Below are 144,179 nucleotides of genomic sequence, written 5' to 3'. Positions count from 1 at the left end.
TACATATATCTCCTATCTCTTCCCTCTTGTGTCTCCCTGCCTCTCACCCTCCCTATCCCAACCCTCTAGGTGGTCACAAAGCACCGAGCTGATCTCCCTGTGCTATACAGCTGCTTCCCAATATCTATTTTACATTTGATAGTATATATATGTTCATGCCACTCTCTCGCTTCACCCCCAGCTTACCCTTCCTCCTCCCTGTGTCCTCAAGTCCATTCTGTACGTCTGCGTCTTTATTCCTGTCCTGTCCCTAGGTTCTTCAGAAACATTTTCTTTTTTTTTAGATTCCATACATATGTGTTAGCATACGTTATTTGTTTTTCTCTTTCTGACTTACTTGACTCTGTATGACAGTCTCTAGGTCCATCCACCTCACTACAAATAACTCAGTTTGATTTCTTTCTATGGTTGAGTAATATTCCATTGTATATATGTGCCACACCTTCTCTATCCATCCATCTGTCGATGGACACTTCGGTTGCTTCCAAATCCTGGCTATTGTAAATAGAGCTGCAGTGAACATTGTGGTACATGACTCTTTTTGAATTATGGTTTTCTCAGGGTATATGCCCAGTAGTGGGATTGCTGGGTTCTATGGTAGTTCTATTTTTAGTTTTTTAAGGAACCTCCATACTGTTCTCCATAGTGGCCGTATCAATTTACATTCGCACCAACAGTGCAAGAGGGTTCCCTTTTCTCCACACCCTCTCCAGCATTTATTATTTCTAGATTTTTTGATGATGGCCATTCTGACAGGTGTGAGGTGATACCTCATTGCAGTTTTGATTTGCATTTCTCTAATGATTAATGATGTTGAGCATTCTTTCACGTGTTTGTTGGCAATCTGTATATCTTCTTTGGAGAAATGTCTATTTAGGTCTTCTGCCCATTTTCGGATTGGGTTGTTTGTTTTTTGATATTGAGCTGCATGAGCTGCTTGTAAATTCTGGAGATTAATCCTTTGTCAGTTGCTTCATTTGCAAATATTTTCTCCCATTCTGGGGGCTGTCTTTCCGTCTTGTTTATGGTTTCCTTCGCTGTGCAAAAGCTTTTAAGTTTCATTATGCCCCATTTGTTTATTTTTGTTTTTATTTCCATTACTCTAGGAGGTGGGTCAAAAAGGATCTTGCTGTGATTTAAGACATAGAGTGTTCTGCCTATGTTTCCCTCTAAGAGTTTTATAGTGTCTGGCCTTACACTTAGTTCTTTAATCCATTTTGAGTTTATTTTTGTATGCAGTGTTAGGGAGTGTTCTAATTTCATTCTTTTACATGTAGCTGTCCAGTTTTCCCAGCACCACTTATTGAAAAGGCTGTCTTTTCTCAGTTGCATATTCTTGCCTTCTTTATCAAAGATAAGGTGACCATATGTGCGGGGGTTTATCTCTGGGCTTTCTATCCTATTCCACTGATGTATATTTCTGTTATTGTTCCAGTACCATACTGTCTTGATTACTGTAGCTTTGTAGTATAGTCTGAAGTCAGGGAGCCTGATTCCTCCAGCTCCATTTTTTGTTCTCAAGATTGCTTTGGCTATTCGGGGTCTTTTATGTTTCCATACAAATTGTGAAATTTTTTTGTTCTAGTTCTGTGAAAAATGTCACTGGTAGTTTGATAGGGATTGCATGGAAAATGTAGATTGCTTTGGGTAGTGTAGTCATTTTCACAATGTTGATTCTTCCAATGCAAGAACATGGTATATCTCTCCATCTATTTGTGTTACCTTTAATTTCTTTCATCAGTGTCTTATAGTTTTCTGCATACAGGTCTTTTGTCTCCTTAGGTAGGTTTATTCCTAGGTATTTTATTCTTTTTGTTGCAATGATAAATGGGAGTGTTTCCTTAATTTCTCTTTCAGATTTTTCATCACTAGTGTATAGGAATGCAAGAGATTTCTGTGCATTAATACTGTATCCTGCTACTTTACCAAATTCATTGATTAGCTCTAGGAGTTTTCTGGTAGCATCTTTAGGATTCTCTATGTATAGTATCATGTCATCTGCAAAGAGTGACAGCTTTACTTCTTCTTTTCTGATTTGGATTCCTTTTATTTCTTTTGTTCTCTGATTGCTGAGGCTAAAAATTCCAAAACTATGTTGAATTAACAGTGGTGAGAGTGGACAACCTTGTATTTTCCCTGATCTTACAGGAAATGGTTTCAGTTTTTCACCATTGACAATGATGTTGGCTGTGGGTTTGTCATATATGGCCTTTATTATGTTGAGATAAGTTCCCTCTATGCCTACTTTCTGGAGGGTTTTTATCATAAATAGGTGTTGAATTTTGTCAAAAGCTTTTTCTGCATCTATTGAGATGATCATATGGTTTTTCTCCTTCAATTTGTTAATATGGTGTATCACATTGATTGATTTGCATATATTGAAGAATCCTTGCATTCCTGGGATAAACCCCACTTGATCATGGTGTATGATCCTTTTAATGTGTTGTTGGATTCTGTTTGCTAGTATTTTGTTGAGGATTTTTGCATCTATGTTCATCAGTGATATTGGCCTGTAGTTTTCTTTCTTTGTGATATCTTTGTCTGTTATTGGTATCAGGGTGATGGTGGCCTCATAGAATGAGTTGGGGAGTGTTCCTCTCTCTGCTATATTTTGGAAGACTTTGAGAAGGATAGGTGTTAACTCTTCTCTAAATGTTTCATAGAATTCGCCTGAGAAGCCATCTGGTCCTGGGCTTTTGTTTGTTGGAAGATTTTTAATCACAGCCTCAATTTTAGTGCTTGTGATTGGTCTGTTTATATTTTCTATTTCTTCCTGGTTCAGTCTCGGAAGGTTGTGCTTTTCTAAGAATTTGTCCATTTTTTCCAGGTTTTCCATTTTATTGGCATAGAGTTGCTTGTAGTAATCTCTCATGATCCTTTGTATTTCTGCAGTGTCAGTTGTTACTTCTCCTTTTCACTTCTAATTCTATTGATTTGAGTCTTCTCCCTTTTTTTCTTGATGAGTCTTGCTAATGGTTTATCAATTTTGTTTATCTTCTCAGAGAACCAGCTTTTAGTTTTATTTATCTTTGCTATTGTTTCCTTCATTTCTTTTTCATTTATTTCTGATCTGATCTTTATGATTTCTTTCCTTCAGCTAACTTTGGGGTTTTTTGTTCTTCTTTCTCTAATTGCTTTAGGTGTAAGGTTAGATTGTCTATTTGAGATGTTTGTTGTTTCTTGAGGTAGGATTGTAATGCTATAAACTTCCCACTTAGAACTGCTTTTGCTACATCCCATAGGTTTTGGTTCATCGTGTTTTCATTGTCATTTGTTTCTAGGTATTTTTAGATTTCCTCTTTGATTTCTTCAGTGATCTCTTGGTTATTTAGTAGTGTATTGTTTAGTCTCCATGTATTTGTATTTTTTAACAGATTTTTTTCCTGTAATTGATATCTAGTCTCATAGCATTATGGTCAGAAAAGATACTTGATATGATTTCAATTTTCTTAAATTTCCCAAGGCTTGATTTGTGACCCAAGATATGATCTATCCTGCAGGATGATCCAGGAACACTTGAGAAGAAAGTGTATTCTGGTTTCTTTGGATGGAATGTCCTATAAATATAAATTAAATCCATCTTTTTTAATGTATCATTCAAAGTTTGTGTTTCCTTATTTCTTTTCATTTCGGATGACCTGTCCATTGCTGAAAGGGGGTGTTAAAGTCCCCTACTATGATTGTGTTACTGTCAATTTCCCCTTTTATGGCTATTAGCATTTGCCTTATGTATTGAGTTGCTCCTATGTTGGGTGCATAAATATTTACAATTGTTATATTTCTTCTTGGATTGATCTCTTGATCATTACGTAGTGTCCTTATCTCTTGTAATAGTCTTTATTTTGAAGTCTATTTTGTCTGATATGAGAATTGCTACTCCAGCTTTCTTTTGATTTCCATTTGCATGGAATATCTTTTTCCATCCCCTCATTTTCAATCTGTATGTGTCAGTAGGTCTGAAGTGGTTCTCTTGTAGACAGCATATATACAGGTCTTGTTTTTGTATCCATTCAGCTAGTCTGTCTCTTGGTTGGAGCATTTAATTCATTTACATTTAAGGTAGTTATCGATATGTGTTCCTATTACTATTTTCTTAATTGTTTTGGGTTTGTTATTGTAGGTCTTTTCCTTCTCTTGTGTGTCCTGCCTAGAGAAGTTCCTTTAGCATTTGTTGTAAAGCTGGTTTGGTGGTGCTGAATTCTCTTAGCTTTTGCTTGTCTGTAAATGTTTTAATTTCTCCGTCAAATCTGAATGAGATCCTTGCTGGGTAGAGTAATCTTGGTTGTAGGTTTTTCCCTTTCATCACTTAAAATATGTCCTGCCACTCCCTTCTGGCTTGCAGAGTTTCTGCTGAAAGATCAGCTGTTAACCTTATGGGGATTCCCTTGTATGTTATTTGTTGTTTTTCCCCTTGCTGCTTTTAGTATTTTTTCTTTGTATTTAAGTTTTGATAGTATGATTAATATGTATCTGGGCATGTTTCTCCTTGGATTTATCCTGTATCAGACTCTCTGTGTTTCCTGGACTTGATTGACTATTTCCTTTCCCATATTAGGGAAGTTTTCCACTATAATCCCTTCAAATATTTTCTCAGTCCCTTTCTTTTTCTCTTCTTCTTCTGGGACCCTTATAATTCGAATGTTGGTGCGTTTAATGTTGTCCCAGAGGTCTCTGGGACTGTCCTCAATTCTTTTCATTCTTTTTTCTTTATTCTGCTCTGTAGTACTTATTCCACTATTTTATCTTCCCGGTCACTTATCCGTTCTTCTGCCTCAGTTATTCTTCTATTGATTCCTTCTAGAGAATTTTTAATTTTATTTACTGTGTTGTTCATCATTGTTTGTTTGCTCTTTAGTTCTTCTAAGTCCTTGTTAAATGTTTCTTGTATTTTCTCCATTCTATTTCCAAGATTTTGGATCATCTTTACTATCATTACTCTGAAGTCTTTTTCAGGTAGACTGCCTATTTCCTTTTCATTTGTTTGGTCTGGTGGGTTTTTACCTTGCTCCTTCATCTGCTGTGTTTCTCTGTCTTCTCATTTTGCTTAATTTGCTGTGTTTGGGGTCTCCTTTTCTCAGGCTGCAGGTTCGTAGTTCCCGTTGTTTTTGGTGTCTGCCCCCAGTGGCTAAGGTTGGTTCAATGTGTTGTGTACGCTTCCTGGTGGAAGGAACTGGTGCCTGTGTTCTGGTGGATGAGGCTGCATCTTGTCTTTCTTGTGGGCAGGACAGTGTCCGTTGGTGTATTTTGGGGTGTCTGTGACCTAACTATGATTTTAAGCAGCCTCTCTGCTAATGGGTGGGGTTGTGTTCCTGTCTTGCTAGTTGTTTGGCATAGGGTGTCCAGGACTATAGCTTGCTGGTCGTTGAGTGGAGCCGGGTCTTAGCCTTGAGATGGAGATCTCTGGGAGAGCTTTTACTGTTTGATATTACGTGGAGCTGGGAGGTCTCTGGTGGACCAGTGTCTTGAACTCAGCTCTCCCACCTCAGAGGCATGGGCCTGACACCTGGCCGGAGCATGAAGGCCCTGTCAGCCACACGGCTGCTGGTGTTGGAGGGGTTCCTGCAGAGGCAAGGGGCAGCCCCTGTGGCTCACCATGGGAACAAGGACACTGCAGCAGAAGTTCTGGGAAGTACTGCTTGGTGTGAGCCCTCCCAGAGTCTCTGAAATCCATTTTAAGGACTACTTTACAAAAGTTCTACCCTAGCAGGGGCTAGTGAATTACATTCTTAGGGAATTTCACCAGTACCAGGTAACTGCTTGCCTAAATACCAATGCTTCAGGTGTCTCATAAAATATAGACTTATACATGTATAAGTTTTTATAATGTAAAAATTATATTCGTGTCCCCAGATATGTTTTTTAGTGTATAGCTAATTTACAATGTTCTGTTAGTTTCGAGTATACAGCAAAGTGATTCAGTTATACATATATATGTACATCCTATATATAAATATAGGATATACATGTATGTGTTTTATCCTAATTGCCTACATTAGTGGTTCTCAACACTTTTTTTTTCAGCTTTAACATATGTACTGGACAATGTTCACAAGTTCCATTCCCTTGGTTACACAGATTTTGCTGACACAAAGAAAGAAATAGCTGGGACCTCTGGATGTAATGCAGAGTTATAATTCACATTTTTATTCATACTTTCTTTATCCTTACGGTCTTCCTTACTGGTAAAACTAAATAATAATAATAATAATTGCAACTTATTAGGATTTAAATGATTCATAATCTCTCACATATTATCAGTACATAAGCAGCAGTTGCATTTCAAGGACAGGCTGTGAAATATGAACATTTCTCACTTAACTAATGAATTATAACTCCACCCCTTTCCTCCCATATCAGAAAGCACATAAGAGAGAGAATCTTGGGTATATCTTAATTTTTAACAAAAGGTAACTAACTCATTTATAAACTTTGGTACTCTTGTTAGTAACAAACGACCTATACCTGGGTTCACAACCCATTTTTATCACAGTTGCGTAAGTGTGGCTTGACATCATTTTGAAGAACTGTTAGCCTGTTAAATGCAAACTGAAGTGTCTGTAAAGAAAAAATTCAATTTCATATGTTGTGTCTTCAGAGGGAAAAAAAAAGACATAGTAATTCTGGATCATTATAGAACATGCATTTGGAGAACAGGGTCAATGTATATTAATAATTTTTATTATTTTCTATTTCCCAAGGTCACAGCCTTCATTCTACCTATGGACCAGAGTTTAATGAAAACATGAAATGTTATTATAAAAGAAACAGCATAAGAAAATTCATCATCATGCAGATCCTATGCAGATTTTCAAAATCTCATTATGACCTCAATATGCAATTTCTAATGTTCCTTGTGCCTGGTGTGACATGATGGTAAGGGAGGAGCAGCAGGGAAGAAGTGGCTTAAAGTATTTAGGAGTCTGAGTTGATAGTAAAGCTCAGTATGAGTCAACAGTAGCAGGAGGCAATCAAAAACTCTCACACATTCTTTATTAGAAATGTAATATTCAGAACGAGTTCCCTGCCTCACAGACTATGCCTAGATTAATATGTGCTATTTGGACCTCACCTTCTTGAATGGGATGTGGAAAAAGAAGAGAAAATTAAAAGAAAAGTGACTGGGATGGGTTTGAAATCCTGTATAAAAGAGCTGCCTTGAGGACATGCTAGGTAAGATAAGCCAGTCACAAAAATTTTATGATTCCACTTCTATGAGGGTCTTAGAGGAGTCAAATTCATTGCGACAGGGACTCAGGGGAAGGTGGCATGTGGAGTGGCCATTTTATTTTATTTTATTTTTTGCCCACGCTGCACAGCTTGTGGGATCTGAGTTCCCCAACTAGGGACTGAACACGGGCCACACAGTGAAAGCCCAGAATCCTAACCACTAGGCCACAAGGAACTCTGGAGCTGTCATTTTTAATGGGTATAGAGTTTCAGTTTTGTAAGATGAAAAAGAGCTCTGGAGATTGGTTGCACAACAATGTGAATGTATTTAATACTATGGAACAGTTGAGTTAAAAATAGTTAAGATGGTAAATTTTATGTTATGTGCATTTTACCACAATTAAAAGCTTAAAAGGAAATCTGCTGAAAGAACAAAGATTGTTTAATCAGGAAAAGAGAAAGACTCAGGGTCAAAAGATAGAAGAAAGAGGTCAAATCTATTAATGAAGAGTCACTACATGGGAAAAAACAAAACAAAACACAACTTATTCTTGTGACCTTAAGAAAAAGCCAGCACCAACTGGTACTAGCTACTGGGCTACAAATTTTAGCTCAACATACATAAGAACAATTCAACAGTCAGAATGTAGGACAGAAAGATAGAATAAATGATTGATACCTATGATTCATGATATTAGTGACCCTGAATAATACATGCCCCAGGAACCAGTTAGTAGCAGTGATGTAGTATAAAGAGCATTGGGGAAGGAGTCAGACGATCTAAGTGTACGTAAGTCCACCTTTGTTACTAAACAGCTGTTACTGTCTTAACATACTTTAATGCACCTTAATGTCCTTATCTGTAAATTAAGGGCTTGGAAAGGACTTCCAAGTCAAATGGCAACTGAGGTGGGCATTTAACTCCACACCACACCAATTTCTACTCAAATAATCAAAAGGGGAAAAAAATTGTGTAGCTATGTCAGAAACGAGGAGATGTGGGGCAGATATAGTGCACATAGGTCAGACCAAAAGCAGACACCAAGATGCTATCTGCAACTCTTACCAGTGAGAGAGCATCTAAAGAGTAGAAAGGATCTTGGAGCATCACGTTACAAACCTGATTATCAACATAATTTAGAGGAGTCAGAAATCAATTCATGGCTGAGCCTGGGGAGAGATGAAAAACATCCCTTTGAATCACTTTGACACTGCAGAGCATCAATTGATCAGCTGTTCTAGACTGTGGTTTGACTTTGTCTCCTCTCTTTATTGAACCCCATTCAAAAGATAGTAAAGGATAAAAGTCCTCTAAGACTAGATGGAGGCCTTCAGCAGATGGGCTGTTTCAACATATTTCTAGAAGAGAAAAAGCAGATGGAAGAGTGCTGACAAATGAGATAAAATTGTGGAAGCTGTAGTCTAGAGTTCAAACAAAGTAGGATTCAGGGCAGTAGAGAGATAATCAAGTCTCCAACTTAAGACCAAGAACAGGTAAGACAAAGGACAGGAGGGGAGAGGGAGCAGACAATAGGGTAGCTGATTGCCGGTCTGTGTGTACCGCAGAGAAGTTGATTCACTTGACCCATACTGAATGGCCCAACCCAGTCAAAGCTACAGATGTCTGCAGTCCCAGCTGATACCAGGTAGAACAGAACCATCCAGGTGAGTCCAATCAAGCCAGAGGTTCATGAAATATAACTTTTAAGCCACTAAGTCTTGTTATACAGTAATATATAACTGACACACACACCCTCCCATGTTAGACTGATGATAAAATATACAATTTGTTTTCATCTGACTTAGACTTAAAATATTTGTTGTCTCTTTAAAATAATGATTCTTAAACTTGTTAAATCATCAGGAAAAGACAATTTCTCCTCATGAATCAAAAACTATGTCTTATCTTTAAGTCCATACTGTCTTGAGCAGTAGTATAGCTGGTCATTTTGTAAATATTTATTTAAGATATGATGCTTTTCAAGAGATATACATTTATAATGTCAAAACGAAATGGGAGGGGTGGGATAGGGAGGGTGGGAGGGACGGAGATGCAAGAGGGAAGAGATATGGGGATATATGTATATGTATAACTGATTCACTTTGTTATGAAGCAGAAACTAACACACCATTGTAAAGCAGTTATACTCCAATAAAGATGTTTAAAAAAAAAGACTAAATGGGGTGTAAAGAATGAAAAGTTTTTGATAAGCAGCATAAAAATCTCAATAAAAGACATTCTTTTGGAAATTATTTTGAGCATTTAAAGGAGAATGACATTAACAGATGGAATGCTTTCCTTCAAAAAAATAACCAAAAAAAAAAAAAAAAAAGGAAGGAAAAAAAGAAAATAACGTTTAGTAATCTCTCTGTTGGTCATATTGAATTGACCTTTGGTTTCTGATTACTTTTGAGAACATATTTCCTGTACTGTCACGTAGAGTTTTGCAAGTTTTTAAGTTCAAAGCCAAATTTCAAATTCACATATTTTTACTACACTGTAAAGAACAAAAATACATGCATTTTTTAAGATACCTCTCATGTGATTACTTTGCGATTTCAATGGTCTATGCCACTAAAGTTCCCCTTTTTAATTCTTGAAGGTGATGTTGAATATATGCGTGACTGAGAATCCAATGTAAACATTAATCTTGGCTGCAATTTATGATTATTTGATCCCAGTGAGAGTATGTAACTATGAAGAATAGCTCAAGAAGATATACTTTCTATTCTGTAAGTTTAAAAAAAAAGAGGATTAGGAATAAAACATTTTTATTTGAGAATATCTCCTCACTTAAGAATGTAATTAACCTTTTCCAAGAAATAACTTACTACCTTAAATATGAAGGAAGGATAATAATCTGAATTGAATTATTATCAGAACTGCATGATAATTGTATCTCGGTAACAAATAATGTATCTGTGATTTTGATAGAGTGTAAACCATTTATTTGAAAATATCATTGATTTTATTTACCTTTAATTACATGACATCTATAAAATATTTCAAATTTAGATAGGTGGCTAATATTCTGACAATAATATTACAATTATTGCAATCCTATATCTTGAAACTAGAGAGCATCTGGAGGTGTTATCCATCTCTAAAATATCATACCTGTTTGATGTCAAAAACTCTTCCCATTTCTCCTGACAGCCAATAACTTTGCCTGCCTGGATCAAGTACATCTATCAGCAAATTTCTTCCCTTGATAGAATAAACCCTGAATTTAGAAAGGCTAGTATGGTGTTAAAAGACTCTTAAATTATAATTTCTTATATCTATAAAGGACCTAACAATTTACACGCACATTATTACTTGATGTGCAAAGCAACCCCATGGGATAGCCAAAGATGATTATTCTTGTGGTACAGGTCAAAAAAAGGAGACTGTGAAAAGCCTTGTCCGAGTTGACAGTTAGTAAATGGCGCAGTGGGGACTCAATCCAGGACATGCCTGGTTTAATGCACTTGCTACTGTTATCATGCTGTTTCCAACCACACAATATACTATAATTTGAGGGATTGATAACAGAACCTACAACTGTTGACTTAAAAAGGAAAGTGTACATTTATTTTATGTTGTATTAGAAATTACAGAATATTGTAAAGGACGGGGACATAACGTGTGGTTATTGTCAAGAAGAGCCTTTGCAAAAACAGTGCCTCAGCAGAACATATATTTCCTCCCCGTGTGTCTTCTGATTCACGTCTGCTTAGCTTACTCAGAAAACATAAATTTTTTACTACCACCCCTTCTGAGGAAGCAATCTTGCTACAGAAGAGCAAAATGCATGCTATTCTGTACTCATAAATCAAAAATATAGCTGGCTAAATTCTGATTTCAGAGTCACCATTGTTGGCAATGATATACAAGCCAAAAGAAACTTTCTTTGTTAAAAAAAAAAAAAAGGTTTCAGTGCTATGTTCTTTTTTTTTTTTTTTTTTTTTAAATACACAGCCATTAATCATTTTATTTCTTTATTTTATTTTATTTATTTATTTATTATTTTTGGCTGTGTTGGGTCCTCGTTTCTGCGCGAGGGCCCTCTCCAGTAGCGGCAAGTGGGGGCCACTCTTCATCGCGGTGCGCGGGCCTCTCACCATCGCGGCCTCTCCTGTTGCGGAGCACAGGCTCCGGACACGCAGGCTCAGCAATTGTGGCTCACGGGCCCAGTTGCTCCGCGGCATGCGGGATCTTCCCAGACCAGGGCTCGAACCCGTGTCCCCTGCATTAGCAGGCAGATTCTCCACCACTGCGCCACCAGGGAAGCCCCCTATGTTCTTAACATATAAAATAAATACAAATATTTGGCAAAATGTTATATTTGAACCCGGTTTCAGAAATACTTGAATTTGTCCTGATAGAGGCAGAAATTCTTGACATCTTAATTTCTGGATGTGAGAGTGCGCTCTGATGTAAGAGTGGCAGTTGCAGATCTTATTATTAGGAGATGGTGATTTAATTTCATAAATCCTTGACTTTTGTGTGGCAGAAATATGTAGCAAAGCTCCAAGAAATTGAGAAACACTGTCCTGGCCCAATCATGCCTAGCAGTGATTTGAAATTAGGTAAAGCAGAATCCTTCAAGCCAGAGAGAGTACATCGACATAAATAACAGGAGATTCTGTGTGATTGCATCAGCTCTTATCTTTATAACGGCAAACACCGAGCAGCTGAAGCCAGCAAACTCCATCAATGCCACAATGAAATGGGCTTGACTCATAACTGCAGGACACAAATATGCCTATCTTCCTCCAAGGGCGATGACGACTCTTAAACACTAAAGGCTCAGTTCCGGATTTTCTGGTAAGATCCCAAGACAGCCCAGCACTTAACTATATCTCCAATTTTCTAAATGTTTCTTTTTCACTAGATGGGACAAATTTTGCCTCTTTTCTGCATTCTTTTGTTACTAGTACATTTTGCCTAACAGGCAAGAATCTTCTCTGAAATAGCCTGTCTCATGAAAGGGTAAAAATGAATTTTATCGGACCAGAGGCGAAAGAAATGTATACAGGTCACTGTCCTCTCTCAAAAGCAGGCATATTAAAATCACATTACCTTCATATTTTAAAGCACATAGGGGAAAAAAAAATCATAGTTATCTTCTTCAGCCAGGCTGTTTCCCAGCATTACTATATAAGAAATTCACCATTAACAGTGAACCTGGGCATTATTCTTCATGGGTTGTATTTCTATCTGTTACATCCATCTTGCATTGGCACTCTTGAAGATTCCTTTATTTAACCCATTACATATATGGCTAAAGAAATGTATGTACCTGTTGTTTATCATCTTAGCTATTAAATATTGCCAATTGAATTATTTGAGTGAAATTCAGTATCATTAAAATTATTACCCTGTTTTATAGTTACAATTTCCTTGTTTTAAATCAACCTCAGAAATGTGCTTGGCATAACTGTATCTGCATTTACCCTCAGATGAACTTAAGCCTCGTCAAACGAAAAGACACCAAAATGTCATCTAAATATAATCTGATCATGTATCCACGGTTAAATTAACCTTTGATTATATAATTGTTTTGAGCAATGGAGCCTCAGCATTGAAAGTATTTTTCATTACAGATCAATAAGGCTAATGAAATCAACCATTTTCAGGACCATGTTGGTAAGGAGAACTCCAATGTGAAAATGTCACTCTAGAAAAGAATACAGTGAGCAGTGGGCTGATGACAAATGGGCCCCTTCTGATGGCCGCAACGTCCCAAGCCAACCACGTGCCTTCTATCACCACAGACCACCTCTTGTCCTTTAGAGCAAAGATGATGCTATCAGTTCATTATCTACTGAGTGGATGTTCTGTGGTTTGGATTTGCTTTCCCCATGGGAGAGAAGATAGGTTGAAAAAAAATCTACATTCATTACTGTCTGGACTACACTCATTTATGAGAAGGTTGGCCAAGGACAGACGATAAGGGGGCAGGTAATTAATCTCTGTGGAGTTCAAGCCCAGTACAGAGGCTTTGTGATAACTCTGCCTAACCAACTAAGGTAACTTCTTAAGACGTGAATGTGACCTTTATACATATATAAAATGGCATCTGCACACCATTCTTTTGCAAGGATAAAGCTCATTTTTTTCTGTCTTAATATTTTAATGTTTGTAGCAGGAACATCCTTTCATTCCCTCTCTAACTTATTTCCCCCGGCTTCTATGAGGTGTTGCTCCTTATGTTTGCTGCTGGCTATAGCTGCTACTGCTCCAATTCTTCCCTAGTTTTGTGGTAGTTTGCTCTTTCTGCTATGGCTTCTGGTACATAACACACACATGTAAGCGCCATGTATAAATACACATGCACACTCACATACCTATGTTGGCTAGCTCCTGCTTCGTTGCTAACAGTTCCATTTTCTTTTGTTGTTGTTAAGGGCCAACACTTTGCAGATGGGGTGATCATGTGACTTTCTGATCAATGAGACAGAAGAAGCAGATTTTAGGTGTGGTTGACAGAGCTGGTAGCTCTCCGGCTCTCTCCTTCCAGTCTAAAATGCAGACGAGATGGCCAAAGCTATAGTGAACACCTTTAATAATGCTGTAAGGTGGAGAATGGGACCCACTGTACCAGCCTTGGACCACTTGCCTCTAGATTTTTTTGTTACATAAGATAAAAATAATTCCCTACCTCATTTAGACCGCTGCCTTTCAGATCCATGTGACTGATCTATTCCTAAGACAGATTCCATGTATAATTATTACTCTATTCATGCCAAGCACTTTATATGTATTAATTTAATCTTCATGACCCTTCAAGACATTTTTGTCCCCGTTTTACAGATGATGAAACTGAGTGTCAGACACGAATCATTTAAGTTAACTTTATAATTTAAAGTTAGTCCAGGGCTTCCCTGGTGGCGCAGTGGTTGAGAATCTGCCTGCCAATGCAGGGGACACGGGTTCGAGCCCTGGTCTGGGAAGATCCCGCATGCCGCGGAGCAACTGGGCCCGTGAGCCACAACTACTGAGCCTGCACGTCTGGAGCCTGTGCTCCGCAACAAGAGAGGCCACGATAGTGAGAGGCCCGCGCACTGCGATGAAGAGTGGCCCCCGCTTGCCACAACGAGAGAAAGCCCTCGCACAGAAACGAAGACCCAACACAGCCAAAAATAAATAAATTAAAAAAAAAAACAAAAAAAAAACTCCTTAAAGTTAGTCCATTATTAACCACTATACTACGTTCTCTTTCACACTGCTTTTCCGAGTTCATCCTCTTTAGAGTTGTTGCTTCAGTGAGCTTAGGGACTGATTCTTTGCACTAAAAACTCTTCTGGAGCCACATGTGCGTTCCAAGATGTTGTGGAGGGCTGAGGTAGTAAATAGTTCACGCCCTTGAGTGAGATTATCTGGATTCAAGTCTCAGCAGGACTAAAGCTATCTGTAAGGCTTTGGCCAAAGTACTTTTAAACTTTCAAAGCCTGTTTGCTTATCTTTAAAATGGGACAAAAATTGTACCAAGGAAATGAAAGCTGTTACAAGAATTATTTAACACTTGTAAACCAATGAAAATGATGTCTAATCATGGTAGGCATGCAACAAGAAAGCAGTCACTGCTTTGATTACTATATAGTCCTGACTTTTAAGGAGCTTATACATATTAGGTCATGGTTTCCTTCGTAAGAGCCAAAAGACCATTGACTTTCACCAGTAACTGGAAATAAAAGTTTTGGTAATTTTCTGATAGCTACACTGAGTCAATGTTGAAGTAAAACCCAAATTCTGGAGAGAAAAAAAGAGAGAAAGAAAAAAAGCTAATAATTCATAAGGCAAAAAAAAAAAAAAAAAAAGTAGTGTTTTATTTACTGAAGTGGGTGAACTTCTGATGGCTTTATAAAAGTAGACAATTCCAAGAATCCTGTGGAACCTTGTTTCCTCTTGGATAACAAAGCTAGAAAATCACTGGGGAGCATGGAAACAGACTTTTTGAGACTGAATGCCATTGAACAGTCAATGAGAAGTAAAAATACAGAGAAAGCAGGAGAATGGTGATATGGTGGGAATGGAAGTCTAGCTGAAGCCAAAAAAAAAAAAAAAAGGAAACCAAAGACAATGCAATCAGTCTCCTGTTCAAGATGTAGATGTAGGGCAGAGGTAGAGGCAGAGACCTTTCTATTAAGGAAGAATGTATTAAAAATATCTGGTGGTAGAACTGGCAATAAGAAAACACTCAAATATAAAGTGGAGAAAAATGGGGGAAAAAAAACCCCTTAGGTCCAATTCTGTAGCCTTTTAGTCTATATGTGATGTAACATTTTACTTTTTTTTATTTTTTTAATGAATAGCGCAGTTTGCTTTTTTTTTTTTTTTAAAGAAATTCACGTTCTTTTATTTATTTATTTATTTATTTATGACTGTGTTGAGTCTTCGTTTCTGTGCGAGGGCTTTCTCTAGTTGCGGCAAGTGGGGACCACTCTTCATCGCGGTGCGCGGGCCTCTCACCATCGCGGCCTCTCGTTGCGGAGCACAGGCTCCAGACGCGCAGGCTCAGTAATTGTGGCTCACGGGCCCAGTCGCTCCGCGGCATGCGGGATCTTCCCAGACCAGGGCTCGAACCCGTGTCCCCTGCATTGGCAGGCAGATTCTCAACCACTGCGCCACCAGGGAAGCCCTGATGTAACATTTTAAACGAGACAACTGAAGCAACATGCTATATTTAGTGATCCTTAGATCACCTACAAATGGAAATGATTTATAATGGAACAAAATTTTGGAACAGGTTCAAAACAAGAGAAGAAAATGGCTCAGGATCGAGATTCTAATTCACAGTTTCCTGAAACTCAACACAAGTTGACAGTATTACTAGGGATGATCCCATCAAGGACATGTTGAACTCTGAATTTTTTTTTTTTGTTCTATGGATTCCTTTCCTTCAAAAATTATTATATAATATTAAGATATTCTCCAGAGATAACCACCTGAATATGATATTTCTATGGATTATTTACCACTCATAGCAGGGTAAGAGGTTTATTGCCCTAAACTCCCACAATATACAGATATATTGAGAATTGAATGACTATATTTTCTAACAGATGAAAAGCCACAAAACCACAAGCTTACCTTTGAATGAAGAGGTGTAGCTTATCTGCCAATTCTTAAGAAATTACAGTGTCATTTGTGTATGTATTAAAGCAATTATTATGTATGCTTCATTTTGTTTATTCTTTCTTCCTCTTTCCTCAACCATAGTTCTAGGAGATTGATAGACTTTCTACTTGGTATTCCACCCTCCAAAATGTCCAATTGGTCATCATCAATTGGCCTTATCTTTTTGCGTCATCATTACCTGATAGCATTCCCTTCTTATGCCCTTTTAAAATCCCCATCACCTCCCCTACATCTAGATGACTTTCATTTCATTTCAGCAGATCTCCTGTGAATACTGCCTTTACTTTTAGGCTCTAAGATTTATAAATCTCAATAGTACTACCTAAAGAAAAACATGCCTGGTCAGGAAACATTAGGTGCGAAGGCTTGCTACTAAAAAGATTAACCATGAATATCATGATAGTTTGTATACAGAATACTACAGATGGAATCAGTGGGCTTTTCTGGGCAAAGAATGATTCAGCCATTTAAAATCACCATTCAAGGGCCCAAATCTCATTTGGAACTGTTTAACTAAGTTCGGTTAGCAAGTTGCTCCAACTAGCCTGCCTTATTTTGTCAAACATTACTCTAAGGAGGGCCAGAGAACACCATTTTAAACAAACTATGCCCAGTTATTTCCAAATGACAAAGTAGTCCAAAGCACTGTTTTATTAACTATATATAAAAGGTAAAAATTTCTGGTTTTCAGAAGAATGAGTACAGATGTTAAAGGCATTGTTCCATTGCTTGCCCCTTTCTCTGCCTGGAAACCACACTGCAGAACCCAATATACGGTGGATGAAAACAGTATACAGTAGATGAAAATGACTTTGTAGATGGGAGGAAGGTCAAACCCCAGTGCCTGCAGAGGGAACACAGACGAGGAGGAAGAAGTTGACTCACCCCTTAAAACCCCACTCTGAGGGAAAACCATTACCACCTAAGAATTATTTACCAAGCCAAATGTCAGTGGTGATGGGAGAATAAAAACATTTTTCAGACAAAATATTTAGAGATTGTACTGCTTCTCATGAAGCTACTGGAGGATATCCTCCATCAAAATATCGGTGTAAAGCAGAAAACAGGGATTCCAATAGAGAAGAGAAGCAGAGGGGTTTCCCAGGACCTGGGAGAGAAGAGAAGTCGCAGGATGAAAGCTCTGCAGCAGATATTACCGGTGAGCAGTCCACACTGGAGAGGGGAAAACAGAGGGCTTAGGAGGGAAGTGTCCAGAAAAACACTGAAACCAGTCTATTACCCAAACAGGTTCATCTTGGAGAAAAATTATATTGTGAGACCTTTCTCAAAGATGCCAGGAAGTAGTGGAAGATGTAGACATAGGTTCAAACATTTGAACGTAAATTTTAAAAACTAACAAAAATTCAAGAAAAACAAAAAGGTTTGCAGACAGGAAATGCAATCACTGCAAATAACTTGAAAGAGCAGGGAATATTTCCATAGTCATCACGGTGAAAACCCTGAAGAGAGATTTAAGTCACTTATTAGGAAGATTTGGAGAGGAAAGGAGACAGAATCTCAGACTGCCAAGATGACCATGTACCATAAGAGGAAATCAGTAGGTGTCTAGAATGGATGAATCAAGAGAATGCAGGGCACATATACATACTACTGGAGAAGGCAAATACCAAAGTAAACTGCTGAAAGGGTGCAAAATGATTGTTTCTGGGGAGAGACTGAGAGAGAGATTCAGAAGACTGATGCTTTTTCATCTAAATCTTTTAGTATTATTTGACTTTTTAAACTATGTACACGAATTACTTTGCTACAAAATGGAAATTATTTTAAACGCCAACAATCCATATAAAAAGCCTTTCTTACATTAAAAAAAAATCCCTTCTTAATGACTACATCTGAATTCACAGAAAACTAGCATGAATATTAAAAATATGCATTTTTTTGGAAAAAAGGTAGATGACATAATCTGGATAGCTTTAACTACTGTTTAAATTATCTTGAGATTAAATGTGATAACTTAGCAAATTAAACACTGATAGCCAAAAAAAAAAAAAAAAAAAAAACCTCATTTCCTATTCATGGCTTCAGCAAGCTACACTTCCTATTTCTGACTTGACTTTCTAATTAAAAAAAAAAAACCTAATAACATATTGATAAAATGTCATTCTTAGAAATATCACTCAAGGGAAATCAAAAAATGTTTTATGGTGAATATTAATTCATCTGGTCCTAAGAATGAGTCCTAGAAACCTTTTCAAAACATACCTGTCTATCCAGAGCAAACGCTGGTTGGTCCTTCTGCCAAGTCAGTCACGTATGGCTGTGTGTGAGGAAGCCTTCTTGATGCTCCGACATAGAAATGCCCACTAGGGTACAGGTCTCCACCAAGGCGTTCTTCCTGCACAGGTGACAGGCGCCAGCCTTGCCAGAAACAATACCACCTGTGCAGTCATCTCTCTACTTGTTGGCTCTCCTGCTGGAGTGTAAGCCCCTCGAGGGCTACGACCATGTCTTATTCACCTTCGTTGCTCCAACCGAGCAACAAAGCCTGATATCCAGCAGTTTCCAGATAAATATTTGATGAATCAATGTACAAAGTAGTGAGGGAATCAGTATCAGACTCTTGTTCAACCTCCTTTGAAAACGTACATCAGATCTGTATTTTTCAAATGGAGAAGGATAAAATGCTATGTGTAATTACTAGTGAATCTTTGCATAGCACTTGAAGAGGATACTTACTGAGAAAGTCAATTGCCTGCCCTTTGTGCTTCTGTCATATCTGCAAAAAAAAAAAGTCAATGAAAAATAGCTTCACACTTCATTTACTTTTCACAATGTATTAATTCCTTTTTAAAATAAACATGATACTTATTAATCATTACTTCCACAGCCCAGAAAAATAATATGAATTTACCACCAGGTATCAGAACTCCAGCACTCACAGAAAAAAGAAATGATTATTATAGTGAGAATGATGATTTTTAAGGCACATGCATCAACCACATTCTATAGCAAACACCGCATACCTTGCCTTTAGAAATGCATGTCTTGAGGAATCAGATATATTACATACACAATATAGAGTTACATCTAGTCAAATACACATATGCACATTTTGCATTGCAATAGGTGCCCGAATCAGAATACAATCTCTAAATGGTGTGACCACATCACAAATACATTTCCAACAATAAATAGTACCAAAGATGTAACTTTCACTGCGGGAAGTGCAGGCATGAAAATCACCAAGAGAGCTTTTTCAAATCATATTCCTCCTTCCCACTTTCTCCCTGTCTTTGAGCTTTTATCCCCCTTCAACCCTCAACTAGGAGGGCATGGCCTCCCAGTTGAGAATCACTTCTATACTGAGCCACAATTATTGACTGGAATAGGTCCTATACTTCCCGTATGCTGTGGGGAAAGCAATGCACATATAAAGATTCCTTAAGTTTTTCAAGCATGGCTCAGTTTAGTGATGGTAAATACATCCAAACTGATAAACCAACTTGACCAGTTGGTTGTGGCTGCCTGAAGTAAGAGTTGAGAAAGATTTTAAGACCCTTTTTGGTCTCAAAAACAGAAGTAATGATTAGTAACGTCTGCTGAGGTAGAGGCGGGTGGGGGTCACAGCATGCAGGGGATGGATGCCATCTACTCTTCTAGATGCTCTACATCAGCTTAATAAGTTCTTTTAAGTAGAAGTCAGATTATAGGCTCTATAACAGTGAGTGCTTTGCATTTCTTAAAGAAGCAATGTACCCTGGAAGGTGACGTGGCAGAAATAGAAGAATGCATGCTTTTAATCTGGGCCCAGCCAACAACGAGGTATGTGATCTAAAGGTCTCTAGGCCCATTTCCTCATCTTAACACAAGAGCTCCTCACTGGCAAGATGACCCGTAAGATCTCTACCAGGTAAACAGCCAAAAATTCCTTTTCTGCTTCTTTTTCTAATTAGCTTCTAACCCATAAGAGCTGGAGTGTTCTGAACCTTACATGTAAAGCCTCATCAACTCATGAAAATCATAGCAATCAACGAAGGCTCATTTTCTAATTTTTATATTTTAAGCATAACTATAGGTCTTAATTTAAATATGTAGGGTGTGCACTGCATTTTATAGAGATGGTAATGGTAGATACTGACTTGGCTTGACATTTTAAAGAAAATCTCTCCCGTCCCCCAGGACCAAAATGTATTATAAAGATGTTTATACAGCTTTATCTGTAATGGAAATAACCCAAATATTCAATAGCACAGATTTGATAAATTATACTACATGTTGTTGATAGGTTACTATACAACTACAGGAAATTACATTTAAGAATATTTAATTACATGGAAAAATATGGGAAGTATTTTCAGGGTTTAAATCCTTAGTTATAAAAGCTATATGTATGTGTGCTTGCATAGAAGAAAAGATAAGAATGTTAATAGTCGTTATTCTGAGTTGTGGATTAACTCAATATTTCCAGGGCCCAAGTAAATGAATAAAGTGGAAGCAGGGTAAGACAGTAAGGAGTGATGGGGACTGTGGAAACCCGAAGCATACATGACCTTTCAATAGCATTCAATCTATTTTTTTACATTATGAAAGCCAAAAACCAATTCGTCAGTTTATGGTCCCTGAATTTGGCTATTATTTTCTTCCTTGTGTTTTTGTATGTTGCAAATTTTCTACAGTAACTATGTAATACTTCTGTAAGAAGAGTTATAAAAACTTGAAGGTAGCCACATTAGTAAAATTTAGAAAAAGACCTATATATTTCACTGATGGAAGAATATTTTGGCAATATTATTTTAGCCAGCAGGCAATGGGGAGTGATTTTGAAAATTTTGTAGTATTCATAATGAAAATATGAGTTTCACAAATTATAAACCAAAGGCAGCAAAAAAATCAACCTTTTTTTTTTTTTTTTTTTAAGAGATGTGTAAAGTAAGTTTATCCCAAAGTCATACAGCAGAAGGGTTGAGGTGTCCAAAAGGGATTGTGACACAATGCTGACAGGAGAAGTTTGGCCAGTGCTTTCTAAGGGGCATATATTAAGTATGGAAGGTAAGTAGTCTTGGTACCCAAAGTACATGCATTCAGGGGATGAAAGCCAAACAAAATCTTACCTGAATGGGTAGGAGAGGCTACATATAGCTGGGGAAACTTCACTCACAGCTGGGGAGAGAAGTCAGACGTGAGAAATTAGCCAGACAAGCCAGGTCCTGGATGTTGTTAAGGCTAATGTCAGTAAAGTGAAGATAGGACAGCCAGCAGCTGAGCTGGAGATGGGGACAATAGCCAGGATGATTCAGGACCAAGACAAGCTGTGCTACCTAAAGCCACTTGTCAAGAGCTGCTTTTAGAGGTGTCTCTGATCCATCTGGCTCACATAGGAATGAAAGGTGACCCTGTGAGTGCCTACAAGGTGCTCAGTGCTTTCATCCACCTTGACATCCATGTGAGACAGACAGTATTAGCCCAACTTTATAACCGTACACACAGGTTAACTAAACTAGTAAAGAGATGGTAAACAAACCCAAGTCCAACTGACTTCAAAGTTTGTGCAGGAGGCATGCCCTTCCTGGGTCTTTAATCCAATCTTCAAGCCTGATGTTAGGCTCACTGACCTTCTCAGAGTGGCTTGCGCAGGCAAACTGGAGCACTAGGACCAAAGGAATCCTTATAAGTGCTGGGGTGTTAGTCACAAACCCTTTAAGCCAGGTCAGGGTCAGAACAGTTCAGTGTTTTCCTCACTTCTCCCATATCACCATTCTAATAGAAACTTCCAGGTATAGAAAGGTGCACTCAGAGCCTTAGAAAGCTATACAAATGATCAACAATCCCTAATTCATAAGAGAGTATGCAGCTAAGCAGCCAAACATAATACATATCAGTTGACTGGGAAAAAAAATTAGAACTGCTTAGTTTTCATTTATTAGTTGCTTTGATGTGCATATTCTTGAAAAGGGCTGACTTATAAAGATATACAGTAAGTTCACAATTTGTAGTTCACTCCATCTTCAAATAAAATAGTGGCTTATTGTTATCAAATAAAAACATTATTTCCTGCCACATTTAGAGAAGAGACATTTGTGACTATGATGAGGTCCACAAACCTTTAGAACATCACTGACTCTTTTTTCTACCCCAACTCATGGAGGCAGTAAGAGCTAACGTGTAATGTGGTCCCCCTCTCTGCATCTTATTTCCACAGGAAACATCAAACCTTCCAAAACACAATCTTCATCTATGCAGAGGTCACTTAATTGCGGAATTCACAAAGAAGGCTCAAAAGAAGTCAAGAAAGATGAGATAAATGATAAGTCTTACCTATGAAAATTTAAGTATCTAACTCTTAGGTGAATCATTAAAACTCTCACACATTGTTTATTTATCCTTATTTCATCCATAATTCTAATATACTCCCTATCTGGTTTCCACTTCCCAGAAAGTCAAAAGAAAAAAAATTAACAAATTAGATAGGGTAATGTATTCATGGAAATAGATAAGTAGCTATAAAGTAGCAGCTGTCAAGGGGAAAACTGCAAGATACCGGTAGAACTAGAACTAGAAAATAGCCATGTGTAACACTGTAGAAAAGCTCCCAACCCTGACTTCAGTAGAACCATAAGACTCTGACAGAGGTGATTCAAGATGGCGGCATAGGAAGAGGCTGAACTTACCTCCTCCCACAAACACGACAAATACAAAACTACATTTGGATCAATTCCTTCTGAATAGAACCTGAGAACTGAATACTTGCTCCACAAGAAAAGATAAAAGGACATCAAGATGGGTAGGAGTGGTAGAGAAACACTCTTGCCAAAAAATCCCACCCACACCTGGTGGCACACAATAAGGAGGGATTTCACCAGGCAGGTGCTTCTCCTGGAGGAGCGTGGGGTTGGGGCTCCACATCAAGCACCCCAGCCCCTAGGATCTATACCAGAGAGACCAGCCTCAAAAATGTCTGGCTTAGAAAAGGTCCCAAAGTGCTATAGGAAACTAAGACTTCACTCTTAAATGGCACACATGTGGTCTCTCTCAAATCAAGACCCAGCTAAATAACACCAGTTTGAAATGTGCTAAGACTGTGTGAAAGAGAGATATTTGCAAATCTGAAAGCATCAGCTGGAGGGGCTGGGATGGTGGAAACACTACCCAGAGATTGAGCTGCTGGGAGAGGCCATTGTTGCACTCCCCACCTAACCTGCTAGCACAGGTGGGCCAACCCGCCCAACGAAACTACACAGACAGGAGACTGAAACACAACCCATCTTCCTTGTGAAAAGCCTATTTACTTAGCCTGGAGCTTGATCCTGAGGGGCAGGCTTCAGGATTTCCACAGATGTAGAGGTTAGGGGGCACCCACAGGGAATGTAAGCAGGGGACACCACCCTTATGCACCTCCTTGGTCTTCCTACAGCTCAAGGAGACTCCCCATAAAAGAGCTTATACACTCATCAGGAGCCCTAATTTTTGCAACTGTTGCTCAAGGAACACCTCTAGATCCCCTTGGAACACTGACAGGTATTAGCACACCCTCAACAACAGAGGCCTATCAGAAATAAGTTAGGCAGTATAGACAACCACAAAGACCCAAGAGACAACCAAGAGCTAGTGCAGGGTTGAATGAGAAGAATCAGCACCTATACGAGGCTACTCCTTCAAGACTAAGAGAAGTAGAAGTTTTGCCTAATACATAGAAAAAATACGGAGAGCCAAGAAGAGTGAGGAAACAGAGAAATATGTTCCAACTGGAAGAACAAGACAAGACCTCAGAAAAAGACCTTAATGATACAGAAATAAGTAATCTACCTGATAAAAATTAAAAGTAATGGTCAGAAATACGCTCAGTGAACTCAAAAGAATGAAGGAACACAGTGAGAACTTCAACAGTTAGAAAATATAAGAGGGAACCACTCAGACTTGAAGAATACCATAACTGAGATTAAAACTGCACAGATCAGCAAAAGAAAAAGAACAGCGAAAAGAAAAAACGAATTAAAAAAAATGAGACTAGCTTAAGGGGCTCTAGAACAACATCAAGCGTGCTAACGTTCACATTATAGGGATTCCAGAAGGAGAAAAGAGAATGGGGCAGAAAATTTATTTGAAGAAATGATGGCTGAAAACTTCCCTAGCATGGGGAAGAAAAGAGACATCCAGGTCCAGGAAGGACAGAGTCCCAAAGAGGATGAACCCAAAGAGGTCCACACCAAGACACATTATAATTAAAATTGTCAAAAATTAAAGAGAGAATTTTAAAAGCAGGAGGAAAAAAACATCTAATTACATATAAGAGAACCCCACAAGACTATCAGCAGACTTTTCAGCAGAAATTTTGCAGGCCAGAAAGGAGTGGCATGCAATATTCAAAACACTGAAAGGAAAAAACTTACAACCAAGAACACTCTGACAAGGGTGTCATTCCAAATATAAGGAGAGATAAAGAGTGTTGCAAATAAGCAAAAATTAAAGGAAGTCATCACTACTAAACTGGCCTTACAAGAAATGTTAAAGGGAATTCTTTAAGCAGAAAAGACCATAAATAGAAATAAGAAAATATTGATATATGAAAAACATAAATCTCACTGGTAAAGGCAAATATATAGTAAAGGTAGTGAATTAACCACTTACAAAGCTAGTATGAAGATAAAAAGACAAAAGTAGTAAATCAACTATAACTACAATAAGTAATAAAAGAATAAGCACCAAAAAGATGTAAAATATGATGTAAAAAACATAAACCTTGGGGGGGAATGTAGTGTTTTTATTTTTATAAATTTATTTATTTTTGGCTGCGTTGGGTCTTCGTTGCTGTGCACGGGCTTTCTCCAGTTGCGGTGAGCAGGGGCTACTCTTCGTTGAGGTGCGCAGGCTTCTCATTGCAGTGGCTTCTCTTGTTGTGGAGCATGGGCTCTAGGCACATGGACTCAGCAGTTGTGTCTTGCGGGCTCTAGAGCACAGGCTCAGTAATTGTGGCGCACGGGCTTAGTTACCCCGCGGCATATGGGATCTTCCTGGACCAGGGATTGAACCCATGTACCCTGCAGTGGCAGGTGTATTCTTAACCACTATGCCACCAGGGAAGTCCCTAGTGTTTTAAACTGTGCTCAAACTTAAGCAACTATCCACTTAAAATAGATTGATTTATATACAGACTGTTATATATGAACCTCATGGTAACTACAAACCGAAATTTCTAATAGATATATCAAAAAATAAAGAGAAAGGAATCCAAACACAACATTAAAGAAAATCATTAAACCACAAGGAAAAAGAATAGGAAAAGAAAATAGGAACAGAGAATTACAAAAAACCCAGAAAACAATTGACCAAATGGCAGTAAGTTCCTAATTATTAACAATTACTTTAAATGTAAATTAACTAAATGCTCCAATCAAAAGACATAGGGTGAGTGAATGGATTAAAAAAAAAAAAAAAGAAGACCTATCTATATGCTGCCTACAAGATACTCACTTCAGATCTAAGGACACAAACAGGATGAGAATGAAGGGATGGAAAAAGGTATTCCATGCAAATGAAAACAAAAAGAAAGCATGGGTAGCAATACTTATATCAGATGAAACAGACTTTCACCAAAACTGTAACAAAAGACAAAGGACAATACATTATGATAAAGGGGTCAACCCAACAAGAGGATATGACATTTGAAAATATTTATGCATTCAACAGAGGAGCACCTAGATACATAAAGCAAATATTAGTGAACATAAAGGGAGGAATTGACAGTAATACAATAATAGTAGGGGACTTTAATACCACACTTACATCAATGAATAGATCACCCAGACAGAAAATTAATAAGGAAACGTTGACCTTAAATGACACATTAGACCAGATGAACTTAAGAGATATACACAAAACATCCCATCCAAAAACTGCAGAACACACATTCTTTTCAAGTGCATATGAAACATTCTCCAGGACAGATCACATGTTACGCCACAACACAAGTCTCAATAAATTTAATAAGACTGAAATCATCATCAAGCATCTTTTCCAACTACAACAGTATGAAACTAGAAATCAATTACAAAAAGAAAACTGGAAAAAACACAAACACGTTGAGACTAAACAACATGCTACTAAACAATCAGCCAATGAAGAAATCAAAGAGGAAATCAAAATATATCGAACAAATAAAAGTGGAAACACAACTTTCCCAAATCTGTGGAAATGTAGCAAAAGTAGCTCTAAGAGGGAAGTTCAGAGAGACAAGACTATGTGAATAAGAAAATGTACACTTGAAACTAACACAATATTGTAAACCAACTATATCTTAATACATTTTTAAAAAATAAAAATTAAAAAAAAGAAAAAAGAAAATTTACAAATAAACAATCTAACTTTACACCTAAAGAAACTAGAAAAAGAAGAACAAAGCTTAAAGTTAGTAGAAGGAAGGAACCAATAAAGATCAGAACAAAAATAACTGAAATAGAGACTAGAAAAATAAAAAACAATAGAAAAGATCAATGAAAGTAAGTGCTGGTTCTTTGAAAAGATAAACAAAATTGATAAATCATTAACCAGACTCATAAGGGGGTGTGTGTGTGGGGGGGGGGGAGTGGAGAGGGAAAGAGAAGCCAAATAAAGTCAGAAATGAAAGAGAAGTTACAACTGATACCATAGAAATGCCATGGATAAGAAATTACTATGAACAATCATATGCCAAAAAAATCAGACAACCTAGAAGAAATGGCTAAATTCCTAGAAACACACAATCTTCCAAAACTGAATCATGAAGAAAGATAAAATCTGAATAGATTAATTACTAGTAGTGAAATTGAAACAGGAATTTTAAAACTCCCATGGGAATTCTATCAAAATTTTTTAAAGTTACTACTTATCCTTCTCAAACTGTTCCCAAAAGTTGAAAAGGAACACTTCCAAACTCATTTTCAAAGCCAGCATTACCCTGATACCAAAACCAGACACCAAAAAAAAAAAAAAAAAAAAAAAAAAGGCAAACCAAAGTCATCAACAGTACATTGAAGGATCATACATCATGATGAATCATAATGAAATAGGATTTATTCCAGGAATGCAAGGAGGGTTCAATACCTGCAAATCCATCAGTGTGATATACCACATTAACATTAACAAAAACAAAGGATAAACATCATACGATCAACTCAACAGATGCAGAAAAAAACATCTGACAACATTCAACAGCCATTCTTGATAAGAACTCAATAACGTGGGTATAGGAAATGTACCTCAACATAACAAAAACTATATATGACAAATATACAGCTAACATCATACTCACTGGGGAAAAGTTTAAACCTTTTCCTCTAAGATAGGAACAAGACAAAGATGCCCACTCTCACTACTTTCATTCAGCGTAGTATTGAAAGCCATAGCCACAGCAATCTGACAAAAAAAGAAATAAAAGGAATCCAAACCAGAAAAGAAGTAAAAATGTCACTGTTTGCAGATGACATGATACTATATACAGAAAATCCAACACACCATGAAAAAATTACTGGAATACATAAATTTAGTAAAATTGCAGGATACAAACTTTATAGAAATCAGTTGCATTTCTATATACCAAAAACAACCTATCAGAAAGTTAAGAAAACAGTCTCATTTACAATTGCATAAAAAGAGAATAAAACACCTAGGAATAAATTTAACCAATGAGGTGAAAGACCTGTACTCTGAAAGAATTTGAAGACAACACAAATAAATGGAAAAATATACCATACTCATAGATTGGAAGAATTACCACTGTTAAAATGTCTACACTACCCCAGGCAATCTACAGATACTATGCAATCCCTATCAAAATACCAGTGGCATTTTTCACTGACCTAGAGCAAAGAATCCTAAACTTTGTATGGAATCACAAAAGACCCAAATAGCCAAAACAATCTTGAGACAGAACAAAGCTGGAGGCAAACCATAAAACTCCTAGAAGAAAACACAGGCAGTAAGCTCTTTGACACTGGTCTTATCCATATTTTTTTGAACCTGTCTCTTCAGGCAAGGAAGGGACACAAAAGCAAAATTAAACAAATGGGACTACATCAAACTAAAATGCTTTTGCAGAGCAAAAGAAACCATCAACAAAATAAAAAGGTAACTTACTGAATTCATAAATCATATATTCCATAAGGAGCTAATAGCAAAACTATATAAAGAATTTTAGACATTTTTCCGAAGACATACAGATGGCCGACAAGCACATGAAAAGATGCTCAACATCACTAATCATCAGGGAAATGCAAATCAAAACACAGTGTTTATCACCTTACACCTGTCAGAATGGCAATGATCAAAAAGACAAAAAATAACAAGTGTTGGAGAGAATGTGAAGAAAAAGAAACCCTTGTACACTGTTGGTGGGAATGTAATTCATGCAGCCACTATGGAAAACAATACGGAGGTTCCTCAAAAAGTTAAAAATAGAACTACCATATGATCCAGCAATCCTACTTCTGGGTATTTATCTGAAGAAAACAAAAACTCTAAGTTGAAAAGATATGTGCACCCCAATGTTCACTGCAGCATTATTTACAATAGCCAAGATACAGAAACAACCTAAGAGCCCATCAAGAGAAAATGGAAAAAGAAGATGTGACTTATATGTACAATGTTTATATACAATATCAGCAAATTCAGCCATAAAAAAGAATGAAATCTTGCCATTTGCGACAACATGGAAGGACATAAAGGGTATTATGCTAAGTGAAATAAGACGGAGAAATACAATTTCTCTCTGATTTCACTTATATGTGGAACCTAAAAAACAAAACAGAAGCAGTCTCACAGATACAGAAAACAAACTGGTGGTTGCCAGAGGGGAAAGGGGTTGGTGGGTTGGGTTCAGGCAGAATCAGTGAAGGGGATTAAGAGGTACAGACTTCCAGTTATAAAATAAAGTCATGGGGACGTAATACGAAGCATAGGAAATATAGTCAATAATATTGTAATAACTTTGTGTGGTGATAAATGGTAACTAGTTAACAAGGTGACCATTTTGAAATGTATATAAAATATTGAATCACTATGACGCACATATGAGACTGATACAGTACACTACGTCTATTACACTTCAGTTTAAAAAAAAATGAACCACAAGGGAACCACTGTGTAATAAATGACAGTCTTAATGATGATTCCAAACTACCAAGGTTACACTGAATTCAAAAAAGTTTATTTAAGTAATAAAGTACCTAATATACTTCAGAAATACAGTGGTCAAAAAGACAAGCTTTTGTCAGCTGAAAGATTTCCTCACAAGTCTTGCAGAGGCTCGTTCTTCAACAGTGCAGAGTAAGTCACCTCTATAGAAGAAACAGAGATGTGGAAGCACAAAGAACTTTAGTGATTTATGGTAAATAAAAAGGAAGCTTGAATCTATGACTGAAAAATGAAAATAATTACAAGTATATCTATACAGAAAATACAAGTTTCAAGAGCTTATTAACATCAATTAACTGCTGCCAAAATAAATAAAGAAACCAAAAACAAAACTGCTTAATAGTGGGACACAAAATACAACAAAGAGGGAGGAGGACAAACCAAGAAAGTGAATGAAGGAGAGCGAGTAGCAACTCCCCAACAAAGTGTTTTTACAAACGGGGATTCAGAGGAACAAACACAAACCTGTCTAGGAATATGACCAATGAGGCAATAGAAAGTGACTACAAGTCAGTTATAAATCAAAAATGACAACCAAAATCCCAGAGTCTTATTAAATTATTTAATCCAGACATTAACTAACCCCTCAGATTTGCTTGGTGCTATGTTGTTCATCATTCTCCATTTGAATGAAATGTGGAACAAACACAGTACTGGTTGGAGAGAGTGTTTCAGAGCTAATTCACCCTTGAAGGTCAGGGTCAGCAGTATTATTGTGTTCACATAATTTATTTCTTGATATGGAAAAGTAACATGTCAAAGAAGGGATTAAAGTAAATTTTATTTTGAAATAATCAGCCGAATCTCAAACTTCAAATAAATGGATCTTAAAATGTTCATGAACTTCAGAATCTCAGTATTCTAATCTAGTGGTTACCAAACTATTCATTCCCTTTGGCCCAAAAGGGACCAAACTGGCAAGTCTCAACAGTAACACCCTTTCCATGTCTTTAATATTATAGGTACACTAAATTTCTAGAAAGACTTATTAAAGAATTCTACCTCTCAGAAAATGTTTTAAAACGATCTAATCTACCTTACTGATTCACAAATAAGAACACTCAGACCACAGTAACCTTCCCAGGTCTCCCCATTCTCAGGTGACGTCCTGTCTACTATTCTGCAGCCTTGATGGTCCTGGTGTTATGAATAAGTCCTTTTCACTACTACCGTTAAACTTACTGGCATAGCCTTTTGTATCACCTGGACAAAAATCTGTTCTAAATCAAGTAATCACCAACTTCTGCCTCCCCAGCAATCCAAAAATGAAAAACAATTTATGAAGAAAGAAATTAAGACCTACAGAAAAAATTATTTTAGCAATACGTAAGGTCTACCAGAAAGACTGCTCCCTAATTTATTTACATTTGACTGACAATGTCTCTAAAATGTGTTAGAGAAAATGTTCTACACATATATATATATTATTAACAGTTATAAGTTGATTAACAATAAACAAATATATACAATAAAAATATATATCATGAGCCCAATGTTGACTTTCACCAACAGAGAACAGTAATGTTTAGATTCAAATCATGATTTCCTGATTAAGAGACAAGATTTTTTTTAAAAAAGGGAACAAAAGTGTAGGAACAAGTAAATTATAAGTAGCAAAATAAATACAACTGTAGACAGGAGAAGAATTTAACACCTATGGTGGCACATTTAGACCAGGTAATCTATTTTCATTATAACAAAGCCAGAATAAATTATTTGACAATATTATTTGCTTACTAAACGAAGGCAAGTATTTTTGGTGGTGGCAGGTGTGGATTTTTTTCATCAAAGAACATTAAAAGAGTGAGACATAGTGATACCACCTGTATGTTTAACCAACAGTTCTGATCCCCTCATTAATCTCTGACAGCTGATAATGTGAATAGAAAGACATGATGAATCAACACATATGCCAGTTTTAAAAAGAAAAATCCCTTAAAGCAATCTCCGCATCTAAATGGTAAACATAGAATGAATTCATAATCTGGCAAACAATTTGTTTTTTTTTAATTCAAGGGAAAAAAAAAATGTATGGATGAGTCTACCTATTTGTAAAAATGTGAATGATCAAAACAGTGCAGTCACTGGGCTCTCACACTGCGTAAGTTCAATTTGAAATGTACATCTGCTATAGGATTCAGCTGTCAAGAGGGAGCAACTCAAAGGACATCACACAATCTATAAACCAGCTGGAAGGAGCCATCCAGACTTTGCCCTGCCTAACTCTCTCTGGGCGATGATTAGACAAATCCTCATAGATGATATACTGTGTGCAGAAGTGCTGATCAGAATCAGGTTTGGCATGGTACGCGACTGTATTGATGGTTTGAGTCACATCACTGTCTGGCTTGGGCTTTCTACTGAGGATCTGTCCCCCAGCTGCAGTGACAAGCTTAATAAGGTTGTCCTTTGGATGGTGTTTGAAGGTTCCCCCAAAATAGAAATAGCATCCATCAAACAGCTTTGGCAACTGAAAAAACAAAAAAAAAAAGCTCATTAAAAGCAGACCAAAATATTTAAAAACACTGCATATGAATAGGGAAATAAAAATAAAAGTCACAAGCAGTTAAGAAGCTACTTAATGAGGTGCTAGGACAAGCTGTATTTCAAATAAACCATTTAGGTCAAAAAAAATACTCATGCAAATAAAGGTTTCCTATACAATTTTTTCCTTAAGACTCTGGTGCTTTTCACTCTTCTCACATTTTAGGTGTGCTCTGTGTGTGTGTGTGTGTGGTATACATACACATAATACCTGTTCATCAAGCCTCTTATATCAGAATATTTATTCATATTTCGTGGGACTTAAAGCCCCAAGAATTCCTTCCTAGGGTATCTGAAACATGCTTCACGGATACCAAGCTAAACTTAATTGTAAGAGTAACAGCTTTTCTATGGAGTTTTCCAATTCTGCCCATCCATATTTAGGTTCCTATATACTACCAATCTAAGGTCCCCCAGGGCAGTGACGTGGGAGTGTGGCCTCCAGGATTCTAGAGATGTTTTCCTTAGAACACAATACATTATAAGGCCACGGCTAGGGATCCAATTAGATATGAAACACACTTCTGTGAGCTTTACAGAAAAAGTTTCACAAGTCCCTTCTACAAAAACTTTTCTTTGGCATTTTTAATATACCTGTATGTCAACAGGGTAATGGAATTTTAGCCATTAAAACTACAATATGTGGTAATAAAGACATGGCTAACTAAATCCGAGCAGTAGCTCTAAGTCTTCTCTCAAGCTACTTCCTATATCTGAGACTCACCTCAGATTCTGAAAGGTTTATGGGAGTGTTCAAGATGCCCAAAATCTAGTAACAGTATGAAATTATTACCTTCTGGTTTTTACTGCTCATTGTGATCATCTCTCAGAATCAAGTGCTTGAAATAAGCACAATTAAAATTTTAATCAGTCACCTGTACTTGTTGAAAGGGCAGGAGAAGTTTTTCCTGACGGTAATAATAGTATTAAGTTATAATAAGAACAATAAAAGTAGTATCAAAAGGAAAATACCAGCTGTTCTCTGTTGAGCCTGCTTCTATGTGGTCCTTCAGGAATTTCATACTTTTCTTCCTGTTCACATTCTTTTCTTTGTAGACATGCTTTCACCCCTGGGAAAAAAAACGAGGATAAAAGCAAAATAAATATCAAGTGAGCATTATTTCTTTCACACTGAAATTATGCCATTTACCGAAGTGATTTTTCTTCTTCATGGTTAAATATTGTTCTGAAACAAAAAAAGAAACCTTACTTATGCCAAAACAAAATGTAATAAAACTGGTTTTCCATATAAAGAAAATGTAAGAAATCTTTCCTTCAGAGGGCTGAGCAATGAAGTAGTACTGAATACAAATTTTAGTTTTCTTTCTGAAAAACCTAAATCAGTACATTATTTCATGTACAAGGATAAAAATCTAAATTTTAATTTATAACCATTATCAAAATTAAAGTGAATAAAAAGTCCCTCATTTAGTTCAGCCCACAATGATCTGACCCTGAGGTCTTATCATCTGCCCCACTCATTCTGGCAGTCTTATGCCTAACCTCCTGTTAGACTATAAGTGATCTGACATTAAGGAAAGTACTTGAGTCCAGAACACCTCACTTATTAAGCTGGTCAAATAACAGGGGCTCTACAGCTCTTGTTAAAATAAACAGTAAAGCAGAGTCTGGGACTGGGACGTGTTTGGAATTGACAGGTACACACTGAAGTCACCAGTCTAGAGATGACTTGGTGAATATTTCAAATGTTTTAGAGATGCTTCAACTGAGATATTCCAAGACGTTGCGTAATATATAAAAGTTAGAATATTTTAATGACTGAATACATCTATCGCGCCAAAAGCAGAGCTTTGTCAAGGGACTGAAGTTTTTCTTAACTTGGGACTATTAATGCATATTCCAGTTGAACACTCAACCCTGGCATATCTATAATTCCCTATCATGTGATTCTTAATTTTTTGCTAGTTTTGCCTGTGTTTTAGTCCCCAGTGTTTTCAATACAAGGATCATATCTAGCTAAGTTTGCTACGCTGAATTCTACTCTTCTCACTAACTTATCAATATGATGGTTTTTATAAAAAAATTGTTGGTTTTTTGCATGTAGTAAAAATTATATTTTAAAAATAGAATTTTTAATAACTACTCACAGGGTATAAAAAACTATCTTTCCAATGAAGCTAATACTAAAATATTAACTTTACTGTATACTGAAAATGAGTCTCAAAATAAAATTTTTGACAAGGTCAAAATCATAAGAGAAACACTGACAGTGTGCTTACATGACATCATATATTGGTTCTACATTAAACACCAATGCAAAAAACATTACCAATCTAGCCAAATCATTGACTTACCTCAAACTCATTATTTCACATATAAATTATTACTTTTACTTTTTATCACTTAAGCATGTAACCCCCTTTCCTAAACCTCCTTTCCTGATATTTGAAGAGCATTTATACCAGTATCTTTAGATGAACTGTATATGCCAGCATATAAAGCCAAGGACAGAACATTGAATACTCCTATAATATCAAGTAACTGTAACAAGTAAACAGCTAATGTCTAACTACAGAAATAAATAAATGGGCTGTGCCTATGCTGGCTGCTTATCCATTTTTATGGGTTTATTTGACTGGTTATTTAAACTATCAAAAAAGCATACTAAAATGGTTTTCAATTGATCTGGGCAAGATGCCAGCACTAGTCAATCAACAGAATGTAGTCTTAACAGATACCAGAAGGAGATAAGCATGGCATCAAGAGAAATGAGATGGCAGACACCAAGAGGGCAGCATGGCAATACCAGAGGAAGATGCCAGTACTCTTTCAGTGTAAATATGCCTCAAGTCACAAAACTTTCAACCTTATAGCGATTGTTCAGTAAATTTCTGTAAAGGCAGAAAGAAAAATCCAATGCTCTAATTACAATTACTGAGCTAAATGAAGAATGTGCTCCTCTGATATCCTTTTATTCCAAGTAACAATTTGCCAACTCTCTCTACCACTTAATATCAGCTAAAGAAGGAAAATACAGCTTCCCCCTGAAAACTAAGGAACAGCTTCCAGGTCTATAACAACCCGCTAGAATTGCCGTTGTAGAACAGAAAACATGGAGAATTTTTTGAAACTTGGGTGTGACATCTAGTCCAAAGACTGTAACTCGAACGCCTACAAGGGCCATTCAAATTACATAATCATGTGGGGAACCTTGTGTTAAGTGGTAGGGAGTTATGGAGACTATAACAAATAGGAAAATGTACATCCTACCTAAAGACACAAAAATTAAATGATTATGCTGAACTAAACCACATAAATTGTATCTGTTTTGGACTTAGATTGCCAATTTGAAACCCCTGATGCTTGTCTAATCAACCTCTTCATTTCATAGATAAGGAAACTTAAATCCTAAGAGATTTAAGCAGCTTTCCAGTGATACATGAGAGATGAGAACTCAGGTATCCTCCAACTTCTAGATGTGTTTTTTTGCCTTTATTAAAAAAATAAAGCATCTTAGGAAATGCCAGGTATTCTCTACTCAGATTTAATATATTGTTATCTCAAAATAAATGACATAACCACTTAACAGATGACTAAATAGGAGGATCCTTATTTTTAAGAGATTAGCCAAAAAGTATACCAAAATGTCAAAAACTGCTGATTACCTGGGAGTGGGGGGTTGGAGGGGGGAGAACAATGCATTTGGCTTTGTCTTCAGTGAATCAATGAGTTTGTTTAACCTGACTGATGCCACAGCTGCCACTCTCTCATTTGTACCCTATGAGTTTCAGAATGTTCATACTTCTCAGTAGACATTTACGATAATTATATTTCATATCAACTTCCTAATAGATTTCTTTTGAGATAAACCAACTGAACTGATTTACCAAAACAAGAATGAAATGCTTTAAACTTTCAACAACCTAAATGCTGATATATTAACATCATCAATGAAATGAAAGAATCTACAAGCCAAAATACTACCTAATTAACAAACCTAAATAATAGATAATATTTTAAGGTTTTAATTACTCAACATAAGTTAGTTAAGCAAACTGCAGCAAGAATTGTTAAATCTATTTTCCATGTTAAACAAACTATCAGAACTTTCTCAACATTCCTCGTCATAAACTCATCTAAAGTATAATATATACTGTAATCCTTAATCTCTATAAAGACTTTAAAACAGGTCATTTTCCACCAATTTAAAGATACCTCCTTACTGTATAGCACACAGAACTATATCCAATATCCTATGATAAACTATAATGGAAAAGAATATAAAAAAGAACGTATATACATGTATAACTGTATCACTTTGCTGTACAGCACTAATACATTGTAAATCAACTATCCTTCAATAAAAAAATACATCCTAAAACTCAACCAAATTATATTTTGTATTTGTACTTAATAAAGTCCATATTATTCCATTATCTGCCAATAAAATAGTTCAGCAGAAATGGATTCTTGTGAAGAAATATGCATATGCAAAATCACTAGTTAACTTTCTCAGCTAAATAGGAGGCTCTGAATCCAAACTGAAATGACTATACGTGAATAATTTATATTGTTTATGTAAACACAGGAGATTTCTGAATATGCCAGAATGATATATACTTTAAAATGTGTCAAGCCACTACCCTTGTAAAATGTATGCTTTATATCATCTTTCTTACTTTTCACATGTTCTATTATATTTTAAGATTTTGACCAAAGCTATCATTTTTCAGAAATACAGGAATCAACTACCTATCTTATTAAAACTAAGATTCTTTTCAGTGCAGATGTATTCCGGATCATGTCTACCATTTCAGGTAAGCTTTCCTCTTGCCCTGATTTTATTACTTTTTTATATAGAGGTAAGCAGCCCAATTCCCAAAGTACTGCTTAACTCAAAGTCATTAACTCAAAGTCATTAAGGTAGCTCTGGCTACCTAAGCAAAGTCTAGAATCTGTATACTAATGCAGCTTTTGAATTCTGGGATATGATTTTTTTTTTTTAAAAGACGCTTGTACCATCCAGAAATGTATTCCTTTATTCTGAATCTCTAGTAGCCACTCTTGCCTCCTACCTCATAAAAGCACATATATCCATGGATGTGTATTTTCATTTCAGCTGCATGAACCACTGATGATGCTCATTAATCTATATTAAGCTTAGTCACTTTTCCTAGTTTTAGAAAGAAAAGAAGGATTGCACAAACGGGAGGGAGTAGAAAAAAGGGTTTCTGAACCTACAGCTACATACAAATGATTATAGAATACAATGAAGACAGAATGAAGCGCTAAAATGGAGATCTGTTAAATGCCCAAAATTCCAAATGTCCAAAGGTGAAAGTATCCCTCCATGAAGACCACAGAATGTGCTTACTCTCTTCAAAAGCTAGAGCAATAAATAAATTCCTAATTTAAAGAACTGTTATTCTTCTGGAGCCACTGGCTATTTGTGACTGAAATAGCACTGAAAATCAGAATTAAATACTACTCTTAGCCAACACTAAATGTTATCCTAAAAAAAAAAAAGAAAATACAGAATCAAATATTTTATGTCAAAATCAAAAATCCTAATAAATTTATGTCATTAGATCCAAACTGGGCACTTATGTACCTCAAGAAAACCGCATATTAGTAAAATAAACACTGAAGAATTTCCTTTCTGATTGTATTGAAAATGAACACCCAAGTTGTAAAAACAAAAAAAATTACTTTTAGATGCTTTTCTAGTAGGCTTTTTAGTCAAACACGCTATGATATCACTAAACTTCAGACAAAAGGAAATGGTTTTTAAGAGGAAACTTTTTACAACAATGACAAAAATGGAAAAACAACTTTCACTCTCACTGTAATTTTTAAAAAATTGGATGGCAAGTAAAAGAAGAGCTAAGCCCAATACTATGATATTCCACAGGGAAGAGTGGAAGGACAATAAAATGAAGGCTGAAAATGTAAAATAAGAAGTAAATGCTCCTCTCGTGCCATCATAAACATTTAGATTTAGGAAATCACCTGTCACAGATCATTAGATTTTGTGTTTTCAAATTAATACCATTGAACAACTGTTTATTTTTGGCTAGTTTTTAAGCCAATATTCTAATTATAAGCATATTCATACATAAAAATCCATTTCCTCATAGGATAGTTTGCTAAATTTATTTATTTTATTTAATGCATATTGAGAAGCAGGTCAAATTCTATCACAAAAATATATTACTGTATCATAAAATTCGCTTGGGCAAAATTTGGGTATCAATTCTAAAACCTTGTATTATGAATAATAATATCAAAACAATCCTTCTCTTTCTAAATGTGGTTAAAGACCAAACTCAGCCTAATGTCCAAAATTTTTCTCAATAATTTAAAAACTCATACTTGGTGTTCTTTGTTAATCATATATTTAAAACTGAAATATTTATGTAAGACTTCCATTTTTCTTGGACAACAACCATGTTAAAATGTATCTGCTCGGTCTGCACAGCAGGTGTCAACAATCTGGTGCACCAGACGGGAGCAATATACATGCACAGGTTCTAATTTCCCTGATTAAGAATGAAACCCTTACCTACCCAATTAATTTTTAGAGAAGATCAAAAAGAAGATCTAATTGTTATTAGAACTTGAGAATTTGAACTTCTTCGTAAAAAACATGAATTTAAGAGACATACATTGATTTTAAAACTGTTATAAACAAACAGACCTCTACCTACCGATCTACAACTGTTTTGATTGTTTCTTTCCCTGTACATATTCACACATTTATATACTGACAGTGAAGATATAATTGTTTTATGCTCTTTAAAAAATTTAAACAAATTTGTTTTTTCATATTTCACTCCTACTAGTTATCATATAAAAATAAAATTTTTTTCAGAAAACACCTTTAAGCACTCCAGAATGTTCTTTATTTTTTCATATTCCGGTTATTCCCCCCTACTTCTTGTTATAAGAAATAACAATGCAAATAGTTTTTTTTCTTTCTTTTGTATTACTTGCTTGGAGTATATTCTCAGAAGTAGGACAGATGTTATATCAACAGATGTTAATTTTTTTTTATTCTTATAGACAATCTTTGTAAAATATTTCTCTAAGCATGAAGTTGCCTAATCAATCTTAGCTGACAGAAATGCTTTGGTATACTTATTTTTTGATAATTAGCAAAATATGACTAGTAAAAACTACCTGTATTTTTAAATTTCCACAGCTCATTCAACATCCATTTGAAGAAATAAATTTTAATAGAAAAGTATAAGTTTATTAATCTGATCATGAAGTCATTTATAAAATGATGATATAATGATTGCCTCTTAGGCTCCATCTTCCTCATCTACAAAGAAACACCGTATCTGGCCCTTCCTCTCCTCACAGACACAAGTCCGGTGCAAAATGTCTGGCACATTCCCACAGCAATTCCCTTAGGTGCTGAGGTCTTTCAGAACTTCTATAGCAGCAATTTTATTTAAACTTAGATGAGAGTGGAGAAGAGGAAGAGATTATGAAAGAAAAGAGGACAGTCATCTGCTCTCCCCTTCAAAATGAGATGAGAAATGAAGAGGCAGAATTAAATTTTTTTTTAAAAAAGGTTAGGCTAGAGGAGATTTTGAAAGCAGTGTACTGAAAGAACAGGTCAGTAAAATACATTTTCACTTTCTGAAGGCTAGTTTACATCCTTAGGATGCAATTCCACCTTTTTCATTCTCTAAGAGATGAATAAAATGGCATATTTATATATCTTCTAATCTTCATTCTAGTCACCTCTTTAATTACCAAAATTCACCCTGTACGGGGATGGTTACTAGTTGCCTGTGAGGAATTAGCACCAAAACTAGGACTAAAGCAGAATCTCAGGCACAAATTTAATCTTGAAGAATGAACTTTCTTAGCTGTGTCTCCTGCTTCTGTAAAATAAAGATAAATACCATTTGATAAAATATCTGTAAAATAAATATGATGAGACAGAATGGCTAGTACAATAGTATAATTATGCCCTATTCTTAGAATGTTCATTCAAAGTTCATTAACTATGACACTGTAAGATGCTCTCTATATATATAATATAAAAAAATAAGAGATATGAACCAATTAAGACAAAGTAAGTTTCAACAGAAGACTTCCAAGAGTTAAATTTGGATCCAATGGATCCAGACTGTTTTGTATAATTCTTTTTGTTAATTTGTTTAAATTTGCTTAAGTTTTTAAATAAGACAGTTCTCTACAGAGAAAATTTAGATGAAATTTCCTCTTTAATCTACTTGGTTTGTGGAAAATGCCATAAAAAGTTGATACTAAACTTTCTATATAGTTCAGCCAGTAAAGCTTCTGTCTACCAGGCAAGCTGGTGGATATACTCAAACCACAAGATCTAATTTTAATAAGTCATAAATCATTATGATTAATTTTGAAAGCTTTGGTCCACCACATCTTTCCTTAATATAGATGGTTTTCAACTAATTTTGAATAGCTGTGAACATTTTTTTAAAAATCACACTAAGTTGCCTGACATTAAGAACAACACAGAAACCATAGAAAAATGTATTAGGATAGAAAGTATTTGAGGGTTCTTGCTTTCTTTTTATAAACCCAGCGGCTATTTAAAGTAATTGTCTCAAACCCTAAACCTATTTCTCAAACCTATTTGAGCTTTGTATTAGACAATATGGGGATATGAACTTCAGTAAGAGATTCCATCCATCTTTTATCCTAAAAGAACGATTGATATTAGAGTATATTATTCACTACTGTGAAAATCACCAAGCAGCACGATATTAGGTCAGCTTGAGTCCATCAGTGATTCTATAAAAATGACATGACCAAGCCATTAAAGTGACAAAACTTCCATTTCTTAAAGAAGGCAGATATTATGGAAATGAATCATGTAGTCTGTATACGTAACCAGATGCAAGTTTGGCAAATTCACAAGAACTAGACTTACTGGGTAGGTGGTAACTGTCTTAATATTCAAAATTTCACATGGCTTCTTTATTAATGAGACCTTATTATTATGAAAATCCATTCCTTCCTATAACCACAGGCAAGGTTTCTGGCACAAGTTCAGTACAAAAACATCTATAATCCTGGAACCATTTTAAGTCATTTTTTTAAACACTGAGGCCCAATAAGGCTTGCCACAGATTAGAAAAGGAAATGAAAGTTCAAAAATAAGAGACATAAAGAGAAACTTTTTTTTCTATGTAAATGGCCAATCAGTCCAATTGTTTATCATACTTGTTTAACTGGTTGACTGGCAGAGTCTAGTAACAGATATTGATGAGAACAGATAGAGTAGCATTGCTAGTCACAGCCGACTCAGACCAAATCAGTGGAGACTACCATCACAAGAAAAGTGGTAGCTGTATTTTATAAAGATGTGAATATCAGTTGCTAAAAGGAAACTTTTTTACAAACCAAGTTAATTTCAAACAACAGATTAAACTAATAATATAAAGATTTTGATTAAATCAAGCATCTCTGCCATAAAACCTTCAAAACACAAAGCTATAAAACAAAAGATTTTTTAAAAACTAATCCACCATTTGCTTCTTAAAAGGAAAGTTTCATTAAAAATACTCACTATTCCTTTTTAACTTTTTAATTTGAAATAATTATAGATTCACAGGCGGTTGCAAAGAAACATACAGGGAGGTTCCATGCACCCTATCTCCAATGTTAACATCTTACACAACAATAGCACAATGATCAAAAGCAAGAATTTGACACCGATACAATCCAAAGAACTTATTCAGATTTCATCAATTATACATGCTCTCTTTTCTGTGTATGTGTGCGCGCATGCGCACGTACATCTGACATTTAATCACATGTGTAGACTGTGTAACATAACTACCACCAGGATCAAGATACTCAACTGCATCATAACAAGATTCCCTGTGTACCGCCCTTTATAGCCACTATTCTTTTATAAACAATTAGCTAGCAAAAAAGGTCATTTCACCGTCCTGTATTAGCCATCATATCACAAGTAGATACTTTAGTGATTGAGGAGTAGAAAATAACCTTGCATGAGCTTTCTTTTTATTTTGTTAAGTCCTAGGTGAATCCAAGGTTAAGAAAAACAGACAAGTGAGAGCTGGGAAGGTGAGAGGCAGCTCCAAAGGTAGTGGTGTTTGACTACGTAACTAGAAAGGGGTAATGGGGACACATTTTCATCAGAGGTTTAGAGACTACCTAGTGTATTTGCCCCAAACCAGGTAGTACAGGGCAGTCTAAATTGCCAAACAGCTTCCTAAAATATACCATATTAGCTAAGACAGCAAAAGAGGGTTATACAGTTAAGTTTTTAGGAATCAAAAAGGGAAAGCAATAAACTATTTTCATTTCATAGTTGTATATTTAAAACATGCATTTATTAAGTTAAATATATCATGTAATGGTAATACAGATTGTTTAAGCTTATAGGTCTATTACATAATCCATTTACTCTTGATTAAAATAGTTGGTACTGTAGAATAAAAGATTTTGAAACCAGGACATACTTGTGGATATTTACTAAGAACATCTAAATGATACCATTAATATGAGATGCTTTTTCAAAATGCAGTGGCTAACCAGGGGTAAAAAAATTAGCATAAGGTCCTTAAATAATTATTGGCAGTAGTGCATTATAAAAATGAAATTAGTCAATTTCATTTTATTTCATTACTTAATTCCTTTTGTAACTCTCCCGAATCCAATACTTGCATTCAAATTTTAGGATCCAGCAACCACTGAGAATCCCAAGCATACATTTCAGGGTGCTTTGAACTGTATCACCAGGAACAATGACGTGAGTTACTGGAAAACAAAAAAAGCAATAAGAGAAACAGAAATATAAACCGAAATAATTTTTTAACCAGTTTGCTTTTTATAACCAGTTAGTCTACATTTTATAAACTTATACCTGAATTTTCTTGAAAGGCAACAATTTTTATACTTAGGTATAAGACTTCTTTAATTTAGTTTCATTCTCTATTCTGGCTACCAACATGAAAAACCAGATCATAAACCATATATTTTTCTTTTTTTAAATAAACCATATATCTTAAAGCCACAGTAGCCAACACAAATTTTTCTTTTCTATTTCAAATTATAACTAAGGAATTAAAGCATTATGCTGCATTACAATTTATTTGTCATTAGCAAACTCATAAAATTGCTCTGACGTATTGTTCTGTCTTAAAGATAGGTGCAAAGCTTTAAACTTTATATTTCCTAACTAAATTAAGACTTGTAAGTAGTTTATAACTGTAAAAACATTTTAGAATTATTACCAGATTCAAAGTATATAGTCAGATCCCAATGGTTAAAACATATAAATTATCAACGGGAGCTCTACAATGGAATTACCCATTTAAAAATTTCTTCAACCAAAACTAAATAAATAAATAAATAATCCTCACCTGTACTGTCAAACTCAGCACATTTTTTAGCCTTAAGAATTGCTGCAAGCTCACTGAGCATTTTCTGTTGTTCTGAAGAAAGTCCACTGCCTATAAGTACAAGAGGCCCATCCTTGCGCTGACCAGTGTTTACCTGTCAATGGAAGAGGAGATGCCACAGTGTTAAAAACATTTAAAGATTAGAGAAAAATTAAACTGACTTTCAATTGATACAAGCTTGGATTTCATTCCTTAGTTCATCTAGTAATTCTCAAAAATTTCCATTGAACCTTAATGCTCAATGCATTTGAACAACTGTTTTTCTATTTCTTTACCCCCTTCTCCCAATAAAACACTACTTGGGCTAGCTGTCTATACCCAGGATGTCTTGTTTCCTTGAATCTATTTTTTTTTTTAATAAATTTATTTTATTTTTTATTTATTTATTTTTGGCTGCATTGGGTCTTCATTGATGCGCGAGGGCTTTCTCTAGTTGTGGCGAGTGGGGGGCTACTCTTTACTGCGGTACACATGCTTGTCATTGCGGTGGCTTCTCTTGTTGTGGAGCACAGGCTCTAGGTGCGTGCGCTTCAGTAGTTGCGGTACGCAGGCTCAGTAGTTGCGGCTCACAGGCTCTAGAACGCAGGCTCAGCAGTTGTGGCACACGAGCTCAGTTGCTCCACACGGCATGTGGGATCTTCCCAGACCAGGGATCGAACCTGTGTCCTCTGCACTGGCAGGCGGATTCTTAACACCTGTGCCACTAGGAAGTCCCTCCTTGATGTTAAATTGGGTCTCCCTAGGGTTTTACAACTTCATTCTGTCACCAGTAAGCACTCCCCCCTTTTTTTAAAGTAACCCAAAATACCCACTTAAAATGATCAATTCTCTATCTCCCCCCCCACTAACTTATTCCAATAGAGTTAAACTCAACTTGGTCTTTTTAATTTAAACTGAGATTACATAAAAAGTTAAAGAAAACTAAGGCTTCTAGAACAGCACTGATCTCAAAGACAGAAAACAAAATTTTAACACTAAAAGAGTTACCTCTCGAAACCAAGAAAGTGAAAACAGACAAAGGAATACCAAAGTTACATCAGATCCACCAACAGTAGTAAGTCAATGCAGCTTATGAAAAGGGAAGTGATCTAACAAAGACTAATATTTTCATTTTAATAGAAAGACTTAGAACTTACAGAAGACAAAAAAGACAAGAAGAATAAAAAGGAGGCACCAATGGATACCGTTAAAGATTAGACATGGAAGATTCAAACAAGCAACGGGACAGTGTTTTCAATAGCAACCAACAGAAATTTAATAAATGAAACTGGAGTGAGAGTTAGCCAAAAGCTACCTGATAAAAGAAAAGCAATGACCCAGCAGATAAGAAAGAAAACGTAAATCAGCACTACTGTATTACAAGATAAAAAGCCAAACACAATACTTTAATTTTCAAACACCATACAAAGGGTCCTCCTACATGTATGAGTATGTATGTATTCTGGACATCTGGGCTCTCAAAAGTTCCACAGAACATGAGTGAAACACTGCAGGTATAATTACCAGTATAGTTCAGCAAGTAGATGGGAGAAAATTGATATTTAAATATTCACTTCACATATCTGAGTAGCGATAATTTACCCAGTCTGATGCCGTACAATATTAGACATAAATTGTTGGCTACAACTGTAAACAGACTGATCTCAATAATTCATTCACTCAAAATACATTAAGTAAGATTCTACTATGTATTTAAGTGTGTATTCAAGACATTTTAAAAAAGATTTCTATAAAAAGTTTTTTTAATGGCAATATTCAACACTTAAAAGTTCGGCTTCCTGAATTACTTCTTTCTCTAAGGTTCAAGTTGCAAAGGTTTTCCTGGATGTGCTGTGCACACACCACACACATACTGACATCACATTTCTGTCCACTTATCTTTCCTATTCACTAAATTATAAGATGAGGTAACCATGCCTAACCTAAACACTGTAAACACTCCATAAGGTGAAAATAGTTCAGTCTACTTTATCAATCATTCAATTGCTATACAATGATAATATTAAAAAACAGCATTTCAAATATTCTGGTCACTTATACAAGTAAGTGCCATAAAATAGCTCTAAATGGAACACATTACTTTTCAATTTATATAACTCCACTTCAGCTAAAGTAGTTCTCTGCACGAAATAAAAAATGAAAAGATATCAATTCTAAATATAGCATATGATACTATTTCCACCAACCTCAGGAAAGCACCAAAGTGGGTCAAGCATTTTCCTATCCAGTTTCTAAATTAGAATAAAAAACAGAAACTGGCACTAATTTTTCATAGTTAAGGAAAGGTCTTTAAAAAATGAATAAAATAAAGCAAACAGCTATCAAAGCCACATATCTGATGTGGGGTGGGAGGTGGGAGTGGGGAAGGCATCTGATTTGAGAGTAAGCAGAGGTCTCAGAACCAGGAGGTTCAGAAGATGTTCAGAAAACATCCAAAAGTTTCAATGCTCTGCTTTTAGAGAGATTAGATATTATGTACACTGGCATTAAATACACTCTTATTTAAGGAATAATTAGATATGAAACTTTTTCTTAGAAAAATTAGTTACTCTGAATTTATCAAAATTAATGAGTCTATCAATAATAGGACCTGAAAAACTACACAAAGAGTCGAAGGGAGTGAGGAAGCATGCCACGTGTACATCTGGCTCCCTACATTTGTTCCTGGTGGAGAAAACAGCTCATGCTAAGGACCTGAAATGGGACCGTGTTTGGGGGGGATTCAAGAAACAGCAAGGCAGCCTATGTGGCTGAAAACGATGAGTGAAAGGGAGTCTGATAGTGGCTGGGGAAGCAGATCCCAGAGCTTGATTTTAATGAGTGCACGTAAAGAAACAACCCTTTCAACTTAAGGACTTGTTACCATTCATTATCGTTTCCTTAGCCAAGGATCTACCATTAAGATAGTAAATAACGACATTCACAGGCTATGTCCATGTGACATGAAGAAAGTATAGGTTTCTTACATTTAATAAAAACACGATAGTAATTGGATAGTTGAACTAAAAGGAAGATTGCCACTCTCAGATTCCGATAATACCATAAAGATATCTTTATTTTTGACATATCTAAAATAATCCTTTCCCAGCCTTTACATAAAAGAAACATTGGCAAATGACAACTTAGTTATGTTATGTTCTGCCAGCAGAGTTCAAGTCCAAATGAATAAAGTAAGTGCCAATTTATAGTTAAGTATGATGGGACTGAATGAATACTGACCTAAGATTTAAGAAATTTAAGTTCTAATTGATCCATTAAAAAAGTTTTTTTTCCTATGGCTGGTTAACCCTGGGCAAATCACACTACATCTCAGTTTTCTCATTTATAAAATGAGGAAATTAAACTGCTAATTTCTAGGTTCTCTTCCAATTCTATAGATGGGGCACACTTAAAAGGCTGAAGTCTAGAGCAGGACATTAAGAGTCTGCAAAGTATAAGGGTAACCAGCCTGTGACAGCACCTATGACCACCTCAAATTATAAACACCTTCGGTTACCTCCTTATCTTAAACAATGGGGTCAATCACTACTCCACTGCCCTCACTAGACAAGAAGTCTTCTCTGAACAGTTCTAGATCTCAGCTCATCCTTTCCTCTCACTTTCCCCCGTCTGAGCAGTTGCTAAGATACAGTGTGTCCACCATCCCTCTCTCTCTAAAACCCCTCACCTCCTCTCCACACACCTGCTCCTTTCCCCGCCACGTGTAGCTGCAGTCCTCACCATTTCACACCTGGACCCCACTTCAGTAGCCTCCTAACCAGTCTTCAGTCCCGGCCTGCCCCCAGCTATCCCCTGCAGAGCCCCATTCCACTTAGAGACACGCTGAAGGCGCCCCACTAACTGGGGAATAAAGTGTAAACTCCACAGGGAACTCAAGCTCTTTCACAATCTCCTTACCTCCAATTCCTCTTTAACACACCTCATGCTCCTCTCACACTGAACTCCAGTTTCTCAAATTTCTAAGGTCCTTCGTGTCTCTGTTTCTCTGACCAGCTGTCCCTTAGATTTGGCTTGCCATCCCTGCTTCGTACACCTGATTGCGGCAGGCAGTCAAAATCCATTCCTCACTCCCTCCACACTAAGAGAATCCTAATTTTGTTCAGACACCCACTCTTCAAGGACTGACCCTATCTTCAACCGTGATGTATGCCAAAAACAATTGTGTGACCAGTTCTGACCAGTAAGACATGAAGGGGAAGTCCACCGGCAGGCTTCTGGGAAAGGTTTTAGTCGTAACGCTGGACACTGTCACATCTGGAATTGTGGCAATTATCCTGCAGCCACTAGGAGGGAGATTAGTGAGGACAAAGCCACCAAGCGGAGGACGGCAAAGTAGAACAACAGAAAGAATTTGGGTCTTTGGTGCAGCCACGTAATTGCTAAACTAACCAAATTAAGAGCTATCCTATATTGGGATTATCTTTATATAAGATAATACGCTGCCGGGCTTCCCTGGTGGTGCAGTGGTTGAGAATCCGCCTGCCAATACAGGGGACACGGGTTCGAGCCCTGGTCTGGGAAGATCCCACATGCTGCGGAGCGACTAGGCCCGTGTGCCACAATTACTGAGCCTGCGCGTCTGGAGCCTGTGCTCCGCAACAAGAGAGGCCGCGATAGTGAGAGGCCCGCGCACCGCGATGAAGAGTGGCCCCCGCTCGCCGCAACTAGAGAAAGCCCTGGCACAGAAACGAAAGACCCAACACAGCCAAAAATAAATAAATAAATAAATTAATTAAAAAAAAAAAAAAAAGATAATACGCTGCCTTTAAGCGTTTGAGTGAACGTTTTCTGTTATTTGCAGTCACTAGCACTCTATTAGATACCTTGCTAAAAGTTGTACCTTTAAAGGCTTACTTAAACACCTTGTCACCTTCTCTTCTGATCCTTCCTAAAGTCAGCTTCTTCCTTCATGATTCTACTGTACATTTTCTATGGCATGTATTACAAATTCACTGCAGTGTGTGATATTTTTTTTTACATCCATATTCCCCACTAAACTAGAGGCTCCTAAGGAATAGGCATTCTTTCCACAAGGCAGTAAATGGCACCACCATCTTCTCCACTATTAATTCTACTCCTTCTCCACACTTTGTATGTAATCCATCCAAAAGTTCTGGTGACATTAACTCAAAAATACATACTGGGCTTCCCTGGTGGCGCAGTGGTTGAGAATCTGCCTGCTAATGCAGGGGACACGGGTTCGAGCCCTGGTCTGGGAAGATCCCACATGCCGCGGAGCAACGAGGCCCGTGAGCCACAATTACTGAGCCTGCGCGTCTGGAGCCTGTGCTCCGCAACAAGAGAGGCCGCGATAGTGAAAGGCCCGCGCACCGCGATGAAGAGTGGTCCCCGTTTGCCACAACTAGAGAAAGCCCTCGCACAGAAACGAAGACCCAACATAGCCAGAAATAAATACATAAATAAATTAATTAATTAAAAAAAAATACATACTAATCTCATTACTTCTCATAATCTCCACTGCTGTTACCTTAATCCAGGACGGTATCTTTCTCCTGTCACAAGGAAACAGTCCTAAGTGATCTCCCTGCTTCCACTCTTGCTGCCACCCCATGTCTCTTGGTTAGAAAGCAGCTAGAGTGAACTTTCTAAAGCATAAATCAAATCATACCATTCCTTGCTTTAAATCCTATCAATGGTTTCCCATTACTCTTAGACATGCCCTATTCACTAGCAATAATGACCTTTTCTCTAATCTTCAAATACACTGAAGGGCCTATATACTTGCTGTTCCCTCTGTTTGGACACTTGTCCTCCAGATATTCACCTGGATGCCCCCTCATCATCATTCAGGTTTCAGACCAAGTATCGGTTCTTTAAAGGCCCTCCTCGATGACCCAGCTAAAACAGTGCCTTTTTTGGAGCCCACTTTCTCCACTCCGTTACACTCTATAAAATCTTCTTCAAAGCACTCATTTATAAGTTCTCGAAATTATTTTATTTATATTAGTTTACATATTTACAGTCTTTTTCCTTCCTAGCTCTCACTAGAATGTAAGCTTCTTGAGAATAAGAATTCTATCAGTCATATTTATTGCTGTATGAGTGCTGCCTAAAATATAGAGGGGGCAGATCAATAAGTATTTGTTGATTTATTCTGATTATGTCTTTGAATTTGAATTCACAATAGCTACTACACAGAAAGTGCTCAATAATTGGTGAATGAAAGCAGTTCGCTAACTGGAAATTTTGCCATTATGTTCATTTTATAGCTGATTTCAATAAAATACATAAATTTCCCAAAGCTAAAACCATACTCACTACTGAACAATGGCTAGTTGATGATGATTCATTCTTCTCTGGTAGCAGCAACAGCGATTTCATATTTTCACTGTCTGTATAATCCACAGGCCGCAGACCAAATATGTTACTGGTAAAATAAGCGCAGATGGGTTTAAGTAAATAAAATGTGTGATCTGATTCTTAACTAAATGAATACACTAGTGGAACAACTTTTTCAACTTCCTTAATAATATACACTTTTTACTAAAATAAATGACTCAAGAATTCACATAAGGCATAAGGATCAAGTACCACAAGCTGCTGAATAGAAAAAAGATATAAAATTTCAATTTGACACCAGACCATTATAGGGAGCATTTCTAACTGGATATATTGTTACTTACACATGAATTTTTTCACAACTCTGTATTCTTGTGTATTCATATTCATATTTTAAAATATAGCTTCATAATCATTAATCACTATGGGGTGAGATGCTTTCAAATGCAAGTAAAGATCATTTACTGTAGCTATTATAGGCTCCACTGTCTACATAAACAAATACAGAAATTAGATAAATTCACAAGATAGGAATTTAGATCCACTAGAAGGAAAACTATGCCACATGACAAACAATTTAATAAAGTAGTAAACAGGGTACTTTTAAAATTAATTTTACTATGTATGTACACTATAATCTATAATAATCACAGCCATCACAGAGCAAACTGATGTGATGCAGAGAACATGCTGACGCAGAATTCCCAGCATGCACTAATTCACGAGTCACAGAATATTGTACTGGAAGAGATATAATACTCTCAGAAACATGGTACAATGGTTATTTCATAGATTAGAAAACAGAGACTTGACAAAGGTCGCATTTTCCTTCCATTCATTCCAACAATATTCCATATTGACCATAACTAGTCTTCCATTCATAAATAGTTAAAACTACAGCACCTTGTCTATTATTCCACTTCCTTACATACAGTTTCAAAATGATTTTAATTTATTATACCATGGCAGAAAAATTTTCTAAAATGAACATTTCTTTTAAAATCTTCTATGTTTTTTTAAGATTACAGGATATCTATATAATGGTCATTAATGTTCATGTAAAAAAATGCAATGTGTTAAACAGGATATAAGATGATAAACTTAGTACAATACCAGTTTTTAAATTTGTATTAAATGTACAGAAACAGATCTGGAAGGAAACGGAGGGAAACATAAGGGGAAGAAGAAGGAAGAAGGTGTCAACTCTGATGCTGCCTGGAGGGCACAGAGATGAGGGATGCAAGCATCTACCGGGTTTAGAGATACGGTCATTAATGACCTTGGAGAAAGCTGTTTTGATGGCAGAGTAGGAAAAGAAAGCTAACAGATTAAGAAATGAACCACAGCAAATGTTTCCCTAATGACTGCTATTCATGACTATCAGGTTCAGTCACTCTTCCTTCTTGGGAAAATGCTACGTAAACACTGATCAATGCTTTGTGACCACCTAGAGTGGTGGGATAGGGAGGGTGGGAGGGAGGAAGACACAAGAGGGAAGAGATATGGGGATATATGTATATGTATAGCTGATTCACTTTGTTATAAAGCAGAAACTAACACACCATTGTAAAGCAATTATACTCCAATAAAGATGTTAAAAAAAAAAAAAAAAAAAAACACTGGTCAATGTGTATTCTCAGATTCACCTATATGCCCAGGTCCTATAACCTGTAACTTTCTTCTGGCAACAGTTTTTCTCGAACTGAAGTACAATACAATCAATTGTATTTCAACTTTCTGATTTACAGCAAAGTGACACAAGTTACTGTACTGGAAACTGGGTCTTCCCAAATTCCCATACATTAAAGCAGACAAGCTCACCTTATTTCAAAAGGTAGCTGATCTCATCCACTACACTTGATACTTCGCAATTTCATTCTCTATTATGCCCAGGTACCAAATATACAAACTCCTCACATACATATGTTGTAAGTATGTATCAAAAAGGAATCAATACTCTAGATCTTAAATCACCAAGTGCAAAAATGAATAAACAAACCAAAAAAAAGTCACTACATGCATCAAAAAAAAAAAAAACCAAACAATCAATGCACACATAAGGACTTTTTCACGAAGACAAATGTAGATTTCTCCAAGGAAATAAAATTTAAGAGCCCAATCAGTGTACTTAATGCACAGTAACTACAGCATAGATATTTTACACAAATACAAATAAAAGTCCACTATGACAACATTTTAAAATGTTAAGTGAAACTACTTCCCAAAGAACAACTATCAGCTAACAAGGACTTTAAATCAAAAAATAACCAATGAAACAATTGTCTTTAAACAAGATGCTTTCACCATCTAAAGAACTGCTTCATAAAATGACTAGCAAGATCCTAATTTACATTTAGAGTCCTTAATACAAAAGCTTACTATCTGATATGGCTTTTAACCATGTGGTTTCTCCACTTGGATTATGGATGGCTTCTGCTTATACACAATTTGTTAAACCCTTAGCCCTCCTGCATTGCTAATGAACTGGAGAATGGCACATTAAAAATGCTACAGATTGGGGCTTCCCTGGTGGCGCAGTGGTAGAGAGTCTGCCTGCCAATGCAGGGGACAAGGGTTCGAGCCCTGGTCTGGGAGGACCCCACATGCCACGGAGCGGCTGGGTCCGTGAGCCACAACGACCGAGCCTGCGCGTCTGGAGCCTGTGCTCCGCAACAAGAGAGGCCGCGACAGTGAGAGGCCCGCGCACCGCGATGAAGAGCGGCCCCCGCTTGCCACAACTAGAGAAAGCCCTCGCACAGAAACGAAGACCCACCACGGCCAAAAATAAATAAATTAAAAAAAAAAAAAAAGCTACAGAATGAAATAATCAGTTAACCCTTAGTCCTGCATCGTGAGAGATGGAGCCTATTAAATCCTGTCATGATTCTGCTCTGCCGTGGACCACTGAAATTTGGAATTAGACAAAATATTTTGTGACACCTTCGAAAACCATAGCAAGAGAAGACAGAGCACACGTAAGACTTCTCCTTTATTATGTGAGCACAAGAAAGTCATTAAACTTTTTTTTCTCATAATGATATATTTGAATGGAATAATACTTTGCTTACAGATTTATGTGAAAAATCAGTTTAAAATATATATAATTACATTTATTCTTTTTAAAAAAATAGGTAATACATGGAGGACAAGTCACAAGGGACTATCAATGTGACTATTTTTTTTATTTATTTATCTTTTATTTATTTTTGGCTGTGTTGGGTCTTCGTTGCTGCCCGTGGGCTTTCTCTAGTTGCGGTGACAGGGGGCTACTCTTCACTGCAGTGTGCAGGCTTCTCATCGTGGTGGCTTCTCTTGTTGCAGAGCACAGGCTCTAGGCACATGGGCTTCAGTAGTTGTGGCACGTGGGCTCAGTAGTTGTGGCTCGTGGGCTCTAGAGCTCAGGCTCGGTAGTTGTGGCGCACGGGCTTAGTTGCTCCGCATGGCATGTGGGATCTTCCCGGACCAGGGCTCGAACCCGTGTCCCCGGCATTGGCAGGCGGATTCTTAACCACTGCGCCACCAGGGAAGCCCTCAATGTGACTATTAATTGAAGACAGTGATATATCAATTATTCCCCATCTCTACATAAGGAAGAAGTGTGTTTTGTTTGTTTTAGATTTATTGCAACACCATGGACTCAGGATAAACATCAATAATTTAATTTGCTATTTTATTAGAATGGGTTACTAAGGGAGCTTATAGAATGATTTTTTTCTAAATGTTCTTAAATAGAGCATGTTCCCTATTTTCTGACATACTTTAACCTAAAACCTTAACCTTAAACTAGGTATTTTGGAGGGATACATAAAACTTAGAAAACACTGTCTTTGCCTGTAATCCTACTGAGGACAAATACTCATTCAAGAGATAAGTATAAAACTGATAAGGTATAAACCAAGGCACAAGTAATGAGGCAAAATGTGAGATGGATTTCAAAGGAGGTAAAAAAAAAAAAAAAAAAAAGATACACATTAGCAAATAAAATGACCTCAAACCTAGGACTAGAAACTAGAATTTGGTAGATGAATGTGAAAGGCCTGTAAAGGGAATAAGCGATGTGATTGTTGAAATGGATGGAATTAATGGAAGAAAGCCTTCTATCAAGGCTGAAGAGTTTAATTACTGTATGCTCATGTGTCTGAGCCAAACACAATATGGAGAATTGATGAAATAATCAGGCATAAAGCAATAGTCATTAGAGACAAAGATAGTATGTAGCTGTGAAAACAGAGAAGCGTAATTGTCTACTGGCTAAACTATACGGGTCAATGCAACACCAATATAATTAAAACTATTTTCAGAACACAGGAAAACATCAACATCTTCACTGTTGAATTTACATATAGTACACGACAGTATATTAATAGCTTTCAAATGCACCACTTTTGACAATTCAGTTCTCTTAATGACCTTATCAAAAAAAGCCCTTTATAATTCAGTGAACTGCAAATGATTACATACAGATATACTTTATCAATCCTAAATCATAAGAATTGGTAATTGAAACATTTTATATAGTCACTAACCAAGAAGGTATCTCTGATTCCAAATTTTTTTTTCTGTTCCTTCACAACACAGTACATTGGCAAATTTTACCAGTTTTTTTCCATCTGATATATTCGTGCTCTATTCCTTTAGCTGTGATTTTAAATCATAATTTTAAAAATATTTCATATAAAATTTTTGAAGATATGACTTTTGAAGATCTAAGTGCCCATAAGTTATTGCTTTTTACTATCAAAATGTTACTGAGAAATATTGAAGGATCATCGTTACTGATACAGATTAATGGATTCAACATAAAAATGCATGTATATATTAATACGCATAATATGCATATATCACAACTAGTAATAATCATTTATTTATTTAACACACACAGAATGAGTATATGTGCATACAGTCAGCCCTCCGTTTCCACGGGTTCCATGTCCACGGATTCACCAAGAGCAGTCAAAACATTAAAAAAAAAAAAAAAAAATTTTTTTTTTTTAGGAAGTTCCCAAAAAGCAAAACTTGAATTTGTCATGTGCCAGCAACTATTTACATAGCATTACATTGTATTAGGTATTATTAAGTAATCTAGAGATGATTTAAAGTATATGGAAGGGGACTTCCCTGGTGGCGCAGTGGTTAAGAATCCGCCTGCCAATGTAGGGGACACAGGTTTGATCCCTGGTCCGGGAAGATCCCACATGCCGCGGAGCAACTAAGCCTGTGTGCCACCACTGTTGAGCCTACACTCTAAAGCCTGCGAGCCACAACTACTGAGCCCACGTGCCACAACTACTGAAGACCATGTGCCTAGAGCCCGTACTCCACAACAAGAAGCCACTGCAACAAAGAGTAGCCCCCGCTCACCACAATTAGAGAAAGCCCATGTGCAGCAACGAAGACCCAATGCAGCCAAAAATAAATAAATAAAATATAAATAAATGTATTAAAAAAAAAAAAAAAGTATATGGGAGGTTGTGCATAGGTTATATGCAAACACTATGCCATTTTATATAACGGACTTGAGCATCCATAGATTTTGGTATCTGTGGGGGGCCCTGGAACCAGTCCTCTGTGGGTACCAAGTGGTAATTGTGTACATATAGGGGAAAGGCTACAAACATCACTTTGTACTCAGTTTGACAAACAGTCGTTCATTCAAGTACTTCTAACGACTCTTTTAGTCACTAAAGAACCAATGAGATATAAGGTCTGCGCAGAGCTCAGTGGGGCAAAAGCAGAGGAAAGAAAATAGGAAGAACTTAAAAGCCTGGTGAAGCTGCTTAGATGTGAAAGGAGAAAGAATAAAAGGAGGTACAGAAGTAGAATAAGTCTCCCAGCAGAGAGAAAAGCTTGTGCGAAGGCGCTGAAGTGAGCTAGTGTGGCAAATGAGAAACACCAAAAAATTTAAAAACAAAGAGAAGAGCAAGAAAGACAGAAGAGAAGAAGGGGGAGAAAGACAGAGAGAGAAGAGAGAGAATGCACAGAAGAATGGGGTGTTCTGGAAATGTAAGCTGTGACCAGAAACAAAAAGGATGGTACTGAAGAGGTGGACTGTCTCCTTAGGGCACAAGAAACCCTGAACAGCTCCCTAGACGGTTGCAAGCAGAAGGGATATCATCAACAGAGCAGGGTAGCTAAGAGCTAGGGTTACACAATCAGACGGCCTGAATTTAGATTCCAGCTCTGCCACTCAATAGTTGTATGACTTTAGAGGTACTTAACCTCCTATGCCTCTGTTTCCTCATCTGTAAAATGAGAATACAACCTACTTTGCAGGATTAATATACGTAAGGATCAAATGAATTAATGTATCAAAAGCACTTAAAACAGTGCCTGGCAGATAGTAAGTGCTCAATAATTGCTTGCTATTAATATTATCAGATTGGCATTTTTGGGGAGACAGATACAAAATGAAGATATAGGAACATAAGTTACATCTCCAGTGTTGACCTCTTCTCTTCATTTTCTCCAATTTTATGACATACTTCATGTATGCTTTGTAATGACAATTTAGATGTACGCTAGAGGGAAGGACAGAAGCCTGGTTTCTTAGCAACATTAAAATAGGAGTAGATTTATGTCTTCCTATATGGTACAACATAAAGATAAAAAGTATGAATGGTACAATGTAAAGATGAAAAGTATAAACTAGGGGCTTCCCTGGTGGCGCAGTGGTTGAGAATCTGCCTGCCAATGCAGGGGACACGGGTTCGAGCCCTGGTCTGGGAAGATCCCACATGCTGCGGAGCAACTGGGCCCGTGCGCCACAACTACTGAGCCTGCGCGTCTGGAGCGTGTGCTCCGCAACAAGAGAGGCCGCGACAGTGAGAGGCCCGCGCGCCGCGATGAAGAGTGGCCCCCGCTCGCCACAACTAGAGAAAGCCCTCGCACAGAAACGAAGACCCAACACAGCCAAATAAATAAATAAATTAATTAATAAATTAATTAATTAATTAATTTTTTAAAAAAAGTATAAACTAGATGACTCTGAAAATTCCTTTCCTCACTAGGATTCTTTTTAACCACTAAGGCTAATAAAAAGGAAGTTTAACACTTCAGCTTTTCTTCAGGTGTTTAACATTTTGGCTTTACCCCAAAGGTAGAGTTCAGAATATAGTATAGCACTTCAATGTCCTTTTCCCCTCAAGAATGATAGAATAGACATCCACCTACAACTGTGCCCAAGATGAGTTTTACCACTAGTAGAAGGGGAGAAGGAGAGATGGGAAAATTTAAACTTGCACTTGCACATATAGATCATTCAATCCCAAACACACATGCAAAAAGGCTTTTTTACTACTGCTAAACCTATCTTGCATGACAGAATACCAAGACGGTCCATGATGAAATCCTTTATGAACAACTATGAAATTGCAAACATAGATTTTAAGCTTTCAAGTCACTTGAATTGCGGTGAAGCAAGAAAAAGCAGAGAAATTCAAAAGAGCAACATGTTTTTCTAAAAGCTATAAAACATAAATTATCTCTGTTATAGATTAATTTTTTAAACATTAACTAGGGCAGTGGAATAATTAATAAGTCCAATGGTCTATATACTATTCTAATTAAGAATTCTACATCCTTGCAAGGAAAACTCTGTTAATAGCAGACAAAGTACCAAATCCTAAACTCTGTATTTCTGTTTAAAAAAAAAAAAAAAAAAAAAAAGCATATGATATTCTCCAAACACTCAAAATAGTTCTGATGTGACTGGAATGGCGCTGGTTTTAAGTTCACACTGGGATGCACAGAAGGCAGTGCAGATGGATAGCCAATGAGGTTTTGAACAGTTATCAATATAAATATTCTTGAGCAACAAAGAAGTATAGAAGATATGAGAACCTTATTCTCGTATCTGAAGTTAATATAGAACGAATTTTCCTTCTTAGGTAATGGACTCTTATTTTAGTCCTTAAGAAGTAAATTTCTCATGCAAAACACAAGTAAATTCAGAGTTAAATGAATTAACACTGTATTCAAATGTAAGAGGCATTTAAAAAATGCCAAAGTTTGCGCAGCAAAAGCTCAAAGCACGTAAGAAAGTACTCTAAGCAAAATGTGACTTAAAGAAAACAGTAAAGTATTAGAATATTAAAATTAAATCAAAATAAAAGATAAAGTCAGAAGTACATATATGGCCTCAGATAAAATTATAAAATAGGTAAACTTTGTATTATAGTCCACAGGGACGATTTCAGAATAAATTTAATGGGATAACAAAAAGTCCGTTCCTCTTTAGTTCCTGTACTCTATTATTAATACATTAGTATTTCAGAGTGATAACAACTAGTAACCAAATTGAGAGAGATCTCCAAATATTATACAGTATGAAAGCTATCTAAATAATGTTATATCAGGTTGGAGACAAGGGACAGGGGATGGAAAACAGGAGGTAGGGTGGGAATTATTTCTGTAAGATACTCCATTCACATCCCCCAGACCAGAGAAGGTGGAAAGCATCCTGATTATTTTTAAGAAGCTTTAAGTATGATTTTCATATCAAAATTTGAGGGCAAAAAATGAAACCTAAAACAACAAACCATTCTAACTTATACCTATAGATGCAAAAGTCTTAAATAAAACCCTAGCAAACTAATGTATTTGTTTAAAGAATAACACAATACACAAAGTCAAGTTTATCCCAGGCATGCAACATGGTGTAATATTTTTAAATGTGTTAATGACATCAGCAGGCAAAAACTCTAAGATCATCTCAAAATCATTTAATAAAATAAAATACAGTCTTGTTTAAAAATGGTAAAATAACTGGGAGGAAGATCTTTTTTTTTTTTTTTTTTTTTTATTGAAGTATAGTTGCTTTACAACGTTGTGCTATTTTCTGGTATATAGCAAAGTGATTCAGTTATACATACATATATACACACACATATTTTTCATATTCTTTTCCACCATGGTTTATTATAGGATATGAATACAGTTCCCTGTGCTATACAGTAGGACCTTGTTGCTTATCTATTTTATTTATAGTAGTTTGTATCTGCTAATCCCAAACTCCTGATTTATCCCTCCCCCATCCCCTTTCCCCTTTGGTAACTATAAGTTTGTTTTCTATGTTTGTGAGTCTGTCTCAGTTTTGTAAATAAGTTCATTTGTATCATATTTTAGAATCCACATAAAAGTGATATTATATGGTATTTGTCTTTCTCTGTCTGACTTACTTCACTTAGTATGATAATCTCTAGGTCCATCCATGTTGCTGCAAATGGCACTATTTCATTCTTTTTCATGGCTGAGTAATATTCCATTATATTTATATGTATACCACCTCTTCTTTATCAATTCCTGTCAATGGACGTTTCGGTTGCTTCCATGTCTTGGCTATTGTAAACAGTGCTGCAATGAACATCAGGGTGCATGCATCCTTTCGAATTATGGTTTTCTCCGGGTGTAGGCCCAGGAGTGGGATCCCTGGATTACATGGCAGCTTTATTTTTAGTTTTTTAAGGAGTCTCCATACTGTTTTCCATAGCAGTTGCACCAATTTACATTCCCATCAACAGTGTAGGAGGGTTCCCTTTTCTCCACACCCTCTCCAGCATTTATTACTTGTAGACTTTTTGATGGTGGCCATTCTGACCAGTGTGAGGTGGTAGGTACCTCATTGTGGTTTTGATCTGCATTTCTCTAATAACTAGTGATATGAGGACCTTTTCATGTGCCTGTTGGCCATCTGTATGAGAAGATCTTTACTTTTAATATTGATTTTAATAGTGACTTATAAACCTACAGTCAATATCTTTTAAAAATGAGAATAAAATAAGCATGCCAACTATCAATATTATTTTATAATATTGTTCTGGAAACTGTGACAAAGGCAGTAAGAAATAAAAGTTAATAAATGACCATTAAATCCTTCAAATTAGGTGTTGGCTAGGTATAAGAGAAACACACTAAAATCAACAGCTTTCCTCTGTATCAGGAATAACAAGTTATATTTATTAACAGAATATCCACTTCACCAGGGCAACAAAAGGCTCAAATACCTAGGAAAATCTCAATAAACAGTTAGTTGCATGTGTATACAAACACACACATATAAAACAGATTAAAAACTTGACTAAGATGTATAACAGAAGACTTAAATAAACAGAGAAACATACCATGGTCCTGAGTGAGAAATCAACTTTATTAATCCACTATAATCTATACACTTACCCAATTTTAATGAAAATCATAACAGGATATTTTTGAAACTTAACATAGTAAATCAAACTTCATGTGAAGGAATAAACTGATAAAAACAGCCCATTCCCCCTCCACCCCCCACTGCTACTGTCACCACTTTAATTCAGACTCTCATCACTTGTCCCCTAGATTACTGAACACACCTCTTCACTGAACTTCCTGCCCAGTGTGGAGGTGAAAGTTTTCAACTTAAAATTTGAACTCTTTAGCACACAAGGCCTTTCACTGCTTCTGCCCACCTTCTCTGGCCTCTCATCTCATCCTCTTCCCTCCCTTCATTCCAGTCTTGTATCAGCTTCTAGAAGTGAACCAACAAGCAGTCTGGCCGTAGTACCTTAGCACCCATCATCCTCTTTCTGAAAAGCCCATCCTCCTATTCTTTTTCTTCAAATTCAGTTGAAGTGCTACTTCCTCTAGAAAGCCTTTCATGACGTCCTCTAGTCATATTTCTAGCCCCTACCCTGGATTTTCATAGAATCTTGGGGCATTGAGCTATGAAGGCCTGTATCATACTGTTCTGTAACCACTAATATAACTGTCTGTTCACTCCTACTAGAATACAAGTAGCAGATAAAACAACTGGGGAGATGAAGAAGTCAAGGGAGCGATGGAGAAGAGAATGAGAAAACCTAACAGCATTTCACTGGAAACCCAGGAAAAGAAGGCATCTAAGTAGAAAGAAGACTTCAACTTTGAGATAATAAAGATTGCCAAAATGTCTGTTCTAGAGCTAAAGAATGCCATTTAGGAATTTAGAATAAGCAAAAGGACCCTACTTATCTACAACTTCAATTAGTCAAAGTACCAAGCCCTAACGAAGGAAAGATAAAAGAATAGTTTTTGCCCTTTCTTCTACTCTTTCTTCCACTCTAAGAGTAGGGAGAAATTCCCTACTCTTCTCCCAGGGATGGAAAGAGTCTAGTCCTGGTTACCGAGAAAAGAGATACATTAAGAGTAACAGAGAAAAAAAAGAAAAGCCATGTTTGCCCGGAGTCTGAGATATTAATGGCTTAAAAGGAACAAGAGGGCTTCCCTGGTGGCGCAGTGGTTAAGAATCTGCCTGCCAATGCAGAGGACACGGGTTCGAGCCCTGGTCTGGGAAGATCCCACATGCCGCGGAGCAACTAAGCCCGTGAGCCACAACTACTGAGCCTGCGCATCTGGAGCCTGTGCTCCGCAACGGGAGAGGCCGCAACAGTGAGAGGCCCGCGCACCGCGATGAAGAGTGGCCCCCACTCGCCACAACTGGAGAAAGCCCTCGCACAGAAACGAAGACCCAACACAGCCAAAAATAAATAAATAAAAAAAAAAAAAAAAAAAAAAGGAACAAGAACTTCAGGCAAAAAAAAAAAAAAAAAAAAGAGTAGTAAGAACCCTATATAGTCCCTATGCCCCGCTCCCCATGCTCTGCTTAAGGGATGGAGGAAGGCACAGGAACAAACTTCACCTATTCTCACCTGGAAGTACTTAACTCTAGAAAGACAATAGACAGAACACTGGCAGAAAGAAAAACAGACCTTAAAAATGCCAAGGCTGGAGGAATTACTTTGGGAAATTATTTTGTGATCCCACAAAAGGTAACATGGATGCCTAATGGGCAAGGGACTAACAATTCTGCTCAGGGAGCTCACATCATTTACTCTGACATCTACCAGGAACCCATTCTACCGGCCTAGACAAGGTGCAGCTTATGGAAACTTGGTTTTAGACATTCTCTTCACAATTACAGTCAAGTTGGGCGCAGAGGGAAGCAATTCCTATTTTCAGCTCATCAGCCCCTTTTATCAAGAGAGGAAAAAAATATACCATCTTTTTATGCATTGGAACACTTACTAATTCACTCTACAAATAAATGTGGGTACGGACTACGTTAGGCACTCGGCAGGGCCTGGGAGAGCAGGCACGATCCCTGGTACCTAGCGCATACTACCTAATGAGAAGATAGTAAGAGGCAGAGGCACTACCACCTCTGGTCTGTGACTGGGAGGAAGCGTCACATACAGACAAAGGATTCGGGAAAGCCAGCCAAAAAGAAATGATACCTAAGATGAAACCCAAAGAATGAGAAACTGACCACCAAAAACGAATACTCCAGAAAAAGGGAAAGCATATTTAAAGGTTAGGAAGCAAAACAGCTTGGCACATTTTAAGGAAATAAAAACTTAGAAACGCTAGTGCAAAAAAAGGCTGAAGGAGAAGGGGAACAGGAGGAACTGCGGAGAGACGGGGCTGGAGGGATGAGGAGAGCCAGACCGTCTGGGGCCCCACAAACCATGTTCTGAAGTCTGACTTCTATTTTAAAAACATTAAGAGGTGCCAGTGAAGGGTTTTAAGCAAGTAAGTCATTTGACCAGAATTGCATATTTTTAAAGTTCTTGGGCTGCTTTATGAAAAGTAATCTGAAAAGGAAACCAGTTAGTAAATGGCAAAGCCAATCAGGTCAACAACAACTACCACAAAATAAAACAGAAAGCAGAAAACACTTAAGTATAATGACCAATAGTCCACAAAATAAGGATGCTTAGAAACAGCTCCCACCCTGTTATACCCTAGATTAAATCAACTCTTGCATTTGCCCTATAGTTGCCTTACTATCCTCTATCCAACATCATTCCCAACTTCTGTCACCAAATAAACCTTCCTTCCCTACTATCCTAACTATATCAGCCAGCTCTCTGGAATGCAGTAGCCACTTGGCATATGTGACTATTTAAATTAATTAAAATGCATTTTACAATTTATTTCCTCAGTAGCAATAGCCACATTTCAAGCGTTGAATAGTAACAGATGTCTAGTAGCTACTGAGTGCCCAGCACAGATATGGAACATTTTCATGAGTGCAGAAAGATCTACTGGACAGTGCTGGGCTCTCCATGTACCTAAAACTGGCATTTCACTGTGTAAGCCTACTGAGAACAACACAGCTACCTGAGAAGGCACCTGTGAAGGCAGACTCGCTCACTGTCTCAGGCCCTCGCCTTGTGTATTAATGAGCTTCACAACGTAGTGAAGAACCATGGTGTACACACCATACGACCGGCCCTGTGTTTTGGCTCATTAATCCTCACTGTGCTCTGAAGAAACAGAAAAGCAGCCGGCATCACCCATGTTTTATAGGTAAGGACACCAAGGCACAGAAACTAACCTGCCTGAGGCTATAAAGTCAATAATGGAGTCACAGATAAAAGCTGGAAGCCCTAATGCCCCGACCAGTGCTCCATTCGTTAGAGTAGTCATGGCTGATTTAAGAACCCATGAATAGAAACTATTCTGTTTCACCTGACCCAAGCAACCACTTGCTCTATCACATGGATCGCTATGCCCACAGGAGGGTCATATCTGTTAGATATGTATATATATGTATATACACACACACACACACACATACATGAACACATACCATGTACGTGTATGTGTACGTAAAAAAACAGAAAAATTTAAAAATATAAGATATGTATTCCCTGAGCTTGCCCTATCTTATTACATGTGATGGGAAATAAAGGATATTAAAAACACTTACCAAAACTAACAGCACCAAGGTATGGTCCATTCCTGTGTTATTAACTTGTTTTTCAATTACATTATATGATTACCTATAAAAAAATTACAACCTAGAAGCTCTGCGTTTTGTAATCCTTATTTGCCTCCGTAACCAGCGTTAAGTCCTGACTTCTGCGTGCTCCTTCCAAACCTGTAGAAGTAATGCTGGCACAGAGAGGCAATTCTTGCATTTTCATTTCAACTACCTCATTAACTGAAAAGAGTAAAATAATATATAGGGAGACATGAACCAAGTTAGAGATTAAAGATATAAAATCCACATACAGCATTTGCTTGTGACACTCTTGACAACAGAAATTTTAAAATGCAGCCGCCAGCATTCACTAATGTGTGTCTCTGCCCTAACACTGCAAAACAATTTACCCAGAGCTCATTTCAATGATGTAAAAAAATCTAAGAAATAATTTGACTGCACTTTCCTAACATCTGAATTCTTACATATTTTAACTGTGGTTACACTAAATATGCAAAAAAAAAAAGGGAGAAAGGCACAGAATATTTAAAACAATTCTAAAGTATTGGGAAGCATACAAAGTAGTTATATGCTTCTAATTCTTGCCTTATTAATAAGTATGAATCACTTTATATAATATAAAAACTAAGTGAATTTTTCCAGAAAGTCAAAGCTTCCAAAGTTAACTTGACAACTGTTTCTGATTTAAAAGAGCAAATCTCCCTCAAATATGTAAGTATCATAAAGGAAAAGGGCATGAATGCTGATTTTAAGTCCAGAATATAATGGCCACATCTAAATTTAGTTGTGAAAGAAAACAGAGCCATCAACTTGGGTAGTAGAGTCTGTTTCATCACAGACCTTGACTCAAGAATAAGTCAGTGAAAAAAACAGTTTTTAAGTTGAACTACTTACACGGCGTTCCTGGAGGCTCCATAGGAGAGTAACAGCTTGACTATATCCACATGCCCATTCTTGGCTGCGTCGTGAAGAGGTGAGTCGTTCTGATACCCAGTGGTGTTCACCAACGCCTTGTGCTGGAGCAGCAATTCCACCACCTTCAGGTGCCCGTGATTGCAGGCTTCGTGCTAATTAAAGAAAAAGAAGAGTGATGAGGAAGAGCAATGAACAGTATCATAACAAAACCACACTTCAGAAAAATAAATGTGAACCTCAATCAGTAAATTGGTTCTTACCTAAATACTCGTACTAAACCATAAGTTGTTGACAGAGTAAAAGCCACTATTAATAGTCTTTATGGTAAGATGCATGGTGATCAAGATTTATGCAATTCATGGAAAAAGATTTTTTTCATTTGAGCCTTGGGTCAAGCTCTCTTAATTTGGAAGAAAATATAGCTTTGGGCCAATTATGGCTCCTAAATTGTTCTACAGTAAGAAATTTAAAACAAGACAAAAAAAAAAAAAAAAAACAGAAAATATTTAACAACCAGATCATGCATAAAATCTGAAATCCTCCAAGGCTGAACAGAACTCACCAAATCAGGGGCTTAGCCATAAGCTAAGCGGTGCACCTGCATGTATATATAAGCGCCCAACAAAGTGAATATCCTAGAGTGAGTATTTATAAGAAAAGCTTCTCCAACTGCTGAAGCTACAGATACTGTATGGCTGGTGCCAATGATAACAGAAAAAACACAGAGTAGGCACTCAAAAAGAGCTTACTGAATGAATGTTCAAAGATGCTTTACATGCACATCTTTCCTTATGTTTAATGATCTGCTAACAATGCCACTATGTTGTATTATTCTAATAAACCTCTGGCATGCCATACTTTTTAAGTACATACATTGAAATCTTAATAGGTGATACACCACATTAAATGTCTGTAGGTCTATTTCTAGGAGAAAGGGATCCAAATAAGGCATCAGGTCCTCTAAATCACTCACCAACTTCTACTACAGTTTGCCTTAGTGGCTTAAAAGAAAAATTAACCATTCTTTGAAAAGGTTAGCCAGCCTGTGGAGTCCTAACAACAAAGTGACTCTGATCCAGACTAAACACTCCCAGCTTAAAAAATTGGCAAGGAGAAGTCATTATACACAACTTTAAAACCTTTTTTGCACCTGTTCTAATGAGACTCTCTCAATTTCTGTGAATTTACAGTTCACAGAATAAGGGCATCCACCTCATCTCTTAACGCTTCTATGGCTGCATTCAAGCCACATGCTACTGTCCTAATGTAATTAGCCGATATAGCACTTGTTCCCATGTATTTGTGCCATTCTTTTTCCAGACTATCCTTCACACTTTTTTTTTTTAGTAATAATAAGCAAAGACTTTAAAAAATGTTTAACATGAGCAAAGATTTCTACTGCCTCTGTGTGTTATACCCTGGATAGGGTATAAGTGAGCCTAAGACAGATCCTCATTAAGAATCACTGCCTTGTGATACATTCCTACACCCAGTTCCTCTGACCTCTCTTTGTTCCAAGAAATGTGGTTCCAATGACATGCAATGCTGCAGAATGGAGCCTGATGTCAGCTGTAGCAGTTACCTCTCCATAAATGAGCTAAATTCAGCAATATGGTGTAATTGGATTCTTAAATCTAAATGTAGTCAGTCAAAAGGTAGCCAATTTTTTGCCCGTCACAACAGAAAAGCTAGATAAAACATAATCATTTACTCTTATTTGTTGAAAATATAAGTTCTTCAGATTACAAAGAGATTGTATATGTGGTAGAGGATGATATATAGATGACTACATAACTATAAACTATAATAACTATAAAACATAAACAGAATGATAATAAAAACAAACAACTAGAAAACTACCAATGGTGTCCATCCAGCATGGTCTTTAACATTCGGGTCACTTCCATTCTGTAAGAGGTATTCAACAGAAGGTATGTCGCCCTAGTAGAAAAATGAAAAGGTAGAAAGAAATTAAAAATCATCAAGGAAAGAAAAAAAATATTAAGATTTAAGATTTTATCTTCAAGATAAAATTTAAATCTTTTCTCTTCTATGCCTATTGCTCATGAGTCAATAAATAGTAAGCTATGTATGCATGGATTGTTCTGAGGTGCCAACTCATCAAAGCCATGTGGTCCATCACTGAATACAGAGTACAAAATCTCTGCTATTAGCAACCTGTATCAAAATTCATTTCAAAATACCAAGGACACTAGCCAAAGATCACCTGATCAAAATGAAGTTTTTAAAGTCACCATTTCGTTTGTGAAAAACATCCTTTCTGAGCATACATGAAAATGGTTTCTGATTTCCGTTTAAAACAAAATTAAAGCCAAGAGGGCTGCTCAGTGAAACCAATGTTAGAAAGCCAAAAACTGTTGTCTTATTGGCAGTTAATCCACTTATCCTCGAGATATTAATTTAGTTTATATTCACTTTATTTGCTCAAAGATATTTTTTAGGCAAAAACAAAGCTTATTTTCTCCAAAATAACTGACAGCTTACTCTGAAAAAGGCTGAATAAATAAAAGTTACATACGACAAAAGTTATACATGCCAATGTTGTGTTTTGAGAAGAGCTTCTTTAGGGAGAAGGACATCTCCTCTCTCCTACCACTCCCAGCCCCAGCACTCTTCTGAAATGAGTTTTTCTCTATTGGTTTGAAAAATGTAGACGTCACTAAGTCCCCTAAATACAGTAACATTTGCTTTTATTGGATTGTTTCAGACTACCTCTCAAATACAGCAAACCTTAAAATGGTAGCTTACTCAGTTTTCTAAAAAAAAACAAACCCGCATACAACATATATTTTTAAGATTCTAAATTAGCAAAATGACCTTAAATATTAAATGGGCCTAAAAAAACAAGTATTCTATATGTTTCAAATCAAATGCCCCACTTCCAATAAAAAAAATATTTCCCATAGTTCCTTAGAGGTACAAATTCTACACCTCTAGCGCAAGTTAACATACACTTAGCAACTTTTGCACTATATTCAAGTCAGTTCCAAATGAGCTCAGGAAAATCTGTCAAGATACAAATTTGATTTTTTTTTAAACGATCCCATGAATATTGGGGCAGATGAACTGCCAGAACCACGCACATTCCTGACCTTCAAAATGAAGTATCCACAAAAAAATACATGTAAACCTTCTCAAAAATGTCCTCAATCTAATTCTACATGGCAATCACAAAAACATATTAACCTAAAGAAGCCTGTAAAATAATATAAACACAACTGTGGAATGGAAGAGTCCCATGGAAGAGTCACAGAGACAATTAGTGACAATTTAGAAGCTGAAAGCAGAATCTCTTTTCAGGTTGCTAGCCAGTGGTATTTTTCTTTCATGTCACCTCTTCATATTATCAAAGGTGTCTTCTGTTAACATTTTACCCCTATACTTCCCTGAAATGTATAGCTGATTTGCAAATTGCTTGCTTTTTATACCCGATCTGCTTTTTCCTCCCTAGTACTTAAAAGTTCGTCATATTTTCTCCTTCTACTTTATGTGAATTTAATGTCATGCACATAAATAAAATTATGATAATTAGATAGGGTCCACAGTAACTGCGTAAGCTTGAACCAATATAAAGTTTCCAGGAAACAAATTAACTTCTGCTTCTGATTTCTTTAAATTACTTTCTTCTCAAACAGAATATTTTCTGAGTAATAAGCACTCACTTTTAGGCTTCTCACAACTTAAAAGAATAACTGAGATTCTCTTAAAACCACGGGGGGGGGGAACCATCTAAGAAAAAAGTATTTACCAAGGCTTATAAAAATTTTTAAACAGACTCGGTGTTTTCAAATAAAACCTTAAAGGCAGAAAATAAGGGAACGTGAGTGTCGCATTGAATTTTCTTATTGCTAACCTTTCATTCAAAGGAAATATTCTTCATACGTGCATATGGCAGTAGTATAAGTTAACTTTCCTAAAACAAATACACACACACACAAATAAAACTTTTTCCTTATAAAGGTTAGCTCTTCTAAAATACTATTAAGAATAAATATTTTTATAAAAATAGTACAGGACATTACAATTAAGTACAATAATGATGACTTACCCAAACGGTTAAGCTTTTCCACATAAATGAACTAACCAGATACCTAAAATTTCTCCTTTTAGCAACTAGGTGTTGTTAAAAAAAAAAAGTTTAGTCATCTGGAACGGAGCTCTAAAGTTTATTAAACATTTTCTGAGTGTCTGAGTTATTTACTGAATAAAATTTCACAGATGACTCGGACAACCTAGCCATCGTGACAGTAAGTTATTGGTATTACAAAGATGGTGGGTGACAAAGGGAAAATTGGAGACTGACTCCAAGAGGTGCTCTAGAAATTGAAATCTTGAAAATATCACAGATGCCAGTTTGCTTTTGAGTCCCTTGTTATTGTCTGAGGAAGCCAGTATGGAGGATAAGTAATAACATGATTTTACACACAATATAACATGACTACCTTAAGGTATAATGAATGGTTACTATGTCAAACCCTAAAGGAGATGCCTCACAAGGGATTTTCTCTCTACCTAAGAGATCCTCATCACCTTTGTTATGTTAGGCATACCATCCCTTGTAAGTTGCCTTCAAAATATTATCTATTATGTCTGTACCTTAAATACATCATGGCATGTCAACTTCAAGCCTTTCTTCTATTTCTAATACGTTCACTGCTATGGCAATGAATTATGAGTAATCATTACCATTTGAAGAATCTGTGCTAGAGAACTTTGGGGCGGTTTATTCCAGCATCAACAAATTCTCAAGCAAAGGTGAAAAAACAGAATAACAAACCAAATTTTTCTCTCTGTATAATGAAATGTCAAATACTAAGATTCTTCTTATTAAATCAGAAGAATAAACAATGAGTGTTTATCTTAGTTTCTATGTAGGCATAACGCTTCCTCGTAAAATCTCTTGTTTATATAACATAATGTTCTCAAAATCACTTTAGCCATAGGTGACATAGATATTCAAGTACAAACATGGGGGCATGAAGAGAGCACAGTGAATCTCAACTTTTGTTCTGGTTGAATAAGGATACTCACAACATCCCAGACACAGTATTAATAAATATACTGCTTGAAATTCCATAGTGTAAGAAAATAAATGTATAAATAAAGAATTCAAGAATAATCCTGCCTAAGGTATGCATTCAAATGTCACTGAATGTCCAAAAACTAGCTGGCTGGCCTATAAGCCCATGATCCTGAGGAGAAAAGGATCTGAGAACTGAGAACATAAACATTATCCGCTGATGATATAGTAACTGTCTACATTCAGGCAGCCTGATATTTAGGCAGTCTGGATACTTAATAAGAGCCTTCTACTGCCAAGTATGGACCGTTTCAAGATAAATAAGGTTAACAGATGCTTTACATTAACCCAGAAGTCCCACTTCTAGGAACTTATCCTAAGGATATACCTGCTCACATATGAAACAAAGATTGCTCACTGCAGCACAGTTTATAAAAGCAAAACAATGGAAACACAGGCATCCATCAGTAAGGGACCAGTAGAATAATAAAAATTCATGGAACGCTATGCTACAACAGAATGTACAGAAAGTGTGTACTAATATGGAAAGCATTTACTTATATTTGTGTAAAGAAATTCACAAAAGATACACAAGAAAGCAAGAAAGGGCTTGTTCAGCAAGAGGGTGGCTGAGGACAGAAATGGGAGTGAGGCTTTCCACGGTAAATACTTTTATTCTTATTTTTGAAGCATGAAGTTATTACTCACATTTTGAAATTACATTTTAAATGGGGAATAAACTCCACATAACCACAAAGTCAAATTGAGGAGTCATATAATAAACAGAAAGCTAAAAACATATAAATGCAAACAAAACAATGTCACCATAGAGGAAAAACCAACTCTGGGAATTGTGAAAAAGACTGATTCAGAAGGCAGGCTATAAGCTAGATTTTGAAGGTTAGATACAAAGGATCATTAGGGAAAAGGGAAAGATGCAGAGGAAAGGATATAAGAGGCAGAAAAAAGAACATGTGCCAAGTATGGGTAGCATTAAAGTTCAGTGTCAGAAGAAGAGGGTTCAGATCATGGCTAAGTGGGAAAATCACTCAGTTATTCAACAAATATCAATCTATTACATACCAGGCAATGTTCTAGACACTGAAGACAGAACACTGAACAAACAACTCTTGCTCTCCTTCTAAAGAGAAAGACAGGAAACAAAGAGATCTACAATAATGATGCCAAGAAATAATAATAGGAAGAAAAACAAAACAAGCTAAGCATATGGCAGAGACTGCTATTTTAGGTAAGTTCAGAAAAGTCTCTCTGAAGAGGTGGCATCTGAGCAGAGGTCTGTATAGGCCATAAGGAGGACTGTGGATTTTATTTTAAGTGAGCCGGGAAGTTATTGGTAGGGCAGCACAGAAAAGACAAGTTATGACTTTGGTCAGATGACTCTGGCTGTTATACAGAGCGCTGAGTGCACTAAGTACAGAGGAAAAGCAGAGAAGGTAGTTCAGTGATGTGGATGAAAACTGACAACACCCACACTGCCACCAACAATGTCCACGTTCTAATCCCCAGGGACGTGTGACTATGTTACCTTACCCAACAAAAGGAACTCTGCAACGTGATTAAGTGTACAGACCTGGAGGTGGGGAAGATTATCCTGCACTGTCCTAGTGGCTCCCATCTAATCACGTGAGTCCTTAAAAGCAGTGAACTCTTCCTGGCTGGGGCAGAAGGATGGAATGCCAGGACTCCACCTGCTGCTGCCCGCTCTGAATACAGAGGAAGAGGTCCACACACCAAGGAATGTGACAGTCTCTAGGACCTGAGAAGGGCCCTCAGCTATAAGCCAGCAAGAAAACAGGACCTCAGTCCTACAACCAGAAGGAAGTACACAGTTCCTGCCAACAACCCAAGTAAGCAAGGAAACGGGTTCTCTCCTAGTGTCTCCAGAAAGTAGCATAGCCAACGAACTGATTTTAGTGTGGTGAGACTCATACCAGACTTCTGGCCTACAAAACTGTAAGAAAATAAATTTGCCTTGTTTTAACTCACTAAATTTGTGGAAATTTGTTATGACAGCAATAGGAAGCTATTTCAAGTGGTCAGGACAAGAAAATACAGGTAGCTTCCACTAGGGTGATAGCTATGGCCAACAAAGATGCCCAGAGGTAGGTCTGGGGCAAGATATTAAAGAATTTTATTAATGACGTGACCAAGTTCAAAGATCATTCTATAAAGCCATCACTGTAGCAAGGGAAGCTAACTAGCCCAACAGAAGAGTAAAACTACCGTGGGGCTCTCTGCCCTCAGCGCATCCACCAGGCACGCACAGTGCAACAGTGCACACTTAGGATCTGGGGGAAACATGGAAAATGTGGACACTGCATGTCTACAAGATGTTTCAGGGGAAAATAACAACTACAATAACAACAACAAAATCTACCTTAGCCAGCAAAAAACCTCATTTGTTCTGGCTACCGGCAGAGTCATCAGGTCTGTATTCATGACTCAGCTGCAGTAACTCTTTCCTTTTCCCTGCTCCTCGTTCCATGTTATAGTACAGCTGACCCTTGAACAACACAGATTTGAACTGTGCGGGCCTGCTTAGACACACATTTTTTTCAATAAATATATCGGAAAGTTTTTGGAAGATTTGCAATAATCTGAAAAAACTTGCAGACGATCCAGGTAGCACAGAACTATCAAAAAAATGAAGAAAAGTTAGGTATGTCATGAATGCATAAAATATATGTAGATAATAGTTTATCCTTACATAGACATAAGGTGATACTTAATATAAAATTAATAATGTGTTAGTCTTCTTACTGTTTTATACCTTGGCTCTCACAGAATTACATTACCATACAAGATGCCTCTCTGTACAGCATGTCTCTCTCTTTTTTTTTTTTTTTTTTTTTTTTAAAATTTATTTATTTATTTTATTTATGGCTGTGTTGGGTCTTCGTTTCTGTGCGAGGGCTTTCTCCAGTTGTGGCAAGCGGGGGCCACTCTTCATCACGGTGCGCGGGCCTCTCACTATCATGGCCTCTCTTGTTGCGGAGCACAGGCTCCAGACGCGCAGGCTCAGCAATTGTGGCTCACGGGCCCAGTTGCTCCGCGGCATGTGGGATCTTCCCAGACCAGGGCTCGAACCCGTGTCCCCTGCATTGGCAGGCGGATTCTCAACCACTGCGCCACCAGGGAAGCCCATGTCCCTCTCTTGTAATTGGAGAAACTGCCCATTAGCCTATCATCACAGGTAAGTGGTTTTTAAAAAAAGTAACCATGTTTCCAATACTGTAATATGAATGTGACTGTAATACTTAGGCCATAAAATTTTATGATTCATTTATAGTGTATAGCTAGGCTACAGTGATGCAACTCTATCAATTACACTAGTCTACCATAAAGCAATCATATTGCTGCTTCTTATCAATGCATGAAACATTATACCTGTAAATAAATATGAAATTCTCTTTCACAATATCTTTTCATTTTTGATGTCTAGTGTTAGTAATACATATACCAACTACAGTGTTTTGTATCATATAAGACAACACTGATGCATGTACTGACAGATAATTCATCTTATAAACAGATGACGTAAACTTATGCTACCTAAATGCAGTACAGGGCTTCCCTGGTGGCGCAGTGGTTGGGAATCCGCCTGCCAATGCAGGGGACACGGGTTCGAGCCCCGGTCCGGGAAGATCCCACATGCCGCGGAGTGGCTAGGCCCGTGAGCCACAACTACTGAGCCTGCGCGTCTGGAGCCTGTGCTCCGCAACGGGAGAGGCCACGACAGTGAGAGGCCCGCGCACCGTGATGAAGAGTGGCCCCCGCTCGCCGCAACTGGAGAAAGCCCTTGCACAGAAACGAAGACCCAACACAGTCATACATACATACATACGTACATACATACATAAATGAATGAATGAATGAATAAATAAATAAATAAATGCAGTACAGTACCATACATGTATTTTCTCTTCCTTATGATTTTCTTAATAACATTTTTCTCTAGCTTCCTTTACTGTAAGAATACAGTATATAATACATATAATATACAAAATATGTGTTAATCGACTTTGTTTTATCAATAATGCTTCCAGTCAACAGTAGGCTATTAGTAGTTAACTTTAAGAGTCAAAAGTTATACGAAGATTTCGACTATGTGGAGGTCAGCCCTCCTGACCCCTGCCTTGTTCAAAGGCCAACTGTAGCTTTAACTTTAGAGCCACCTCAAATCCTTTTTTGAAGTAGGTGGATACAAAGCATACACAAGACAGCAGGATTGCAGCATTTGGTTTTCAAGTATGCACAGATTATTCATCCTTGGTTGCAAACAAAAAAATTAGGATAGAAAATGAAATGAATACTATTTATAAAAGGATAAATATACTGATAAATCCTTTGATTTTTCTTCAAGTATTTGTTTGATTATTAAAATCAAGCTGAGATGGGGACATGCATTCAACTTATAATAAATTTGTAAAAGAGAACATTATTGTTAAATAGGCATTTTAAAAAACAATAGAAATCAATTAACTTTTCTTAAATGTACTATATCAGAATCTGCCAATGAATGACAGTACAGTATTTGATAAGTTCAAGAGAATCAAAATGAGTAATTCTAATTCTGGCAAGACAATTGCTAAGTAAAATGACAATCTGACAAAACTTGTATTGAAGCAATCTTGAACATATCAATGGAGAAAATTCACCAAGATGGCATCATGCCACCATTTTCTCCTGTCTTAAGATTCCACTGGGCTTTTTTCCACAGCCTACGCCAAGCACAGATAAACTATGGCCTGTAGGCCCGACACCTAATTTCATGTGTAAAGTTTTATTGGTTTACATATTATCTATGACTACTTTTGCACTAAAACAGAGTTGAATAGTTAAGACTATATTCCTACAAAGCCGAAAATATTTACTCTAATTGCTCCTTTAAGAAAGATTTGCCAGGGCTTCCCTGGTGGCGCAGTGGTTGAGAATCTGCCTGCCAATGCAGGGGCCACGGGTTCGAGCCCTGGTCTGGGAAGATCCCACGTGCCGCGGAGCAACTGGGCCCGTGAGCCACAGTTGCTGAGCCTGCGTGTCTGGAGCCTGTGCTCGGCAACGAGAGGCCGCGATAGTGAGAGGCCCGCGCACCGCGATGAAGAGCGGCCCCCGCTCGCCACAACTAGAGAAAGCCCTCGCACAGAAACGAAGACCCAACAAAGCCATACATACATACATACATAAATAAAAAGAATGTAAGCAGAGAAGAATAGCATTAAAAAAAAATTAAGAAAAATAAAAAAAAATTAAAATTAAAAAAAAAAAAAAAGAAAGGTTTGCCAAACCATGGCCTAGACTCTAGGTCCTAGAGATCCTCACTAATAAAGACAAATGATTCTTACGACTGAGTGAAAAATTCTCTACCAATGAAAGCAGATGCTTAACTGCTGGTCTGAAAATAATTCCCAGTAAGCAAAATGTAGAAACTAAAGCAGTCTACATGTATGTATTAGCCAGAAAAATGAACAAAAATTATTTATTATTATGCTAGCTACTTATATCTATGAAGCATTAATAACATTATAATATTAGGAGTATTATACCTTATGTATTATATAATACACACACAAACACACATATATAAATAAAACAAAGAGGACAAAAAATATAGTCTGCTTTTTAAAATCATGCTTTGCAAAAATCAGACTAAAGCGTAACCAGCGCCAACTCCAAAAATTCAGGTTGTTCAAAGGATACTAAATGCCTAGAAAGTAGTCATGTGGCAGGTTCTCCCCTTACTGGCATCAGGCGTAGAGATCCTACATTCATCATTTATTGGAAGACAAAGCAAGAAAAAAAAAAAAGCGTTGGAAGAAACTCACTTTTGTGCTTTTCCCTTTCTCCACAGAAAAATACAGAAATCCCTGGACTCAATGCCTACTCCGTGTTCTTCCCAGACACTTTATGTTGCTCACCAGCTTCATGTTCAGGGTCTCAGGGGGCTCTTTCCAGACCTCCCAAAGTTCCTATCCATGCAAAGGACCCAAGGGTTTCCCCGTAAATTTACTGAAAGATCATAAAAGCTATGCTAATTTAGTAGTAATCGCTCCCATATTGTATTTTCATAACACTTGCATGAATTCACAGAGCAAAGTCTATAAAGCTATGATGCTCACTGCTCCCCGCCACGTGCAGCACTTGCGTCAATTTCAAAGATTAACCACTGCAAGTACGTACACCGCATGCTCGGCAAACTAGCCAGGTTCCGGAAAACGAACACTGCCGCTTCCCAGGTGTAGAGGCAATAAAGGTAACTCAGTGAGTAGGCTAGTAAAAGGAATGGGCTGACTGTGGGCCCCCGAGAAGCCCCTCTATGGTGAACCACAGGAGCCATTTCTGACAATCAAATTTTCAGGTCACCGGAGAAATGTACAGACCACGTCTTGCAGCCTCCCAGAGCCCGGCAGTGCCCACTAGGAGCGTCAACAATACAGAAGCTCATCCCCTCTCACACTGCCCCTGAGCTCTGAAGTTAGGTAGTAAAGATGTGTTGCCATTAGTAACTTGGCAGCGGTCTGTCTATATCCATAAAGCATGAGAAGAATGGGTAAACAACATGGTGAAAACTGAAAAAAAAAAAAAAAAACATTATGGAATAGACGAAAATACAAGCGCTTGGCTAAGCTGAAGCTGAAATACGGAAATACTGGTTTTCTCCTGCAAGGTCACGCTCCTCAGGACCAGGGGCCGCTGCTCTGAGGTAGGGCTACAGTCCTTACGAATTTTTGCTTCTCTGGTTCACAGGGAGTATCACATCTGGTTCGGTTAATTAGCCTAGTAATCTTATGTCATTTTCCACAAACTCCAAAGAAACTGTTTTATGCTGGGTCTCATTCTGAAGTTGCATTTTCGAGTAAGCATCCTACCTTAATTGAAGCAATATGGAGCAAAGTCTCTCCTCGATGATTTCTTTTCATAGCCATAAGACTACTGGGCGAGAGCTTCATTGCCGAGGGACTACACATCATTCGTCTGTACCTTGGACTGTTCAGTGTAGAAGGGGGCGTACCTGGTGAGAGGCTAATGGATTCATCTAATATATTGTTGCTTTTCCTCCTCAGTGTGTCACCAACTGTAAGTTTCTTTGAAGGTGGTGAAGAACGTCCAGGCAATGGCACGTGTTTTGAGAGCACTGTTTGCTTAATTGAATTTCCACTGGTGCTCGGACTGCTGCTTCTACATCTCTTAGAAACAGGACTGGAACGTCTGTTGCGACGCCCATGGTTCCCACTATGACCTGCTGGCAAGGATTTCTTAGATGTAAGATCGTTTTCGCAGACAGTCTTCTCAGGAGTCACTTCTTCATTCCTGCTCTCAATTTCTGGAGACTCTATTTGCTCAGCCAATGGTAAAGAGACTTCAGTTAAGCTTCTAAAACATTCAGATTCTGTTACGGAGCCACTTGCTAGTAAGTCTATTTTACCATTTATCTGCGGACTAGCAATAATAGATGGTTGGCTACAGAAGGATACTAGCTTTTCCTTAAATTCCTCTTTGGAGTCAAGTTTACCATCTTCTTTGTCTGCCTCTAAATTCCACTTTTGGTTGATTTCAGCCAAAGTTTTCTTTCTCTGTTTTTTTCCAGATTTTGTGGAAGCCTTCTTAGCCCTCTCGGAAACATCCACTGGAGGGCTTGTAGAGACAAATTCATACATGGAGGCCTGCTGAGCATTTTCACCGCTTATCACAGGAGGCTGAGTTTGCACTGAAACTTTACTCACAACATACCTGACCTTCTTACTTCGAGGACTAAACCACATTTTTATTGAATTCTTCTTATATTCTGCATCACTAAATAAACTTTTCCTAGATGTTTCTTCTTTCAAATCTGATAGGAAAAAGGAAAAGAAATCTGTTACACGACTTAATCTCTCCCATCTTGAGCTCCCAAAGAATTTTGTTGATAGTTCTCCTAAGGTGTATCACCTTTTATTTGTGTACTTCTTCCTTCCCTCCTAGATTTTTGAACTCCTTGAAAGCAGATATCCTCATTCAACAAATATTTACAGAATCCTACTTTATTTCAGACAATGTTCTAGTGGCTGGAGATACAGCAGGGAACGAAACATGGGAAAGACAAAATATACAAATAAATATTTGTATATTTATTCCACTGGGAAAGACAAAATATACAAATAAATAAGTAGAACATACAGTCTGCTGTATGGTAGTGATAAGAGCCATGGAGAAAAGCTATACTAAATAAATAAACAGACTGATAAGCAGGTATGGGATTTAATAAGCAGTAGTCAAAAAAAAATTAAGACTTATTAACTGATGCTTAGTTAAAAAAAAAGACTTGAAAATCAATCAATATAATTCACTGTATGAACAAACTAAAAGAAAACCATGTGACTTTTTTCAACAGATACAGAAAAAAAAAAACATCTGGCAAAATCCGACATCCATTCATTATTTTTAAAAAGGTTCAGCATTAGGGATAAAAGGAAACTTCTTCAACCTGATAAAGGACATCTACAAAACTACACACCGCTAGTACCATCCTTAATGAAGAAAGACTGGAACTACTGTTTTGTTCCTATTATCTTGTTCCTGTCATCAAGAACAAGGTGAAGATGTCTGCTCTCACCATCCCTATTCAACGTCATACTGAAAGTCCTGGATAGCACACCAAGGTAAGAAAAAGATAATAAAAGGCACACAGATTGTAAAGGAAGATATAAAACTGTATCTATTCACAGCTGACTTGATTGGCTATATAGAATATCCCAGAGAATCTTTAAAAAAAAATTAATAAAACAGGTGACTGTAACAAGGTCATAGAATACAAGGTCAATGTACCAAGTTCAACTGCAACTGTATTTCTGTATACTAACAATGAACATGTAAACTGAAATTTTTTTAAAATCTGGTACTGTTTATAATAGTACCAAAAAAATACTTAAGTACAAGTCTAACAAAATATGTACAAGCTCTGCTTGCTGAAAATTAACAATATTTATGAAAGAAATCCTATACAATTGGAAAGACATACCGTGTTCATGAACTGGAATACTCATTATTGTTAAGATGTCAATTCTCCCAGACAGATTTATAGACTGTAACATAATCCCAAGGAAAATTCCAGTATGTTTTTAAAAAAAATAATAGACAAGCTAATCCTAAAATTTGCATGGAAAAGCAAAGTAACTATAATGTGGAAAAGCAAAAGACCTGGATGGCCAACACAACACTGAAGAAGAACAAAGTTGAAAGGACTACGCTACCTGATTTCAACTTACTTCAGACAAAATGAATCTAGGGAATTAAAGATAATAGTCACAACTCTTCAGGTACCATCTAATATAACCTCGAGCTATATAAACGAAAAACTAACAAGAATGAATGAACTATAACTATATACTCAAACATACTCCTGAGCAAAAGAAGCCAGATATAAAAGAGAACATAGAAACAGCTGTAACTAACCTAACGTGTTAAGTCAGAACAGTGATCATCCCTATGGGGAAAGGAGGCAGTGACTGGAAACAGGCAATGAGAGGGGCTTCTAGAGTACTGTTTATTCTTCTGGGTAAGTTCAGTTTGTGAAAATTCATCAAGTTATACACTTACGATGTATGTGTTATATACTATAAAAGAAAGTTTTTTTTAAAAAATATGTATTTATAATCAGGAATTAAAACACAAAGATTCGGTAGAATTTTAAAAAAGAAAATAACCATTGTCCCTAAGTAGACAAGGTGTGACATTTTGTGAGTGAGCATTCTTCTGCACAAACACCTGCTGCTTCAGCTAAGGTCATGAAGAAAGGCCTCTCTGAGGAGCTCACTTTTAAGCTGAGACCTAAATGACAAGAGGGAAGCAGCCACTTAAGGACCTAGGAAAGTGTTTCCCAAGCAGAAGGAAGAGTAAGTGCCAAGGTCCTAAGATGGGAACAAGTTTAGCATATTCAATGGATAGCATGCCATTGTGGCTGGAACTTGGAGAAGGAGCAGAAAATGGAGGGAAATGAAGTCAGGCAGGTAAGCAGAAGCATTCTATAAAAAGCTCAGTCTCAGGTTTTTTTGCTGGTACTCCTCATTCCACTAACCTCTGAAGTGGGAGGGATCCGGACTTTATCTGCAGTCTCCCCCTTAATAATCATATATATATATATATATATATATATATATATATATATATATATATATATATATATATATATATATAAAACATACACACAGTTATTTATGTATACACTGGCAACTCCCAAATGTGTAAGTGCAGCCCAGACCTCTCCCCTGGACTCCAGGCTCCACTATTCAACTGCCTACTTAACGACTCTACCTGCATGTCTACTCCTAGTAAGTATCTCACACCAAACATGACCAAAACTGGGCTCCTGGTCCACATCCTCCCAAACTTGCTCCTCCTACAATTTTTCCATCTAAGTAAATGGCACATCCATCAGTCCAGATGCCTTAGGACAAAACCCTTAAGAGTCAAACTTGTCTCTGTTCTCTCTCTCACATCCCATATGCAAATTGCAAGTTCTACCAGCTCTACCTGAAAAATACATCCAAAATCTGACTACTTTTTGCACCTCCACTCTTACCACCACGGTACCATACTGTCTCACTAGATTACTGCCCCACCCTCCTTTGTCCTCTCCCTGACGATGTCTTTGCCTCCTCTGCTCTAAGTCGATTCTCAACACAGCAGTCTGTGGTCCTTTTATAACTGGTCAGATCCTGTCACTAAAACCCACCAAAGACCGTCAATCTGACTCTTAATAAAAGCCACAATTTTAGTCTAAAAGGTCAGAAATAACCAGACTCTCCATTTCCTTCCTGATCTCACCTCCTGTTCTTTCCTTCCTCACCATTCCAGCCACTGGGCCTCCCTGTTGTTCCTCAAACACACGAGGTATGCTTCTGCCTCAAAGCCTTCACATTTGCTGACCCTTTGCCTGGAGACCTCTTCCCCAAATATCTGCATGGCTCACTCTCTCACCAACTACAGGTCATTGCTCAAATGTCACATTTTTTGTGAGATCATCCCTGACACTCTATTTAATTTTACAAATTCTCACCTCCTACTTATTTTACATCTCTTTGTGTGTCTTGTCTGTCTCGTCCTATCAGAATATAAGCTCTAGGAAGGCAGAAGTTTGTATCTCTACCCTGCCATTCCCCAGTGTCTACTCAATGTCTAACACATAGTAGATGTTCAATTAATACCTCCTGCTAAATGAATGAAATTAATGGGATCATATAAGCCAGCTAAAGCAAGCTGGATCTCATTCAGACTCAATTCAGGGAGAATAATGTTTTATGCTTTAGAATGATCACTCTGGCTGCTACTGAGAAGGAACTTTAGAAGAAAAGAATGGACACAGTGACCAATTACATAGCTATCATCCACTAGAAAGATCACAGTGGGGGCTTCCCTGGTGGTGCAGTGGTTGAGAATCCGCCTGCCAATGCAGGGGACACGGGTTCGAGCCCTGGTCTGGGAAGATCCCACATGCCGCGGAGCAACTAGGCCCGTGAGCCACAATTTACTGAGCCTGCGCGTTTGGAGCCTGTGCTCCGCAACAAGAGAGGCCATGACAGTGGGGGGCCCGCGCACCGCGATGAAGAGTGGCCCCCGCTTGCCGCAACTAGAGAAAGCCCTCGCACAGAAACGAAGACCCAACACAGCCATAAATAAAAATAAACCCCCCCCAAAAAAAAAGTTCAAAACAAAACAAAACAAAAAAACCTCTCTTTCCCTGTAATTTGAATATTGGTTTGGAAAATGAAAACATTATATGAGTGTGTTCATTCTAAGAGTGGTAACATGAGGGGCCTACCACAGGTTTGCTTCTTAAAAAAAAAAAAAAAAAAAAGATCACAGTGGCTCTGACAAGCACTGTAGCAGTAGAAATAGTAAAATACAAAACCTAAAAGGCTTCTAATTAACTAAGCAATTAGGCAGGAGAGATGATAAAATGCTTAAAGCCCAGTAGCAAAAGAGCATATGATATATTTCAGTAACTAAAAGACAACCAGTATATTTGCCTTGCAGAGAGACCAAGGAAGAAAGTGGTTTAATGATGAAGACGATAAAGCAATAGCCAGACCGTGCAGATTCTTGCTGGCAATGTTAAAGACTTCGATACCTATGCTAAGAGCAATACAAAACCAATAAATTGCTTTATATGAATCAGGTGGCATGACTACACCTGTGTTTTTAAAAGATCCCTCTTGGCTTGAGTGTGGGAGAATAGGTCGGAAGAAGGCAAGAGTGGATGCAAGAATAATCATTAAGAGGCCGAAATAGGAGTCTAAGTAGAAGATGACAGCCTGGGGAGGTGACAGTAGAAAAAGAAAGAAGTAAAATTATTTGAAAAATATTTAGGAGATAAGATTTACAGGATTTGGTGATGAAATGAATAAAGGAGAAGGTGACAAAAACAATTCATATGTTTCTGGCTTACACCACGGAAGGCACCTAGAGAAAAAACACTGATGCTGGAAGAGACAGGCCTCCCGGGCTCCTAAACATCCCTACACACTCTTGCAGGATGTACCAAGAAGGCAAGGCCCTGGCTGCTTTTTACCCAGGCCATTTCTCAGGGTTGTGTTCGCAGCAAGCCACCGTGAGGGATGCAGTAGTGTCTCCCCAGGGGAAAAAAAGCACGCCTATTTCTGCTTACTATAAAAACAGTCAGTTCCCCAAAGCTCAGAGCTCCTTTCCTGTATCGCAACCCCCTGTATGTGCAGGAAGCCATGATAGGCTCTTTGCCAAGTATCATCAAAGATGCAGCACTGCACTGAGGAATTTCAGGGGCAATGTGATAAAATATTTGCAAATTTTACACGCACATGCTCTTTCACAAAGCAACTTTACCTCCAGTAACCTATCTTACAAAATATACAAAATATTCATACATGGGCCTGCCTGCAAACATAGATGTGTGTTAATTGCAGCCATATTTGTAATAGCCCAAATTAGGAAAAAAGTCAGTGTTCACTCACTGGAAATCAGTTAACTACGGAGCATTTATATTACAAAATCTTATGTAGCCGTGATACATGTCAATTAACATGCAAACATCCCCAAGACACTTTAAGTGTAGCACAACCCTATTTACATTTTAAAAATTCTATTGTGTTTATGTCCAAATATTTTCATAAATTCGTAAAAGAAAGACTAGGAAGGTTAAACAATGAAAACAGTACCTCTGAAAAGGATTTTGTGTTTTTTTGGTGGGGGATAAAGGGTGAAGGGGGGACTTTCACACTTTATACACTTTTATATTGCTTAATCAGTTGCTAAGAGAATATTCTCTTATATTTCTTAGGTAAATTAAACAAATAGAAAATAAAACTTGCATGAAGTTATATACCTAATTGGTGATAGAGCTGGCATTTCATATGAACTGGCAGTTCATATGAACTGAATTCATATGTTTTCACTAAGTAAACATTCAAAAGTTTCACTAAGTACACACTATATGTGATATTGTGATTTACAAGAAATATATATTTGGTCTTTGTCCACTGTCCCAGGCACATAGTTCCTAAAACCCTTGTAATTTCCTGTATGAACCACAGGGGCATCTTTTGTTATACTTAGCTGTGTTCCCAGTTCCCAAAATAGCTCCAATGAAAAAGGTGAAATGGGTGTCTTTTATTATTCATAACAAGCCCCGTTTCAACCACACCTGAGTTTATGTTAATGAGGTGACTTTTGGAAAGCCCCTAATGATGGGGGCTTGTTGCCAAGGGAACCAACCCGGATTATAGGGTTAGAACTTGCAGTCCCACGCTCTGACCTCCAGGAAGAGAGGAGGGATTGAGGTTGAGCCAATCACCAATGGCCAGTGATTTAATCAATCATACCTATGTAAAGAAGTCTCCATTAAAAAACCCCCAAAACAGGGTTGGAGAGCTTCCAGGTTGATGAACGTGCCAAGCTGCTGGGAGAGCGGCACACCCAGAGGGGGCATGGAAGCCCCTTGCCCCTTCAACGTACCTAGCCCTGTGCATCTCTTCCGTCTGGCTGTTCCTGAGGTATATCCTTTTATAATAAACCAGTGATCTGGTAAGTAAAACGTTTTCCTGAATTCTGTGAGTCACTCTAGCAAATTATTCAAACCTGGGGAGTTGACGGGAGCTTCCAATCTATAGCCAGTTGGTCAGAAGCACAAGCTGGACTTGAGATTTGCACCTGGGGTGGGGGGTGGGGGGGTGGAGGGGGAGTGGAGGCGGGGGGGGGGGGGGTTGGGGGTGGTCTTATGGGACTCTTAACCTGTAAGATCTGACACTATCTCCAGGTGGACAGTGTCAGAATTGAGTAAACTGTAGGACACCCAGCTGATGTCACAGAACGGCATGATGTGTGGAAAACCCACACATCTGGTGTCATAAGTGAAATGGTACTGTATGTAACACAGTGGTGTGAGTAGAGGAGACACAAAGGAGAAGTGAGTCTTTCTCTACACACATATAGTATAATCTTTGTATGTACTGTATTTTTTCAGACCTACCGACCTTGCCTGTTAACAGGTGCTCCAGAAATAGTGATGAACTGTACAGTTTTCCCTTTCTGATTCTGGCAAGTGATCCCTCTTCAGGTTCTCTTGCTTTGTTTTTGCCTTTAAGCCCATTCACTTTTCTTTAAAAAATATTCCCTTAAAATTCTCTTCTCTCGCCCCATACAGGCAGGTAAAACCAACCCAGGTCAGCCCAGCACAGAGGTGTGCACATAAATCGTGCTCAGAAAACACTGATGAACTGATGAATAAATTATCTGATATCCTCTCTTAAATCTTGACAGGTATTTATACAAGGGAGGTTAGAATTCAGTTTAAGGGCTAGAAGAAGTCTTGAGGATCACCTGTCCAATTCTCTCATTTTAAATATGAGGCATTAAAGTTAAAAAGGAGAGGAAGGGAGTCTCCTAACTCCCAATCCAGTGCTCTCCTCTCCACACAAACTGGATTATCAAGAGGCCATTTCAGGTACAAAAAAGAACACCAGAAAGGCAGGGAAACTGGAAAACACGCCATCACCACAACCACCACCACCTGACAGGATTGACAGTGACTAAAAAGTAATTTCATATTGCCTGATACTCATTCTCCAAATTAACACAGACTGAATCTCCTATAACCAAACTAGGACAACTGAAATATGTTTTATTTGTCTTATTTTTTTAAAAAGAAGGAAAAAGGACATTATTTGAATCATGTTTTTCTCCTGAGAGGTCACTCCTCATTGAAGCTGAAGAGAACTCTGTATAACAGTTTTCTTACATTATGGAATCAAGAGGAAAATCTTAATGAACCAAGTTCTAACACTAAGTTACTTTAAGAAGAAAACCAACAGCCACCGGTGCATCTTTCGCCTAAGTACTGGTAACAGCCACTGTGTAGGGAATAAGCGTGTCTGACGTTACTACAGTGTTATATAAAATTGTCAAGTGTGCTCTTCCTACAAAGCTTTCATACTTAAAAGAGACAACATAATTTTAATTTCATTTTTCTTATTGTTTCTGGGAATACATTTCAACATTTCTCATGTCTTAAAATATTAGCAAAAGAAAAGGAAGTTATGAAATATTATTTTTTGAATTCCTTTTAGATATTCTTTATTCACACAGAACACTTGATTATTTTATCAGTTTAAAATTATTAATACACAAGAAGATTAATAAACTAAAATCTCAGATCTTCTCTAAAATTCAAAATCTCTTTTGCCTATTCTTTCACCTCATGTTTCTTAAGTACAAAAGTCCTATCTTTATAAATAGATCTGCCAAGTAAAAGACAGCACTTTAAACAGACAAGAAAAAAATGAAACAGTGGATTTTGAAAAACAATTAGCATTTATCTCTGTAGAAATTTCAGGGATATGATCCCTGCTAAGCAAAAGAATTCAAACTCCACTCCACTTCAAAGAAGCTATCCCTTCCTCCTGGAAATGGAAAAGGAAAGCACTGCACCGAAAAGTCAGTAAATGATAAACCCAGCTGGAAGGAGGAGTGGGTATCCGAATAAGAGCAGACCCTCTGTCACCCTTTTACATCCGAACTGAACATCACCTGCTCAGAAAAGTGCTGTTAGGACAGGATCTTGGAAATAAAAACAATCAGAATGAGGATCCATTCACACAGACTTTATGTCTAAATTCAACAAGGTCTTTTCTCTGCAGTGACAAGTAGATTTCAAAACCAAGTCCTTTCCGACATAATCTCGAGACTAGAGAAAAGGTCAAAATGAAATGTTATCAGGATTACTTTTGAAGAACGACTCAGGATTACAAAGACTTAAAGGTTAATCCTCTGGTAGTCTGTAAAAACTCATACTTGATTTTTTAAAATTTATTATTAAACATAGCTGATGACATTTTCATTTAAAAACAATGTCAAATTCTGAAGTCCTCCACACTTATAAAACTTTCAAAATGCAGAATTAGGCATTTTAAAGGAAAATTAAGGCTTGTAGGTAGTAACAACACACTCAATCAACTAAAAAATCTAAATCTAAAAAGACAACAAAACTTCAAACTCAGGAGCACATATTTCCTAACTTACAAAGGAGTAAATGCAGAGAGCATATATTTATGTAGTTTACATGTACACAATAATCTCACTAATCATCCAGTAATAAATTTACTTAAGAAGATTTTGATTATGCATCTTGTCCTAACTAAGCAAGAACCACTACAGCAAGCATGATTTTAAGTTCTGGATTTTGCACAGTATAGCTAAGTTAAGGCTGTAAAAAGCAAAAACACCACCACTGCTGGAACATAAATCATACTACTAACAGCTACAACCGTTTTTACGGGTGAATGCTTCTAAGCATGATAAATTATCATACTCATTTCATGAAGAAAAATATTGGTCCTTCCTCTACATAGTAAATTTCTTAATGATGACATTTTTAAAAGAATTCTACTCTCTGAATTTAAATATTTCTGAGTATACCACAAAATTTCGAGGAACACACACAAACATGTTGCTAAGGAGCTACTTAGCCAAGTGTTTTTCTTAAAATTTAGTAATAAACTATAGAAAAGGGAGGCAATTAGAAAATGTGATTTAGCTATCATTAATCTACATCAAAGGATTATAATGATGTACACTGTGTGCCTTTCAAATTATTCTCTATTATAGGTTTCACAACAGAAGTTGAGAAATCTCTTTGACAAACTAGTCCCTTATTAAAAATCAAAGGAAAGTACTTTGCTACCATCTGTGCAACATTAACGCCTTCACTAAAGAATGATTATTTTGTAAGTTAAGAAGTATTCAGTTCTATTTAAAACAAAACAACAGCCACACAGCTATTCAAACGCTCATCTTCATCTATTATAAAAAAGTCATAGCATATATGAAACACTATGTAATTCGCTACAGAAAGACCAGGATCTCTCCCAAAACCAGAAAACAGAAAGGAAAGCTGGGATCCTCTGAAAGCATAATCAAAGCATTTTTTTTAATGTCACCAACACCAACATGTGCTTCACAAAACCTAACCAGCACCTGCAAGGTCTGATTTAATATGATAGGGGGCAAGAGAAAATAAAAACTTCTAAATTTAACGCCACTGGTAGAAAGCAGACTACGTTTTAAAGAATAAGGTAAAATTATCCATAAATGGTTGTCAGAAAAATTTATGACAGACAACCTCTTCTCTTTAAAGTACACTGAACCAACAAAAATTTCTTCAAGTATTTAGAAGTTCATTTGAGAAAGTATTACTATAAATCAAGCTTCTTTATCTCCAATATACTATGCCCACGATTTAACAAGTTCTTCCTAATTACCCATCTTAATTATAGTAATTATATATTTTATAGTAAATGAAAGTAACAAGGTTCATTTGGAAGACGAATTGTGAACTACAGGTTTAAAAAAATAAATATAGAAAATGTGGGAGATGTCCAACCATTCCGCTTAATTCATCATCTTCAGCACTTGACTATTTAACAGAACCATATGATTTTGGAGCTAGAACTCAGGAATCACTTAATCTCATACCTTTATTTTATAATGATATCATTTTCCAATTTCCTCATTATAAAGAGGATCAACCGTTATTCGTCCCCAACTATTAGTTCCCTCTACGTATTCACCTAGTTTGCCTTATACTTTAGTTTTAGAAGTACTTGCTAGATAATAAACTAACATAAAGGTATATATACATGAAATATATTGAATAGATAAACTATAAGGAACCAAGGGATATACTGAAAGAAAACACCTCCAATGCCCTTCAAGGCTAAATTTGTTTTGGGGGACCTTAGGAGGAAAAGTTGATAACAATGCAACTTACAACGAGTAGAAAACGCTTTGCACCATGGAAATTACAGATCCAGATAGAAAAGTGTATGTTTATACTCTAGACTTATTTCATCTTCTCTAAATGTAGCAAAGGATGATGTCACCATTATAAAATGGATTATTGAAACCAAAACCTAAGAGTTTGTTTTAAAATTGTTTTAATTAAGTCTAGTCTCTAGGATATGAATTAGTCTTAACACTGCCAATTTTTCTCCAACACAATTCAACAAATAAAACAAATGCCCACACTTCTAACAAAAGCACCGTGTTAAATGATAAAACAATAAGCAAGAAACTGACAGCATGACCACCCTGCTTAACCTAGGCCCTCAATTTCCTCACCTACAGAATAAAGATCCTAAAATTCTGATTATAGGTTAGGCAATCAGTGAAATTTCAATTCATCTTAAAATAAGTAAAATATTAAAGCCAGCACAGCTAAAGTCTGGTAATGACTAATGTAATTATTATTCATTATAATAAGGAAAATGAACACAAAATGGCCTTTGGAAAGTGAATCACCATAATTCTCTCCCCAAACTCCACCTCTCCTTTGAGATGAGAAAGACAGCATTTCAGAAGGCCTCAGGTCCCACACAAAAACTTGTTCTCAACTCAGCAATTTTCCTAAATATCTTTTTTAATGATGAAATATTAAGGCATTTCATATTCCATGGTCCACAAAATATGAAAACCATACTGATAATTCAAACATCACTAACTACAGCAAAATTTCTTGAGGAGTCATCTAATTCTTTGCACCACATGGTACGCAGTACCCCGGCATGCGATAACTGACTACAATCAACCCACTGAAGGTTATTCTGCTCCCCCATTATCACCATTAAAAATGTCACATTACTTGTTATGGGTTAAACTGTGTCCCTCCCAAAATTCATATAATGAAGTCCTAATCCCATTACCTCAGAACATGACCTTATTTGGAAACAGGGTCATTGCAGATATAATTGGTAAAGATGAGGAAAGTGGGGCTCTATGCAATATGAATGGTGCTCCTACAAAAAAGGGAAATTTGACACAAACACGCATACATGGAGAACGCCATGTGAACATGAAGACCGCCTTCTACAAGTCAAGGAGAGGTCTGGAACACACGCCTCCCTCACAGACCTCAAAGTAACCAAACTCACCTAGCCCTTGATTTAGAACTTCTCGCCTTCAGAACTGTGAGACAATAAATTTCTGTTGATAAGCTACCCAGTCTGTGGTACTTTCTTACAGCAGCCCTAGCAAGCTAATATATTACTCTACAGCAGCTGAAGAAGAATCAAACATCATGACAGCCACAGAAAAAATATAGATAACACCCAAATGTCAATGCATGGCCAACATTCCTAACAGACCACACATCTTTAAGAATCTGAGGAAAGCCACTTTCACATAGACATGAACATTTTTCATATTGTACACTTAACTCAAGAGACTCGCTAATTCCCCCCGACTTTAGCTAATTCACTGCTAAAGATGCATGGACTCTTAATTAAGAACTCCTGTTTTAATCGATGGTAAGGGGGTGCGGGGAGGGGGAACGGATCATACACTAATCTGTTTTAAACAGAAAATAAAACACTATCAGCACTGTCTTTGATAAAGAAGGAAAACAATACAGAGGAACTAATAAAACTTTTCCTCACTGTGCTGTTAAAGAGGTTTACTACATATCATTTTTTTAAAGTACTTTTTAAAACATGTGCATATATAATTACATCTGAAAATCAGTAAAACTTTATCACCATAGCACATTTTGTCATGGAAGAATGGAGTCTAATACAATAATCAGAAAACTAGATGAAGAAAACATTTCTTAGGTAAACTGCGATTTAAATTCTTCTCAGAAATATGGACCTTGTCAATAAGACTCAAAGTAGTTGCCTTATTTCTTTATTTTGCCCAATCAACTTCACCTTTAGTAGCTGACAATAACACATCATGTTGGAAAGCTAAGATCAAAAGTTTTCAAAACAGAAATTCAGCCATTTTATATGAGCTTTATCAATCATTCATGGCATCCTGCCAGTCAAGAAAAGGTTCTCCCATAAACACAAGCTAAAATGACATTATCTGGTCAACAAAAGGACAATTTCAATATCTGATTATGAAGATTCAAAACACTTTACTTGCTTTCCACAGCTAATTAGTTCTCAGCGAAAAGCACAATGGGAAAATATATAGTTAATACACAGAGCGTAAGAACAATTTGAAAAACATTAACCTCCATTTAAATAGAAAAGAAAATGAATATTAGATTTTTGCTCTTTCAAAAATGTGCAAAATTAATCTAACTAATTTGTAGAAAAGTGATACCCAAAAGGTTGTATTCTATCTTGTGAAATAATAGTTAACTGAGTTTAAGGACAAAATCACTATTCCATATATATTATACAGAAATTATTATAACTGTAAAAAGCAGGTAGTATAGGTGGTGAAAAAGTCTCTGGACTGACAATCAGAAGAAACGGGCTCTATTTCTCCTGCTCCTGGTACTAACTGCATGTGTGACTTCAGGCAAGATCATTTAACCTCTCTGGACCCTGGTTTCTCATCTATAAAATAAGGGAGTCAGACCTAATTACCTCTAAGGTATCTGTCACCTCTCAAAATCAGTCCTAACACTATAAATCTTAACATCTGAAATATGTCATTCATATTTTACATACTTTATGAAATCAATATGAATTTATCAGTTATTTAACTAAGAGAGACAGTGAAATTTCTCACCTGAAAAATCAGTGCCATGTAGCAAATTTCGAAGCTTACTGCAAAGCTGGATCATGCTGTCCAATTGTCTATTTATCTTCACATCTTGTATCCAGGCTGGGGTGTAACACACTGGACATGCGGTTCCAATGCAGTCACTTACACAATTACTTAAAAAGGATCAAAAAATATATAGAGATCAATACATTCAGCAGGATCTGAATTGAAAAAAATAAACAGTTTGAACTGAAGTAGATGAAGCAGAGGCTGTTCTAATAAACAATGGTCAATTATAAAATATTAGTTAAAACAGTGTTTTTGAAATAGTATGACACTGACACACAAACACACACACACCCTATCTAAATCTAAAGTTGCTTATGTAATTTGCTATGTAGAGACTACACGTGGCCAGACAATAGTCTGCATAATTTTTCCCTGCAAATAAATCTATAGTTTCTAAAGAGTGAGAGTACAGAGGGAGATACAAAAAAAATATTTAGTACCTAATGCATGTAAGCCATGCATCTCAACCTTTCCTACTCTAAACCTAACACTGTGCTTCATGGAGATACCTAAAATTACTGCAAAGAAATGGGGAAAGGTGTTTTTTCTTTTATTTTTGTACAAGTGTCTAAAGGCTTTAGTTTTTGAGAAAAGATGTTTGGTTCCTTCAGGTACTTTTATAACCTGTAGACTCAATTAAATTACCTTGGGTTATATGTCCAAGAGTTACAGTCTCATAGTTAGAAAGGTTTTTCCTAACTTTGGGGGTTACAAACCCTTTGTGACTCTGATGAAGATGTGCACAAGCGTTTGTTCACAATCCCCCCTGAAGCCTATCTGTGAATCCTGAAATAAGAAAGCTCTAAATCCACACCTCCCTTAGCTTCACCAGATGGGCTCTAGCAGGACTGGGTAATACAATAGTCGTAAAAGCCACATCTACTCCAAACACTACGTCCCTTTTCATGTGACCCTCTCATTTGTAGGGCCAGAGGATTCTTACAATGGAGCGCCCTTCCAAATATGTAACGTGTCTTCTACTCAGCAAAATAAAGAAATCTGCAAAAATGTAAAAACAGTGCCACTCTTCTATTTTTTTTTAGTTTGCAAAATAGTTATTCCTCCTTAAAAAGTGTTATTTATGTTATTATGTAATGGGTTTTTTACTGTTATTTTTAAATGAATTAGTATTTTTTAAATGTCTCAGTTTTATATGGGAAATACACACACAAGTAAACAAAATCTCTTTGGGGTCATCAATTTTCAAGAGTGTAAAAGTGGTCTGAGACCAAAAAGTTTAGGTCCCCCTGCCACATGACTTAAAGACTTTCTTTTTTTAAACTTATGTCTTAAAGAGAGTTCATGGACTACTTTTATTAGGGATTGGCATGAAAGTATTCTGAAGCTAGCAGAACATGTCAATAAGATAAAAAACTGTGTTCCCTCCAACCTCCCCTTGACTCCAATGCTTCAGTTGCACTGCGACATATCAAAACCATCTTTTAAAACTGCATGGCAGGAGTTCCCTGGTGGCCTAGTAGTTGGGATTCTGGGCTTTCACTGCCATGGCCCGGGTTCAATCCCTGGTTGGGGAACTGAGATCCCGCAAGCCGCACAGCGCGGCCCACCCCCCAAAAAAAGGAATAAAAACAAAACTTCATGGCATTTATAGCACTTCTCAGCAGCTTTACGTATCTCCAAATCTGCAAAGAATACAAACAGCTACCCTAATTCTTGGCATCATATAATGAAAATGAACCAAAACTACACTGAATCAATTCTTTCCTCTGTTCATATACAGATGACCATTTTCTCTTTTAAGATGTTCTCATGCCTCTCTTAATCTTTCATTGGCCATTTTAAGTCACAGACCCCTTTAGAATCCAATTAAATGTATGAAACACACACACATACACAAGCTTTACATACAGTTTCATTACATACAATTTCAAGTTTGTTATGTTCCAGATTTGTCACTAATCTATCATATACAGTGAGTACAACCCCTGAAACAAATCTGCTTGCTCCAGAGTGAAGACAGGGAGTGGCCAAAATTTTATACAGGAATAATGGGAGGCCTCTTGGAGGAGGTAATATTTGAGCTGAAATGGAACTGATGAAAAGCTAGCCTCACAAAAATCTGGCAGAAGTACATTCTAGATGGAAGGAATAGTAAGTGCAAAAGTCCTGGGGCAGGAGTGAGTTTGATGTGTTAATGCACTAAAAGGAGAAGGCGGCTGAACAGTGTGAGCCAGAGGGATGTGCGGTCCGAGAGGCAGGCAAGGACTGGGCCCTGCACAGGGTCTCGTGGGCCTCAGTGCAGAGTTTGGATTTCACTCTGATTGTAATAGGAAGTCACTGAAGGACTTTAAGAGCCGTAATGATACGAACGTGATTTACATTTCCAAAAGATCTCTTGTGAGATCACTCACAAGAACGTAGAAAATGGGGAAGCGAACCAGCTATGAACTTTTGACAATAGTCTGAGGAGAGATAATTTGATGGTGGCTTGGACCAAAGTATAAACAGTAGTAAATATAGAGAAAAGTGGGAAAATTCAAGATTTAGGGCACATTTTGAGGTGAAACTGACAGAACTTAATGACGTGGGATAAGGAAGAAAAATAGCAACCAGGTATGACTACTGGTTTTTGCTTTGAGCAACTTTGATACCATTTATTCCAGTGGCACCAGTTACTGCTATGAAGATTACCGAGGCAGGAACAGATGATCAACAGATCTGCTCTGAACATATCAAGTCTGAAATCCCATTTCGTCATCCAGATGGAGACATCAGGTAGGCAATAGATACTATTTCCTACCCCAACCTCCTGCTGCATACACCCTATGTAACAGACCTATGTTTCTAGAAACAAAATTGGGACCCCAAGCATAGCTGCCCTCCACACATCCCCAGCCCACTGAAGTCATACAGTAAATTACTTCCACATGTGCTTAAACTTCATATTGCAGTCTGTGCATGCCCGATAATCATAGTCATAACTTGAAATAATTAAAAGATTGATTCAAAGGAGGATATATGAACCCTGTCTCAGACAATTAAACTATGACATTAACTCCTTTAATTGATTCCTCCTGAATAAGAAATAAGATGAGATGAAAACCTAATATTCTAACCTCTCAGCCAGGGCTTTAATGGATATAATTTTATAATAACTGTTATGGCTTAAATTGTGTCCCACCAAAAGATGCTGAAGTCTTAAACCCTAGGACCTGTGAATGTGATCTTATTTGGAAATAGGGCCTTTGTAAATGATCAAGTTAAGATGAGATCATCAGGGTGAGTACCCTAATCCAATATAATTGGTATTTTATAAAAAGAGGAAATTTGGACACAAAGACAAACACGCACACAAGGGAGACTGCCATGTGAACATGAAGGCTAAGATCAGAGTGATGTATCTATATAAGCCAAGGAAAGAATGCCAGAATCCAAAGATTCTCCACCAGAAGGTAGGAGAGAGGCATGGCACAGATTTTCCCTCATCGCCCTCAGAAGAAACCAACCTACCTGACACCTCGCTGTCACACTTCTAGCCTCCAGAACTGTGAGACAATAATTTCTGTTGCTCTAAGCCACCCAGTTTTTGGTACTCTGCTATGGCAGCCCTAGGAAACTAATCCAGTAACGATAAGAACTAAAGTTTCACAATTTGCAAAGTCTGGATTCAAAACTAACTGGAAAAATAAGAGAGACATATTTGAATTATACAACAGATATTAATTTTTCCCCAAAACTTGGCAAAGCCACTTACTAAGCTTTGTAACTGTCAACAAGTCATCCTCTTTGAGCTTTTAGTTTCTGATTTGTAAATTAAGACAGTTGAAAGGACCAAAATGAGATAATGTACAGTAAGTCACTTTGCAATCTATGAGAGTTACACAACATAAGGTAATACTAGTATCAACATGATTACATGACTATTACCTAGTAAAAAACATAGTTACACTAAATTTGTGTGTATGTGTGTGTATCTATCATAAACCATAATTACTTACCTACAGAAGATGTGCTCACATCCTCCTAAACACACAGGCTCCCTCAGAATATTAGTGCTGTTTGAAGAAAGAAAAATAATCAAGACTTAGGTCGTTGTTAGATAAACATTTTTTACTCAACATTTCACAAGTCCAAGGCCCAACACTACCATATTTCTTTCTCAAAACAGAAGATATTAAGGATGTATTCATTTGAAAGGTTGTTACTCCCTGATTAAATATTGTATCATCACACACCTGCTGAATTCAAATAGCAACTACCAAACTCAGTTCAAATTGTAACACTTTTTATAATGCATATACTGTGAAATCATAGAAAGAAGCAACGTTGTTCAGTATCTCTGAACCTCTTACAGGCAAAACCAACCACTGGCTGCTTCTTTCAACTAATGATTCAAAGTGTAGACCATAAATCTCAAAATGAGACCCACAAGTAGAATGACTATGTAGTGTATTGTCCAAATGAGAACACTTCTGAGAGTGAAGGGGAGTGATAACTAGATAGAACAGCAGGACTGCCACAGAAAAATAGGACGTCTGGTCACTTTGACCATAAGAATTTTAAAAATTTGGTTTCCGGTTGTTGCCAAGTACCCACCAATTTTTTTACAGATGTCTTATCAAAAATGCAGCCATTCTTTCATTTTATAGGAAGTTGTTTGTTTTCTTTAAAGCAACTGCAAATGGGAATCATCACGTCGGCTGTCTGCAGACAATTAAGTTTTCCCAACGTTTCCATCAAAAAACACCTGCCAAGTTTGATAATCCTAAGAAGGTAATGCTACTTAACTAATAAACACATATCAAGTCATTATATTCAGAGGGCGTAATGAGGCACGAGCAAACAGGAGAAGTAAAGCTTTTAAAGAATGAACATTTTTTGTGCTTGGTTTATTATACTAACCCTAGGACCTGTAGGTATTTACACCATTATTATCCAATTACCTCTGTACACATACCATATATCAATAAAAATAGTTTTCCACACTTCTTGAAAGATCAAAAGTATCACACTGCACATTTTAATAGATATGAACATTAAAGTGAAATTGAGCTTTCAGAAAGAGTGCTAAAAACAGAGCACACCCACAATGTTATACTCAAGATATCGAAAATGGGGCTCACTGACATTATAAAACCCATCACTTTTTAAAAACTCAGAATATCTGATTTTTTCTATCACACTACATAGAACATGGTGATAAAATTATGACTTGCGATGTGCCAGCCACTTCTGTGACTCTGGCAGTTCAGAGGATCCTTACTACAATGCTCATGCTGGTCCTGTAATTTTTGTTCATTACTTGACCTACCAAACCTAACCTCTGATCTCGAATCAAGTGTGCTGAATTCTACTTCATTACGAGCTCTGCCCCTAAGATCCCAAAAGTGGTGTGATCTCACTTCCTCCTATCATAATATCCCCCTTCTCTTTTATCCCATCACCCTGACCAAACCTCCGTATTGTTTGCTTTCCACATGGAAAGACTTCCATTCAGTATTAGCTCCTTGGATTCCCTACCAGCCCAGGCCACAGAGCTAACTTGTTCTGGGCCATCTTCACCACCACCCTAATTCTACTAACCTCTTAGACACTCAAGGATGCCAATCTATTGATACAATGCTAGACAGGCTCCCCAGTCCACTCCCCTGCCTGCTCTCAGGCTCTGAATAACCATTACAAAAAGACAGGAAGATACACAAACTTGTCTCTATAAACTCATTTGGTAGTTTCCTCACCTCTGTATCTCTACCAAAGTGATGTAGTAGATGTTCTGTGGGTAAACAAATGAATAGACGGCTATACAAAACAATCCCCAGGCCCTAAATCCCATTAACTGAAGCCAAGCAGTGTGAGCTTTTCACCACCAGACTCATTCCTACCTCTCCACCCATAATCTTACCCCTCCCTCCAGGCTCAGAGGAAAAGAACTCCTTCAGTCATTCTTCCTTCATAAAATGTGCTGCTCTATTGTCCTTAGACCCCTTACCTTCTCTGCTTTCTAAGAGTCTATTCTCATAATTACAGTCACCTTTCATCTTCCATCTGCATCTAAACATGCAAAGGTAATCTCTCCTGCAAACTAAAACACACAAAAAACCCTTTAGACCAGCAGTCCCCAACCTTTTTGGCACCAGGGACTGGTTTCATGGAAGACAATTTTTCCATGGACGGGGGGCGGGGTGGGCACGGCAGGACAGAATCAGGCAGTAAGGCCAGTGATGGGGGCGATGGTACAGGTGGTAATGCAGGCGATGGGGAGCGAGGCAGATGAACATTTGCTCCTGCTGTGCGGCCTGGTTCCTAACAGGCCGCGGACCGGGGCTTGGGGACCCCTGCTTTATACCCTGCCCCCCACTCTACCGTCTGCCCCAGCTCCTCCCTTTCTTGCGGATGTAAGTTCTTGTAAGTTCTCTGTAGGTGCTCTGTACCAGCTAACTCCATCTCCTTTCCTTCCTAGCTTTAATTCCCACCACTCTGCTCAAACTGCTCACCAAAGCATCTTGCGGTCCTCTTTCTCCCTGACCCTCTGTGAAATAACATCGACCTCACCTTCTTTCCTGAAACCTTCCCTTCCACTGAGTTTTAATTTCCTTATAGCACATTTATGTGCTGATTTCAGCTCGTCCTTAGCTGCTTCTTTTCCCATCTCTCCATGTAGGTTTACCCCCAGGATGCAGTCCACAGCCTTCTGGCTTTCTCTGCCAATACCTGACTCAGTGCCTTGATTCTACTTCTAAACTTAAATTTCCATCCTAAGATGACTCTGTACCCCTTGATCTATAGTTCTTACCCTTCACCCTAGCAACAAGATGCTACAATGCAAGTAGCAATGAATCTAGTACTACAAATAATTGATCAACTGTACTAATTATTCTAATTAGTGACCAAGAAAATACTTTTTATTGCTGTTAATAGATGAGAAAAGACACTGGGAGAGGGAATGAAAAGTATGTGCACGCATGTGTTGGGGGAAGGAGCAGAGAGAGGAGTGTTATAGCCAAAGGTGGGAGACGGTAGTGCCGAGTTCAAAAGAATTTTAATGGAAGAGCTCAAAGAATAGATACACTGCACAGAGGGTGGCACGGATCTTTGTCAAAGCGAGACTTTCTGAAAATGTCTAGAGCTTAGCTGAGAAGACACTCTGGAATAAAAGAATTCTTACAACCAGACAGTATCTATCAAAATTTTAAATGCACCAAACTTTAACTCAACTATCCTACTGCAAGGAATTTATTCTTCAGATAATCTCAGATGCTTGAAAAATTGAAATTTCAGAACACTAAAGATATCTATCGAAACAAAATACCAAAAGCTTCCAGGAACTAAGAAATAATAAAATGTCAGATACATATGTGTGTGTGTGTATATAAATATATATATATATATAAAAATATAAATATATATATATATATTTTTTAAAGGATTCAGAATAGCATAAAACATCTCATGGGTGACAAGGAACAAACACTTGGCCTTCACAGTAATGACTGAAAATTATTTTGTACTTTGAATTCTATATCCAGTCATCATCCATAGTAGAAAGTTGATCATTGGTAATTAAAAAAAACTCATCTCTCAGAGTAGGAAGTTAGGAAGTTAACAAAAAATGTCTAAAATGGAAAAAAAAAAATCTAGAACTAGCAATAGAAACACATTTGGTAATGTGTAAATTAAAGAATTAAAAGAGATGAAAGAGGTTGTATCTGGAGTATAGAACTCAAGGGTATGATAAGGGATGAGGCAAAAGAATGTTTTCATTATAATCTCTGTCCTACTGACTTTGTCAACTGTGTTCACGTATAATTCTAATAAAAAATTTTTAATGTAAAGGCACATGGACAAGGATATTCACTCCAGCATAAGTCTTGTGTTTATTACAGCACAAGACTGGAAACAATCTAAATTTCTACCAAGGAAATGGTTAAATAAATCATGATACATCTACCTGATGACTGGTACCCTCTCATCTGAGGTACAAACATAGAGAATCTCTTAAAGGATACACAGGAAACTGATCAGAGTGGGTTCTTGAAGAAGATTCAGACTTACTTGTCATTCATTTAACAAATATTTAATAACCGTATACCATGTTATTTTAATTCTTTGGCATATAGATGTATGACTTTCAATTTTTAAAAACTTAATATTAAAAAGTTCTTCACAGTCTGGTTACTCCAAAGCCAGGCAACCTTTGTTCTCACTGCTCCTCAACAAAAACTGCTCTTATCAGGCCAGTCAGTGTCTGTAACATTTGTCAAACACCTTATGACCAATTCCAAGCCTAGTACTGCTCAGACTGTCCCCAGCCTAGAATATACTTCCTCCTCCCACAAAACTATTCAAGCTGAACACATTTTCCAAATACCATCCAGGATGATACAGTAAAAATGACACTAAACAAAGAAGCACAGAATTTCTTGGAATTTAGTTTCCATGCCATCACTTGTGCAGAATCTGTACCCTGCAGCACACACATACAAAGGACACAAAGTTGACTGCATTACACTCTTTCCTAAGGGGCTTATAATCTAGCTGGGTAGTTTTATAAGCCAAGTTAACATATGACTTAAGTATAAAATGCTCTAAAGTTCCAGAGATGGCATCAAGCTGGGGCTCTGGAAATCAATGTTGAAAACTAAGTATTTTGTATTTTATCTGCCTGATTCTTTCTTTTCTTTTTTTTTTTTTTTAAGTCTCCAAATAGATTGTAGTCCTACAGACAAGAGATCTTGACTTTCAATTCTTCTGAGCTCCCCAACACACCATTACCTACCTAGCATGGTGCTATGCGAACAGCAGGATTTCAATAAATCCTTAGTGAACGAACTAAGTGGAAGACTACATACAAAATGCATTTATATTAACAATTCTATTTTATCCTTACCCTATTTTTTGTTTGATATACATATATATTAGAAGGAAAAAAAATCCAGAAGAATAACAAAAGACATTTGCATGGTAACAGGACTTCTGTACCTTGAAAATTCAGCTGCTTTATTTTTTTCCATCTGCAGTCATACGTCTGCTACTTTATATGTAGTTGATTTGGAAAGACCGGTACAGTCAGAGGATTATAACTTAGGGAAGAACTAAGTAGGGAAAACAAACTTTTTTTTTTTTCTTTTTAAAGGTCCTATTGAGAGAAAATTTTCTTTGCAAAGAAGAAAAGGAAAGTAAATTCAGTTGAGATTACAATACAGAGGCAGACCTATTTCTTAACTGAATGACTCCCTAAGCTTCCATGAGATAGCAACTGCTATTTAATATTAGGCAAGATAGCTACTACAGTGCTCTTGCGTTTTAGAAAATTCCCATGCTATTTTTAGGTGTGGACCAACACATTTAACACCAAAATGCAGAGGATCCCCAAGCCAATTAAACAATTGGCTTTATTTTTCTTGAGGAGAATAAATAAACTTGTTAACAAGTAAGGGATATGGATAATGACATGAAAGTATCTTATTTTGTATAGTTATTTTGTATGCCATATTAAAGTAAATCACATGGGAAAAAGAGTAACTCATGTCTAATTGTTCAGTGTCAATAAATACTGAATAAATCAATGAGTCAAATATCCCCAAAATCAAAGGGGTAATAGAATTCTATTAATGACTATTTATAATAGAATCTACTATTAGGAGACAGATAAGCCACAGAGAATATCATGTATACCCAGCTCAAACAGTTTTGGTTATTTTGTCTTCTACATTCCCTTTCCTCCAAAGCAAAACAGTATCTAAGTAACTGCTGATATTCCTGTCCTTAAAGCATCACTTCCTCCACCCGATGTTCAAATATTGAGTTTCCAGGCTTAGACATAGGAACTCACCTTTATACCCTCTTCCCAGCTCACTTCCAGAAGTATGCCTTCAATTGCCACATATACGCAGATAACTTTCAAATTTGTACTCTCGGCCTGAAAACTGTCCTCTGGGCCCCAGACCTGCATAACAGTAACTTCACTTGTAATTCCATCTCCTCTGCTATGGAGAACAGTACTAAAGGGTGCTCAATGTGTCTGCTAAGTCTCCCTGGCAGTCACAAGCCCTATATAACACCAGGCATGTGTAGCCTGTAACAGGACTGTGCATGTCGTGGTTCTAGCTCTAAATCCCAGGGGGAAAGACCTGCACCTTCTACATCTGCCCTGAAACTTTACTCACTGTTTACTACCAGGAACCTATGGAGGATTCTTGGCAATTCAAATGAATTAACCAGGTCCTCTGGTATTTCCACCTGCAATGTGATCCTAACTTAACCTAAATTTTCATGTCTTAATCTAACAAACACTAAGAAACTATGTGTCCAGCACTGTGACTGCAAATGTGAGCCTGTCTTTATGAAATGCACAGTATAACTGAAGGAGACAGGTGTCAAAGAATCAAAATACCACAAAAGTAAATAAATCCCATAATTTGGAGGGCATATGATACGTGAACACCAGTGATTTGTGCCCTTTTCTATGTGTATGTCAAACTTCACTAAAAAGTTTTAAACAATATTTTGCATCCAAAAGACACTAATAATTCCAGAACCTGTGAATTGGAGACAGCCTGAAAAATCAATTCATCCATTTTCCTCATTTTACATATGAGGACACCGGAGTCCTGGGAAAGTTACACAAATTGCTCTCCTCAGGGAGTAACTATGTGAAACAATGTTAAACTTCTAATCCCTAGGATCTGACCTTGTCTTTAACACTGCCCACCTGACTCACTCCCCCTGTATTCTACATACTTTTTAGCATATTTTTATTTGCTATAACCCTCTACCCCTCTAACCCTATAAAAATCTCTCCAAGCCCCAATTCAAAAGTCCAGGAATCTTTCCTCCACTGGTCATCCTGATTTACCCTGAACTGTGTGTACACTTCATCCCTTATAACTAGGATCGCTCCTTCAGGGTGGAAAGCCTCTCTGCATCACCACTTCCACCACTTACAGTGCCTCAGGGATTGTTTGCCATCCTAACAATGAAGGGAGCAATCATCCCATCAAAGGATGAATGGCCTATAAGAATGCCTCTCAACATTCCAAACTAATGAAGAAAGACAAAGGCTAATGCTGGAGTCAGGAAATCTACCCTTTATTTTACAAGCATTCATATAGCACTTAGAACATAGCACACACTGCTCTGAGTACCTTACAAATTAACTCTTTTAATTCCCCTAACAAACTTATAAAGTAGAAACTACTACTAACTGGTAGTAAACTACTACTAACTCATCGGCAGGTCAAGAAAAGGAAGCATACAAAGATGAAATAATTTGCCCAAAATCACTGAGCCAGGATTTGAAGCCAGGGTCCAAAATCCATTCTCTTAACCACTAAACTATGCAGCCTCAAAATATAAGAGAAAACAATCTCAATCACCTTTACTAAAACGACAAGAGATAATTTAGAAAAATAAAATCACCTATCTTAAAAATCACAAGACTGCTTTTTGACTTTTTACTAAAAGTTGATTAAAAAATCACTAGAACAACAAGGTCCTACAGTATAGCACAGAGAATATTCAATATCCTGTAGTAAACCATAATGGAAAACAATATAAAAAAATGTACATATATGTATAACTGAATCACTTTGCTGTACACCGGAAGCTAACACAACATTGTAAATCAACTACAATTTTAAAAGTCACTAGAGGACTTCCCTGGTGGTGCAGTGGTTAAGAATACGCCTGCCAGGGGCTTCCCTGGTGGCGCAGTGGTTGAGAATCTGCCTGCTAATGCAGGGGACACGGGTTCACGCCCTGGTCTGGGAGGATCCCACATGCCGCGGAGCAACTAGGTCCGTGAGCCACAACTACTGAGCCTGTGCGTCTGGAGCCTGTGCTCCGCAACAAGAGAGGCCACGATAGTGAGAGGCCCGCCCACCCCGCTTGCCGCAACTATAGAAAGCCCTAGCACAGAAATGAAGACCCAATGTAGCAATCAATCAATCAATCAATCTTTAAAAAAAAAAAAAAAAGAATACGCCTGCCAATGCAGGGGACACGGGTTCGAGCCCTGGTCTGGGAAGATGCCACGTGCCGCGGAGCAACTAAGCCCGTGCGCCACAACTGCTGAGCCTGCGTGCCTAGAGTCCATGCTCTGCAACAAGAGAAGCCACCGTAATGAGAAGCCTGTGCACCACAACGAAGAGTAGCCCCCACTCACCACAACTAGAGAAAGCCCACGCGCAGCAACGAGGACCCAATGCAACCAAAAATAAATAAATAAATAAAAATTTTAAAAAATAATAATAATAATAATAATAAATAAATAAAAGTCACCAGAACTCCGAATTAAAATTGTGGTAGATGCTAAACCCCAGCACCCACCAAAAAACAGATCAAGAGGTATCTAATTATTTAAATTCCCAAAACAGTGTCATGCGACACCTGGGCTTTTTCACTACAGCTCCCATTTCCTGCTTCCTTTAGGAACCCATTATTCTCATGCTTCCTGTCTCATTTTCCCAAATCTTTAAATAGCTTCTATCTGGTTGTGAGGCTTGGACCTAACACATATGTCACATCTGGCCTCTTGAACAATTTCATCAGCTTCACCTTGGAGTCATACTTACGTTAAAGGTCAAGAAAAGATGCCCTGGAATGGAGCCAATCCACCCTCACTCACAAGTAACGCTTGCTGCAAAACAGATCCAATGTGCTACACAGGACAGCTGACAGCTGGGAGCACGAGATGGGTGACAGCTGCAAGCTGAATGTGAGGGTAATTGGGGTAGTCACTAGCCCACTGGGGAAAACTTGGAAGCTCTGTAAAAAGGACAGACACACTGACACACAATTTCAAATAATATGACACTGTTTTGAACGACGGGTAGCAAAAGCAAGAAGCAGGCCATCCTGAGTTGCTCCTTTGGAGTAATGATGTCAGGCAGCTACTAGGCAAAGCACAGGAGGGAAGAATGGGTTGGTTTTTTCCTATGCTTTACTCACTACAGACAATGCCAAACGTGCAGTGACAGGGAGAGGAACACTAATCATTTCTAAACACTAAACCCCATGGGACATAAAATTTTACACCAAAAAGGATTTTTAACCTTAAGATGTTTTACCTGTTAAAACAGTTTTGCAAACTACTGCCTATGCACCAAATCAAGCCAGTAGCCTGTTTTTGTACAGCCGTTGAGCTAAGAATTCTTTTTTTATGTTTTTAAGGGTTGTAAAAAAAAACAAGAACAGACACTGTTTGTGACAGCAAAGCCTAAAATATATACTATATGACCCTTAACAGAGAAAGTTTGCAGAGCCCTATGTTAAAATATGCACTAAAAGAAACAGCTGAGATTTAGTTAACCCATCAGTGGTTCGTATATTAATTTTTTTTTTTTTAATCACTGGAGGGAATTCCCTGGCAGGCCAGTGGTTAGGACTCCTCGCATTCACTGCCAAGGGCCCGGATTCAATCCCTGGTTGGGGAACTAAGATCCCACAAGCCGCATGGCGAGCTGCGGACCAAAAAAAAAAATGTTTTTTCATAAATAAACAAATCACTGGAGTTCAGTATCATTAACCATCCACAACGGGTTGTATTAAAAGTCTGGACCTAGTTACTGATGTCTACTTTCAGTCTTTTGGCTCTTACTGTCTGCTCACTTCAGTTAGAAACTGGAAAAATACTGGTAGGGGATAAAAGTGAAACTGGCTTTATTAGATTTCAGGACGAGCTATAAATTATTCCTCTTTTGTCTCCCCCAAACCATTCAGCAAGCAGACTGTATTTTTGTATTTTCATAAAACACCTGCTGCTAATCACTTATTCTATAACAATCACCACATTCACCACTTTACGTGTATAATTTCATTTAGTTTCTTCCCTCCCATAGAACGTTAGCTTCATAAGGGTTGGGGTTTTTGTCTGCTTTGCTTACTAATGAATCTCCAATGCCTAGAGTAGTCTGGCACTTGGTAGGTGTTCAATAATATATTTTTTTTATTATTAATGAATCCTCACAGGAGGATGAGCTGAGCACTATCGTCACTCAGATAAGGAAACTGAAGCACAGAGATGTTGGATGACTAGGGCCATTCAGCAGTAGCAAAGCTGGAACCTGACCCCAGCAGTCTGACTCTACGGTCTACATGAGGCATCCCGCTGCCACCCTAGTGCCTTCCATACAGAAATGTGCCATCTGAACGTCTAACTTTCGTTGACCTAAGAAGGTGTGACTACAATTGCTTCTATTATAGCAACCAGCAGAGCCAGTTTTAAATTTCTTAGTCTCTGATGGATGACCCTTGTGCTATGGGAAAAGACACACAACATCAGAATGTCTTCATGTACAAAAGTGCCACTTTTCTAAGGAGGGTAATGATGTCATTTTGTCACAAGGTTTACAGTTTTTGTAAAACAAAATATAAGTGCGAAACTCTGACAGTTACACCCTTTCCATTTTTAAAGAAAGAGTTGCTATGTTACTTACGCTTTACGTACAACAAAGTTCTGCAAGTTGGACATCAGAGGGGGGAAAAAGAAATCAAAACAAAGTCCAAAAAAGAAATAGGGTAGAACGGCTACGAGCAGAGAGAAAACCTGCCAGAGTGATACTGATGCAGAAATACTGAGCTGTGCACACAGCAGGCGCTCAATAAACGCTTTTGGAAGAAATGAAAAGTGAGATAAGCCCTTCTTGGGTTTTATAAACCTTCTTTATTTCTATACTAGGAGGAGCTACAGGAAAAGAAGAAGCAAGGAGGACCAGTCAAGAAACTGATGTCTTCAGATGGAATGAAAACCTTGAACTTAAAGGATTCCCATGGTGTAACAGCATGAACAAAATAAGAAGCAAAAAGTAATAATAAACAGCATCTCTTAAGAGCTGGAACCCCAAGCCATACAGTCTTTGATCAAACCAAGGAAATGTGATATTGAATGAGAAATTGGCGGTGTCCATCACACCTCCATCTTCAATCTACCCCCCAAAAAAGTCCCCCAAACTCTCCTCCCTCCCCAAATAAGGCTGCGACGGAGAAAAGGTCAAAGGGGCCAGCTCAGCAAACAGTGACAGCTGCTTCAAATTTAGTGGGCCTCTTCAAACTTAACAGCTCTCGGCCTAAGGTTCTGGAATTACCCTGGTCACAAGAATCACGGGACCGGTGAACAGTGCAGATGCCCCAGCGCTACAGATTCAAACTCTGGAGGCGGGAACAGGGATCCGCATCTTTAGCCACGCCTCTAGACTCTTAGGCCCGCTAAAGTTCGAAAACTACCATCTTAGTTGGGCTTGGTGCCAGAAAGGCTAGAAAGCCGCCCAGAAAGGGTTGAATGCGGGCCCGGAGTGGGGATAAATAACACCAGATCCCTGGTCAGGTACTAACTCTGCTCGGCGGCCCAGCTGCTGGGGGAGGTGGGGAGACGGGAATGAACGGAGGAAACCGGAGGTTTGAAAAGACGCCTGCCCCCGCCGAGGCCCTCCCGGCAGCCCCCTCGAGGGTCGGTCTTTACCAACGCGAGCAGCGCAGCAGCTTCTCCAGCCGGTACAGCGCGGCGCGGCTGTGGGCCCAGGCCCCGCGACCTGCCGGCTCCATGGCGGGCGCGGGATGAGGCTCGTTCCCGGAGCGGATCCTCGGCTGCCGGTTCCCCCGCATCGCCCCGCCCTCGCGGAGAAGGCTCCTGGGAGAGCGGGAGGCAGAGCGAACTCGGGCAACCACCCAGACAGCGCAGGCCTGCGACCTGATCCCCGGGCCCCCCGCCCCAGCTGTTCCCGCTTCTGTGCCGGCGGGACGCCTAGGGGGACGGGGCGCGCGGGGTAGGCGGGGCACGGCCAAAACGCGCCAAAAGTCCCGGCGCGCGGGGCGGGGGGCGGGGCCTCGGCGCCGGGCGGGGCCTCGGCGCCGGGCGGGGCCTCGGCGCCGGGCGGGGCCTCGGCGCCGGGCGGGGCCTCGGCGCCGGGCGGGGCCTCGGCGCCGGGCGCGGCTGCGGTAGGACCCCCGCTGTCGGCGGGAAAGGGGGCGGGGCCACAGGCTGCCCTGAGGCGTAAAGGTAAGAATGTGAGCAAGTCCTTGCTTTCCCAGAGCGCGGATTCTAGGGACCCTTGGCCGAATTTAATCAATGGAAAGTCACAAACCGAGAAACTTTTTAGTTGAGCATGGTCTATAAGGAGTGCTGTTTCGACTACTGCTGAGCTTGGAAACGCTTTGCTCGTAACATTGACACTCTTAATTCCTAAGAAAGTAACTTTCTTTTCTCTCCCCACGCCACCCCAGGCTTTTCATTGATGGCCATATATACAGATACACCTACTACGCACCCCTTCACCCTCCCCATTCAGTCCGCTGCCAAACCCTTGCATTTTTTCCCCTTTACTCTCAAATCTTTCCACTTCTCTCTGTCTTCACAACAGGCCCAGTTGTATCATTTTCACCTGGAGTGTTCCCATAGCCTTCTAGCTGATAACCCGGTGTCCACCCAAGTCCCGCTCAGTCTTTAAGCTACACGGCAGCCATCTAAAACATTTCCAAATAAACACGTGGTTAGTAGACGCAGAACGAGTAAAACTAAATAAGATCTTACAGGGTGTTTTACCTGACCTATGATAGCACATGAAATTAACCAAATATATATAAATATATATATTTAACCTCACAGGTAGCCAAGAAGTTAATCCTTGATTTTTTTAAGCCATTGCTTACCCTTTGCAGAGAAATCAAACTCTAGAGCACTTAAAATGTTAAATGAACTTGGAGAGATGCTATGGTGTATAATGGAGTTAGCTGGAGACTTCAGGAGCCGGAAGTCCTACTTCTAATCCCACTTCCTCCACTGAATAATTGTGTGATTTAAGTCAAGCCTTAAGTTCTCTGAGCATTTGTTTCCTTATCTGCAAAACCGGGATAATAGTATTTATCCTGTAGATTTGTGGGATTACAGTAAATGTAAAAGCACCTACATCATAAGTACTCAAAACTAATGTGAAGATGATCAGTACTGTGAATGCTTTACTTACCACAGAATGACATTGAATATTTTTATCAGATGCTTTTTTTTATTAGGGCATAATTTAACTGTGATCAGAGTAAATGAAAATTTCACATTTTGGTCAAATGCTTTGAGGACCAAACAACTGTTACTGGCCTGTTCGTACAGGGCTATTAAATGAATTATGATGCAGGTGCAATGACTTCTTTCTCCTATTAGTTTCCTCTTCCTTCCTTCTACCACTGCTCCATTAGCGCTCCTCAAACTCACGAAATTCTTGGCAGCTGTTTCATGGTGGCCATAGTACACTGGTCAAGAGAATAAGCAAGGTTACTCTTCCATCTGCCACTTCCCCTTTCATTTGCTTCCTCCCAGCCCTGCAGTGCTACAGCTCAGGTGACTGATGCTTAGCTTTTAGTGGAGATGGGGTATGTGTTTTTGAACCAACTCTTCCTCGCAGGCCTGGATCCTGAATTTCAAGAGCCAATTCTTTCTCCCATGTCCATTATGTGTGCAGGTAAAAGATGGGTGACCTACCCAGGATGAGGTACACCAACAATGTGTGAAATCCTGAAATTTTGTTCCCAGAAAAAAGTTCCCCAGGGAAATGCAGTCCAGCTATAGGGTCCTGGTAAAGCCTTAGCTTAGGGCATTAATAATATCCCCTCTCCACTTTAAAAAGGGATAAATGGTATCCTATTTCCCTTTCCGTTTCCCTGCAAGGACGTCCTGAGTCCATCAAGTTTAGGTTTGTTGCTCCATTTCACTCCTAGTCTATCCTCCTCTTCTTCCAGTTAAGCAGTATTCCCCAGAACCTTAGAACCTTCAACCCTTCCAAAATGATTCATCCTACCCCAGTGTAACTCTCTGGTCCCAGGGGGGATTCTGAGGCATACAAATTGGCTTGCTTTAGCCTATTTACCCATTCTTCTCTTTCCATGCCCTGCCCTGCATCACTTTGATTACCATCTGTAATTCTACTGTACTCCAAAGGCATCTCCAGCCTGGATCTCTTTCCCAATCTTTAGGCTCAGTATAACAGTTTGTTAAAAACAGTCTAAATGCTATTTTTTTTTTTCTTCTGTTGTGTTGTGAAGTATTTTACAAGTAGTAAATCTTCCTCATATTCACTTGGATAAACATATAGAACAAGCAAAATGGGACAAGAGTAACACCCAGACTCTCAGCCCGTGGAATGTGAAGCTATCTCACAAATTCAGCACGTACACTAATTCTTCTCTGGCTTTGAATTATGGTGTCATGCAGTGAAATCGACCACCTCAATTCTTTTGAGTGCACTCTCTTTGACAGATATAAATTTTGTTTGCAAGGACCTCTATGAAACCTAGAGTTACCCCCAGAAAATGCAGTTTGAAAACAATTGATAAAGAACAATTGAATGTGGTAATTGATGGAGTGGAACAAACCTCCACAGCATCGAGGAGTGTGGTGTCTGCTCTCTGCGTTTGACTGAGCTAGCCTTCCTACGTGAAAATGCCATTAACCTAAGTTAAAGTCATAAGCTCTGTGCCATTTTTTCTGGAATCCAATGTGGTATAATGATTAAGTGCCATAGAGCTCTGGAGTCAAGCAGAACTGGGTTATAAACCTACCCCTGCCACTTCCTAGAATTGCGCCCATGGGCCCGTTGTTTAACCTATCTTGGAACTTAGTTTCATCTTTTGTAAATGTCAGATCAATGTATACCGACCTCTCACAGGGTTGCTGTGAGAAAGGAATTACAAACTATGAAACTGGTCTAAACCAGGAATGCAGCACAACCAATGCAAATCCCTTCACAATGGACTGTCCTGAACTTTAATACATATAGTGAAGCTTAAGTCACAGCGCACAACACATTTTCCCATCTTTAGAACTGGTTTTAGCATTGTTGAGTTGCACTAAGCCAGTTATGCTTGCTTTAAAATTCTCTTACGAAAGAGTACATCTTCTGAGCTAGAGGGAGCTGCTCAATTCCGTGACTATGCAACAGAGATACTTGCCGTAGCAATTCCTTTGCAAATATGGTGCAATAACTCTGAAAGGAAGCTTGAATTTTGCTTAATGACCATAATCTCTCTTAGTATCATCGCAAATGAAGTTATCTACTGAATTCCTAACACCATCCTTGGCAAACCCTTATAGTTTTGTTCAGTTAACTTGGAGATCTTTTATTTATTTTGTTCTTCCTTTAAGAGCAAGGAAACCTCAACAATTAAAAACAGTAATTTTGCCCTATGTACTATAGACAGCTTATATGAAGCAAACAAAACAGTATGGCCAAAACTAATCAGTACCTACCACCCACAGACACCATATGATGAATGTGGACCCCTACTTGGGCAGTACAGTTGTACATACATGTATTGATCAAGTTAGTGGCTACAGTCTCTCTGAGTTGCGCATATAGACACAGTCTCAGTGTCATGTAGACCTTGGCATTTACTGAAAAATTACCTGTAGACCTTGGCATTTACTGAAAAATTACCTAAGTCACTAGAAGCATCTAGATATTTTGAAATGGTTTTTGAAAGGATGTTAACCCCATTCTTGACCTGCCAAATTTCTGTTACAGAATCAAAAGTATGTAGTCTAAGGACATAGATATATTATTATGTCCCTTCAGCAATGGTTTTAAAGGTTTTGGTATCTTCTGTATTTCCTGATCATTTATCAAATTCAGTCTGACACAGATATTTCACTGGTCATTGTTTCTGGTTCAACAGACTTCAGAGTTCAGCTCATTCCACTGCCTTTTATCACTTGCTGTTTTTAAGGAGAGATCTCAGTAGAAACCCCCTTTTTCTGTACAGTGTAATTACTGAAGCACATAAAGTGGTTATGGCAGGAATTTATCACTTTCAGGTGGAAATACTCCCAGCCAAATAAAAGAGTAGGAATGCCAGAAGCAATTTATAACAGGCTCACTGACATTTTGTGTTGAGAAGCTCTACCACTGAATAAGTATTAAGTCATAAATCTCTGTAAATGTGATTAAAGCCAACAAGTTATTCTTTGACGGGACACCATAATGAAAGAATGTTGTGATGCAAAGCAGGAAGATTCTGTTGACAAAAATCACCAAGAACAGCTGTTTGTAAAATTTACAAACAGCTTGTTTTAAATTCTGTTGAACCCCAGCAGCTGTTTGTTTGCACATAAAATGTTCATTTAGGAAATAAGCATTGACCCTAGTTTGGGTTCCACTGTGTTTCAAAATTTTGTAATCAGTGCAATCAAAATTCATACAATAATTTAAATTTCTTTCCAAGGACACGTAAAAGGTAACCAGTATATTTAAGTATGCCTTGGACACGGTACATGTTCGATAAATAGGGAAAGAGTGAATGACTGTATACCATTGTCCCTGAAAGCAATGGCCAGTTACCAAGTGCATTTCAGCTTTATTTTTTTTCCATTCACATATACTGTTTTGGAAATTATGCCTTGTTCATACTGGATTCATTTTGCTAGTATTGATAATACCCCTTAATAGGCCTTTAGAAATACATTTTGGAGTTTAGAATATTGAATTAAAATTTAGCTACTGTTGTAAAGTCACTCTCTGTGACAGAAAGTTTATTAAATCTCTCCTCAATATTTTTGCATTGCCTTCATTTAGTTGCGTTTCTCGCTATCTCAAAAGATAGCTTTTATATTTTTTCATCTGTGAAGTAGGGATAATAGAAAATACCTCATTGCTGTTGCATGGATAAAATAAGCTAATAACCTTAGCAAAGTTCTTGACACACAGTAAGTTCTTAATAAATGCTGTCACTTATTACTCTACAAACTTACTCTACTCTAGGTTCAAGAATAGTAAAATGGGGCTTCCCTGGTGGTGCAGTGGTTAAGAATCTGCCTGCCAATGCAGGGGACAGGGGTTCGAGCCCTGGTCCAGGAAGATCCCACATGCCGCGGAGCAACTCAGCCCATGCGCCACAACTACGGAAGCCCAAGCGCCTAGAGCCCATGCTCCACGACAAGAGAAGCCACCGCAGTGAGAAGTCTGCGCACTGCAACGACGAGTAGCCCCCTCTCACTGCAACTAGAGAAAGCCCATGTGCAGCAATGAAGACCCAACACAGCCAAAAATAAATAAATACAATAAATTAAAAAAAAAAAAAGAAAAAGAAAATGATAAGAAATTTATTCTTAGATAATAAGAACAATATCCTCTTGGATAGTCAGGTAGACTGCAATCCAGTATATTTCAACTTTTAAAAATATCTGTTCCCCCCAGCCTCAAAATAATATAATAATATATATATATATATATAAATTGCATATATATATATATGCAAGTTTTAGGTGTTAATTGGGAGATTGGGACGTTACCTCAACGAATAAACCTTATCTTAAAAATAACTATAACAACACTTTTCATTGTTAAGCCAGACATACACAATGATAGTCTTTCCTTTACATGAATTAATCAAATCATTGAGAAAAATATACAGTCATTCCTCAGAATGGGACAGGGGTCAGGGGGGTATGGAGGGGGTGTTGGTTCCATGACCTATCACGATACCAAAATCCAAGGTTGCTCAAGTCCCATGTAAGCCCTCTGTATCTGGGGTTCCATATCCAAGGGTTAAACCAACCTTAGATCATGTATTAAGTTTGGGATCCATGGTTGGTTGAATCCGTGGATGCAGAAACTACAGATATGGAGGGCCAACTGTGTTTATTGAAAAAAGTCCACGTATAAGTGGACCTGTGCAGTTCAAACCCCTGTTGTTCATGGGTCAACTGTATCCGTTGGTTTTAAGTTTCCACAAAGAGTCTATATAATTTAGACTTACCATATAATCCTAACCATCACCTGAAGGTAAAGAGGTCATTATCTATCCAATTGACAGAAGGGGGAAAGGGGCTTCAGGTTGTTTAGTAATCATCCCAAGGACACACAGGTTATAAGCGGCAGAGTAGGGAAATAGATTCAGGTCTGCCTGACTTCAAAGCCCAGATTTTAAGCACCTGCATAACCTAGTTTTAATTAACTTCCAAGGACTTTAAGTCCAAGTCAGTTTAAATATGAGGGTGCGTACTGATTTTCAGCACAACTATGCATTGTACGATTACAGAAGCAGTTTAACTTATAGTCTTTCCTCTCAGAGAATTTACTGTCTACAGACAAGATTAATATAAGAAACAATACAAATAATATGATATGAGACAGGTTATAACTAAGTGTTCAATTATGTGGTGCACATGTAAGTATCACAAAAGGTCAGGGAAGAGAATGCTTAAAATTGCTTACAGGGTCCTGTTGGTCCAGTGCTTAGGACTTAGCGCTTTCACTGCTGTGGCCCAGGTTCGATCCCTGGTCGTCAGGGAACTAAGACTCTGCAAGCCTTGTGGCCCGGCCAAAAAAAAAAAAAAAAAATTGCTTACAGAAGACTGGGGAGGACTTCCCTGGTGGCACAGTGGTTAAGAATCCACCTGCCAATGCAGGGGACACAGCTTTGAGCCCTGGTCCAGGAAGATCCCACATGCCGTGGAGCAACTAAGCCTGCATGCCACAACTACTGAGCCTGCGCTCTGGAGCCCGCGAGCCACAACTACTGAGCCTGCGTGCTGCAACTACTGAAGCCCACACGCCTAGAGCCTGTGCTCCGCAACAAGACAAGCCACCGCAATGAGAAGCCTGCGTACCGCAATGAAGAGTAGCCCCCGCTCGCCGCAACTAGAGAAAGCCTGCATGCAGCAACAAAGACCCAACAGATCCTAAAATAAATAAATTTATTAAAAAAGAAGACTGGGGTGATCGTGGATATCTTTGTGGAAGAAGTGAAAACAGAAGTTAAGTCTTAGAGACAGAGAGGTTTAAAGTAGTAGAAGGGTGGAGGAAGATTATTTCAAATGGGCAAAATGATATAAACACAGAGACACAAATGATGGGGGAACATCGGCACCAGTTTGACTACAGCAAAGACATTAGACTGAAGCATATGAAATTACTGTTTTTGTAGGTCAGAAATGGTCAGATAACAGCAATTTCATCTGGCTCAACCTAATGCATATTAGATAGTAGTGATTACATCTAGTGCATAGCTGAACGCAAAAAGGAACTTCTGGAATTTGGAGAGGAATTAGTGAAAAGTCACCTTCTTGAGAGGGAAGCTAGCAGGAATCAACAAATAATGGTTGAGATTATTATTTGCTCATTTATGCATTGTAAGAGAGATTTGGAAATAGGTTGCTTAGAGATTCAAAGAAAAGCCCCAGTCCAATCAAAGCAAATAGAGTAAAATTAAAGGACTGAATTTTTTTTTAACTTGCCCTTTCAGGGCAACTTGAGCCTGAGAATAAAAATTGTCACATTATTAATAATAACAATCTACATTTACATAGTTTTGGCATCTACCAGTGATGTGTGCTAGCTGGTTTATACAGGCTCATAAGAGCCAACCTTATATTTGTAGGAATTTTACTAGCTATTTGTTAAACATAGCCATTATTAAAAACCATATTGTGTAAACTTAGAATTAAATAATTTCTTAAAACAAAAGTAATAAATATTTAAAACTCATCACTTCCTAAATGTTTTACTACATTTTTTTTTATTATCTAACCTCTTAATGTGAATTACATTTAAAAAAAATTTCTATGATGGACATGCCATAGTATATAATGGTATGCCCTTGCGCATTTCTTGCCAACTCCACGTTCAGTAACATCACCTTGGTAGCTCAAAATCTATGTTAATAATACAGATTAATATGTCATGTCTATAGCTCTTGTATCGTGAATAGGTACAAAAAATTGATGATTTATTTTTCCAGTATTCAAAACTGACTGAGCAAACAATTCACTCACATCACTGACAAACAAGTTTCACTTTTATGTTACTCATGAATTGAACACAAATATCAGTGAACGTGTGTGGGAATTACTCTCAGAAAGCCAGTTGTTCAACATTTACCCGTACACCAGCGCATCTTCCTGCTGTGTTGGATCTGGTGTCTCCCCCACACCCCCCACCCCCAACCCAGTGGAAGTCTTCAGGCTATATTTCACGTTTACTCACAAACACAGTGCTATTGGCTACAGTATTGGCATCTAGATTTTCCCTCTTCCTAGGCTTTGATTCTGAGCCCTGCAGTGATTTCTGCTGCCTCGGCTCAGAAGCCTGATATGCTCTGAGATGGTGAGATTCTTACTCCTTTGGACTCCACAACCCCTCCAGCTCAAAATCATCTCTAGCTGCTGCCTTTGGAAGGTACTCTGGGTCAACACTGCTTTATTAGAATAGGGAGATTTCCTTTTCCCCAATCTTGTACCTACTCTGTACTAATTATGTTGCCTAGTGCCTTCAGTATCTCCCAAAAAGGATGTATGAAGTTGACGCTTCTGGTTTTGCTGTGCTTTTATGTTCACATCACATGCCTGTGAGGGGCCGGACTGGTGGAACACTTCCTACCCTATTTTACCTTCTCTGTGTGCTTCTGGCGGGTATCACTAGCTAATACATTATATATTTAACTTATATTTATCTAATTTAGTATCTGTGTTTCCTCATGGAATGTAAGCTCCAGGAAAGCAGGGATTTTTGTCTACTCATTGCTATAACCGCAGCACACAGAAGAGCACCAGGAGCTTAGTAGGTATTTACATGAATGAGTGAGTGAATGAATGAGGACAAAGGGACAGATACGCTGTAGTCAGAATCAGCTTGGCCCTTTGATGCTGGGGGCATTATTTCTGGACCAAACTTGCTCTACTTTCTCTTTAATTAAGATAAGTTTGTTGTTGTTGTTGTTTTCTCTAGACATTCCTAAATCATTTGTGCCCTCCAAGTTCTCTAAAGATGATTAAATTCTCCTTGGTGGGTATTGCTTAGATTCCTCTCCGCACACCATTCCCCAGTCATACATGAAGTTGTAACTGGAACGTTGTAATGTAATCTAACTGAATGAAGAGAAATAAAACCTATGAGTGTGTTAAATCAGAATGTTAAAAAAAAAAAAAAAGCATTTTCTTAATGGTTCAGATTGGAATTTCTTTTGTGAGATGGTTTGGGAAAATTCTTGATAAGGTGCTTGGCTAAGAGGGATATTAGCAAAAGCCAAAGCAGCAACAGGCAGTGTTTAAACTACTTTCCATGGACAAGAGAAATTAGGTTTGGGGCTTGGGAAGGAGGAAGGGGAAGAGAGGGAGAGGGACAGAAGGAGGAGGTGACAAGATTGTCACGAGATGGGAACTGCAACAAGAAAAGGCAGCCAGTGAAGAGTCCCAGGAGTTGGGTGACTGAGAACCTTAAGAACAAGTCCTAAATTATGGAACTCTTTTAGCTGGATGTAGGATTACTGTGGAAACAAACCGGAAATCTATGGATTTATGGCGCCTGGCTCCCTGGAAAATGCTATGGATGCTGTGTACACTGATTGTAGAGGTGATAATATTTCATGTCTGAACAGGTAGGTCTCTTGTGCAAGTGAACTGGGTGAACACATTATTGCTTACAGATCAGAGTCAGAGCACATCATCATGTGGCCAAAAAAAAAGGTAGGAGCTGGCTGGCAATCCGGGACCTTGAAATGATGAGGAAAGTATGAAATTGTTAGCAAAGACGGTGAGAGCTCAGATTTGCACCAGTCTGGTTTGAAATCTAATCTTTTGTTTTATCTCAGTAGGGCTGGGTAAGAAGCTTCTGGTTTTTGTGTTTTTTTTAAATATCAGATACTTCCTGCCCCCAAGGGGAAACGGTTTGCTACCAGAACAAGATGGACAAAGGCCGTGGTGCTGGAAGATGTTTCAGGCTTTTATCGTCTCACTCTCAAAACTGTCCAAACAGCCCAGCAAATGAAGGCTTATCCTGCCAGAGGCAAGAAACGACCGTCCGTGTGGGTAAAATATATTACCTGAAATTTTTTCTGATCATATTATCTTCTCAATAGAGTTCTATTTTCACACTCAGTGACTTGATGTCAAAGATTTTCACATCTTTCTGGCTTATTACTTTAGGTGAATGTGGATGCTGTGATAGCAGTAATTATCAAAACCCAGAAAGAACAGGAAAAGGAAAAAGACCCTTTGTTTTCCAGCTCTTTTTAATGGTTAAGAGTATTTAAAACTAAAAGGAGAAATATACTTTAAAAGTGTACATATTTTTAAGAGAATTCATGAGCATCTCTTGGGGAAGGAGCAGGCAGGAAAAAGCAGGAGAGGTGGGATGACAACTAATGAATAGGCAAAACAAAAACAAAGACAGGACATTGTCCTTGAAACTATAAGATACATGGTCAAGCCCTGGCCCTGCCATTTGCTAATTCGTTTTACCTAAGCCATTTAATGCATTCTTCCACTTATCTCACGCATCAGATGGTTCTTGAGCGCTTACGTACCAATCACTATCTTAGGTGTTGGAAGCCCAACCTGACCCCCTCATCACAGAGTTTACAATCTCTGCTTCCCTTTTATTAACTCTACAATGGGAAAAATAATAATTGCCTTCTCATAGTGCTTCTGTGACGATCAAATGAGAATACCTTACGTAAAAGCAGTTTGTACATGAAATAGATAGCTAGTGGGAAGCAGCCGCATAGCACAGGGAGATCAGCTTGGTGGTTTGTGACCACCTAGAGGGGTGGGATAGGGAGGGTGGGAGGGAGGGAGACGCAAGAGGGAAGAGATATGGGGACATATGTATATATATAACTGATTCACTTTGTTATAAAGCAGAAACTAACACACCATTGTAAAGCAATTATACTCCAATAAAGATGTTAAAAAAAAAAAAGCAGTTTGTAAACTATACACGTGAATGATTATCATTATAATTCTCTTTATCCAAACTCAAAATAAGAGGTACTCAGCCAACCCTACATTTGTTAAAATTAAAACAAATTTTTTAAACTTCAATCATCAGTGCACAATGGCCTCTGCCGAAAAAAAATACCTTCTTTTAAAAAAATCTATCAAGATTTTGTGCAACTCCCATTATGATCAATAGACAATGTGGCTTGCTTTGAAATGTCTCCTCTTCATTTCATTTCTAAGTAGGAATTAAATTTCTTTTCTTGAATTATAGGGTGCCAGAATAAATGATTGAAGCATTGGGGGAGAATCACAAAATCGCACTCATTCTGTTCTGATATTTGAACCACAGACAAAAAAGAAAATCCTATAATTTGAATAGAGATATCCTCAGACTTAGGTAGTATTTAATTACACAACATTAGTACAACATAGTTTAAAAAAAAAATCTAAAGATCATTTTTTAAAATACTGAATTAAAGTAACAATTTAATCTGCTTACTCAGAGAATAAATTTAATATCAAATCAAACAGAACCATAGCCCCACATCCTCTCTTATTCTCATTCATGCACTATATCTCTTTAAATAAAATTACAGCACTAACATGGTCACAGGTCGAGGAATCTTGACAAGCTCAGCTCTGCTTAAGTGTGTTATAATTATTCAAAAATTAAGTATTACTTGAAATGAGTATTTCTTGTATTTTAAGTATTACTTGCTGACAAGCATACCAGTTTTGAAATAGTGGTAATACCTACTTTAAACAGTATTTGATCCATTGATCTTCTAAATAAAGACGCCACTAACTTTTGAAAATAAAGGTTATCATAAGACAATAAAATAGATAAATACATCACCTTCTTTCCTACAAACTGACCTACGTTTGCAGCCTTTGTCAATAAATCAGTATGTGTATTCATTTCTCTGTTGTGCTTTACTTAAATTTACAACCAAGTAAACACAGAACCACTACATATACAACTCAGATCAAATGCATATAAATGTAATAGTACATACATACAAATATATTATTGTAGTAGGATATAAGATTAAACTGACTCGTTCTTAAATTCATAAGGTTAAAGAGTTGCAGACTCTAGAAATATAGGAAAGAGTTTATTCTGCAGTAAATTATTGCAGACAGTTGGACATTCCAAAGTGCTAACAACTGGGCCCAAGCAAGCATAAAGAATAAACAGATCACTAAATTTGGTTTATGCAATATTTAAGCACAAGCAATGCAGTTTTTGCCTTTATAAGGCAAATGTATTTTAAAATCAATTTGTAATGTGACAGGAAGACAATAAAATAGTTTCAGTAGTCGTGTGATACACCGTGATGGTTTAGTTCTGTGCAAACATGAATCAAGACATCCATATCCTGTCAAGGCAACAAAGGACCTAACCTTGCTAAGAGAGAGCAATATGAATTCCAAACAATGCGCTTCTTAAAGGAAACATTTAAAAAGAAAAATGGCACCAAGCTCTTTGGAAGAGAAGTACAATCTTATTCCAAGCTGATTGTACTGCAGCCTCTGTATTTTAAAGTAGCTTCACTTGTTATCTTCTTTGTATACTACTTAATACATAGAGTATATTTATTAAAATTCCTAATGAAAATTTGAATACAAATACAGTACTCATTACTCTACAAGGTTTGGCATGTTTTTTAATACAGTAAAAGTTAAAAATATTCATGTTTGTGAAAATCAATCACTGAAATGAAGTATAGGAAGAAAAACTTTACAATTGTGAATTTGTTTTTAAAGTAATAAACTTTCTTTCGTAGTTTTCCAACATGACTTCGGAGGGGATAACAGCTCCTTTCTATGATATATTATTCATATGCTGCATAAATGAAATGAAGAATATCATGAAACAATTTATAAAAGTTTATAATCAATGAACTACATTTTACTTAATAACTATTTACATGAAATATAATAAAATCCTGTATAAATCATGTTTTTATAAAGCATAATGATTTCACATTTTATACTGGAGCTATGTCACTGGTGAGATTTTCTTTAAAATAATCTATTAAGATCAGTTGTCAGGTATCTGAAGAAAATAAATTGCAAATAGGGACAGCCTCTTAAGATTCAAACTCAACCTAAAATTTACGCTTAATATTTTTATTGGGCATCTATACTAGAACTAGGGGTGGTCAAAAGACCCAGTACTAATGACCTATGGTTCATTAGAAAGCACTGGGAGGGTAGGTGCCCATGGTTCTTATTCCTCACTTGCATGGATCCTCTTGGCTGAATCATAATGAGCAAAGCTGTTCGGTCATATCCCCTTTTTCAATTACTCAAGCCGGGGAGAGACTGAAAATTTATTCTGGTGATGGTATTCTCTGATACTTGGAATTAACAAAAAGAATGCATTGACTAGAAAGAGATTCCGTTTCAAGTCCAGAATGAAAGGGAAGGATGTGAGAGATTTGCTTCCACACGTTGCAGAATAGTAATGCAACCAGAATAGCCTCCTCCTGAGACTGTGCATGTTGTACCTGTTCGATTTGTTGAAACTTGATTTCCATTAGAAAAAGAATTGTTTTGGTCAGACAAGTATTTAGAAAGATCTCTAAAATGTCCCTGTTTACCACATGGTAAATAAAGCATTTCAAAAACCCGATTCTCGATACCCAGGACATTCAAGGAGAAAGTATTGAGGAAGAGGGACAAGAACCTTAGGGGACTGATGACATTAGGAGGCAGGAGAAGCAAAATGATGCAGATTAAAAGAAAGAATTCAGGTATAGAGGAAGCATCACTTAAATTTGAAAAACTTATTTTGAAGAAGAGTTTGGGATTGTACGTGAATCAGGTGGGTGCAGGGAGGAAGAGACTGAAAAACATCGCAATCACATTCTTCTCTTTAAAAAACTCTCCTCCAGCGCTGAGAGGTCAAGGGTTGAGAACCGGGAAAAGGCCACCGATTTTGGATATTCTACCCCCAAAAGATGATGGCATTCCAGAACAAGTGTTGTTACCTATGTCCCAAAATGCCTGCTCTTTCATCTTTTTCAGAATATTGAGCTCTGAAATGGCTCTGGCTCATTCCTTTTTCTGTTTTTGCCCAGTAGGTCCCTGGGATCTGACAGTATTTCGTACTGGGGAAGGTCCACTTGAGGTGGGAGGTGGGTCCTCTTAACCCTGGGGCAAAATTTCATAACAAATATTAAAGTAGGAGAATGAAAAAAAAAAAGAGAAGGAAGAGGCGATGGAGAAGAACGAAGAGAAAGATAAAAGAGATTTGATGGATCTTTAGCTTCAAAAATGAAATTTAAATTGTGAAAATAAATTATCTTATTTAACATTTAGGTTATAACTGCAATTATGTGTTCATTTTTTTAAAAATAAATAAATTTATTTATTTATTTATTTTATTTCTGGCTGCCATGGGTCTTCGTTGCTGCGCACGGGCTTTCTCTAGTTGCCACGAGCCGGGGCTGCTCTTCGTTGCGGTGCGCGGGCTTCTCAGCGCGGTGGTCTCCCCTGTTGCGGAGCACGGGCTCTAGGCGCGCGGGCTTCAGTAGCTGTGGCTCGTGGGCTCCAGAGCGCAGGCTCAGCAGCTGTGGCTCATGGGCTTAGCTGTTCCGCTAATGTGGGATCCTCCCGGACCACGGCTCGATCCCATGTCCCCTGCATTGGCAGGAGGACTCCCAACCACTGAGCCACCAGGGAAGCCCTTGTGTTCATTTTTAGAATGAACCAAGAATGAGCCAAAAATTCATTGGTTTGAGGTGTAACATGGCAAAGAAATGTTTTTGATAGTTGGACATGGCATTATTAATCCACTTTTTCCCAAGGCCCTCTCTTAATCCTTTGATAGTCAAATAATTCTCTTTCGAAGCTCCTACCTTGTCATCAATGCTACTGCTTTCTTTTCTCTTCTCCAGTGGTTGAGTGGTGAAATTCTCATTTGCTCAAGATTCTAGAAACTGTCCATTGTCACTTTCAGTGACTTCAAGAAAGTCTGCATCTTATGCAATATTTGTATTTTTACTTTGAATTTGATTTGCATTGTATTTATATCACATTGTCCAGATGCTGATGCTTTAAGAAACAGGGATATACAATCTAGTGTTAGGCATAGAGAATTCTGTGTTGAGTGAGTACTAATTTTATAAATGGCCAGTTTTGTATTATGTATTTATAAGTATTTTGTATTTTCTTTCCTATACAATCTTGTATAAATCCAGGAATTTGATTATGAAAACTCAGAAGAAAGACCTCTCTGATCTCTAAATAATCAAGAACGGCCTGCCTTCCCAAACATCCTATAAATGACTTGATTTTTATATAAATGAAATGTAATCATTGAGAAATATCATTTTATATAAATGAAATGTAATCATTGAGAAATGATTTCTCAAATCATTGAGAAATAAATTGAGAAATATTATTTCACCCTCAGAAACCTTGTTATGCTATTCTCATGTCATAATAATATATTTTGGGAATATATGCCTAGTCTTTAACAAGTTAATTGTTCATCTCAAAATTTTACTTTAAAAAAAGCAGAAAAATAATTGCTTACCCACTGTCTGACTGGTGAGCTGTTAACAAACAAAAGATTCTCTATTTTAATTGCTTTTCTCTGTGGCAGTTTAAACTGGTAAAAAAAAATGATTAGTCAGAGTGTTAGGTTTGTCTTTAACTTTGTTAAGTTGTATATGTAGGGAAAAGATAACTGTAAATTATGACAATTTGAAATGCAATTATAATCTTATGATACAATGCATATTCACAGTCAGAAAAATACAACGTTGGAATGAGACTTGTTGCTAGGAAATGAAGCTCTCTCTACCAATTAGCATTTCTGGAAATTTTCACTTAAAGTGATGTATTGATTCATTTTGAAAGTTTCTCTGGATAAATTTGAATTTTCAAATCAGGTTTACATAAGGAACTAAGATGATAAAAAATGTAAATCAAACTTAAATCTATCCAATCCTTTTCAAAAAATAATTAAGAATGGGCATTCTGGCAAAATCCCACATATAATTTTAAATCTCCACATTCTATTTGTACTAGTGATTTAGGAAAAGTCATCATAATGCATCATAAAATTCACTTGTTTGGCTTTCCAAAAAAAAGATTTGCTTTTGGAAGAAGCACTTTCAGTGCCCAAATTGTTTTGCATTTGGTTGCATTAGAAACCAAGCCATTATTGGCCAACAGATATTCAGTAAATGCAAAGATTCAGTAGAGATGCACCTCCTTTTTGCCATCTTTAATGCTTGTCTATTCTAGTAATTTGGTCTATATCTTGCCCTTTTTGAAACATCCTTTTTTTTTCAGTCATTTCTTTATTTGGAATCCTGTGAACCTTCTCATTGCTTTAAACAATGGGGACCACTTCTGACAATACACTGTTGATTCCACTTTTCCCCCATTGTCAGCCACAAACATGCTCTAGTAATTATTAGAAATGACCAACCAATTTCCCTAGGACAATGGCCATAAGATTTGTTTTTAGAACTTGGTCCATGGCAGAAGCAAAAGAACTCTGTCTCATATACACTATTTCTCTCACTTTCCAATGAGTAACAAAGAATTAGCATCCTATAAGAATAGGTCAGGGAAATAATATAAACAACAATGATGTCTTAGGATGATTCTCAATTATTGTTAGTCTTGTTTTGAATAAAATTCTTCAATAAACTCAATCACACAGTAATTTTAGTTCGTGCATATCAAAATTTAGTAAATTCCTAGAAACTTAGCAGTACATAAAAATTACCAAATGATTTAAATTTCCCAAGGAGGTCTAAAAATTATATATTACTGTGAGAGGTGCATGAGAAAAAACAGATTATAAAAATGCTAGACCATGGTAACTGCCGTGCCTTTCTGCCCAACAATCTCTACGGAAACTATAAATATCATCTGTCGTTTTACTCTACCTCTCTGAAGCTTTCAAATTCATGACAAAATAAATGACAGACATCAAATTATGGTAGAAGAACCCTAAATTGTGGGTCTCTCACTCACTAGAGAAGCCACAATACCCATAAATTTAAGCTTCTATTGCATCCCCTCATCTGCTTTGCTCCAACTTAATTTGTCTGCTGAAGTCAAACAAATTGCACCTTGATCTTTCCTATGTGTTTCTCACACTTTTACTTTCTTCTGTATTTATTCCTGCACTGAAAGTATTTTTCCCTTCCTTTCTTCCAAAGAGAAGAACCTTTCTTCGTGCAAGAAATCAATAAAGATATAACAACTCTTGGACAGTTTTCGCAAATTTAACCCACCTTCCTCTTCACCCTAAGCACTTAGCAATCCTTTTAGCCTTGTATATAGCTGTAACTGATAGTGAAAAAGATTTCATCAATTTGGGTATTCTTCCTTGAATTTATCATATCTCCTCAACTGTAGCAATTTAGTGACCCTCATTACTGCATAGGCTCTAGAATCACGGAATCCATTCCAATTTTACTAAAGAAATTATGCAATTAAACTTGCATTTAGATTGCCCACTTCTGAGAAACTGCCTACCTTCCCCAGAGAAAGTGCTTTATGCATAACTGGACCTGCTGATGCTTATCCCATAACTGTTAGCCCAGGCTAGGCAGCCTGGCACAAAAGCTCTGTCCAAAGGAGATAACCTATTATAAATGCTGCTGGGCAAACCAATTGAATCCTCACCCTGGGGAAGTCAAAACTCAGGCTCAGAGGAGCTAAACTGCCATGATGGTAGACAAACAGACCAGAGAGATTTTATGTGCTGAAAAATGTGACAGTCTGAAAAAATAAGCCGATTCATGCATGGATCACTGGGATGGCCACCAATCTCATGCTTGTGTCTACACTGCATTTACATTTTATGTACCAAGTAAAGGCCAACTAAAATCAGTGCGAGTTTCCCAGGAATGGAACTTGAGAAAAGTGTTGGAAATATTGAGTGACCACACAACATGCTGAGTTCAAAAAAGTCTTCACCACAGTACAACCACACTTGCAAGGAGGTTGCAGCAGGCTCATAAGAGGGAGGTAGAGGGAGACTTGACTACAGAGACAGAAAAGGAGAAGGTGGTGTGATGGTGAAGCAAAGACAGATCTAAAGATGGAGGAAGGAGCCATAAGCCAAGGAACACAAGCAATGCAGCTCTAGAAGCTGGAAAAGGCAAGGAAACAAATTCTCCCCTAGAGCCTCCTGGGGGAGCGTGGCCCTGCCGACACTTTAATCCAACCCAGTGAAACCGATTTTGGACTTTTGACTCCAAGAACTGCAAGATAATAAATACGTGTTGTTTTATGCCACCAAGTTTGTAGTAATTTGTGCATCAACCGTAAGAAACTAATACAGAGATGTATGTGCATATTCCGGCTTTGTATTTGGTAAATAGAATCATAGATACACATTAGAAATTTTTTTTCTTTTCCTCACCACTAACTGGAGTTAGGTACCTATTTAATGCAAATTTCAATAAATTGACAATCAAGGGTTGCTCTGGACAAAATTTAGTTAATTACAAGATCTGATTATCTTCAAATAGCAAGCAAATTCTTGAAATTATTAATACTAATGTGAATTAGCATTATTCGTATTAGTATTATGGAGGTTAAAAAATGTACACATATTTTAACATAAGATGGGGTTGAAATAATACTGTAAGAAGTGGCAGGTAAAGATGGTAGAAAACAGAAAAATAGAATAAAGGTCCTTGATTGTCACAGTGGTTAAAAAAAAAAAGTATACATAAATATAAGACTTGAGTATGTATCTTTCAAATCTTTCTATTATTTAATTATTTTATCCAGTCTTTTATTTAGTTTTCTATTTAATTTTACTGAAATAGTAGCATGAGACATAGTTAATGTTTTCAATTTAAATTGCATTAGACTTATACTTTGATTTGTATTTAATTTGCAATTTTGTTGATTTTATTTTTTATTTATGTATTTATTTTAGTTTATAAGAGCTATTAGCTTAAGGAGTTTAGGCTTAGTCTTACCTTTGTATATATATACATATATATATATATAAGTCAACCTCAGTATCAGAAACTTTTTTTTCCCTTTAAAAGCCACTATTTTTAAAGCTATTTTAAAAGCTACTTGACTCAGAAACATTATCCAAAGTTTCTGTGAGGCTTAGCTAGGCAATGGCTTTCTATTCCTCCATATTTGCCCAACAAACTTCCAGGAATAGAGTATATCTCTCAAAGCCTGAGAAACCTTACAGCACCCATACACATGTGCACCTTATTGTTAAAGATATTCCCAGATACCTTTGCTCTGGGATGTAATTTGCTAAATTCAATCTTTATAATGAATTCAACAATTAGGTGAGTTAAGCATAGTTTTCAGAGTAACTACATACTCACTCTGGTTGGAACTCTTGTAGTTTGAATATGCAAAGTTTCAGTTAAGATAATATTGTTCCTTAGATGACAGTTTACATGATATAAATTCCACAAGTAAGGAACAACGGACAGTTAATAGACAATGGTGATAGATGTTAGAAATGTGAACTCCTTAGATCTTACTCATCTCTGAAAACTCAGCTGCTTTGTCATTCCCCTCCAGAAAGGCTTCCTGGGCCACCAGGCTCCAGCAATGGGCCTGGTGCTGCTCCTCTAGACTCTCAGGGTACCTGTCCTTGCTGTGCTGTTTCCCCACTAAACAGTGGAGAAGGGAAGGGGGTAGGTGTTGGTCTATTTAATCTCTGTATTAGATAGAAGGTCTGTCTCAAGGCCTCAGACCAGCATGCCTAGTGTATAGTAGACCCTCGATTAATGTTTGTTGAATGAGTCTAGTTCCTACAAATGCTATGTGCCAAGAAGAAGAACACTTTTAGTAAGAGGCCCTTTCTCAGCGGCTATTCAGCAAATGTCAAGCCTTTTAAACTGTTGCCTAGGAAAATCTGACACTGGAAACTTTAACCTTTAGAAGCCATATCAGCATTTCCTTGAAATGCTATGTTTTGCAACGAATAACAGGCTACATCTAAAGTCAGCTAACTTGTACTCCGATAAGACAGATTTAATAAAAATGTAAAGTGGATAGTGAAATTATCAAAAACCATAAACTCCCAGCTTATTACTCTAAAGCAAAGAACATATTCTCTAGTTAATCTTCTATTTCCCAATGATCTATGGCCACTTAATCATCCCTAGAATCCAGCCAAATCAATTATAGCATTAGTTCTTACAGCTTCCAGGAAGGAATATCCTTCATCTGGCCACATCCTCACGTTTCCTTGTGGATGCAGATTTCATCGTATCATCAGGTGAAAGCTGATTTTTAAAATGACATGTTCTTTGAGTGATTTTCCCTATTTGAAAAAAATGAAAAGATAGGAACTGTGGAATCAGCAACAGTACAATTGCACTTAATCTGTGTTCACTCGGGCTTTCTCTACGCTCACCACTTTGCTGAATGCATCTATAAATAGTTGATGATTCTTAGTCTAGTTTTTCATGAACACACATACTCATAATTATTTTATATTTTATACATATTTGCATTCATTCAACAAATATTTCTTGAGCATATACTATATACCAGGCACTTTTCTAGTTCTATAATATATGTATATTTCTGCTAGTAAAATATTTCTAGCTTATATGATGAAATTAAATATATCAATGTTTTGTAGAACCGTGAATCTATGTGTTCTGCAGCTAAACGCAATCACAGCCCTCCCAAGATAGAGCCCATTAAATTATTTGTGCCCATTGTCTAGTCTTTGAAGCAGAAAGAAAGATAAGTCTGGAAGAACCATGTTTCATGCCTCCCTAATTGCAGTTCTGCTACCAGTGATTGGTTTATTTTTTTGTCTAACCTGATAGATATAGTATTCTGGTATGTTAGCTTCTCCTGCCTGGTTTCATACTCTTCATGGAACTCTTGATTTATCAATAACTTATCCCTCCCTTAGCCTTCCTATCTCAGTAAACGGCATGGCCTTCAACACAGTGCCTCATTTCAAAAATTTAGGAGTTATCCTTGATTTCTCTCATCTCCTCCTCAGTATCTAATCTAGTATTTTGATAACTATTGGCTTTACCTTCAAAGGTACCACAAACCCATTAACTTATCTCCATCCCCTCTGCTCTCACCTGATCCACCACCATCTCTCACCTAGTCTACTGCAATTACTTTGCTATTAGTTTTCCCATTTCTGCTCTTGTAATTTTGCAATTCATTCCCTGCACAGCAGCCAGGGTGATGCTGTAAATGTAAACAGACCCTGTAACTCCAGTACTTAAAGCTCTTCTGTGGCTTCTTCTTCCACGTGGAGTAAAACTCAAACCCCTTTCTGTAATCTTCATAAGCTTGACGATGTGGGCCCCACTTCCGTCTCTAACTTCCTGTCCTGTCACTCTCCACTCTGCTCACTAAGCTGCAGCCACTCTGGCTCCTTGCAGAAATACTAAAAAGGCCAAGTCTCTTCCTTCTTCAGGGCCTTTGCATTTCTATCCCCTGGGCCAAGAACATTCTTCCCTAGTTCTTTGTGGGTTTGGCTCCCTCTTGTTCTTCAGATCTTCAAACAGATTTCATGTTCTCAGAGAGGGCTTCCTGGACACCCAATCTAAATGAGTCACCTTCCCTTTGTTTGCCAATCCGTCTCCCTCATTGCAGGGCTTCATGATCATGTTTTATGTATTTGTTTATGGTCTCCTTCTACCCACTTGATCGTAATCTCCACGAAGCCAGGGGATCCTCTCTCTCTTACTCATCTGAATGCCTGGATCAGGCACTTGTTCACCTAAATGGTTGCCGGGCACATAGTTGGCCAAAAGTACTTGTTGCATGCGTAAGTAAATGAATACTTGAATGAAAAAAAATTTTTTAAAAGGCCAGCACACTCAGAGTCTCAATGTGACTCATGACATTGCAGTTTGCTTTTCTGACACTCAGAGCTATGTATCTACATAAATGGTCCCATGAGGTAGGTACTTGAGTTTGAGGATGGCTAGATGGATTTATTTGTTTGTTTACTGTGCATCAGGGTCAGTAAAGCTCAGTGGCTCATTTGATTTGGGTTGAGAGGGCATTGCCTCTGATTTAGCAACAGGAGCAGCCATACTCTTACCTAGTAGATATCACTTTAACAGAAAATAAACTAACAGATTCTTTTGTTTCTATTTTCCTAGGATAACTCACTGACTATTTTCTGAAACTATTTTCTGGCTTCAGAGAAAAACAGATTCACAAAGACCACTTTAAACAGAGACCAATCTTTACACAAACTTTCAATATGAATAGACAGTGATCATTTTTATTCATGCAAATTCAAAACATTTGATTAAAGGAAAAATTTAGTGGCTTAGTGATGTGCAGGAAATATGAAATACATGCTAATGTTTGAACTGCACACATTTGGTAGGCAGAAAAAAGTAGTTTTTTAAAAGATATGTTTCTATAGCTCTGTGTAACTCGCTTATAAGAAGTAATAAATATAATATTTTCTCCTAATTAACTAGGAGTTGAGAGAGGATCTGATCCATTTTTATTGAAAATGAAAAAGTGAGTTATTTTAATAAATATTAAAGTTTAGCTCTTGGATCAGACAGAAAAAAAAAATCAAGTCATATAGGAAAATAAAATGCTCTTCCAGGATAAAAGTAAGGAAGGCTGGAAGATTCCCACTGAGACAAAAGACAGAATTCAAAAAGATTAAAAAAATCATTGCAAGACACATGTGTCATTTTATTCTTAAAGAAAAATGCTTTCTTGCTTTATGACAATACTCAGAACCTCTCCCTAAATCTACATGGAATTACAAACTCTACTGAATGCAGAACAGAATACAGTAACTTTGTCTGAGGTCTGGGAATTATGAATAAGGAATCTCTAGACTTGCTTTGAATGCCAATGAATGTCAAATTCATAACTTACTAATAATAGCACTAACATTTGTGTAATACTTTATAGTTTATGGACACTTTCAAATACATTATCTCATTTGGTTTTCAAAATAACCCTTGGGAAAATCAGAATAAGTTTGGTGATATTTAACTGATAGAGTTTAGGGCAGGCCCAAAGTCACTTAATACCGTACTGAAATAAGCAAAATCCTCCCTGCAGCTTAACTTCATTTTACTTGGGAACAAAGCTTCTTATTCCACAAAAGTACCTAGGTTTAAGCTGCAGCTGCCCTCGGAGACTTAACACAGCAATTTACATTTCCATTAAGATGCAAATGACTGATTACAGATCCTTTTCTGCGGGAAGATTTTAGGAAAAGGTGCAAGAGTCTGGGAGCACTCAGCTCCAGAAAATGTGGACGTCCTTTAGTGAGGAGGTTGCCGGAAGGAAGTAGGAGCCCTTGAAGAGAAACCTGGCCTTATTCACAGGTCATCTCAGGCCACCCTGTCCTCACTTTCAGCTGTGCTAGTGAACATTGTGTGTGAAAGTGTATTAATGTTCTTGAAAATGTTCAGCTGTGCTGATTTTTTAAAATAATGAATCAAGGCATAATTTAAATTTGCTAAGTGATGTTTAGACTAAGATGGGAAGAGTGAGTAGGAGTTAGCCAGGTAAGGAGGAAGGAAAAGCAGCAATATTCCAGGCAGAGAAAGCGGCATGTGTGAAAGTCAGAGGCAAGAGGTGGTACAGCCCTCTTTACTACTATGTGCCAGAATCATTCACTGAGGAATTCATTTGTGTTTTGTTTGCACAGCTATAGATAGAGCAGAAGCACAAGAATTTTCTCTCCTCCTCAAACCCGTCTGTCCCAGTTAGGCTCTTGGTTGAATGGAGAACTGGACCTTATCTTGCAGAGTTAAGAAAATTTTGTTTTGTGAAAGAAAATAGTCCAAGAAAGGGGATGGGCTTTGAGGCCCTAGAATCAGGAACTGAACATGACAAAACTGAAAGAGGGTCCTAGGAGGGTGGTGATTAGGGGTCCTGGGAGTAGCAGACCTGCACTCTACCTCTTCAGTGCATCCCAAGGAGGTGTTAGGAGCTTGAAGAATGGCTGGATCCAATCACCAAAGTTCCCAGCCTCTGCAAGGGTCTCAGTGCTTATGTAATCAATAATACCTCTTTACAAAGAAAAGTCCAGGCTTGGACAATAAATTGTGACCTATTTGGGCCAAAGACAAGACCTACTGAATCTGAGGTGGGGTGGAGTGGGTTGGCAGAGGGATAGGTGTGTTAGTTTTCTTAGAAGTATGTAATTGCTGTAAATACCCATTTAGGATATGTCGATTGCTTATCTCAGACTCAGAGACCTTCAGACTCTGAGGTCTGATCCAGGCCTTTGGAATATGAGTGGCTCATATTTACTCTTGTCTCCAGAGTTTGTGGGGTTTCTGAAGGTCTCAGGGTCATCATTTCCAGCACATTCATACATTTAGAATTAGAGATATTCATTTTCACAATGATTTAATAAACTCTATATTTTACAATTGTCACGGTCACAAAGAACAGAAACCAATATGAACATAGGCCATGCAAAGGTAGAACATTTACCACATAAAGGTAAAAATAAGAGGAAACACTCATACACACAGCACAAGCTCTTTTCCAAGTACTGTTTTAAGTGAATGGGCTAGATTAAGTTGCATGATACTCTCAACAACCCTATAGATAGGTATTATTTTTATCCCAAGTGTGACTATTGCCATGAGAAGGATGGTGGATGAAGAAATGCAAACACTGACTAGGTAGGATTTTCCATCAGGAGAGAAGATGATATTGAGCACCAATGAAGTAAAGCTAAAGGTAATTCCTGGATCAAAATCAAATACGACCAAGAGAGAAAAATAATCTATTATTTTTACCAACGTTAAAACCAGACACAGAACAACTTTTGCCACATAGAGGATGGATGACGTAATTACGTGAACTTATTTTGCCCCCTCCTTTCTGGGAGTCAGTTGCTTTTTGTATATAAGGCTTTTTGGCATTATCCCTCTTGAGTTTTCACTGAACAATGAAGGCTTACTGTTGGGCGATTTCCAGCATTATCATTAGGAGGCTGCACCATCCTGGATCCAGCCATCATTTCCAGGCATCTCAGGGCCTCCCATTGATTGTAATAAGCCAAAATACTCTGAAATTGGAAATTTTAGGTACTATTGCTCAAAAGAATCTACTATCCAATTTATTTTACAGCAAAATCTATCACAAAGCATTGAGTAAATTAATCTGGCTTGATTGCCAGGAGATTCTAATGTTCCAGTATTTTTCCCCCAGAGCACCGAGGGGAGTTTGTTCTTCTGCCCTTCATATTATTCCCAGTGTTTTATTGTCAGTGACATGTCTGACCCTAGGCAAAATGGCAAAGCAGCCAAAGTACATTTTAAGAGTCCTTCCTTCTTTTCATGCATACCCTCTTCATCTTCTTGAGAAAGCATAGATTGTATCTAGTCCCAGGAAGGCTCAGATAGCCATTGAAGCTCACTGGATTTATGAAGTGTTTAGACAACCAAAATTTGTCATCAGGATTGAATTGACCTTCCCATTGCTAAATCCACTCATAAATGCTTAGTCCTTATTTGACCTAACTTAGCAGCAGCATTTGATACCTCTTCCTTGATACATCATTTTTCTTTGCCCCGTTGGCCTCCCATTTGGACATCCCATTTCCTGGGTTTTCTTCCTATTCTACTGCTAGCTTCTTTTTGATCTCCGTTGTTCCTTCTCTTCCCTCTAGCCTTTTAACATTGGAGGGATGCAGTGCTCAGGCTTTGGTTGTCTTCTCTTTCCCTCTGTATTCACTCTCTTGATGATCTCATTGCTGGAAATATCATCTATATACCAATGACTGCCATTGTATCCCTTTGGTGGAGCTTCCTCCTGAACTCTAGACTCATGTTTCCAACTAACTACTTGAAAGCCTCTCTGGAATATCTAGTAGGCATCTCAAAGTGCAGCTGACCAAAACTGAGCTCTGTATCTACTCCAGAAAAATTGCTCTTCTTGAAGTCTTTTCCATCTTACTTGAAAGAAACTCAATCATTCCAGTTAATCCAGGAAAATCTTTAGAAACATCCTGGGCCCCTTCATTACCTCATATCATACATCCAACTATACACATCTAACTTCAAAATACATCCAGAATTCAGTCTCTCCTGATGACTCCAATTATCTCCAGTGCTACCACCCTGACTGAACCATCATCATCTCCTGTTGGGATTATTGGCAATAACTTTGTAGCTATTTTCCCAGTCTCTACCCTTATAAACTGTCTTGGCTTGGGTGTCTCCAATAGCAGATCCTGAGCAAGAATTTGGGTGTAATTTATTTAGGAAGTATTCCTGAGAAGCATTGTAGGATGTGGTGCTGAGAGAAGGATAAGGAGAAAAGCCAATAAAAGATTTAGTGTTAATGAGAAGTCACCATTGTGGACAACTGGGGCTCAATCCTGCTGGGGATCTTCTGAGAGACTGAGAAAAACATATCTCTGAATTTTACCACGAAGGAGCAAGGAATGTCAGATAGTTAACCCTACTGATATGATATCTCCCAAATCCAAAGAGAACTAAAGTGCTGTGCCTCTTTCTTTGTGGTAAGGGTATAATAACTTGTTTTTCAGTATTGAAGGGATGTCCTGGCATTCCTCAAAACATTGGGTCATAAAAATATCACTAATGTACTATGAATTTTTTTAGGGTTTATTTATTTATTATATAAATTTATTTATTTATTTTTGGCTGTGTTGGGTCTTCGTTGCTGCATGCTGTCTTTCTCCAGTTGCGGTGAGCAGGGGCTACTCTTCACTGTGGTGCACGGACTTCTCATTGTGGTGGCTTCTCTTATTGTGGAGCACGGACTCTAGGTGTGCAGACTTCAGTAGTTGTGGCATGCAGGCTCAGTAGTTGTGGCGCACGGGCTTAATTGCTCTGTGGCATGTGGGATCTTCCTGGACCAGGGCTCGAACGCATGTCCTCTGCATTGGCAGGCGGATTCTTAACCACTGTGCCACCAGGGATGTCCCTAGGGTTTATTTAATTTCCAGTTCACACATGACTTACCAGAGCATTTGCCACTTCATGCTCACTAGTTTGATTAATATGATGTTATTCACCTAGTGGACCAGCATGATGTTCTGTGGAGTGCTCCTTTAGCTTCCACGGCAAGAGAAAGCAAGAAAGTTTACAAAGACCTGGGGCAGGACTCTAAATGTATACTGCTCTCCATCCAGATGGATGTAAAGTGCTTTTGATTCTCCTTCCTGATAATGATTTTTAAAAATTCATTTTTCAGGTCAACAGCAGTTGTGTTGATTTGTTCTAGTAGCAATATCGCATATGACAGCAGCTGTGAATAAGGTCAGTTTTATGGCAGTCCACTATTATGTGCAGTCATCAACCTGATTTTTATAGGGGCTATACCAATGGATTAAATGAGAACGCAATGGAGTCTATCTTTTAAGACTTTGAGGATGGCAAAAATCTCCGGCATTCCAACTGAGATATAGATTGATTTTGATTTACTATTTTGCAGGTCCAGTTTCCGAGACTTGTCGTTGGTTTTTCCTATCACCATGGCACTTATTTAGCAAGTCAGGGAACCAATGGGAGGTTTCTGCTAGCTGCAAGGGATATCCAATTTTGCATTTATAATGGAGAAATGATCAATTACCTGGGGACTCATTGGACTCAGTGTGAGATAGACATGGGACAGGACCCCTTATTTGTCATCTGGCCTCGGTGTATTCCCACTTGAACAGGGGCCATGATGACATTTTGTGTCCCTCAGCATCAGTGTCATCTTTGACTCTATTTCAAGCAATCCTTGAAAGGTCTGGGTGTTACCCTTTCTCTAGTGGACAGTTAATATGATAAAAAGCCTGAGGTTCTTTTGGAGAAGATTTGGTGAAATATTTATTTTATATACTTGCTATGACGTTGCAAGTCCCTTTTTGAAGGGAACCTGGCCTCCTCTTCTTAATTAATGAGTCGTGGGTCTGATAACTGACTCAGATGCGAACACAAGTTAAGTGATCATAATTTGCTATTGCAATGGCTGACATCAACTATTTGCTTTCCAGCTTTGATTGTTTTTGCTTATACAAATCAAGCAACAATTGTTATTGGTTGCCTACTTATCTAGTTCCAAGGCACACCCTGGTCAGTTAACCATCATCACAGATCCTTGTGGATCAAGTTTCCTTGGTTACCACTACAGTCTGTGCCTGTTATAGAAATAGTTAAGTGATGCCACCTGGCCTCTGTTATTCCAGAACCTTTTCATCTCCCTCATCACCAGGAAGCTCAGTTTCATAGCAGTCTCCCCTATTGTCAACCCTGACCTAGAGATGACATCCATCACTTAGTTTTTCAATGATGCCGGCACCCCCTCACTAGTGCATGCTTCGAGTTTTCCTGAAGAGTGCCTGCCCAGGCCCTTCTAGATAACAGAGTCAGCTAGTGGGTTCCCTGGACTTAAATAATAAACCCATCCCTTTGAGTATCAGGACCCCATTCTCAAAATTTTGCTGAGGCAGTGCTGGCATCTCCATCTCCACTGTAGACGTCCTTATCTCCAAGTTCAAGGCGTCATTCTAGCAGCGTACTGAGACCAACTCCAGGCATCCTTGTCAAGGTGTTGCACTCTAAGTCACAGGAGAGCACCCCATATTGATAAACTCTTCCCTAGTAAGTTAATATTCTGTCCCCACCTTACCCCCAGCCCCCATCCAACCCCCTCAAAATTCATATCATACAAACCTCCTGGTTCTTGCTGATATATACTAGCCAGGTTCTGAAGAACTCTGGGGAAATTAGCTGTTTTCTACAAAACAGGGACAGTATTTCCCCCATTTGATCCATGCTGAGACCTGACCCCAGTCACTAGTCTAGAAGCCAAGAGGGGAGGTGAAGGCAGATCTTGAGGAGAAGAAACATCATTTTGTGAGACATCTGCCTCAGGAGAGGTCTTTGCATGAGCCCCAGGCAATGGGAAGCTAGAGGGAAGGAGGTGCTCATGCCACCCAGAGATGCTGGAGGGTTAGTGCCAGTAGTAGAGACCCAACTCTCAACAAATAGCGGAAGGGGCTTGCCTGGGACTCACAACTCAGTGGCACAATTCTGAAGTGTATTCCACACATTCTCTTAAAAAGTCTGCAGCAAGATTGAGCTCTGGTCACTGACCGTGGTAACCTGCTCATCATAATGTTAAATAAAAGATACACAGATGCATAACAGGCCAGGCATCTGTGCTAATCATTTAACAAGAAGTACTCCTATTGTTCCTGTAAGAAAGGGAGGAAAGCCCATACAAAGTGCATTACTATCAGATGTTTGCTCCTAAAAACAGAAAATTAGGGCTTCCCTGGTGGTGCAGTGGTTGAGAATCTGCCTGCTAATGCAGGGAACACGGGTTCGAGCCCTGGTCTGGGAAGATCCCACATGCCGTGGAGCAACTGGGCCCGTGAGCCACAACTACTGAGCCTGCGCGTCTGGAGCCTGTGCTCTGCAATAAGAGAGGCCGCGATAGTGAGAGGCCCGCGCACCGCGATGAAGAGTGGACCCCGCTTGCCACAACTAGAGAAAGCCCTTGCACAGAAACGAAACGAAGACCCAACACAGCCAAAAAAAAAAAAAAAAAAAAAAAAAAAAAAAAAAAAAAAAACAGAAAATTAAGATGACTAAAACATGGCTTTTGGATTTGAATTTATTTTTGAAAAACAAATCTCATAATCTTGTTTTTGGTTTTAATTGGAAAGTTTGAGTTAGTCTAGAGCTCCTAAAGGACTGTGTTCTATCAATCCTTGCCCTTGCAGCAGCTAGCCTTACACCTGGTTCATGGTGACATCACCACTGGCCAGAGAAATTAATCATTCTCCAAGATTTGGGAAGGTAACTATTACAAAGACAAAACCATTTGTTTCAAGTTATATGTGAAATTTTAAAATATTTTAATTGATCACATTAAAATCCTGTCAAATGAAATAAACTTTATACTTGTATGTGCTAGTATCTGAAAAATTATCAATTCAAAAATATTTATTGAGAATCTACTATTTGTCCCAAAGTGTGCTAGAGACAAGATATTAATTCTCATAATCGCTGTCAGTGGAAGTTTCCAAGGTAGTTAATCCCATTCCTGGTTTTTCTTCTCAGCATCATTCTCATAGGGAAACTGTCCATTCAGTGGATTATAGAAGGCTCCTTCTAGAGAATTGTCACTGGGCTGTGATAGAAGTTCCAGGATGTAGAAAAGAGAATAGTCTGCTATAAATCTTAGTTTTTCTTGCTGCATGTTTCAGAGCTGTGTTTCATCAGATGGTTGTCCCCTGTGGCACACCACTGAGTTATACAGGAGAGCATTGATATTTCCCACCTCTGTACTCCATGAACAGCATAGAGACTGGCCCTACTCAGTCTCTGTAAAGAGAAAGATATTTTTGTAAACGACTCTACACACTAGCTCCCTTTATTGGTTTGGACTCTGAAAGTTGTACTTTAGTAAGGTAAACATGTCAGTGGCATGATTAAAATCAGTGAATCTGTCCAAAGAAAAGCCAAAAAGTTACAAGATTCCTCATCAAATGCTTTAAAAGAAGATCTAGCAATAATTTGTTTCTTGTCCTTGGATGTCCCTGGGGTTGTCTGTTGTGTCCTTACTGTAAAACACCCTGTGGGGTGCTGGAGCTGGTTCTTCCCTGCTCTTGCTGGTCATACCCATGTCTTCCCAGCTCTGCACTTGGTGACATCACCACTGGTAGTTTGAAACCAACCGTAAGTAAAATGCATTTACATCATGGAAATCTAGCAAATGCTACAAATCCTGGCCTTTTTTCCCCATGGAGACATTTACCAGCATACCACTGAGACCCTTTATTTAACAAGTATATGGTTCCTTGCACCCAAACTCATTGACAGGAATCAAAGTTCAAAGCCATGAAAAGACACGGAGGTACCATAAATACTTATTCCTAAGTAAAAGAAGCCAATCTGAAAAGGCTACATACTGTATGATTTCAATTATATGACATTCTGGAAAAGGTAAAACTATGGAAACAGTAAAAAGATCAGTGGTTATTTGGGGAGGGGGATGTATAGGAGGGCACAGAGGATTTATAGGGCAGTGAAAATGCTCTGTATGATATTGCTGACCTAAAGCAAATAGACTGCCAGATATTTCTCCAGCAAACATGGGATTTATTCAGGACCAGCAGAGAATTTAAATTTGGGGTATACAACCATGATGAGCCATGCGCAAGTTTCCCTATGGCAAGGGAAGGAGAGCACTTTTATAGAGAGAGAGGATGGTGGGAGGGCTATAGTAAACAAAAAGTCCACAGCTTTTCACTGGCCAAGTCCTCGCCAGGAAAGAAGACACAAGTTCATGTGTCCAAGGCACGATGAGGCCATACAAACTGAAACGTCAGAGCTTGGAGCAGAGAAAGGTTTATTGCAGAGCCAAGCAAGGAGAACAGGTGGCTTGTGCTCAAAATCCCCTGAACTCCCTGATGATTTTCAGGGAGAAGTTTTTACAGGCAAAATTTGTGGTGAGGTCTGCAGGGTGACTGACTTTCTTCTGATTGGTTGGTGGTGAGGTAACAGGGTAGTACTCCAGGAATCTCAATCATCAGCCTTCAGATTTTAACCAGTCTGGGGTCTGAGCATGTAGTTACCTTCTTCCACGTGGGTGGGGGCCTTAGTTCTTGCAGAAGAACTCAGAGATACTGTTATGTATGTTCCTTGAGGAGGAACCAGGACCCTGCCCCAACACTGCAGTATTGTCTCTTGACTGCTCTTCCTTTGTTTCTGCATTCCCTCCCTTCCCTGATTAGCAACTGTTTGAATCTGCCCTTTGGTATTCCAGAAGGTCTAGGAGGCTGAAGTCTTTTTCCTGCAAATAAGAAATGGGAGATGGGGGCAATGTGTTTAGGGGGGCAGAATCTGCCACCCCAAAATGTGTCTCTTTGGAATATTATGTTAAGCTGGTTATTTTTAAAGAAACAGCAGACATGGGAAAAACTCTGAAAACCAAGTAGAAGTTACCTTTTCCTAAGAAACATTTACATTTATAAGGGAAATCTCCCTTTGTAATGGTGTCTCTCTTGCTGTACCAGGAAAAGGAGGATGACCAATTCCCTAGAAACTTATCAAAGGATGGTATTTAAGGTGAGGGCTTCAGCCCTTTCGGTGAATTACTCAGTTTTCCTGGGTCTCTCCCACGTATACATGTTACTGAACTTTTGTTTGATATTTTTCCTGTTAATCTGTCTCATGTCAATTTAATTCTTAGACCAGCCGAAAGAACCTAGAAGTGTAGAGGAAAATTTCTTCCTCCCCGACAGGGGTATATGGGAAATCTCTACCCTCCTCTCAGTTTTGCTGTGAACCTAAAACTGCTCTAAAAAATAAAGTCCTTAAAAAATATATCAGCGGATACCTTAAACAAGAAAAAAAAAAAAGGGAATCAAATTTCAAGTTACTTTTCACTTGGACAAGTTACTTATTCTCTTTGAAGCCCAGTTCCTCATTCACAAAAATGGAAACTATGATATTGCCTTATTTACAGAAAATAATGATTTTATAAGAACATATTAAAACTACAAGTCATCCTATAAAAACTTGATGAAACAGGGATCAACGGCTGTATTTCAAAGCATTTTATTTCTCCTGGGGTAACTCAAGTGTCTAGCAGACAACTTGTTGCTCTGAGCTACTCCCACAAAAAACAAAAAAAATAACGCCCTCCATGAAGGTATTAGTAAGAAACACAGGATTTACAAGTAATTTCAGAGGAGAAGCAGAGGAACTTTACTCCGTATGTCACTTAGCCAATGATTTAATAATATTTTCTTAAAAATTTCTCTTTTCCTCTGAAACCTGTTAGGTTGGGCAACTGTGTCCTCCTCTTTTTTCCAGAAACTTGCCCCTCCCAGCCCTTTTGTCCTCCCCTCCCCCTCTCCCTTCATATTATTCAAATTACCTTCCTTTTTCAAGAAATGTAGGGGCTAACTGGAAGCTTCCTTAGACCCCACTACTGGCATCTTTTCAACAAATCTGTGTCTTTTCCCACAAAGGAATTCTCCTACCAGCTGCAAAGAAAAAAGCGTTTTTCCCCAGGTACTACATATTCCCCTGAGAAAATATTTCCTCCCTGACAAATCATTTATAGAGACTCTGTCTCTTTAGGCTGAATGAACAGAAGAGAAACACAAGATTTATACGTGGTTCTCAAGCCTTAGGGTTCAGCCACTCGTGCTAGGATGGGCGAGGGTACAGGATACAGGAAATGTTTTCATCTCTTCCCATAGGGCATCTTCGCCACGCTAGCCCACCTCCCACTCTGGAGAATTCTCCTGTTCTTCATGCAGAAGTGGATTTCATTGGTTCATTACAGGAGCTTGGGGATATAAATTTGCCTGGGAAAGTAGCTGGGAAGCCCACGCTGGGTCCTCAATTACCCCAGAGCCCAGGGCTCATCTCTGGCCTTTCATCCCTGACCCCCACTCCCATTGTCGCTGAGGGCTACACCTGGCTTGTGTCAGCCTCACCTTCAGGCTCCCTGCCTCTAGTGGGAGGAAAGGGGGCTGAGAAGGTAGTAAGTCTAGCAAGCTAGAATACCTTCACAAATACCTAACAAGCTGGAATACATCCCTGCCTTATTTTCTTGTCTCAGTTTCTGGAGGACCAGGGTAAAATTTGCCTCATAGATGTACTCCTTCAAGATGCCTACTCTTCTCAAAATAGAAAAAAAGAAAAAAGAAAAAGAAAGCTGATTGTTTCTCTCAACAGAGTTCCCAGCACTCCTTTGTCTTCCTCAGAATGAAACAGGAGGGAAGGGGTCAGAGCACTAACTTTAAAAGAATGACATAGCCATTGATAATATGACATAAACTGGTTAGAACCAATCAGGCCCAAGATGGTGGAAGATTCCACTTCCAGGGGACCTTGAGCCTCATTATGTGCTATTATAATACATTTGGATATGCTAAATGACACACCCACAGGTGCCATGACAGTTCGAGGCTGACCATAAAAGGCCGAAAAGTGGGCAGTGGCCCAATTCCTGGAAATCCCCACCCCCTTCCCCAAAAGAGTTGGAATAATCCTCCCATTCACTAGCCTATAAAATTACCCAGCCCATAAAAACTAACCACCCCATATTTTAGGGCCCGCTCTCGCCTTCTGAGATGGACCACATTCTGCCTATGGAATGCATATCTCTCTAAATAAACTCACTTTCACTTTACTATGGCTCGCTCTTGAATTCTTTCCTGCGCAAAGCCAAGGACCCTCACTTGGCGGCCCGTCCCAAGGACTCACCTGAAACCTGGGACATGACCGTCCTGTCAGGCCCCATTTTTTCCTGCAACAGGAATACCAGAGGACTGGTGCTCAGGTGGTCGTGCCTATCCTGTCAGGGAATAGGTAGCCTAAACCACCTGTACATTAGTGGGTGGAGCTTAACCAGGACCTGAGCTTTTCTGTGCATCCTTCTGTGGAGGGCTGGGTTTTCCTCTTTTTGAGAAATCCTCCTGTGGGGAACTGGACTGGCGCTGGGAGACTGAATCGTAACAAGTAGCTCTAGTTCCCCAAGTTTGAACTGGGACTTACCTGGGCAAACTCCCCTTTTGGTTTACCTGTCACCTGACAGCAGCCAGATCTCTCCTTTTCTTTCTTCTTCTAAATTATCTTCACCAACTTCGGCAAATTTCTTTCTGACCTTGCCTCTGTCTCTTAGCTGTCTGAGCTCCTTCAGAAAAATCTGACTGTAATTTGTTCCTGTACCTACCCACAGAAATCTGCCTGACTTTGTCCCAGAGCATCTAGTTTAAATTCGTATCGACACAGTCTCTCCAGTCCTGGTACAGGGGCTGAGGCCTTGTCTTCTTGTAATTGTATGGTCAGAATCGACCTGTCGACGCCGGCCCTGGTAAATCCCTATATTCCTGAATATCTGTTGATATATTCCCAGATCCTTGTTTTAAGGTCACAAGAGACATTCGAGGCCTTAAACTCCTGAATAATTCTGAATGCCAGGCCTAGAAATTCTAATTTTCATCCGCAAATCCTCCCCTCCAGTTCCTGGCACTGAGTACCTTGAAAATGCTTATATTTTCTAGAAACATGTAGCTCTCACTTGATAGGCACTTGCTACATAGTCCGACGTCAGCTGCTGAAGGATGGAAAAGGACCTGAATTAGCCCATTTCTCATAGCTTCAGATTCTGATCTTTCTCCAGGAACACTCCCACTTTCTAAAAAAACTTCCATGGAGACCGGGTTAACTATTAATTTCTAGCCCGCTACTTCATGAGCTTGTTTCTTGCACTTAACCATGACCCATTCACCTGATCCTGCATTTATCTGATTCCCAGTAGGATCCATATAATCTTGAAACTTGTCATCTCCCCAAAGACTACATTGCCAATGTCATTATAGTTTCCACATTCTCTTGCAGAATTTCGAAGGGTGTTCCAAGAACTGACAATCTCCTTGAACTCTATTTTGAAGAGGTCAGGGTTCCGCTGGCGAGGGTACACTCCTGGCTCAGTTCCATGAAAATACCAAGACTCTTGGAATAGTCAGAGTGGAAAAGAACTCTGTAGCAGACACAGGAACACTCGGTGCCAGCCTTAGCTCCACCACTAATTAAATGGTGTAACTAAAAACAAGTCACTTAACCTTTTGGTGCCTCGTTTCCCTCATATATCAAAAGGGAAATAATAACTAGATTTGTTGTGAGACAAAATTCAATAATGAGAAAGTGCTTTGAAAAATAGGAAACTGTACCAGTGTGAGGCAATTTTGTTACTATATAGCCTAAGTTGCTTTGGTCTTCTAATTTTAGTTGAAATTAAACATTTGAACATGAAATATCAATTTTGTAAAGAGAATATAGCAGAATGAACAGTAGTAAAAAGATCAATTTAATCTAGACTTCATGTTTTTATTATGTGAAGTCATTTAAAAAGAAATGGTATTTTTACTTATAACTTTGGTTTAAGAAAGGAAATATATATTGGAGCAATTGCAAAGAATTGGGCCATAAATTTTATTAGATTTTGACATCCTTTAAACACGCTTCAGGTAAAGGTTATATGTTTGTTTCATGCTACCAAAATGGTAAACTCAAATGATAACACCGTATAGGGAAAATTAAAAGGGCTTTTATCTTATGTGTTAAAAAAAGAGGGGCTCTTTCTTTAAAAATATTAGTACTGTAAATAGATTTTAATAATTTTTGCCTGTGAATTACTACAAGCCATAAGAACAGCAAGTAATAATTCTTTCACTTATAATTCATTATGATTAAAGATTTTAAGTATAATTTTGCATTTTTATAATTAAAAATTTCAACAGAGTTTTTAAACTCTTGTCCCTTCTGGTTGTTGCTGCTGGTTTACAAGCCTACAGTCAAGGTGATTCAGCAACCCCTCTGCTTGCTTAAAATGATTTGAATTCTATTCACAATCACCAGGGTGAACAATCACAGTGCAAAGAAATCCCTAAGCAATCTTATTTTCAGGCAGCCTCACCATCTTAATGCCTTGTATTGCTGGGATCAGAACACCTCCTTGGAGCAGACAGAGCGCATTGTGCTATGCCTGGGCTTTTCCATCAGGCAGGTCTATTTTTCCAAATGGAAATTAAAGTTGTTTCCAAATCTGGTGTCGAGAGCACTGGTCTACACCTACATGAAGGGTGCATGCTGATATATTTTTTACAGATAGGACTGTTGCTCACATATTTGGAGTATACTTGTTTAGAGCACCAGAAAACATTTATTTGATGAATGGTGAAATACTTAAGAGATCTACAGTTGAGTTTTGTCTTTTAACAACTTCTAATTTATCTCCTTTTATTCCCCTTGTCCTCCTGGTTCTCAAAATTCTGAACAATTCAGCTCTGAGTATGACATTCAGCAAAACAGAAGTCCTAGACTTAAATTATTCTACCCAAGTGAAGAATTAGTTCAGGGACTATATTCCTGCATCTTCGGAATCTCATACACACCTCCAAGTGGCAAAGCAAACTATTTAGTCTCCTCTTTAGGGGTTAGAAGGTAGATATTTGGCATCCTGTTGCTAGTAAAATTTTTTCTATATGTTTACATTTGTAGTTATCCTTGATTTGTAAATACAAGTGTTTGAATTTATATTTTTCTATTGTCAGGAAGGAAAAACTTTCCCTCTACACTCTTAGATACAGTGCTGGGGGCCTGCAAATGTAACTGACAAAAGACAGATTAATAGGAGAAGAAGAACAAATTTATTAATATTTTTATATTCACGGGAGTTCACAGAAAAGAAGTGAAACTCAAAGAAGCAGTTAGACACAGGAGCTTATGTACCCTTTTTAACAAAGGAAAGATGGTTTGAGCTTCAAGGTATGATAAATTGTGGGGAAGTGATTAGGAAATATATGGGAAAACTAATGGACAATATGGGTCACTTTAGTAAGCTTTTTAAATGCAGATTCATCTTGGTGCTGGTTCTCTGGTGATAGGGGTCACTCATCCTGGTATAGGACGGGGGGAAACTTATGTCTTGTTTTTAGGCAGATAAAGGGAGGGCAAAGAACTCTTCCTTTATTTGTTGATTCTTAATTGCCTTCAGCTCAAAATAATCTTTATGCCAATGTGGCATATTTTGGGGTGTCATATCCAATCCCCTTCACTATCAACATCTATAGTGAGTCAGCATCTTCAGCCTCTGAGGCAAACACTCGGTCAGATGAGTCATTGCTATTCCCAAATGCTTTCTCCTTTGCCTTCTTCCATATAAGGGTGGTAAAAGCTAAATATTCTTTTCCCAGGTTCCCCTCCAGCTGGGGGTGGGCAATAAGACATACTAGAAATCTCTAACTTTCTTAGTAAGAGGACAGCTATGACTTGCCGTCTACTCTACTCACTGTTACTCTCAACATGGCTGTACCATTAGAAGCTGCAGCCAGCATCTTTGCCACCGTGAGATGCTAATCTGAAGGAAAGGCTGAGAGAATTGTAGAGGCTTTAGCCTGACATATCGTCAAGCCACTGGACGGAGAGCCAGCAGCTTCTTTCCCCCAGAATTGTTCTGAGAAAAATATATCCCTCCGTGAGTTGGATTTCTCTATTACTTGAAGCTGAATGCGTTTCTTAACTGTATAGCCTTCCCCTGAACAAGACAACAATAGTTTGCTTTCGGTTACATTCTGCATTCCTTTC

At 37.9% G+C, this 144,179-nt stretch overlaps 1 protein-coding gene across 2 annotated transcripts; it reads right to left on the bottom strand.

The window, feature by feature from the left end:
* Positions 1-31,013: 31,013 nt before the first annotated feature.
* Positions 31,014-106,088, bottom strand: BARD1 (BRCA1 associated RING domain 1). Of its 2 annotated transcripts, none has more exons than XM_068543787.1 (11): positions 105,853-106,088; positions 94,394-94,450; positions 90,390-90,538; positions 76,238-77,199; positions 66,170-66,250; positions 64,289-64,461; positions 49,636-49,744; positions 43,318-43,450; positions 42,620-42,712; positions 32,936-33,033; positions 31,014-31,889 (listed from the first exon to the last, which is right to left on the bottom strand). In XM_068543787.1, exons 1-11 carry the CDS (start codon positions 105,993-105,995, stop codon positions 31,557-31,559), a joined length of 2,331 nt encoding a protein of 776 aa, XP_068399888.1. In that variant the 5' UTR covers positions 105,996-106,088; the 3' UTR covers positions 31,014-31,556. The 2 variants fall into 2 exon arrangements, with proteins under 2 accessions (XP_068399888.1, XP_068399889.1); XM_068543788.1 differs by lacking the exon at positions 105,853-106,088 and adding an exon at positions 102,968-103,106.
* Positions 106,089-144,179: the final 38,091 nt, after the last annotated feature.

The sequence above is a fragment of the Eschrichtius robustus genome, chromosome 5 (assembly GCF_028021215.1).
Source record: "Eschrichtius robustus isolate mEscRob2 chromosome 5, mEscRob2.pri, whole genome shotgun sequence".
Lineage (NCBI taxonomy): Eukaryota > Metazoa > Chordata > Mammalia > Artiodactyla > Eschrichtiidae > Eschrichtius > Eschrichtius robustus.
The sequence above is the reverse complement of the archived record's forward strand: the minus strand, read 5'-3'. Positions and strand labels throughout refer to the sequence as shown.

Coding starts and splice junctions, on each gene's coding strand:
- BARD1 (XM_068543787.1), bottom strand. CDS start 105,995: ATGCGGGGGAACCGGCAGCCGAGGATCCGCTCCGGGAACGAGCCTCAT. Junction 66,251..76,237: donor TCCATATTGCTTCAATTAAG/GTAGGATGCTTA, acceptor TTTTTCTACTAG/GGCGACATACCTTCTGTTGA. Junction 64,462..66,169: donor ATGCTGGATGGACACCATTG/GTAGTTTTCTAG, acceptor TTCTTTAATTAG/CACGAAGCCTGCAATCACGG.